Source organism: Globicephala melas, chromosome 3, assembly GCF_963455315.2.
Source record: "Globicephala melas chromosome 3, mGloMel1.2, whole genome shotgun sequence".
In the NCBI taxonomy this organism is placed as follows: domain Eukaryota; kingdom Metazoa; phylum Chordata; class Mammalia; order Artiodactyla; family Delphinidae; genus Globicephala; species Globicephala melas.
The window spans coordinates 170,757,733-170,891,974 of record NC_083316.1 but is presented as its reverse complement, the minus strand read 5'-3'; the positions used below and the strand labels follow the sequence as shown (position 1 = coordinate 170,891,974).

At 60.0% G+C, this 134,242-nt stretch overlaps 10 protein-coding genes and 2 non-coding genes across 21 annotated transcripts in view; 9 read left to right on the top strand and 3 right to left on the bottom strand.

Annotated features, from left to right (window-relative positions):
* PLPPR3 (phospholipid phosphatase related 3) overlaps positions 1-14,215 on the bottom strand; it is a 15,769-nt gene extending 1,554 nt beyond the window's left edge. For 2 of the 3 annotated variants that reach the window (XM_060297473.1, XM_060297474.1), the window contains exons 1-7: positions 14,074-14,215; positions 13,105-13,225; positions 1,035-1,220; positions 816-957; positions 535-730; positions 386-443; positions 129-302 (exon numbers count right to left, since the gene is read on the bottom strand). In XM_060297473.1, coding sequence (XP_060153456.1) covers positions 129-302; positions 386-443; positions 535-730; positions 816-957; positions 1,035-1,220; positions 13,105-13,225; positions 14,074-14,144 — 948 coding nt within the window. In that variant the 5' untranslated portion in view covers positions 14,145-14,215. Of the gene's footprint in view, positions 1-128; positions 303-385; positions 444-534; positions 731-815; positions 958-1,034; positions 1,235-13,104; positions 13,589-14,073 lie in introns of those variants that run through there. The other variant, XM_060297475.1, reaches the window with a different exon arrangement.
* A 3,181-nt stretch (positions 14,216-17,396) lies between these two features.
* AZU1 (azurocidin 1) lies at positions 17,397-19,927 on the top strand. The gene is made up of 6 exons (XM_030845689.2): positions 17,397-17,497; positions 17,777-17,933; positions 18,360-18,501; positions 19,005-19,241; positions 19,659-19,809; positions 19,902-19,927. The coding sequence occupies exons 1-6, from the start codon at positions 17,440-17,442 to the stop codon at positions 19,925-19,927; spliced, it is 771 nt and encodes a 256-aa protein (XP_030701549.1). The 5' UTR covers positions 17,397-17,439.
* Positions 19,928-28,105: 8,178 nt separating this feature from the next.
* Positions 28,106-30,215, top strand: LOC115846673 (myeloblastin). Its single transcript, XM_030845690.2, is given in 5 exon segments — positions 28,106-28,218; positions 28,593-28,707; positions 29,404-29,519; positions 29,521-29,632; positions 30,045-30,215. Coding segments are annotated over 5 exon segments (612 nt in total). The 5' UTR covers positions 28,106-28,120.
* A 3,650-nt stretch (positions 30,216-33,865) lies between these two features.
* Positions 33,866-36,383, top strand: LOC115846638 (neutrophil elastase). The gene is made up of 5 exons (XM_030845610.2): positions 33,866-33,932; positions 34,274-34,430; positions 34,629-34,770; positions 35,779-36,009; positions 36,177-36,383. The coding sequence occupies exons 1-5, from the start codon at positions 33,866-33,868 to the stop codon at positions 36,381-36,383; spliced, it is 804 nt and encodes a 267-aa protein (XP_030701470.1).
* A 2,391-nt stretch (positions 36,384-38,774) lies between these two features.
* CFD (complement factor D) lies at positions 38,775-41,214 on the top strand. Its single transcript, XM_030845608.3, has 5 exons — positions 38,775-38,964; positions 39,624-39,780; positions 39,878-40,022; positions 40,119-40,376; positions 40,994-41,214. Exons 1-5 carry the CDS (start codon positions 38,907-38,909, stop codon positions 41,153-41,155), a joined length of 780 nt encoding a protein of 259 aa, XP_030701468.1. The 5' UTR covers positions 38,775-38,906; the 3' UTR covers positions 41,156-41,214.
* A 2,171-nt stretch (positions 41,215-43,385) lies between these two features.
* Positions 43,386-61,421, bottom strand: MED16 (mediator complex subunit 16). 4 transcript variants are annotated; one of them, XR_009563589.1, is made up of 17 exons: positions 61,294-61,421; positions 59,729-59,870; positions 59,045-59,152; positions 58,678-58,847; positions 55,767-56,198; positions 54,990-55,095; positions 52,649-52,804; positions 51,661-51,872; positions 50,717-50,923; positions 49,545-49,755; positions 48,992-49,125; positions 48,605-48,797; positions 47,890-48,106; positions 46,708-46,791; positions 46,057-46,199; positions 44,721-44,930; positions 43,386-44,488 (listed from the first exon to the last, which is right to left on the bottom strand). XR_009563589.1 is itself a non-coding variant. In XM_060297472.1 (16 exons), the coding sequence occupies exons 2-15, from the start codon at positions 59,859-59,861 to the stop codon at positions 46,073-46,075; spliced, it is 2,490 nt and encodes an 829-aa protein (XP_060153455.1). In that variant the 5' UTR covers positions 59,862-59,870; positions 61,294-61,421; the 3' UTR covers positions 43,386-44,930; positions 46,057-46,072. The 4 variants fall into 4 exon arrangements, 2 of the variants coding, with proteins under 2 accessions (XP_060153455.1, XP_030701413.1); XR_009563590.1 differs by having other exon boundaries at positions 43,386-44,442; XM_060297472.1 differs by having other exon boundaries at positions 43,386-44,930.
* Positions 50,111-50,184, top strand: TRNAE-CUC (transfer RNA glutamic acid (anticodon CUC)). The gene has a single exon. It is a non-coding gene; the product is annotated as a tRNA-Glu (tRNA).
* A 269-nt stretch (positions 61,422-61,690) lies between the features above and the next one.
* LOC115846735 (U6 spliceosomal RNA) lies at positions 61,691-61,797 on the top strand. The gene has a single exon (XR_004037046.1). It is a non-coding gene; the product is annotated as a U6 spliceosomal RNA (small nuclear RNA).
* A 1,778-nt stretch (positions 61,798-63,575) lies between these two features.
* On the bottom strand, positions 63,576-72,324 carry R3HDM4 (R3H domain containing 4). 5 transcript variants are annotated; one of them, XM_030845600.3, is made up of 9 exons: positions 72,193-72,296; positions 71,167-71,241; positions 67,687-67,841; positions 67,165-67,310; positions 66,633-66,750; positions 66,431-66,516; positions 65,876-65,961; positions 65,742-65,797; positions 63,576-64,598 (listed from the first exon to the last, which is right to left on the bottom strand). In XM_030845600.3, the coding sequence occupies exons 1-9, from the start codon at positions 72,279-72,281 to the stop codon at positions 64,495-64,497; spliced, it is 915 nt and encodes a 304-aa protein (XP_030701460.1). In that variant the 5' UTR covers positions 72,282-72,296; the 3' UTR covers positions 63,576-64,494. The 5 variants fall into 5 exon arrangements, with proteins under 5 accessions (XP_030701460.1, XP_030701461.1, XP_030701462.1 ...); XM_030845601.3 differs by having other exon boundaries at positions 67,165-67,289; XM_030845602.3 differs by lacking the exon at positions 71,167-71,241 and having other exon boundaries at positions 72,193-72,324.
* Positions 72,325-75,402: 3,078 nt separating this feature from the next.
* On the top strand, positions 75,403-78,756 carry KISS1R (KISS1 receptor). Its single transcript, XM_030845592.2, has 5 exons — positions 75,403-75,646; positions 76,434-76,558; positions 77,068-77,203; positions 77,513-77,745; positions 77,936-78,756. The coding sequence occupies exons 1-5, from the start codon at positions 75,403-75,405 to the stop codon at positions 78,383-78,385; spliced, it is 1,188 nt and encodes a 395-aa protein (XP_030701452.1). The 3' UTR covers positions 78,386-78,756.
* A 9,828-nt stretch (positions 78,757-88,584) lies between these two features.
* Positions 88,585-120,796, top strand: ARID3A (AT-rich interaction domain 3A). Its single transcript, XM_030845564.2, has 8 exons — positions 88,585-88,973; positions 89,978-90,290; positions 108,813-108,885; positions 112,210-112,393; positions 112,756-113,003; positions 115,335-115,616; positions 116,783-116,881; positions 117,360-120,796. Exons 1-8 carry the CDS (start codon positions 88,585-88,587, stop codon positions 117,533-117,535), a joined length of 1,764 nt encoding a protein of 587 aa, XP_030701424.1. The 3' UTR covers positions 117,536-120,796.
* A 3,561-nt stretch (positions 120,797-124,357) lies between these two features.
* Positions 124,358-130,395, top strand: WDR18 (WD repeat domain 18). Its single transcript, XM_030845589.2, has 10 exons — positions 124,358-124,600; positions 125,794-125,904; positions 127,060-127,193; positions 127,476-127,617; positions 128,129-128,272; positions 128,361-128,425; positions 128,512-128,636; positions 128,832-128,998; positions 129,710-129,778; positions 130,012-130,395. The coding sequence occupies exons 1-10, from the start codon at positions 124,358-124,360 to the stop codon at positions 130,141-130,143; spliced, it is 1,332 nt and encodes a 443-aa protein (XP_030701449.1). The 3' UTR covers positions 130,144-130,395.
* Positions 130,396-134,242: the final 3,847 nt, after the last annotated feature.

Sequence of the window (134,242 nt, the reverse complement as noted above, 5' to 3'; positions counted from 1 at the left end):
GTCTGGGCCTGTGAGGTTCTGCCTCTAGCTACCGAGGGACAAAACTCAGCAGAGTCCCCCAGGGTGGGGCTGGCCTCCCCCCTCAGACCTCCCCCTGGGCACCCAGACCTCTCCCCTCAGCCCCTCACCAGGTAGGCAGCGATGCCAGCACCAATAAGGAAGCCGGCGTAGACATCCACGGGGTGGCTGCGGTACTGCGTGATCTGGGTGAGGCCACAGACGCCCGCTGCGATGGCAAAGGAGAACACCAGAATGGGCTTCAGCAGCTTGGTGGCGTCCGAGATGACCGAGTTGAAGTACATCTGCAGGGGGGCAGGCCGGGTGGTCAGGGCAGCCGGTCCTGGTGGGGTGTCCAGGGCATGGGGCTGGGCCGGCCGGGACTCACCGACACGTAGACAGCAGCGAAGGCAGACAGAGTGGCGTGCTGGGATGGGAAGGTCTTCCTGCAAGAGGCACCCGGGTGAGCCCCACCAGCTCTGGCCCCTGCCTCAGTTTCCCTGCATGCTCCACGGGACGGGGGCCAGACACGCTCACCGTGCAGACAGGATGGCGTGGGTGTCGTGGCCGGAGCAGATGTCCTGCGTGATGTAGGGGTTGGCCTCACACGATGTGCCCAGCAGGGTGTAGTTGGGTTTGCAGACCGTCAGGAAGAAGGGTGCGTGGTAGCCCGTGGCCAGCTGGATGACGTCGGTCACCAGGGCTGTGGCACACAGGCCGAACACGTGGACGCCTGCGGGGTGGGAGGGTTAGGGCCGGGCGCGGGAGCTGGGGCCAGACCCGCCCCCCTCAGCGTGCGGACGCCGTGGGGGACTCACCTACAAAGCGCACCGTCCGCCGAAGGAAGGAGTTGAAGTTGCAGCCGCCGGCGTGGATGCTGCCCTCGGGCCCGCCCGGGCCCCCGCTGCGGCCCCACAGCCGGGACTGCATGCAGTACAGCAGGCCCTCGCCCACCATGATCTGCCAGACGGGGAGGTGCTCAGTCGGGCTCCCGGCCGCGGTGCCCACAGCCGGCCCCGCCCCGCACCAGGACTCACCGAGGCCGCAGGCGCAGCGAAGGCCAGGCTGAGGAGCATGAGTAGTGGGATGAGCTCCTCGCTGGTCTCCACGTAGGGCATGGAGAGCGCGCGGTCGTAGCACTGGAAGCCCACCTTGGCCGGCTTGAAGAGGTCCGTCAGCTCCAGGAAGTAGAGAGACACGACGGAGGACGCCACTATGGGCAGCTGCAGGAACGGGACTGGCCAGGGTCACGCCACACTCGCTGACGGAGTCATCCGCCCATGAATTCAGTCCCTTCACTGATTCATCCACCTATCCACATGTCCGTGCTGCTGCCGTTCACCCACGGATCAGCTCATTCAGCAATCCAGTGACCCACCACCCATCTGGGTAACATCCACAGATCCATCCATCCAACAGAGCCATTCCTGCACCCCTAACTCACTCATCGATCCACTAATCAGCCCATCCATCAACATTCCTTCCATGCATCCATCCGTCATCCATCTGTTCACGCATGCTTCCTTCCTTCCTTCCATCTATCCATCCATCAATCAACCAACCCACACACCCATCCACCCACCCATCTATTCATCCATCAGTCCATCATCTGACCATCAACCCTACCCACCCACCCACCCACCCATCCATCCATCCATCCATCCATCCATCATCTTCCATCATCCAGTCATCAATCCACCATCCATTCATCCACTTAAGCTTCCTTCCTTCCATCCACCTATCCATCCATTTACTCACCCATCCATGCATCTAACCATCCATTCATCATCCCACCCATCCCCTCATCCATCCATCATTCATTTATCCAAACACCCATCCATCCATCCATCCAACTTCCAACATCCATTCATCCATTTATTTATTATCCATCCATCCACCCACCCACCCACCCATCCATCCATACGTATGTCCATCCACCTACATTTCCATCCTTCCCTCCTTCTTCCCTTCCACTCACCTACCCACCCATCCATCCATCCATCATCCATCCATCAATCCACCATCAATCCAACCACCCATCTATCCATCCACCCACTCATCTATCCATCATCCAACCATCCACCCATGCTTCCTTCCGTCCATCCACCCACCCATCCATCCACCCATCTATTCATCATCCATCAACCCATGCTTGCATCCTTTTTTCCTTTCACCCATCCATCAACACACCTACCCATCAGCCATCGATCCATCAACCCAACCACCCATCCATCTATCCAACACCCACCCCCCCATTCATCCATCATCCATTCATGCTTCCACCCAACCACTCACCCATCCACGCACACATTGATCCACCCTTCCTTCCTTCCAGCTAACCATCCTACCCACCCACCAATCTATCCTCCCATTCATCCATCCATCCACTCATCCATTCATCCAAACACCCATCCCTCCATCCATCAACTTACAACATCCACCTATCCATTTATTCAGTTTCAATCCATCTGGCCACCCACCCACCTACCCAACCCACCCTTCCATCCATCCACCAATCCTCCCATCCATCAATCCATCATCTTCAATTATCCATCCATCAATCCACCATCCATTCATCTATCCATTCATGCTTGCTTCACTCACCACCCATCCACCCACCCACCCATCTATCCATCCATAATCCATCCACCCATTCATCCATCCACTATCCATCCATTCATCATCGATCCTTCAATTATCTTCCATTATCCATCAATCCACCTCCATTCATCCATCCGTTCACTCATGTTTCCTTCCATCCATCCACCCACCCATCCATGCATCATCCATCCATCCACCCACACTTACTACCCTCCACTTACCAACCCACCCACCCATCCATCCACTTACCCATCTATTCATCAACCCACATACCCATCCAACCATCACCCCATCCATCATTCATCCATTCATCCCTCCCATCCATCATTCATCCATCCATTCATCCATAATGTAGCCATGAATTCACCATCCATCCATCCACTTATCCTTCCTTCCATCTATCCATTAACCAATTCATCCATCCATCAATCCACCATCCACTCATCCATCTACTCATGCTTGTTTCCTTGCTTTCCTCCTTCCTTTCATCCATCTATTCACACAACCATCAACCAACCCACCCATCCATCAACCACCCATCATCTTCCATCAATCCACCAACCATCCATCAACTCATCCTTCCTTCCATTCATCCATCCACCCAGCATCCACCCATCCATCCATTCATCATCTTCCATCACCTATTCCTAACCTAAATCCACCATCCATCCATCCATCCATCCACTCATCCTTCCATCTAGCCGCCATCCATCGGTCTACCATCCATACATCTACTATTCATGCTTGCTTGCTTCCTTTCTTCCTTCCATCCATTTATTCATACATCCATCCACCTACTCACCCATCCATCCATCCATCACCCCACACACCCATGCATCCATCATCTTCCATCATCCATACATCAATCCACCATCCATACACCCACTCATTCTTCCTTCCATCCATCCATCTTCCAAAATCAATTCATCAATCAACCATCCATTCATTCATCCACTTATGCTTCCTTCCTTCCTTCCATCCATCTATCCATCCATTTACTCACCCATCCATACATCTACCCACCAGTCCACCCAACCATCTATCCATCAACCCACTCATCCATCCATCAATCCACCTACCCACCCACCCATCCATCATCCATCCACCTCTATCCATCTATCCATCCACTCATGCTTCCTTCCTTTGATCCGCCCATCCATCCCTTCATCCTTCCTTCCATCCATCAATCTACCCACCCACACACCCATCAACCCGTCCACCCATCCATCCACCCATCATCCATTCATCCACAAACACCCATCCATCAGCTTCCAACATCTACCCATTCATTTATTCATTATCCATCTATCTGAACACCCATCCACCCACCCATTCAGCCTCCCATCCATCATCCACCCATCAATCCACCCTCCATCCACCCACCCACCCATCATCCATCCATCTACCCATCCATCATCCATCCATCCATCATCCATCCATCTACACTTCCTTCCTTCCTTCCACCCACCTATCCATCCATTCAGCAACGCACCCACCCATCATCCCTCCATTCACCCATCATCTTCCAGTATCTATCAATACACCATCCATCCATCCTCTTGTCCTTCCTTTCTCCCATCCATCCATCCATCCATGCACATCCATCCATCAATCCACCATCCATTCACCCATCTACTCATGCTTGCGTCCTTCCTTCCATCGACCCATCCATCTATCTGTGTATCCATCCACTTACTCACCCATTCATCCATCAGCCCACCCTCCCACTCATCCATCCAACCACCACCTATCTACCCATTCAACAATCATCATCCTTTCATCCAAACACCCATCCCTCTGTCCATCACCTTCCAAAATCTAACCATCCATTTGCTCGTTATACATCTGACCACCCATCTTTCCTCCCATCAATCATCCATCCACCCACTTATCCATATTCCATCCACCCATTCAACCACACACCCACCCACCCTTCCGCCCACCCATCCATCATCTTCCATCATCCATCCATCAATCCACCATCCATCCACTCATCCTTCCTTCCTTCCTTCCATCCATCCATCATCCCACTCATCCATCAATCATCCATTCATCCAAACACTTATCCCGTCCATCAACTTGCAAGATCCATCTATCCAGTTATTCATTTTCCATCAGACCACCCTCCTACTCATCTGTCCATCCATCCACCCTTCCTCCCTTCCTTCCATCCACCATCATACATCCATCCTGCCATCAATCCACTCACCCACACACCCATCCATCCACCCACCCCACACACCCATCAAATCATCCATTCATCCAAACACCTATCCCGTCCATCAACTTGCAACATCCATCTATCCAGTTATTCATTTTCCATCAGACCACCCTCCTACTCATCTGTCCATCCATCCACCCATCCTCCCTTCCTTCCATCCATCCATCATACATCCATCCTGCCATCAATCCACTCACCCACACACCCATCCATCCACCCACCCACACACCCATCAAACCATCCACCCATCCCTCCATCAGCCCACCCATCCATTCACGCATCCATCCTCCCATCCATCATGCATCAATCCTACATCCATCCACCCACCCATTCATGCTGCTTGATTCCTTCCTTCCATCCATCCACACACTACCCATCCATCCACCTGTTCATCCATCTATTCATTTGTCATTCATCCGTCCTCTCCCATCATCCACCCATCAATCCACCATCCATCTACTCATTCTTCCTCCAACCCACCCATCCACCTATGCATCCACCCACCCACCCATCTACCTATCCTTCCCTCCACCTACCCATCCATCATCTGTCCACCCACCTACGCCTCCTTCCACCCTTCCCTTCTTCCTTTCTTCCACCCACCAATCTTTCCACCCATGCTTGCTTGCTTCCTTCCATCTACCCACGCATCTATCATCTGTCCAACATCTTCCATTATCATCCATACATCAAACCATCCATCCACCCACTCATCCTTCCTTCCATCCATCCATTCATCCATCAATCATCTTCCATCATTCATTCATCAATCCACTGTCCATTCATTCACCTACTTATGCTTCCTTCCTTCCATCCATCCATCCCACTCATCCTTCCTTCCTTCCATCCATCCACCTACACCTCCTTCCTTCACTCCTTCTTTCCTTCCTTTCACTCATTACCCAACCATTCATCTGTCATCCATCAATCCATCATCTCCCATCATCCATACATGAATCCACAATCTATCCACCCACCCATCCACCCATCTACCCAATCTTCTATCCAACATCCAACCATCCACCCATGCTTGCCTCCTTTTCCCCCTTCGTCCATCCACCAACCCATCCACAGATTCACCCACCCACCCACCCATCTGTCCATCACTCACCCACCCATTCATCCATCCATTCACCCATCATCTTCCAGTATCTATCAATACACCATCCATCCATCCATCCACTTGTCCTTCCTTTCCCCCATCCATCCATCCATCCATCCATCCATGCACATCCATCCATCCACCATCCATTCATCCATCCACTCATGCTTTCTTGCTTCCTTCCATCGACCCATCCATCTATCTGTATATCCATCCACTTACTCACCCATTCATCCATCAGCCCACCCTCCCACTCATCCATCCAACCACCACCTATCTACCCATTCAACAATCATCATCCTTTCATCCAAACACCCATCCCTCTGTCCATCAACTTCCAAAATCTAACCATCCATTTATTCATTATACATCTGACCACCCATCTTTCCTCCCATCAATCATCCATCCACCCACTTACTCATCCATATTCCATCCACCCATCCAACCACACACCCACCCACCCTTCCACCCACCCATCCATCCATCATCTTCCATCATCCATCCATCAATCCACCATCCATCCACTCATCCTTCCTTCCTTCCATCCATCCATTATCCCACTCATCCATCAATCATCCATTCATCCAAACACCTATCCCGTCCATCATCTTGCAACATCCATCTATCCAGTTATTCATTTTCCATCAGACCACCCTCCTACTCATCTGTCCATCCATCCACCCATCCTCCCTTCCTTCCATCCATCCATCATACATCCATCCTGCCATCAATCCACTCACCCACACACCCATCCATCCACCCACCCACACACCCATCAAACCATCCACCCATCCATCAGCCCACTCATCCATTCATGCATCCATCCTCCCATCCATCATGCATCAATCCTACATCCATTCACCCACCCATTCATGCTGCTTGATTCCTTCCTTCCATCCATCCATACACTACCCATCCATCCACCCACCCATTCATGCTGCTTGATTCCTTCCTTCCATCCATCCATACACTACCCATCCATCCACCCACCCACTCATGCTGCTTGATTCCTTCCTTCCATCCATCCACACACTACCCATCCATCCACCTGTTCATCTATCTATTCATTTGTCATTCATCCGTCCTCTCCCATCATCCACCCATCAATCCACCATCCATCTACTCATTCTTCCTCCAACCCACCCATCCACCTATGCATCCACCCACCCACCCATCTACCTATCCTTCCCTCCACCTACCCATCCATCATCTGTCCACCCACCTACGCCTCCTTCCACCCTTCCCTTCTTCCTTTCTTCCACCCACCAATCTTTCCACCCACCAATCTTTCCACCCACCAATCTTTCCACCCATGCTTGCTTGCTTCCTTCCATCTACCCACGCATCTATCATCTGTCCAACATCTTCCGTTATCATCCATACATCAAACCATCCATCCACCCACTCATCCTTCCTTCCATCCATCCATTCATCCATCAATCATCTTCCATCATTCATTCATCAATCCACTGTCCATTCATTCACCTACTTATGCTTCCTTCCTTCCATCCATCCATCCCACTCATCCTTCCTTCCTTCCATCCATCCACCTACACCTCCTTCCTTCACTCCTTCTTTCCTTCCTTTCACTCATTACCCAACCATTCATCTGTCATCCATCAATCCATCATCTCCCATCATCCATACATGAATCCACAATCTATCCACCCACCCATCCATCCATCTACCCAATCTTCTATCCAACATCCAACCATCCACCCATGCTTGCTTCCTTTTTCCCCTTCATCCATCCATCAACCCATCCACAGATTCACCCACCCATCCATCCACCCACCCACCCACCCATCTGTCCATCACTCACCCACCCATTCATCCATCCATCATCCATCCTTCCATCATCTTCCATCAGCTATCAATCCACCTCCATCCACTCACCCAACCATTCCATCATCCATCCATCCATACTTCCTACTTCCACTCACCCACCCACCCATCCACCCACCCATTCATATATCAACCATCCAACTGTCATCTTCCATCATCCATCCATCAAACTACCATCCACTCATCCATCCTTCCTTCTATCCATCCATCTGCCCACCCACCCATCTATCCATCCATCCACCCACCTACCCAACCATCCACCCACCTCCACTTCCTTCCTCCCTTCCCTTCTTCCTCTCTTTCACCCACCCATCCATGAACCCTTGTTTGCTTGCTTCCGTCCTTCTTTCCATCCATCCACCCACCCATCTGTCATCTATCCATCTTCCATCATCCATCATCCATCCATCAATCCACCATCCATCCACCTCTCCTTCTTTCCTTCCATTTCATAATTCATCCATCCATCATTTTCCAGCATCCATCCATCAATCCACCATCCATTCATCCATCCACTCCTGCTTGCTTGCTTCCTTCCACCTATCTACCTATACATCCATTCACTTACTCACCCATCCATCCATCAACCCACCCATCCACCCATCCACTCTCCCATCCACCCATCTATCTGTGCATCCATCTATCAACCTACCTATTCATCCATCCATTCATCAGCCCACCCATCCTCTCATCCATCCATCATCCATTCATCAACCCACTCATCCATTATCCATCCATAAGCCCACCATCCATCCACTTACTCGTCTGTCTATCCAGCCATCCACTCATCAATCATCTATTCATCCAAACACCCATCCATCATCAACTTCAATATCCATCTATCCATTTATTCTTTTTCCATCCATCCAACCACCCACCCATCTGTCCACCCATCCACCCATCCTCCCATCATCCATCCATCCACCCACCCACCTATCCATTTTCCCATCCATCTACCACCCATTGATCCATCTTCCATCATCCATCCATCAACCCACCCATCCATCAACATCCATCCATCCATCTATTCACCTATCCTTCCTTCCTTTCATCCTTTAATCCACCCACCCACACACCCATCGACCCATCCATCCATCACCTATTCATCCATCCATCCATCTACACTTCCTTCCTTTCCCCCTTCCTTTCTTCCACCCACCTATCCATCCATCAATCCACCATTCATGCATCCACTCATCCATCCTTCCTCCCAACCATCATCCATCCATAAATCCACTATCCATCCATCATCTATTCATCCACTCATCCATCAATCATTCATGCATCCAAACACCCATCCCTCCATCCATCAACTTCCAACATCTATGTAACCACTTATTCATTTTACATCCATCTGACCACTCGCCCACCCACCCATCTGTTCATCCATCCACCCATCCATCATCCATCCCTCCATTAATTTCCATCATCCATCAATCAATCCACCTCTACCCATCCATCCATCATCTTCCATCATCCATCCATCTATCCACCAATTCATGCTTCCTTCCTTCCTTCCATCCACTCACCCACCCATGCATCCATTCATCTTTCCACCCAACCATTCATCCATCCACCCAGCCTTCCTTCCATCCACCCCTCCCTCCCTCCATCCATAAATCAATTATCCATCCACTTACCCATCTATCAACCCAACCATCCACTCATCCATCAATCATCCATTCATTCAAACACCCATCCCTCTGTCCATCAACTTCCAATATGCTTCTATCCATTTATTCATTTCCCATCCAGCCGACCACCCAGCCAGCCATCATCCATCCATAAATCCACCATCCATCCATCCACTTACTCATCCATCCGTTAACCCACCCATCCACTCATCCATCAAGCATCCATTCATCCAACATCCACCCATCCATCCGTTCATCCACCCACCCGTCCTTCCATTCATCCAGCCATCCACCTATCCATCCTCCCATCCATCTATCATCCATCCATCATCTGCCATCATCCGTCCACTCATACTTGCTTCACTTACCCATCCATCCATCAACCCACCCACCCTTCCACTCATCCATCAATCATCCATTCATCCATCCATCCATCAATGCACCCACCCACCCACCCATCCGTCTATCTACCCACCCATCATCCATCCATCCACCTATACTTCCTTCCTTTTCTTCCACCCACCCATCCATCCGTCAACCCACCCGTTTCCCCCATCCAACTATCATCCATCCATCCATCCTCCCTTCCTTCCATCCATCCATCCAAGCACCCATCCTCCATACATCCTCCATACATCATCTTCCATCATCCATCTACCAATCCACCATCCATTCATCCACCCACTCATGCTTGCCTCCTTCCTTTCTTCCATCCATCCATCCATCCACCCACCCATCATACCACCCACCCATCCAACAGTCCATCCATCCACCCACTCACCACTTCATTCATCTCTCTCCTCCAGCTACCCTTGCTGTCTTGAACAACCTAGAAACAACAGACAGGTTCCTGCCTCTGGGTCTTTCCTCTCAGGGATAGAAGGACGCACTTAGACACTCCTCTGGGGTGTCTGGCCCTCCTCGGAGACTCCCTTCCTGGCACCAGCCTCTCCATCCCTTGCGCTGCTTTATTTCCTCTGCACCCTGTACCTCTATGTGCCAACTTCACACTCAGCCCTGAGAAGATGGGCATCTGGTCCATGGCAGGTGCTGAATAAATGAACGAATTCTTTGAATCATTCATTTGTGCAACTGTCCTTCTGCACACCCTGATCATGTGTCCTCAGGTGATAGGCACACAGCACACATGACACTCCTGCTCACAGCAGCCGTGACGAACGGGAAGGAGGCTGAGGTTCAGGAAAACTGAGCTGCGTTTGACCAAGTCGCAGACATGGCGCCCGAGGAGGGCAGGGGGAAAGGATCTACACCTCACTCACTCACCCACTCGTGCTGCAAAGCTACTGAGCAGATTCCAGTGGAACCTTCTTATGGAAGCAGAACCTCCCGGTGTCCTCTGCGTCCCCTTCTGGTCCAAGGATCTCAAACTCAAACCCCCACCAGGGCCAGGTGGGGCTGGCACATCTGGGGACCAGAGAGTAGGCAGGCCCCTAACGGCACCCAGCTGCCTTGGGAAGCCCCCACCTCCACTCGATTTGTACGGCGCCTTGAGAGGGGCCTCGGCCCTCCATGCAGCCCTGGCCGGGGGCTCCCAGAGGGGAAGTGCCAAAGGTGGGATTGCAGGAGCTGGGCTGGTGTGCAAGGAGCGTTTATTGAGTGCCTGCTGCATGTAGGCATGAGGCCCAAGGCAGTTAAATGAAGCCACCTGCCTGGGCTTGCATCCTGGCTCCACCTCTTCCTGACGCCTCAGTTTCCCCAGCTGAAAACAGGACCAATAAAGTGGCCACCACCCAGGGCTTCAATGCAGGACTGGATAAGCAAATACACTGAAAGCGCTTAGAGTCTGGCGCACGTGGAGCCTGTAGTGGTATTAGCAGCAGTTAGCGGCTGCCTCCGTGATCACGGTCAGGGTCATCTGGCTTGGCGGGCAGACAGCGTCAGGCCACAAAGAGGGTTTACGTGGGGACTGGGAAGCGCCTTAAAATCACCAAATCTCTCCGCGACAGGGTCGTGCTGAAGACCCCCCACGACCTTCCAAGTCCCAAGCCGTGTGGCTATAACGCCTGGCCGGCTCCCCTGCTTCTCCTCCAGCCTCTGCCCGCATCTGCCCGCCGGACCAGACTGGAGGGAGAACCGGCGGCCCCGCGTGGCAGGTTGGGTGGTGGGGGTCCCCCATCAGAGCCCGCCACCACCTGAGGGCCTGTAAGTGCCTCCGGAATCCCACCACCCGCCTCTCACCGCTTCCCAAGACCCTCGGCTGAAAACCAGGAACCCCTCAGCGCGTATCTCTGCACCAAAGGAAGATCACTCACACACACCCACGATGTCGAGCCAACTTGCTTGCTTTGGGGGCGTGTGTGTTTAAAAACAAAGAAAAGAAAAAAAAAAGGAATGGAACACTGGCCGTAAAGGAAATGCAGACCGGGACTGGGATATGGTTTTTCACCCACTGGGTCGGTCAAATCCAGACGCCGCTAACGCTTGGGGGAGACGCAACTGCGGGAAAACAGGCGCGCACGCGGGCGCCTCCGTGGGAGGACTTTGGGGTCTTTCCCGAGTGACCACACCCTGCTCCCCAGGGAGGTACCCTGCAGATAAGCTCTGCACACTTGTGTGGGGTGACACAGGCCAAAGGGCTTAAAGAGTCTCCTTCTAGGAATGTCTGTGAGACACAAAGGCTCGGAAGCACCCGAGTGCCCAACTCCCTGGGGCTGGGGCCCAGCACTGGAGTACTACATGGCGGTGAAAAAGGATGGGGCACCATTTCCTGGGACGATGGTAAGCAAAGATCTCCGCTAGAAAAAAGCCAAGGGCAGGAACTTGTGTTTGCAAAGGTGGTGGGGGGAGGTTGCACATCTGGTGGACTTCAATGGGTGTGAAAGGTTTTCTGGGAGGGGACACAGGAGAGAGTAGTGGGAAGTGGAGGTGGGTAGGCGCCTGGGGAGTGGGGGTGCTGTCTCCGTGATGCCTGGAGAACACTGAGAAGGTACAACCTACTGTAATGAGGATTCAAATGCAAATCTGAAGAATCATCAGATTTCCTGCCCGTTGGGGAGGTACCCACCAGCCTGGGTGACCCTGCACAGGGTGGCAGGGGATGCTGTTTGCTCAGGTCTGGTGGCCCGCCCCCCCCGCCCCGCACCTTGTCTGGGCCCCTCGCTGGAGCTGGGTTTCCCGGCACGGCAAGCAGGGTGCACTGTGGGTAACCCAGGTGCTAACCATCTAAGTGTGGCTACGCGTTGTCTGGTCATTAGCGCTTAGTATGTGCCAGGTGGCTGCATCTACCGTCTTTTACTTTTTAGACACTCACGAGGCCTTCACTCTGTGCCCAGCCTGTTCTATCAGAGCTTGGCGAAGTGCAGGAGCCTCCAACATTAGCAGAGGAGGGATTTCAACTCAGACCTTCAGGCCTCCGGTCCTCACGCTGGAGGAAGACACCGCATCCATACCCCGCGCCCCGCCACCCACGGCCCCCAGCGCCTTGCTCCAGCCCCTTCATTTGCGCTGCTGACCCGTACCCCAGACTGCAGGCCCCGCCTCCCAGCATCTGCCCAGCTCCTGCAGGACAGCCTTCTGCGGCTCTGCAACGCCTACTCGTCCTACAGAGCCCAAGTGTTCTGACCCACCCCCACCCCCAGGCACCCTAGCTGTGCCCGTCCCTCGGCGTGGGGGTCCCCGAGGACCGGCGGAACTGAGGCCTCTGCCCCTCCCCCACCAGCGCGACCACCCCCCACCCCACTCACCTCTACGAAGTAGAAGCAGGGCAGAAGCGTCATGCTGTCCTTCGGGCTTTTATTCTTCTCCTTGGTCGAGATCATGGTGCCGGGGGCGCCACAGGCCGTGGTGGGAGGGGACGAAGCCGCGCTGGAGGAGGGAGGGGCGCAGACTGAGCCCTGGGGGGACGCGGAGCCCGGCGCCCGCGGAGGAGGGGCGGGCCAGGATGCGCAGGAACCGCCCAGGGAAACTGAGGCCGGGGAGAGGGGAGCCCCCGGCCTCCCCCGCGCACTGCGGCCCTGCCCAACGCTCCGGCTGCCACTCCGGATGGGGAGCCGGGAGGGGGCTCGGCAGAGAGGGCGGAGACGGCCTGGCCGAGGGGCCTCCGGGCCGGGGTCCGTCCCGCGCGTCAGGGCGGGGGCCTTCGGGACCCGAGGAGCGGTGGGGTCCTCGCTCAGCCCGAAGGCCCCTCACCTGGCGCGCCGGCGTTCTGTGGGCGGGGCTGGCGGCGACGGGGGCTGCGGCGCGGCTAGCACAAAGCCGGCCCCTCCCCCGCGGGGGCGGAGGGGAGGCGGGGAGGGAGGGGCCCCGCCCGGCCCGAGACCCCGCGCCCGGCGGCCTAGAGGCGGCGCTAGGGGCGGGGGCTCTTTGTCTCGACGCGTCGGGGGCGCCGCGCGCGTCCGTCGCCGTCCCCGCGACCCCTGCTCCCGCGCCCTTAGTCTCTGGGTCTCCGGGGCCTCGGTCTCCCGCGGGGGCGGGCATGGGCCGGGGTTTGCGGGCTCCTCCCCTCCCGGACCTCTCGGATGGGCCCGGGGAGCCCCATCGAGGCCGGGCGCTGGGAGACTGTCCTGGTCTCCGGGTCTCTCGCCTCTCTGCCCCCCTTTCCCGGCGCGCGTTTCCATGGCGAGCTCCCGGGCGCCCGAGCCTTCGGGAGACAAAAGAAGCCGGGGGTGGGGGGCCGCCCTCACTCCCGGGCCCCCGCACCGCGCACCGCCCACCTGTCCCCTGCGCCCCGCCGGGGTCCTCTCTCCGCTCGTCCAAACCCGGCCCCTCGCCGGGCCCACAGCATCCAGGACGCACGGCCCTGGATGCCCCGGGATGCGCGGGCGGCGGCGGGGCCCTCGTGGTGAATTCACGTGAGGCTCACTTAGGCAGCGCTTGCTCTTTTGCAGGTGTTTCCTCTTTTCCACACACAGCCATGCGGGGTGGGACCAGCTGACCGTCATTTGACAAGTGGGGAAGCTGAGGCCCCCGGGAACTTAAATCTCTGTCCACGGTCTCCAGGCCCCGCTGAGAACTGGAACAGACCCCCAAAATCAATCCCGCAGTTAAGCGTCCAGTTAAGGTCGGGGGTGAGGGCTGCACGGATGGATAACCCGGTGTGTGCAGCCATTGGGCTTTATTCGCACGCAGCTGTTCACACTCCAACCTGGTCCTGGCCGTGGCCCTTCTTGTTTTAAGAGACTCAGCTGCATGTGTCTTCAAAGATGACTGTATGCGCGGTTAAGGGTGGGGCCCAGAGGGTTTGAATCGCACCGGGGCCTCCATTTGCTCACCTGGAAATGGGCATAACAAGGCCGCTTTGCGCATGGGGCACACCGGAGCTCTCTGTCCTGCCTCCCCAGGCCTGATGCCCACTGGGCCTCGGTTTCCCTGCCAGCCAGGGGCGGAGCCTGGGCTGGGCAGCCGTTGGGAATCCCGGTGTTGAAAGGTGACCACAAACAGCCCTCTGGAGGCGGGAGGAGGGGAAAGTGGGGCAATCGCTCTTGGGGGCCTCCTGGGGGGGGCAGGAGCAGGAAGGGGTGTCCTGGGAGACCCTCCTGACAGCTCAGGGCAACAGGAGAGGGTCTGGGGGAGTATCAGGAACCGAGGTGGGGGTATTCTTCCTGTCGATCCCCAGTGGTGGAGGAGCGAGGCCCGGCTGTGATGGCACATGGCCCAGCAGTGGGGCCTGGACTTGCTTCTGGGGCACTAGGGAGCCATGGCAGAGTTTAGAGCAGGGAAGAGGGATTGAGCACGCTAGGTGCTGCTCAAAGACTCTTGCACGTATTAACCCACTCGATGCTCACCACAGCTCTACTGGGGGTGTGGCAGGAACTGTTCACGTCCTGGTACCCAGACAGGGAAACAGGGCCAGAGAGGGGCCCTTGAGGTCACCCAAGTAGGAAGGGATGGACCTGTGGGCTTTGGAGTCACCCATCTCTCTGGCTGTGCTCTGCGCAGGACAGCAGCCTGGTCCACGGGCAAGGACAGGGTGGGCGGCAAGTTGGGCCCTCAGGAGGGAGGATGCCCAGGTGAGATCCAGGGAGAGTGGAGACGGGAGGCAAACTTGGGGGGACACTGGTCTGAGGCAGAGGCCATGCGGGGGACACGGCTGGGCGGTGGGACCGTGAGACTCGGCAGGGACCAGGCCTGAGCCCCAGAACCCCACCATTCAGGCTGGGTGGAGGACTGCAAGTCCGCCCTGACCCCTGTTCCCACCACCCTCCCCAGTCCTGCCTTGCGAGAGCCCCCTCGAGGCCCCAGACAGGAACTGGTGTCCTAGTGTCCTGAGACGTGGGGTCCACCACCAGCCCCAACCTCTTGGTGTCTCCTTGGAAATAAATCCTATTTTTTTTAAATTGAGCTGTCAAAAATAAGTAAAAATAAAAAATTGAGGTGAAATTCACATGACATAAGATCACCCATCTTAAAGCATCACATCCGCTGGTTTTTGGAAGGAACATTCACAGAGTTGTGCAGCCAGCTAATTCTAGAACATTCCGTCTCCCCCAAAGAAACCCCATTTCCTTCAGCTATTATTCCCCTAACCCCCTAACCCCCCCAGCCCCTGACAACCAGGAACCCACTCTCTGACTCTGTGGATCTGCCTGTTCTGGACGTTTCCCATCAACGGAGTCACACCCTGTGTGTCCTTCTGTGTCTGGCTTCTCTCACTGAGCATCGTGTTCTCGGGGTCCGTCCACGTGGTAGCGAGTGTCAGAGCTTCACCCCTTTTCACGACTGAGTGATGCTCCCATGTGTGGAGGGACACGTCTGTCTGTTGAAGGGCACTTGTGTTGCGTCCACCATTTGGCCGCTGTGAACACACGTGTGCAGGTTTCTGAGGCCCTGTCTTTCGTCCTCTTGGGCACGCACCTAGGCGTGGAACTGCTGAGTGATATGATAATTCGGTGATTAACGTTTTGAGGAGCCGCCAGGCCTTCCCCGGCCCGCGGCACTACTTTACATCCCTGCCAGCCTGTCTGAGGTTCCAATTCCCCACCTCCTCACCAACACTGTATTTTTTCTGCCCTTTTCATTCCAGCCATCCTAGTGGGTGTGAAGTGGTGTCTCGCTGTGGTTTTGATTTGTGCATTTCCCTGATGACTAATAATTTTGAGCATCTTTTCACGGCATGTTGGCCATTTGCGTAGCTTGGGAGAAACGTCTATCCAAATCCTTTGTCCATTTTTAAGTGGATTCTTTGTCTTTTTGTTGTTGAGTTGGGAGAGTTCTTTATATATTCTGGATACTCAACCCTGTCTTTCTCTCCCCTTGGCCTCATCTCTTGCCCAGGCTCTGAGTGCCTGAAACCTCTGAACACCCTGCTTCAGAAGGGGAGACAACCTCTCCAGGACCACCTGGCTCTGAGGCCTCCATGGCCGCACCTGCCCACTTTAGAGATGCACAGACTGAGGGCGGGAGAGTGACCCGGCCAGGTGCCCACAGATAAAAACCCTGTAAGTGAGAAGCTGGACACAGAAGACACACAGTGTGTGATTCCATTGATGGGAAATGTCCAGAACAGGCCAGTCTACAGACAGAGAGTGGGTTCCTGGTTGTCAGGGGCTCGGGGAGGGGAGGGGGAGTGACTGCTGATGGGGACGGGGCTTCTTCTGAGGTGATGGAATGTTCTAAAATTGGGGTGGTGGCTGCGTAACTCTGAGAAGATACTAAAAACGATGGAATTGCACGCTTTAAACAGATGAATTGTGTGGTACTCGAATTATATCTCAATAAAGCTGTTTAAAAAAAATAAAAAGCAGTAAAACACACACACACATGCAAAAGCCAGGACAGGAGAGCAGTGGTGGAACCTCCAGCACTCAGGCTGGAAAGCCAAGCGGAGCCCCCATTGTGAGTGGCACGGCTGGGTGTCAGCCTCACCCACATCTGACGGGTCGCCCACCGTACAGACGGGAGGACGGGGCACAGGGTGGGCAGTTGGAGGGCCCAGGCAGGCCCCAGGAGCGGTTGGCTCTGGAGGCCTTGGGCAACTGTTTCTGACGGGAGGGGCCGGGCCCTGGGTCAGGGGTGTGCCAATGGCCAAGGCGCCAGGTATAAGGGCGCCACCATCCCAGCCACCCCCATCGGCCCCCGTCATGACAGCACTCAGACTGCTGGGCCTGCTGGCCAGCCTGCTGGCGACCTCCAGGGCTGGTGAGTGCCTGTCCCAGGCCAGACGTCCCCATCCATGCAGGGGTCCAGCTGCAGGGGACCGGCTCTGGTGGGAGGGACCAGCGGGCGCCAGCCCCTGCTTCCCTGGACTCAAGGCTCAGGGAGGGAAAGTGACCTGGCCCAGGCCGCACAGCTAGGCTGGCCCTGACCAGCCCTGGGAGGGTGGGCCCCTGTCCTTTTAGGGAACAGGGGGGCGGGAGGCCGGGGTCTCCCCAGGGATGGGGCTGAAACCGGGGGAGCTGCAATGCACCCTCTCCCCAGGCTCGGCCCCGCTGGCGGACATCGTGGGTGGCAGGGAGGCCCGGCGGCAGGAATTCCCATTCCTGGCCTCCATTCAGACCCAAGGGCGGCACTTCTGCGGGGGCGCCCTGATCCACCCCGGCTTCATCCTGACAGCCGCCAGCTGCTTCCAAAGCCGGTGAGGAGGGAGCCACAGGGTGGGGAGGGGGGCTCGGAGAGGGAGAGAGCTCGGGGGATTCCTGGGGGAGCGGTGCCTGGTAAGTGAGAAGGAGAGGGTCTTGGCAAGGGGGAGGGGTCTTAGGAAGGGTTGAGGGGCTTGGAGAGGGAAATGGGGGGACCCAGGATGGAAAGGGGGCCCAGGAGGGTCTCGATCTGGAAACAGAGGGGAGATACGGCTGCAGAAGGAAGCAAGGAGGCTTGACCATCACTGCTGTCCTTCCTTTGGCTCCTGGGCTGTGGTTCAGCAGGCTAGTAATTCCCTGCCTTATTTGCAAACCTGCTGTCCATCAATGCCCGGGCCCTGGGGCGGGTGTGGAAGGTTAGGGACTTCCCCACAAGCCCCCAGGACTGCCCCAGCCTGGTGTCTGCCCCCACCTGCCCTTAGCAACACCGGGACTGCCACTGTGGTGCTGGGGGCCCACAACCTGAGGCAGCGGGAGAGGTCCCGGCAGACTTTCTCCATCAGGAGCATCAGCGAGAACGGCTACAACCCCCAAGAGAACCTGAACGACGTGCTGCTGCTGCAGGTGGGGAGAGGGGTGGGGGGTGGGGGGCTGACGACGGCCTGGGGGGCTCAGGAGGGACGAGCCACGTGTACGGAGCCTGTGGTTAAGTCGTACAGCCAAGTGCACCATCCATTCAGCCATCCTCTGATCCTGGACACAGTAGCTGGGCCCACTTACCCTCCCACCAGCAGAATTTAAAACTGCCCATTTCTCCGCATCATTACTGACACTGCATAATATGATTTTTTAAAATCTTGTCAGTTGTGATGGGGGATGGTGCCTTGTTTTATCTGCATTTCCTGGGCAAGCGCTTCACCTTCAGGGTCTCTCAACCCCCTTTGCGATAAGAACGATTGATCCCTTCTCTGGAGGAACCAGAGGCCCAGCGAGGTAAAGTCACTTGGCCAGGACCCAAACCACTTTACAGACCAAAACTCATGTAGCTGCCGCCCTGGCTCCCAGCTGGGCCCCGTGAGGCTCTGGTCCCCAGCTCCGCCCTCTCCTGACTCAGTTTCCCTCCCCAGCTGGACCGTCAGGCCAACCTCACCAGCAGCACCGTGGCAGTGGTACCACTGCCCCCACAGAATGCCACGGTGGAAGCTGGCACCAACTGTCAGGTCGCAGGCTGGGGCGCCCGACGGCAGAGAGGGCGTCTCTCCCGAGTCCCAAGGGTCGTGAACGTCACTGTGACCCCGTCGGACCAGTGTCGCCCGAACAATGTGTGCACCGGCGTCCTCACCCGCCGGGGCGGCATCTGCCTGGTACGGGCTGGGCGTGAGCTGGGGTGGGCCCCAGGTGGTGGGAAAAGCAAGGACAAGTGCCAGGCTCTGGGCTGGGGGCTGGAAACACGACAGGGAACAGGACAGGGTAGGGTCTGCCCGTGTGGAGCCAGGGGCTCCCAGACCTTGTGGGTGGGGAAGTCAGGTGTCAAGACAAGGACGTGCATGGGACAGGCCCAGCCCCGGGCAGCAGGAAGTTCCTGGGGGCATGTGAGACCTGAGTTGCACGTAGGAGTTAACCCAGCAAAGTTGAGGGAAAAGCGTGCAGGCAGCGGGACGGCACGTGCCAAGGGCCAGGGGCGGGGACAGGATTTGTGGGTGGTGTGAGCAGTGGTTCTGGGTGGGAGCAGAGTAGCGGGGCTGGGCCTGGGATGCCCTGACTCTCCTGCCGCCCTGCAGGGGGACGGGGGCACCCCCCTCATCTGCGACGGCCTGGCGCACGGCGTGGCCTCCTGGTCCCGGGGGCCCTGTGGCAGGGGCCCCGACTTCTTCGCCCGCGTGGCACTCTTCAGAGACTGGATCGACTCGGTTATAAACCAGCCAGTCGGATGTGCGCCAGCCTGACAGACCCCCAGCCCAGCCGGTGTGGGGCGCGTGAGCCGCCATGGAGCCAGCCCCCCACGCCTCTGTCCCATCCCGCAGCCCCACCCTGGCCCGCGCAGTCGTGACTCTAATAAAGGATCTGTTCCCGTTCTGTCCACGGTACCTGATTTCTGCTTTGCGGGGGCGGGAAGGGGCTGGGGACCGAGCGCAGGGACATCTTCCGGCAAGAGTGGCATCCACCCCAGGGGCCTCCACTCACAGAATCCGCTCGCAGCCCTGAGGACCAGGGCCTCTTGTTATCTCCACCTGACGGAGGTGGCGCCAAGGCTCAGAGAGGTTGGGTGACTACCCTGAGGCCACACAGCCAGAGTGGGCTCTGAACCCACATCTGTGAGATTCCAGGCCCCCTTAACCGTCTCTCCTTTTGGTCGAGAATACAGTCACCCCATAGTATCTGCAGGGGCTTGGCTCCAGGACCCCAGTGGATACCCAAACCCGCGGATGCTCCAGTCCCTTATATCAAACGCCGTAATATTTGCAAGTAACCTACGCACATCCTTCAGTGCACTTAAAATCATCTCTAGATGACTTAAAATACCTAATAAAATGTAAATGCCGTGTAAATGTAGTTGCCCGCCTACAGCAAATTCAAGTTTCGCTTTTTAGAACTTTCTGGAAATTTTTTTCCCACTTTTTTTTTTTTTTTTTTTTTTTTTGTGGTACGCGGGCCTCTCACTGTTGTGGCCTCTCCCGTTGCGGAGCACAGGCTCCGGACGCGCAGGCTCAGCGGCCATGGCTCACGGGCCCAGCCGCTCCGCGGCATGTGGGATCTTCCCAGACCGGGGCACGAACCTGTGTCCCCTGCCTCGGCAGGCGGACTCTCAACGACTGCGCCACCAGGGAAGCCCTTCCCAAATATTTTTGATCTGCGGTTGGTTGAATCCGAGAAACTGGCTTTTGACTACTTGCCACTTGAATCGGTTAAAGAGCCTTATGTGAAAGGAACTAAAATATAAATGTTAAATAATAAATATAATTTTATAGGGACTTCCCCGGAGGTCCAGGGGTTAAGACTCCACGCTTCCACTGCAAGGGGCACAGGTTGGATCCCTAGTTGGGGAAATAAGATCCCACATGCCCCACGGTGCAGCCAAACTATATATATATATATATATATATATATATATATATATATATATATATATATATATATATATATATGTATGTATTTATATATTTATATAAATGATATATAAAACATGACAAACATAATCGTATAAATAACATACAAAACATAATAAAAATAATTATATAAATGATATATAAAACATAATACACAGGGGCTTCCCTGGTGGCCCAGTGGTTGAGAGTCCGCCTGCCGATGCGGGGGACACGGGTTCGTGCCCCGGTCCGGGAAGATCCCACATGCCACGGAGCGGCTGGGCCCGTGAGCCATGGCCGCTGAGCCTGCGCGTCCGGAGCCTGTGCTCCGCAACAGGAGAGGCCACAGCAGTGAGAGGCCCGCGTACCGAAAAAAACAAACAAACAAACAAAAAACACATAATATAGCTTATTAAACTAAATAAAATTGTTTCATTAAAATAAAAATTAAACCATACCTTACATTACATATTAGTATTTATTATATATTGTACTTGTATTTTTAAAAATATATACTTAGGGTCTTCCCTGGTGGTGCAGTGGTGAGAGTCCGCCTGCCGATGCAGGGGACACGGGTTCGTGCCCCGGTCCAGGAAGATCCCACATGCCGCGGAGCGGCTGGGCCCGTGAGCCATGGCCGCTGAGCCTGCGCGTCTGGAGCCTGTGCTCCGCAACGGGAGAGGCCACAACGGTGAGACGCCCGCGTACCGAAAAAAAAAAAAAATATATATATATATATATATACTTAATAACTCATAATAAAATATACCAAATCCATTGTGTAAATATTATACATTTATATTTATAATATATTTATCTTATATATTTATAATATAATACATATAACGTGCACCTAAAATCAGTAAGGAAAACAATTAGAGCCCAGTAGTAAAAAAGTGGGTCCCGGATGTAAACAGTTCACGGCAAAGAGACACAGAAGGCTCTTGACGATGTGGAAACACTGCCCCTCACCCAGTGCATGAGAAACGCCTGCTGGCCTGGGAGGTGGGCTTTTCACCCAGGGGGGCGATCACGAAGCCTGCCGTCTGCGGTGTCTCGTCTGGGGTTGGGGGGACGGGGTGGCAGGGACGGGTCGGGCATCCGAAACAGGTGCCGCCCTGGGGGCTGCCCACGTGTCACCTTGCACAGACGGGGACAGGTCCTGCCACGTGGCTCGAGGGAAAGAGGCTGCAGAGGATCCCGTGTTCCGGGCTGGCGGTGGGGAGACCACAGAAGGCCGGGGCGGGCGGGTAGCACCCAGCTGTGGAAGGGGCTCAGCCCAGCCGGCGTCGGGGCCAAAATGGAGATGCCCAGTTCTGCTCTTCTCCTGGAGGCACTGCTGACGCCCCAACACGCAGGGGAGGGGAGGGGCTCGAAGGGGCGGCGCTGTGCCCCGAGCGGGGTGGTGTTGGGGTCTGTGCGGTCCCGAGCCCCCTGCCCTGACCGCGCACCCTCCACCCACTCACTGCCCCAGAAGCCCCCAGCGATGGCCCACACTCACCGGCCACCAAGGTTAGTTGTGTTGCCATTAAGCCATTTTACAGATGGGGAGCCCGAGGCCCAGGGAGCTCCTATCACCACTGGCGTTGCTGACGCTTATTGGGCACCAGCTGTGTGCCAGGCCCTCACCCCATCCTACAGGCCTGGTCTGTGGGACCTGGGTCTGTTTATTTGTTTTTCATAATTTATTGCAGTGAAATTCACATAACATAAAATTCACTCTTTTAAAGGGAACAATTCAGTGGTTTCTAGTGTATTTCACTAGGTTGTGCAACCCTCACCGCTGTCCATCACCCCAAAAAGAAGCTCCGTCCCCATCGGCAGTCACCTCTCCTCCCCGTCCCCCAGCCCCTGACAACCACTAACCACTAACTCTCTGTTCCTGTAGACTGGCCTGTCCTGGACGTTTCCCATCAGTGGAATCACACCCTGTGTGTCCTTCTGTGTCTGGCTCTCTCACTGAGCATCGTGTTCTCAGGGTCCGTCCACGCTGTAGCGAGTGTCAGGGCTTCACACTTTTTCACGGCTGAGTGATGCTCCCGGGTGTGGAGGGATGTATACCCACCGTCCATCGATGGTCTCTGGGTTGGTTCCGCCCTGGCTAACGTGAATCACGTCGCTGTGGACATCTGTGTACATGTTTTGTTTGAACATCGATTTTCAATGCTATGGATTTGGACCCAGGAGTGGAATTGGGGGTTCAGAATGGGCCCTGCTTTATAGAAGGGGAAACTGAGGCCCAGAGAGGAATGTCAGCGGCTCAGGAGCCCAGAAGGGTCCCAGGGGTCCCGCCTGCTGATTGTTCAGATGGGGAAACTGAGGCCCTAGGGTGTTGCGGTCCAAGAGCATATGGTCTCAGCTTGGAGCCCCCAACACTGGCCCCCTCAAGAAAGGAGTGTTTTTCCTTTTTCAGGAGAGAAGAGGAAAAAGAGGCAGAGACAAAGAGGCTGAGCCTCTCCCGCCCTCCTTCCCTCGATCCTGGGGGGGTCGGCTCGGGTCCGCTTGCCCCCTCACCCCGCCCCAGCCCGCGTTCCCGGCGAGGCCGTTGCCTGTTGCACCAGCCACAGTTGGAGCGGGAAGGGGCCGAGGCCACAGCTTCCAGCCTCACTTCCCCTCCACCTGCCGGCCCGACGCCCAGAGGCCCCCGATGGTTCCCTCCCTCCCAGTTACAACCCCCAGGGCTCCCGGTGGCCCCAGCTCCCCACCCAGTCCCGTGCCTTCCCAAGCCTCTGCCTTCAGGCAGCCCCCCAGCCCTGCACTCACTTGCCTGCCCCCACCCCAGGCCTGAAGCAGCGAGGAGGACCCCGGGCCATCCCCCTGTCTTGTCTGATGCTGTGACTCCCCTCCCCCTCACCCCCCACCCCACCCACCGGGAGGCTCCCTGGGGAGTGAGAGCTTCCGGCCAGGACCCTGTGGGCAGTTACCTAGCAAGGTTGTGTGTGTGTGTTTCTTTTTCTTTTTCAGTTAAAGCTTTATCGAAATGTACTTCTCCTACCATACAACCCACCCGCTTAACAATTCAGCGGCGTTTAGTATAGTCACAGGGTTGTGCAACCACCACCTCTAATTCCAGAACGTTCTCACCACCCTGAAAAGAAGCCCTGTCCCCATGAGCACTCACCCCCATGCTCTCCCCCAGCCCCTGACAACCAGGAACCCTCTGCCTGTTCTGGACGTTTCCCATCAATGGAATCACACCCTGTGCGTCCTTCTGTGTCTGGCTTCTCTCACTGAGCATCGTGTTCTCAGAGTCCATCCACGCTGTAGCGAGTGTCAGTGTCTCTCTCCTTTTCGGGGCTGAGTGATGTTCCCCTGTGTGTATCCCCTTTCATCAAGCTCTTAACTGTATTAGGGAAGTCAGCCCCTGAGGTGGGGTTGTTCTCATGACTCCCCAGCATTAACAGATGGGGAAACCGAGGCCCAGAGAGGTGGCGTTTCTAGCCCAGAATCGCAAAGCACAGCAGAATGTGAACCGAGGCGAGGGACTCCGGACCCTGGGGTGAACCCGCCCCGCGTCTGGCCCCAGAAGAGCCTGGATCTGAGAGAGGCACGTGCTGACCCGGCCCAGCCGCTGAGAGGACGGGCTGAGACGGGGAGAAGCACAGCAGAAAAAGGAAGGGAGTGGTGGGGTGGCAGCGACAGGGCCGGCACCTGTGCTCACCTCACCTCACTGCGCGCCCACACACTCCAATACTCTAACTTATCCAATCCTCCTGCTGTCGCCCTGGGGGAGGGACTATGACTACGATCACCCCATTGTACACGTGGGGAAACCGAGGCACCAAGCAGCCTGCCCCGTTGGACCGGACAGTGCCAGTCCGAAGAGTTGTTCTTGTCAAACGAGAAAAACCAGTTCTGAAAGCAAAAGGCACAGCAGCCCCGGGTTTCTGTGGAGACATGTCAGGGCCACACCCAGGGCTGCGGAGTGGCGGCCTTTCCCGAGTGACTGGGCTGATGTGTGACTTAAAAACACTTTGGCAATACAGATGGCCAACAGGCACATGAAAAGATCACTAGTGATTAGAGAAGAGGAAATCAAAAATACAATGAGGTGTGAATTCTGACCTCACACGGGTCAGAATGGCCACCATCAAAAAGTCTACAAATGACAAATGCTGGAGAGGGTGTGGAGAAAAGGGAACCCTTCTACACTGTTGGTGGGAATGTAAGTTGGTGCAGCCACTGTGGAGAACAGTGTGGAGGTTCCTCAAAAAACTAAAAATAGAGTTACTATATGATCCAGCAATCCCACTCCTGGGCATATACCCCGACAAAAGTATAATTTGAAAAGATACATGCACCCTTATATTCATAACAGCACTGTTCACAACAGCCAAGACATGGAAACAACCTAAATGTCCATCGACAGAGGAATGGATAAAGAAGATGTGGTACATATATACAATGGAATACGACTCAGCCATAAAAAAGAAATGAAATAATGCCATTTGCAGCAACATGGATGAACTTAGATATGATCATACTAAGTGAAGTAAGTCAGACAGAGGAAGACAAATATCATGTGATATCACTTATATGTGGAATCTCAAATATGACACAAATGAACTTATCTTCGAAACAGAAACAGACTCACGGACATAGAGAACGGAGTTATGGTTGCCAAGGGGGAGAGGGGTGGGGGAGGGATGGACTGGGAGTTTGTGGTTAGCAGATGCAAACTATTATACATAGGATGGATAAACAACAAGGTCCTACTGTAGAGCACAGGGAACTATATTCACTAACCTGTGATAAACCATAATGGAAAAGAATATGGAAAAGAATATAAAAAATAAATTAATTAATTTGAAAAAAAGAGCCTGGGGGGGGAAAAAAAGAAAAGAATATATATATATATATATATATGTATAACTGAGTCACCTTGCCGTTTAGTAGAAATTAACACAACATTGTAAATCAACTCTACTTCCATAAAATTTAAAAGATAAAAAATAAAAACGCATCGGCAGAGGGGCAGCCACCCGCAGGGCGGGAAGCAGTGAGGCACGCAGGCTGCTCCAGGAGTCCTTTGTGGGCAAAACTCAGAGCAGGTGTTTCTGCCTCAGAGACGTTCATTCATTCCAAAGGGGAAAGTGTGACTCGGCGGGAGGGACACGCAGGCGCCTCAGAGATGATGCCCCACGTCCTGGGGACCATCGATCGGTACGCAGACCCCATCTCCGTGTGGGGACCCCACACAAGCCCATTTGGAGGGACGTTCCCCCAAAAACCCACCAGGTTGCCACCAAGGACACGGTATGAGGGCCAGGAGAGGCTGACGGGCTGCCCCAGAGCCCAGGAGACTCGGGGAGGCGGGGTGGGGGATCCTGGACCAGAGACTGGCTGATTGTGAAATCCAGGCGGCCTGTGAGGGGGCAAACTTTGTGCAAGACGTGGCCCCGGGGAAGCTGGGGCAGCACATCCGGGAATTCTGCGGACTGCTGTAAGCGTGAAATGCTTTCAAAATGAAAAGCTTAACAACTTTTTTTTGGCCCCCAAATTCCGTGAGCTCCTCTATCTATGCTTCTGTAGGTTTAAATTTTTCATAATAATGAGTCAGTTATAAATAGATACATAAATAAATGTCTCCCGGCACCAGAGTCTCCCCCTGCCCCCTCCCGTGTGGGGCAGCATCGCTGGTCCCAGCCACTGCATGCCAGGAGCCCCCCAGTCGTGACGACCACAGGTGTCCCCAGATATCTCCAGGTGTCCCTGGGGGAGGAATCGCCCCAGGTGAGAGCTCTGCCTTAGAGGGAAGAGCGACTCCCCCAGACAAAGTGAGGGCAGAGAGATGATCCTGTGGGTCTCAGGAGGCGCAGTGCTCTGAGACCCTCACCCCCTTTTCTGTCCTGCTGAGTGGGATTCATCCCACCCCTGCACACGTCGGCCACATCTCACCTTGCTGGGGCTACAGGGACCCTCTGGGGGCAGGCAGTGCCCCCTTGGAGGTGTGGAAGCGGGGGTGCATGTCACTGTGAGGGCTGTGGCCACAAGCCCCCTTGTCCAGAGGACTTCCCGCATGGGGTGGGTGGGAGCCACCTTCCTGCATCTCTTGAGGACCCCGAGCCTGAGCCTGAAGTCCCTGCAGGCTTCCTGGGGTGCAGCTTTGACCCCCAAGCTCCCCAGCCCTCAAGCTGGAAGGAGGAAGTGGGGACGCCCAGCCCAGGTGTGGGGCAACCCTAATGGCCTCCCTGAATTGGGGCTATAAGAGGGGGTGGGCAGGCAGGGGGCATGGCCCAACCATGACCTGAAGCTGCAGACCCTCCAGCCCTGCCCTCGCCCCGGTGCTGCTGGCTGTGCTGCTGGGCAGTGCGTGGGGCCCAAGTCCGTCCGTCCGTCCATCTGCCTGTCCCATGCCCTCACGGCTCAGATGGGGAAAGTGAAGCAGGACCCAGCTCAGCTGGCTGCTTGGGATGAATGCCTCAAGGGGAGGGGAGGAGAGAAAGGCGGGGCCTGGGATACGTAGCTCTCTTTCCCCATCTGTAAAGTGGGCAAAACCTAGTCCTTCCTGCCCAGGGAGGTGTCCTAGGGACTCAATATAACCAGAATCCCTGGACAGCACGTGGCACCCAGCAAGCACTCAGTAAGTGTGCACGCACGAACGAATGTGTCACCGAGTGAACGACGCACATGTCAGAGGAAAAACCGGAGTGAGGGAACCCCTCTGCCCTCATCCTGATGAGGCTTTTTCATGCCTCAGTTTGTCCATCTGCAAGATGGGTCATCTTGCCAGCTTCTTCCCCCTCCTGACCTCCAGGACTGGGCGCCGCTGCTTCCTGGGAGCCTGCTGAAATAATAATGATAATGACCACCGGGCTCTCCCCAGCGCTAACTGTCCCCGGCCCGGGCCTCTTCCCTCCACAGCCCCCAGCCGCCCTGTGCTGCTACGGGACCTCCAATTTGCACATGGGGAAACGGAGGCTCTGAGGGGTCCCGGGCCTGGTGGAGGCCACACAGCGGCTCTGCCCTCGTCCCCCGACCCCCGTCTGGGCTCCCTGGGCGGGGGATGGGGCGGTGGGGTGGGGTCGGTCCCCCGTCCAGGGAGCCGCGGAGGGCGTTAGGCAAGGCGACGGCCGCTGACCCCGGCGTCCCCAGGTGTAGCCCGGGCCGCGGAGATAGTGGGCGGGCGGGAAGCCCAGCCCCACTCGCGCCCCTACATGGCGTCGCTGGAGCTGTTCCCCAGCAACCACTTCTGCGGGGGGACCTTGATCCACCCGCGCTTCGTGCTGACCGCAGCCCACTGCCTGAACAACGTGTGAGTGAGTGCGCCTGCGCGGTGCGGGCCTGCCCGGGGAGGGGGTGGTGTTCCGAGGGAGGGGGCGCGGCGCTGCCCCGGGGGTCCGAGGGGGCGAGGCGCGGCCTGCCTCCGCTTGCCTGGTCTCAGCCCCTCCATCCATCTGCCCAACTCTCTCATCCCAAACTAGGCAGGCACCTGCCCTGCTCTCCAGTCCGACGTGACCCCCTGAAGCCCCAGGAGGATTAGCTCAAGCCAGGGGTCCAACCCTCGGGGGCAAGATGCAGACGCGGGGTGGGGGGGGGGCGTCTCCTGGGACGGCGGGCAGTCCCTGAGGGGCTGCACCGTGGGCCTCAGGACGGGGGGGGGGGCGCGGGGGGGGGTCGGGGTCCCAGCGAGGCGCACAGCCTGCAGACCTCCGAGCCCACCGAGCAGAGGTTCAGCATCAGCCGCCTGTTTGAGAACAACTACGACCCACAGGAGAAGCCGAATGACGTCCTCCTCCTGCAGGTGGGTGCGCGGGGCCAGCAGGGCCCAGGAACCCCTGTTCATTCATTTTCCAGCACCTACTGTACAGGAGCCCCGGCGGGCGTGGGACACGGCCTGGTGGGGAGAGAGCCAGTCACCACCTTCTGAGCAAGCGGGATGCCCCCACGCCCCGCCCCCAGCCTTTGCCCAGCTGCGTCCCCTCCCTGCTGCCTGCGCTGTTCCCAGATACCCTCAGCCTTGGCACCAGCCTCCCCTCCTCAGGGAAGCCTCCCCTCACCCTACTTGAGTGACAGCCACCCCTCCCCCATACACTGTTCATCACTGGGCTATGTTTCCCTTGACTCTGCCACCTGCCATTCTCTTCTTGGCCCCTCCCAGCCCCAAAGATAAGCTCCCGGAAGGCAGAGGTAGGATCCCCAGGGCTTAGCCCAGGATCAAGCATACAGTTGGTGCTCAATAAGTGCTTCGTAAGTGAATGAACGCAACAGTGACCAATGCTGCAAAGGGGAGTCTCATGGCCTCGGGGAATGTGAAACTGAGCCCTGGCAGGTTTGGAGGGTGATCAGGGCAGCCTCCCTGGAGGAGGTGACCCCTGAGGTAGAGCCAGGCGGAGGGAACAGCATGTGCAAAGGCCTGGAGGAGGCACTTTGAGATAATCGTCCACGGGTGGCTGCGGGTCCTGGAGACTCACTGCCCACCAACCGCCCTCTGTCCCAGCTGGACCGCCCGGCCACCCTCAACCCCCAGGTTGCGGTGGCCCAGCTCCCCCAGCAGAATCAGCTGCTGCCCCACGGCACCCAGTGCCTGGCCGTGGGCTGGGGCCGCCTGGGCACCTGAGCCGCTGCCCCAGGTCCTGTAGGAGCTCAACGTCACCGTGGTCACTTTCCTGTGCCGGCCACAGAACGTGTGCACCTTTGTGCCCCGACGCAGCGCTGGCATCTGTTTTGTATGTACTGGGGGCTGCAGCTCCGTGGCTGCAGGGACAGCCGGGACAGGGAGGGAGGGCAGGCAGGCGGGTGCCTCCGTCACACCATCTGGAAGGTGGGCACACCCATCGTGAGGGGGTAACGGGGCCTTCATGGGTCTGGGGGCTTTTCCACCCCGCAGCCCCCCCTTGGGTGGGTGCCCCAGCCCCGCTCCTGGGGCCACACCCAGAATTCTGGGGTCCAGGTATATAGCAGGGGGCCAATAAATGCCCTCTCTCCTCCAGAGGGGCCTCCCCTCCTTGTCTCACCCACATACTTTAAAGAAAATTCTAGACTGGAAACATTTCACTCCTACGTGGCCCCTTCCCCTGAGGTAGCCTCGTCTGACTGCTGGCCTGGCCTGAGTGACTGACCGACCTGCACCCTCCCCAGGGAGACTCGGGCGGCCCCTTGATCTGCGACGGTGTCATCCAGGGCATGGACTCCTTTGTGATCCAGGGACGCGCCACCCGCCAGTACCCGGACTTCTTTGCTCGCGTCTCCCTCTACGTAGACTGGATCTGCTCAGTGCTGAGCAACGCGGGGGGCGAGGACGGCCCCTGAGCCCCCCCCCCACCCCTGGGCACTGAGGCCATGCTGTGGAGAGACGCGGCGGGTCTGCTTCTGCGCCCGTGCCCCCCTTCCTGCGCCCCCGGCTCTTGGGAGCCAGGCAGACCCACGGTGCATCAATAAAAGCTGAACCGTCCCCCTGGCTCCTGTGTGTCCTTCCCACAGGGAGATGTGGGGGAGAGTGGCCCAGGGTCCTCAGCGTCCGAGTCCCCAAACCCCGAGCTCGGGGTGGGGGTGGGAACAGAGGCCTGGAAGTCGGAGGAGGGCGCAGGTCACAGCGGATCCCACTCCCCAGATGCCCGCAGACGTGGGTTCTAACCCAGCCCCGCCAGTGTGACCCGGGGCAAGTTGCCGCCCCTCTCTGTGCCTCAGTTTCCTCATCTGGAAAACGGAGTCACTCCAGACATTTCCCAAGTGTCCAAGGAGCCCCACCCTGGCCCTCAGGGCTAGGGGTGTCCTGTCCAGTTCTGTGTCTCCTAGCTCTGGGGCCACTTGAGGACCAAGCTCTCATAACACGGGGTGCCCAGGGCCTGTGGGGCTCCTGACCGGTCAGGGGCAGGCAGAAAGGCTATTAGGGAGGCTTCTTGAAGGAGGCAGCAATGCCTGAATACGAACAAAAGGAGAAGTGTCGCCAGGCAAGGCACAGCCAGTGTAAGGGGCCCTGCATCAGGACAAGCTTGGGGGTGTGGGGGAAGGAGAGCAGGTCAGGGAGGGGGCAGGGATGGAGCATGCAGGGCCACAGAATGAACTGGGGTCTAGAGGAGAGGCCTGAGGCCAGGCAGAGGTAGGGGTCATTGGCCAGCCGTGGAGAGGGCACGTGGCCACGGCAATGAGGCAGTGGAGGCTCAGAGACAGGGGCCAACCAGCTCACCGGACACACCAGAGTTGGAAGGCAGCTCTTTTGTTACTGATTTACTCTGCCGCCATCTGGTGGCAGCATGCGAATTCAAGCTGGAGCCAGAACCCCCAGGGCTGCCCCCTTTTTAACTGTTTCACACCTCAGCCGACCACCCCAGGGGAGGAGATGAGACTGGTTTTCCACTTCAGCAGGAGCAAGGGTGTGCTGAGACCTGAGGCAAAGCCGAAATCCTGGGAAACGCAAGCTGATTAAGTGTTGAGGGAACGCCGGGAATTTTCTGCATTTCCCACGGGCCAGCGGCAGGGAAGTGGTTTCTATAAAAAGCCCAGAGGGATTTTGGTGCCCAGCACTGGGGGTAAATGAGGTTTGCTGGAGGGAATGTTGGATTGAGCCCATTGATGGGAACAGAAAGATCCAGAAAAAACAGCCCCGGGTGTTTTCTATTTTCTTTCTTTTTTTTTAACTTTTTTTTTTTTTTTGGCTGCCTTGGGTCTTTGCTGCTGCACACAGGCTTTCTCTAGTTGCGCGAGAGGGGGCTACTCTTCGTTGGGGTGGGTGCGCAGGCTTCTCACTGCGGTGGCTTCTCTTGTGGAGCACGGGGTCTAGGCGCGCGGGCTCAGTAGTTGTGGCTCACGGGCTTCAGTAGTTGTGGCTCGCGGGCTCTAGAGCTCAGGCTCAGTAGTTGTGGCTCGCGGGCTCTAGAGCGCAGGCTCAGTAGTTGTGGCGCACGGGCTTAGTTGTTCCGCGGCATGTGGGATCTTCCCGGACCAGGGCTCGAACCCGTGTCCCCTGCACTGGCAGGCGGATTCTTAACCACTGTGCCACCAGGGAAGCCTGTTTTCTATTTTCCATGAGCCCGTGTACGTGTGTGTGTGACAGAGGAAAGTTCTGCACACCAAAGATCAGATCCAAGAAGGGGAGGTGAGGCTGGGGGATATAGGGGCCTGGGTTGATTTGCTGGAGGTTGGCCGGGGTTGTTGAGATTCAGGGGACAGACCCACAGGAATCATAAACAGGATGTTGGGCAGATGCGACCTGGGGGATCTCGGGGACAGCAGGGCGGCTCCCAACAGCGTGGGAAGGACACGCAGAGCATCATTTTCCTGTTGCGGTGTGACGGGGATCAAGCGAGAGACTCCCCGTGGCATCACGGCTCTGATCGTGAATCAGAACTCCCCCAGATGCCCAGCCCCGCTCCCCAAGGCAACCAGCACCATGCCCTTTGGAAGAGGGTTAATGGTTAACAAGCCCTCAAGGACGGCACTTTCTCATCTGAGAACTTTACAAAAAGTTCATTCATTTAATCCTCAGGACAATCCTGTGAGATGGGAGCCTATAACTTCCATTTTACAGATGAGGAAACTGAGGCATGGAGGGGTTACATCCATAGCCTGAAGTCATAGTGGGCAAGTGGCCACTCCAGGATCTGAACCCAGAGTCCACAAGCTTAGCCACCATGACCTGTGAGGAAATAGCATACAGGTGGTGCTCCATATAGATGCAGCTTTTGTTTAAATCTGGTCTCCCTGCCTGAGTCACGGTCTCCTCCATTATTCCCACCCCCACTGGAAACAGGGTTATGTATACAGCAGGTGCTTACCAAGTGCTCTATGGTAACTTTAACTCAGCAGGGTGGGGAGAGGGGAGAGATGGAGGTTTGCTTGCCTGTGGCCACACACCAAGGAGGAGCCCAGGGACAAACTGGACTCCAGCCCCAGCCCGCCTCTGGGTGTCCCTGAGGGCCCCCGCCCGCCTGTTCCTGCAGATGGATCCGTTGGTTCCCTCCCCTGAACCCTGCTCCGAGCCAGGAGAACGTTGCTTCTTGCGACAGCCTTGGCTACAACAGTTGCAGCTGGAGCAGCCTGGGACGGGGTGGGGGTGGGGGAGTTGAACTGGGGCCACGGGGCTGGGAACTGGCCCTGGTGGACCCCATCTCAATTGTTCGGCTTGAGTTCTTCCAAGGTCCAGGCTGAAGTTCTCAAACTTGGTTGGAGATCCATGATCCAGCCTCCAGGTCTGGGCAGGAATTTTTTCCTCTGCCTCAGGCTGGAAGGGGGTTCAGAGAAGCTCAGAGGGGTGCGGGTGGGGTGGGGGTGGGAGGGATTCCTTCCCAGAACCTCTGAGGGCCCCCAGAGACTGACCAGGTCCCAGGTGGGACTGAGTTCCCCGTTAGGAACAGCAACCAGTCCGGGCTCCAAGAGGGAGACCCAAGGCTGAGGAATAGGCAGCAAATCTCCCTCCAGCTGTGCACTGTGGGCACCTGGGTTCAAAGCCCAGTCCCCCCACCATTTCACTGGGTAGGCAGCTCCCAAATGTCAGGACAGGGCTGCGTGCACATGGTTGCCGTTGCCCTGGGTAAACTGAGGCACGTGGGCGTCCCAGCCAACTCCTCTGGGCCGGAGTGGTCAGATTTAGCAAAAATACAGTACTCCCAGCAAACTTTGAATGTCGGATAAACAAAGACTAACTTTGTACGTAAGTACATCCTGTGCTTATATTTGGGATATACTTATGCTAAAAAAAAAAAAGCTTATCTGACGTTCCAGTTTAATTGTGCATCCTGAGTTTGATCTGGGGACCCTCCTGGAGCCAGCCCCGCCCCTTGCACACATCCTCTCCCCCCTGTTCTCCCATCACCCCCTCGTCCCCCACGTCCCAGGATGGGCAGAGAGGAAGCGGGGGCACCAGGCCCCCCCACGGGCAACTGCAACGGCCTTGGGGCATGGGGGCTATAAGAGGGGCAGGTGGGCACAAAGGGCAGAGACGCCAGAGCTCCCGCCCAACCATGATCCAAAGCTGCAGACCCTCCAGCCCTGCCCTGGCCGCTGTCCTGTTGGCCGTGCTGCTGGGCGGTGAGCGGGGCCCTGGTCAGTCCCTGGGGTCCAGTCCTGCCTCTCCACCTGCTGGGGACCCTCTCGGCCCCCTCATCCTCATGGGGAGTGACAGCTGGGATAAGGAGAAGGCTGAGGTCCTGAGTGGTGAGGTCTGAACAGCGGGGTCTCTGGGGACTCCCAGCGGGTGAAGTCCAGATCTAGCTGCGCCCTGGCAGGGGGACCCTGCAGGCCCCCTCCCCTCTCTGGGCGACAAGCACGGCAAGAACCCGACCCGGTGGGGTCCTGGGAGGGGGGGGGTTTCCCGGGCGGGGGCGGGGCTCCTCCGCGCCGCTCACCGCCGCCACCGCCCTTGCCCCCAGGCCCCGCGCTGGCCTCGGAGATCGTGGGGGGCCGGCCGGCCAGTCCGCACGCGTGGCCCTTCATGGCGTCCCTGCAGAGGCGCGGACGCCACTTCTGCGGCGGCACCCTGATCGCGCGGAACTTCGTGCTGTCGGCCGCGCACTGTCTGAACGGCATGTGAGTGTCCCCGCGCGTCCCCATCTCGGGTTCCAGTGCGCCCGCCGCGCGACGGTCGCGCGGGCCGTGCTGCGGGCCCGGGGTGGGGCCTGCCGGCGAAGGCGCGAGGGTTTGCAGGTCCTCCTACGCTCGGGCGGGGTCTCTCCGCCGCTCCCGACCCCGCGGGCCCCCCAATCACCTCCTGTCCCCCCGCCCCAGGAACCACCGGTCGGTGCGCGTGGTGCTGGGGGCACATAACCTGCGTCGGCAAGAGCGGACCCAGCAGACGTTCGAGGTCCAGCGGGTCTTTAAAAACGGCTTCAACCCCTTGCGCCTGCAGAATGACATCGCGGTTCTCCAGGTGCGTGGCCGGGGGCGGGGCAGGAAGATCAGGTGCAAAGGCCCGTGGGAGGCTTGGGGAGGGTGGGGGAGGGGCAGGAGCCTGGGGGACAAGGCTGGCGGGCGCAGACCCGGTGTCGCCCCCATCTCTGTGTGCCTCAGTCTCCCCCTCTGTAAAACAGAGAAATACTCTCCACCCCCACCCCACCCCCGCCGTGCAGGGCTGTCAGAGATTACATGAGATGACAGCGAGAAAGGTATTTTTGTGCCCGCTGGCAGAGGGAAGGGGCAGTCTCCCTCTTTGCCAAATGGGGCAAAATTCCCCACATTCGGGCCAGTGGGAGACCGGAGGGAGAAACCTGCCTTTCCCCTCTGCTTGCCCAGCTATGATTATTCTCAGGCAATGTTCTAGAACAAGGGTTTTATGGTCGTTGCTGTGGCCCATCGTTTGCTTTATTACCTTTTTTTTTTTTTTTTTTAGAGAAGATGTTGGGGGTAGGAGTTTATTAATTAATTTATTTTTGCTGTGTTGGGTCTTCGTTTCTGTGCGAGGGCTTTCTCTAGTTGTGGCAAGCGGGGGCCACTCTTCATCGCGGTGTGCGGGTCTCTCACTATCGCAGCCTCTCTTGTTGCGGAGCACAGGCTCCAGACGCGCAGGCTCAGTAGTTGTGGCTCACGGGCCTAGTTGCTCCACGGCACGTGCGATCCTCCCAGACCAGGGCTCGAACCTGTGTCCCCTGCATTAGCAGGCAGATTCTCAACCACTATGCCACCAGGGAAGCCCTATTACCTACTGTTTATTGCACTCAAGACAGATCCAGGGATGCCCTGAGCCACGGTGACTGCTCCCACTTTACGGACGGGGAAACTGAGGCTTGAAGTGGGAGGCAACCTGCAGGGTGGGTGTCCTGCTCTGAAACATTCCAGGACCATGGTGGAGCCTTGGTTGGGGAAACCAGGGCCCAGAGAGGTGAGGGTCGTCACTCCCCACCCTCTGTGACATGCCACTTCTCCATCCCACCTGCTGCAGCTCAGCAGGATGGCCACCATCAACACCAATGTGCAGGTGGCCCAGCTGCCCGCCCAGGACCAAGGCGTGGGAGAAGGGGTGCAGTGTGTGGCCATGGGCTGGGGCCAGCTGGACACGAACCGGCCACCGCCCCCAGTCCTGCAGCAGCTCAACGTGACGGTGGTGACAGCCCTCTGCCGCCCCTCCAACGTGTGCACCCTGGTGCCAGGCCGGCATGCCGGCATCTGCTTTGTACGTACCCCATGTCCCCCCGAGCCACCACCGCGCTCCCATCCAGGCTGCAGCAACTAGGACTACAGCCAGACCCGTGGAAGGAGTCCCCGACCCTGAAGGGGGTGGGTGGGGGTGTGAGGGTGGGGACTGGAAGCCCAGACTCCCGAACTTGTCTGGCTCCACAGGGGGACTCCGGCGGGCCCCTGGTCTGCAACAGGCTGGTCCATGGGATCGATTCCTTCATCCGAGGGGGCTGCGGCTCCGGGACCTTCCCAGACGCCTTTGCCTCCGTCGCCAAGTTTGCAGACTGGATCAACTCCATCATCCGCCGCTACGGTGACGATGACGGCCCCTCCCTCCACCCTAGGGACGCTGCGGGAAGGACCTGCTAGAAGGGGCTTCTCCTGTCACCCCACCTGACCCGCCCCTGGCTGGGCCCTTCCCATGCAGCGTCATGTGGCACCTAGCACAATAAAAACCTTCTGTTTTGTAGAATGTGTCTGGGGGTTTGCTGGTTGTGCCACCGAGTGTCGAAAGTCCTCAGGAGAATGTCTTGGGCATGTCACGAGTACGCTGCCACCAGGTGGCAGCTAATTCAGGGCATTGGGGTAAGAAGTCCCTTCCCCACCCTCTACAAAAGGATACTGATTGCCATTTCTGGTTTTTCCTCCTATCAAGCATAATTAAACTAATGTTGCAGGTGGCGATAATGAAAAGCACTGTAGCGAGTGTTCATGAGTGCTTACAAGGCATAGAAACCATTGTGAGTCTTTGCAAGTATTCACTCAACTGGTCCTCTCCGCCCTCGAGGCAGGTCCTATGAGTTGCCCCACTTTACAGATGAGGAAGTGGAGGTGCAGAGAGCTGTGAAGCCACGCTCAGGAGCCTGGGTTTGAGTCCCGGCTCTGTGACTTTGGGCAACTTGCTTGCTGTCTCTGAGCCTCAGTTTCCCTGTGGGGAAGAGTGAGGCACACTATCTGGGAAGGACCCAGCCAGGGGTTGGGGTCCCAGGCCAGCCTTGGCCTCACTGGGTGGGGAGACAATCCCTCCCCCACCTCCCCAGCCTTCTGCCTTGGCAGGGGTCGGGGGGCAAAGCCACGCAGATGTTTCACAAGGAAACACCCAGCCCCGAAGGAGTCACAGCCCTGGGGGAGACGGCCAGCCTGCACCCCTCTTCTGCCTCTGAGCCTGAGAAGGAACCTCCTGGGGCCACAGGTGGGGGCCACGACACATGTGGCCTCTGCCATCACTCGGCTCACAGTCTGATGGCGTGGGAAACAATCACCCAAGCAAGTAAATGAGAGAAGTTAACATCAGGTGACACCCCTTCCCCCACCCCGGACCCCACACCAGGGGGCCAGGATAAATCTCTCCCTCTCTGTCCCCTCGTGCCAAATCCTCAAATACCCGATCCCTGCAGCACCCCCCCCGGGGGGGGGGTCCCACCTCAAGGTCGTTAACGTCTGCTGCTCCCTCTGCCTGCCGGCTCTTCCCGCAGGTTGTCACCGGGGCACACCTCCCCCCAGGTGCCAGCGGCTCAGAAAGGTGACCCACTGCCCTGCAATCACTTTTTCCACTTAATAAATACTACACCCTGGCGGTCTTTCCATGTCAACAAAACATCCGGGGACGAGCAGGGTTATTTATTGAACCATCTTGCCTTGTTGGGTCATTTCCAAATTTTGTTGCAATTTCCAACACTCTGACTTACATAATCTGGACTCCACATGCGAATGGGCTTTCGTTTCAGAGTTTCTGATTTGAGTAAGAAAACACGTTGGGATCTAACAAGTCACATTTGCTATGTTGTTCTCTATTTTTCTTTTCACCACGAAAAGAAGGAGAGGGGAAAAGATTGTGCACTGTTCCCACTGGGAGCAGCCTGAGGTCCTCCCCACCCTTCTGGTCACACGCAGCATCTCCCACTAGTAGTAGGTTCATGAGATGTTGACCCGCCATCCCCAACTTATAGAGGGCCATGTGACCCAGGTTCTGCTCCTCAGAACCTGCCATCACCTGCCCGCAGTGACGGTGTAGGGGCATGCGATCCAAGCTCGGCCAGTCACAGGCAGGCTTGAGATTCCGGCTACAGTGATGGGGAATTTACGGAGGGGCTGACTGAGCTCCTGGGCCGAGTCTGGGGTCACAACAGGGGAGCCTGGTGAGGAGAAAAGCCATCAAGGAGGAAAGGAGGAACCAAAGGCAGAAACCTGACCTTGTTCAAGTAACTGGATCAAGCTACACCTGAAGGTAGACCCATGAACTTTCCACGTAATTTCCTTGTAGAAGGCTCCACCCAGTTTGCCTCGGTTTTTCTGTCACTTGTATCCAATGGTCTTTCCAGCTGCCCCATACACACCACCTTTCCAATATTCTACTTGTTGGGGTATCAAGCTCCAGAGCCACAGCAACAGGGACAAGGGTGTTGGATGACCTCTCCCCCACCCCCACCCGACCTCCTCTCCAAGTTGCAGGAGGAAGAGAAAGAGAAAGAAGCAGAAAATGCGGAAGTGGGCTGTTTACAAACTGTGGTTCCCAGCTGCTGTTGTGAAACTTTGGGGCTGCAAAGGCACTCTGCAGAGACGGGGCTGTGAGGCTGGGTATAGGTCCATCCCTCTGCTCTGCCTGCCGCCCATCCTGAGGGGCTGCTCCCCACAGGAGCCCCTGTGCCTGGCCCAGCCCTGGGCCAGGCTCACAGAGGCGGGACGTATGCCCAGCAGCCTGTCTATACTCTTGGTACAAAGTCCATGGGAGACAACCACACCCCTGGGGAGGGTGGACAGATGGCTTCCCCATGCCAACTGGGCTGCTGCCCACCCGGCTGATAGGGCCTGTGCGAGAGCCCGCCCCCTTCCACCCTCATAAAAGCACCCCCAGGGCCTAGCCTGGGTCAGTGTCAAGGCCACTGCAGCATCATGGCGGACCGCTCCCTGCACCTGGCGGCTCTGATCCTCCTCGGGGCGGCCGTGTGTGGTGAGTGGACCTGGGCCTGCGGTGACCGCTGGGGGCCACCAGCCTGCAGGGCGGTCAGCCAGGGGGCCTGCTCCGTCAAACAGGACTGTCCTCCAGCCCCCCTAAGTGGGCAGGGAGGGGGCAGGTTTCACATGAACAGAAGCCTCTGAAAACCAAGGAATTCTCAAAATTTTGGTGGTTTATTTTTTTGGTGGGGAGGAGGCCGGGCTGTGCAGCTTGTGGGATCTTAGATCACCCACCAGGGATTGAACCCGTGCACTCGGCAGTGAAAGCAACGAGTCCTAACCACTGGACCACCGGGGGTAATTCTCAAAACTTTGAACCTAGCTTTCCACACACTGGAAAACCGGCAGCTCGAGGGGTAATGGCTGGCAGGGGTGTTGGGTTTGGACAGTCCGGCTTTCCTTATGTTTAAATTGCAGCCTCAGGCCCAATGTGTAGGTATGGCATTTGCCCCAGACTCGGTCACTCCCTATCATCTGTCTTCTCGGGCATTCCTCCCTGGGCCCCCCCGGAGTTTGCAACTCTGTCGGGGAGGATTGTAAGGATGGAATTCCAGGTCTGAGGGGTGCTGGAGCCGCCTCGGGGTAGACAGAGAATCGTAGCGGGGGGGGCTGCAGTCACCCCCTAAGTCCTCACGCTGACCTGCCTACCTCCAGCGGCTCAGCCCCGCGGCAGGATCCTGGGCGGCCGAGAGGCCATGTCCCACTCGCGGCCCTACATGGCATCCGTGCAAGTGAACGGCAAGCACGTGTGCGGAGGCTTCCTGGTGGCCGAGCAGTGGGTAATGAGCGCAGCGCACTGCCTGGAGGATGTGTGAGTGGCCTGGGGCAAAGAGCGGGACGGGGTGGGGTGGGGTGGGGTGAGGTGGGGCGGGAACGTGACTCTGATGGTGGGTCCACCCCACTCCCAGCGCCGACGGGAAGGTGCAGGTGCTCCTGGGCGCGCACTCCCTGTCACAGCCGGAGCCCTCCAAGCGCCTGTACGACGTGCTACGCGCAGTGCCCCACCCAGACAGCCGGCCGGACACCATCGACCACGACCTCCTCCTGCTGCAGGTCTGCTGAGTCTAGCCCCAGTCCCCCCTGCTGCCCCGGGGCCCTCGCCCTCGCCCCCGCCCCGACCCTAACATCCCCTTCCGCCCCAACCCCCAGCTCTCTGAGAAGGCTGTGCTGGGCCCCTACGTGCAGCCCCTGCCCTGGCAGCGCAAGGACCGCGACGTGGCGGCCGGCACGCTCTGCGACGTGGCCGGCTGGGGCGTGGTTAACCACGCTGGCCGGCGGCCAGACCGCCTGCAGCACGTACTCCTGCCGGTGCTCGACCGCGCCACCTGCAACCTGCGCAAGTACCATGACGGCACCATCACCAACAGCATGATGTGCGCGGAGAGCAGACACCGGGACAGCTGCAAGGTGCAAGGGCGGGGCTGGTCCAGTAGAGGGGTGGGGGCCAAGGCCTCGGGAGGGCGAGGCGGGGGGCGGGGGGGGTGCGGCCTGCTGGGGGCGGAGCCAACAGAAGGGGCGGGGCGCAGGGGAATACGGGAGGCGAGGCTGATGGAAAGGGCGGGTCGCGCGCGGGGGAGCTCGCAAAGTGCCCCCCCCAGGAGAGTGGGCGTGGCCTGAGGCAGGTGTGGGGGCTGAGATGGGAGGGTCAATGACTCAGACTGGGTGGGCGTGGCTGGCCAGAGGTCTAGGCAGGGTTGGGAGGAGAGGTGGGATCTGGAAAAGGGTGCGGACGAGTTGGGGCCCGAGCTTGGAGAGGGCCAGGAGTGGGGCAGGGTCGGAGGAGGGGGCTGTTCCACTTCCGTGGGACGGAGTGCGGAGTGGAGCCTGGAGAGGGGCGGAGCCGAAAGCCGGCGGAGGTGGGGCCTTGGTGGGCGGGGCCTGAGATTGACGAGCGAGGGAACTGTTGGGACCGGCGGGCTGAGGGGAATTGCAGCAGGCGCCGGTGGAGCCGGACCGGACGCCGAAGGGCGGGCCGGACGCCTGCGGCGGCCCTGCACCGGACCTCATGACATCGCTCCGTGCAGGGTGACTCTGGAGGCCCGCTGGTGTGCGGCGGCGTGGCCGAGGGCGTGGTCACCTCGGGCTCACGTGTTTGTGGCAACCACAAGAAGCCCGGCATCTACACACGCGTGGCGAGCTACGTGGCCTGGATCGACGGAGTGATGGCTGAGGGCTCAGCTGCCTGAGGAGGACCTGAGGGGCGGCGGTCACGGGGGCCCGAGCAATAAAGTCATCCACTCCTGCACCCGGTCCGCCTTTACAGATTGCACGCTGCGTGAGGGAGCGGATGGAGGCGAGCCAAACTGAGGGGGGCGGCAGCGTCCTGGTAATGCGGTGTCAGGAGGTGACCCAAAGGCTGAGAGACGGCGTGCCTGGCGTAGGGATCTTCGGGGACAAAAGTCCGGAGACCCCACGCCCTGCAAGCCGGGCTGGAGCTGCCAGGAGTCGCTTCACGTCTTGGCCACGCGGTGGCGCCCTTACTCTCCCCTGGAAATTGGAGAGACGCCCGGAGACCCAGGGAGGGGCACGAATGGGGGTGGGTGTCCCCTTGGTCCTTGCTTCCCGAGCAGAAAGTGAGGCCCTGCTATGTGCAAGACCCTGCTCTGGGCTGAGATCTAGGTACACAGAGAGGTTGTGTTCTTAGGGCCCGTGTCCCAAATGGGAAAACAGGCTGAGAGGCCGTGCGGCTCTCCTGACGTCACACAGAAGGTCCTCAGCAAAGCCTGGAAATGAGCGCAGAGCCACAGGGCCTGCGTTCATAGGCCAGCCCCAGGTGCTGCGCGGTTCACTGAGCAAAGCTGACTGGTGTCCCAGAGCAGCTCCACTGATTGGAGGCCCAGGGGACTCACTGTCCTCCTGGCTCTGTTTACCCCTTTGGGAGGTGACAGGGCAGAACCCAGGTCCTGAGGCCCTGTGCCCTCTCTCCCACTTGGACGAGGGGCCACTGAAGCCCAGCACCTACTAGGCCCCAGGTGTTAAGCCTGGTCCACAAAGGGGGTCTCTGACCTCTCTTTGGTCGAGGAGACTGAGGGTCTGAGAGGTGGTCGTGTGCCCCACCAGGCATTGGAATTGGAACCTATGGCCAGTTTTTGTTTTTCCGCTATGGAGCGTTCATTCATATGGAAGCACTTGTTGAGTGCTTACTGTGTAGACACAGCTGAGACCCAGCCCTGCTCCTAGGAACCGGGTCAAACATTCCATTGCACAGGATGGAACTCCTGAGTCATCCTGAAGACGGGCCTGGGGCTCTCAGCGTACTCACTGTTCATCTGAAATTCAGATTTAACTGTCGTCCTGCATTTTACCTGGCACCACTAGCGGGGGCTACAGACCAGACTAGGCTGTCCGTGTTGGTGAGCCGCGGGCCCTGAGGTCAGAGCAGGACCAGATGGAGTGGGTGGGGCAGGCAGAGGGGGAGGGATCTGGGGGTCTCCAGGCAGGAGACATAGGCTCCATGCTTTCTACCCCATGGGGGGTGGTTTCTGCAGTCACATGAAAACTCAGAAGTCCCTGTGACACAGCCGTCTGAGAGCCTGTGACCCTGCAGGGCCTCTTCTAGCAATTTCCCCACAGATGCTGGTGGGAGGGGGAGGGGGAGCGTGCAGGGAGGGTGGCCCACGTGGCCGTGCCCCCCCACTGCAGACGGGAGCCCACTTGCCGTGGGGAGTCAAGAGCAGCTTCTCGCTTCTATTTCCGGAGGATGGTGGCCTCGGCCTCCTCACCTGCAGCTGGGACCCGTGGGCCTGGCTCTGAGGAGGCTGAGGCACAGCGAACACGCAGCCCGACGGACTGACTTGCCTCTCCCTGTCACAGTAACACCTGCCCTTGTTGACCCCAGAGGGGGGGACCCATGTGGACACACGGTGGGGGCAGGACGGGGGGCAAGGGCACATCCCCACCCACAAATCCCCTCTCAACCTAGAGGAACGTTCCAGCAGGGCTCTCAGCAGGGCCCCCCCCCCATGGCCCCCAGGTGAGCCCGACGCTTCTGGACAGCCGGGCCCGCTTATGCCTACTGGGCTTGTCACGGCAGTTCACGGAGCGTTCCGCTTATCCACTGCTGCGTAACAAACTGCCCCAAACTCGGCGACGCTGAGCCATCCCCGTTCGCCATTCACTGCGCTCAGCTTGTGTGGGTCGGGGTCACAAGGATGTGGGGGGGAGGGGTGCGTGTCCCTGTCCCACCACCTAGAAGACCAGAGGCCTGGAGGCTCCAGGATGATGGCCCAGGAGCCAGGCCGGTTCCCACCAGCCTCAGGGTCACCCGGGGTCACTTCCCCTGCACAGGACAGGTGGGAACAGGTGCGAGCCCCAGATCCAAGGGGAGGAGATGTGGACCCGCCCTCCAGGGAGCGTCCAAAGATGGTGGCCGGGGTGTAAGTACCCGCAACTTAACCTTAACCAATGAAACATGAGTGCAAGAAACAGGTTCATTTTTCTAAGACAAATAACTGGTTTAAAGACTTCAAATGACTTGAGAAACACAAGTTGCTTTAAAAAAACATGGTCAAATGGGGTAAAAAGGCTGAGAAAAAATATGTGGGACTGTGGACCACATGCCCCCGACCAGGGAGGCCGCCCTGGGTCCCCTTTCCCCAAGGGGACAGAAGGCGGTGGCAGCAGCACGGGAGGTGAGTCCGAGGCAGGGTGTCTCCACCCCTCCCGGCATGGCCAGCAGCTCCGGGTCCCCACAAGTCCCCGCAGAAGCACCTCTCGGACGGCAGGACCTAGACGCCAAGTGCTGCTGCCGCAGGTGGGCGGGCCAGCAGGGAAGCGGCCCCTGGCCCAGGTAATGGGGCCCCTGGAGCGCTGCCGGCCCCAGAAAGCCCAACAGACACCGCTGCCGCGTGTCGACCTCTGCGGGGCGCCTGGCCGGCCCGCCCTCCCTTGCTCCTCCAGAGGAAAACAAGAAGCAATCAATCACCACTTAACAGGCAGGCACCGTGCACGGGGCCGCAGGGAGCCAGGTATAATGGGTGGAAGCAGCTGCTGGCGAAGCAGGACCCCTGGGGGCTGCGGAGCTCTCAGGAAACCCGGGGGGAGGGGAGGGATGCAGAGGGAAAGCAGAGACAGAGACACTCATGTGCGCAGGAACCCAAGCGGCGGGGAGCAGCCCCCACCCACGTCCAGCCCACCGCTACCTCCCCCCACCCCGCGCAGGGACCCCTGTGCCTGGCAGACACTAGGTGCTCAATAAATGCTGACAGAGCAGGAGAGCAGTGCACACGGGCGGAACCACATGCCTGTGGAGGGGGAGGGAGGCTCCGGGGGCGAGGGGGCTGCCGGGTGGCACCCAGGACACCGACAAGACACCGGCCACCCAGTGGGGACGTTTACTGGGCCTGCCCAGGTCAGAGACGGTGGTCGCGAGGCCTCAGCAGTGACAGGTACAGGTGAGGAACCCGAAGCAGACACCCGGACTGGTGTCACTGACAGTGGCCACTGGACACCCGGCAGGTTCGTGTGGGATGTTCTGAAGGACAGAGGCCTGAGCTGTCCTGGACCCTCTGAGCTGGGACCTGGGAAATCCAGGGCGGTCACTGAGCTCTGGGGTCCCAGGGGTCGGGACACAGCCGTGGCTCTACCCGGGCCAGTGAGATCCTCAGGGCAGGGCCAGGTCTCAGTCACCACCTGTTATGGTGGCCATGCGGCCAGGCCCTCCACCCGGATCCGCCAGTAGGCTCCGAGGAAGAAAGAGCAGGGCCCGCTGGGCCGAGGGTGCCAACTTGAGGCTTCAGGCCATGTCCTCACCTGCCCTGCCGGTTACAGAGGTGCTGGCGCAGCTGATAAGTGCCGAAAAGCATAGTTCAAGGGTGGCATTGTCTCACGCACCCAGTGAAGGTCTGGAGTGCGTGGCTGCTCTGTGACCAGCAAGGGGACAGCGTGCCTTTCCTTTCAACCCATTGGGAATCCACTGACATTCTGCACAGCAAAGGAAACCACAAACAAAACGAAAACAACCTACGGAATAGGAGAAAATATTTGCAAACGATGCGAACAACAAGGGCTTAATTTCCAAAATACACAGCTCATACAACTCAGTATTAAAAAACCAAACAACCCAATCAAAGAAATGGGCAGAAGATCTAAACAGACATTTTTCCAGAGAAGACATACACATGGCCAACAGGCACATGAAAAGATGCACGACATCGCTAATCATTAGAGAAGAGCAAATCAAAACTACAACAAGGTATCACCTCACACCAGTCAGAATGGCCATCATTTAAAAGTCTACAAATGACAAATGCTGGAGAAGGTGTGGAGAAAAGGGAACCCTCCTACACTGTTGGTGGGAATGTAAGTTGGTGCAGCCACTGTGGAGAACAGTGTGGAGGTTCCTTAAAAAACTAAAAGCAGAACTACCATATGATCCATTCCTGGGCAAATGTCCAGACAAAACTATAATTCAAAAAGACACATGCACCCCAATGTTCACAGCAGCACTATTCACAATAACCAAGACATGGAAACAATCTAAGTGTCCATCGACAGATGAATGGATGAAGAAAATGTGGTATATGTATATATATATATATATATATATACACACACACACACACATACACACAACAGAATATTACTCAGCCATAAAAAGAATGAAATAGTGACATTTGCAGCAACATAGATGGATCCAGAGATTATCATACTAAGTGAAGTCAAAGACAAATATCATAGAATATCATTTACATGTGAAATGTAAAATATGGCACAAATGAACTTATTTACAAAACAGAAACAGACTCAGACACAGAACACAAACTCATGGGTACCAAAGGAGAGAGGGATATATTAGGAGTGTGGGATTAGAAGATACACATATGAAATAAATGTCAAGGTTCTATGGTATAGCACAAAGAACTATATTCAATATCCTGTCATAAACCATAATGGATAAGAATAGGAAAAAGAACGTGTGTGTATACATATATGTATATATATCAATTTATATACTGTGTTATATACCAGAAACTAACAACCTTGTAAATCAACTACAATGAAATTTTTAGAAAAATTATCCAACTAATAATTAAAGACCGTATTCACCAGACAAGAAAAAAAAAGAAAAGAAAAAGAATCCACTTACGGGGGCCTGGGCGCAGTCAGGGGTAGCTGAGGGGCATCCGCCACCAGAGCCCCCCACACAGGCAGTTCTTGATCCAGCGCTGCTCCCACTGTTTGACGGCCGTGGTCTTGTTGGGTGACTTGAGCATGGTGACACAGCCGCACCTGCGGGTGGAGTCAGGAGGGTGGGGCGCTAGGCAAGGTTGGGTGGTGGCCACAGGGCCTTTGCACATGCTGTTCCACGCCAGGAATGCTGTTCCCTGCAGCCCCCACTCCCCCCACACTGATCTAATTCCTCCACATCCTTCCGTCCCAGTTCAGATATCACCCCCTCACCTCCCTCAGTGGACAGAGGAGGGGTTGTGGGTCCAAGTCCTGGCTCAGCCCGTCCCTAGTGGTGTGACCCTGGGGTTGTCTGGCAGCACTCGGGGCCACGTTTGCAAAGCGCAGCACTGCTGCAGTCACTCCTTCATGTCTGCACTTCTCAGGTCACTGGGGAGCCCGTCAAGGGCAGGCTCGGGTCAGCCGCTCACCGCTGGGCCACCCCGGCCCTTTAAGAAGACCGCGGGGGCACCCGCTCAGCAGCCCCACAAGGGAGGCACTCCGGGACCCCCATTCCCAGGTGGGAAACCACCGGTGGCAGAGCGGGCCCGGCGTCTGCTGCAGCGCTCACCTGGTGCAGGCCTTGCAGGCCTCCGTGGGGTAGGCGCCCAGGTGCAGCCTCCGCAGGTGGTCCATCTTAGGCTGGCCCGGCGCCCTGACAGAGAGAGGCATGGAAGGGGCTAGGGGGTGTACACGCATGCGCACGCACGCGCACGCACGCATGCACGCACGCACACGCCAGCACAGGTCCATCTCCTAAAGGCAAAGCGTGCGTGACGCACACTCGCCGGGGAACAGGGAGAGTCTGCAAGCGGGGCTTCTATACGCCCTCCGCCCACAGACCACTAGCCCGGGGGTCGGGGTGGCGGCCCAGAACCGCCACGACGTCTGAGAGCCTGGCGCCCAGAGCCCCTCAGAGAGGACCTGGGGCTGGGGTGGGTCGGCCTGTTACGCTCGTATCACACGTTTGAAAACTCCTGAGAGTGTGAAACCCCTTGTGCGACCAGCCACCTCTCCTTGTAAAGTTTTTTCTGAAACCCAAGCACAAACCACAGCGTGTGATTCATCAGGCTGTTCCTCCCACAGCGAGACGTGCAAGAAAACACAGAAGGTGTTGAGGGCAGGTCCAGAGCGCTTCCCGGGAAGGCGGGGACGCGAACCTCCACTTGGGGATTCATCGCTCGAGCACCATTTCAGGCAGGCGGCCCGTGGGGTGCTGGGTTTGGGTCCTGGCCAGCTGCCTCCTGACTGCATCTCTGAGGTTCAGTTTCCTCGTCTGTTAAATGGGGACAAACCCCCACCCCAAGGCACTGCCGGGCAGTCGTGAGCTCACTCAGCAGGGGTGGGCCGTCCAGACCCCACACATTCCAAAGAATGGCTCCTGAAGTCACCTCTAAGCCCTGGGAGGTCTGCCTGAGAGGGTTCTGATTCCCTGGGGCCTTGGGCCCCACCAGGCAGTCCAGGCTGCAGTGCGATTCACCGTGGGGGACTGGGGCGTCAGCTTGAACTCTGAACCAAGGTCAGTCACGTGGGGCCCTCCAGGCAGGCGGTGACAGACCAGAGAGAGGATGATGTCACCCAGACAAGCGAGGGCACAGATCAGCACAGGCCGAGGCGACTGGATGGAGGGAAGTGACCAGGAGGGGAGAGAGGGTGGAGGTGGGGGAGTCTCTGGAGCAGCGCTAAGGTCAGGCTGGAAGGAAGCAGCGGGCACGGCACGTGCAAAGGCCCCAAGGCAGAGATGGGCACGCACCTGATGAGGCCGTCCAGCTGCAAGCTGGTGGCACTGCCGGGCAGAGCGGGAGGCTTGCCGAAGTGCAGACGCAGGGGCTGCTTGGGCTGCAGGCGGCTGACGAGGCCATCGCTGACGGGCAGCCAGTCCAGGCTGGGGATGAGAAGCTGGCTGGGCAGCAGGCAGCACTCGTCAACGAGCGCCTCATCCGGCTCGCTCGTGGGGCCCTCATCGCGGCCTGCGGGGAGGGGACCACGGGGATATCTTGCTCAGCAGCCTTGCCCGGAGGACTGCCCACCCAGGAGGCATCATGGCCTCCTCAGAGCTCACAGAGCACCAGGCGCAGGCCCCAGCCCTGCCCCGACTTCCTGAGTGGCCCTGGGAAGCTCCTTCCCCTTCTCGGGCCTCAGTCCTCTCCTCTGTAAAATGGGGACCCACTTATTCATTTAAAAAATATGCAGCGAACACTGGGTGTCCTTCCTGGCATCACGGATGTGACAACGATAGAGCCTGGCCACAGAAACACACGACCTGGTGACACAAGACAAACAGGTGCCCGAGAGTGGCTGATGTTTAATGAGCACACACCGTGCCTGGACCTGTGTTGGGCGCCGGGGGAACAGTGGGGGCCACGGCAGAGCCAGTTTGACCTGCGGGAGCTTATATTCTGGTGGGGGGACTCAGCCAGGGCTTGTATCTTGGTGGCGGAACGAGAGTAGAGAGCTGGGCGCCTTACAGCAGATCCAGAGCTTGGTGAGCAGGCGGAAGAGCAGGGACATGCTGTCCTGGGTGTCAGAGGTGGCCGTGTACACAGGCAGGCAGCTGGGCTTCAGCAGGCCCCAGATGCGGATGACGACCATCAGCTCCCGCAGCACGCCCAGTGACGCGCCGTCCCGCAGGAAGCTGTGGCCGGGCCGCAGCGGGGAGCCCTACGGGCAGAAGGGCCCAGGTTGCTTACTTCAGCGTGCGCCGCATCCTAGGACCTCAGCAGGCCCCGGAGGGGGGGGGGGGGGGGGGAGGGGTCTTCTGGGAGGGGCGGGGTCAGGGAGGTGGGGCTTCAGAGGACAAGGCCAGGGGCGGGGCTCCTGGGGGGTGGGGCTCCCAAGTAGGAGTGCAGGCGCACCTGGTTGGGCAGACTAGCCAGCAGGTAGAGCACGAAGTCGCCCACCCACTGCAGGAGCTGCTGCAGCGCCTGAAGCGTGTTCATGTCCAGGACGAACTCCTCCGTCTTGAGGTTGATCATGACCTTGTCAATGTCTGGGAGGGGACAGGCAGTCAGGGGCGGCCAGAACCTCACATGTGCGCCCATTAGCACGCGCACGGTGAGCTGGGCCCGCCCCCACAGGCCGACACCAACGTCGTGAACAAGCAAATGAGGGATGGGCCTGCCTGAGCCTGGGAACCTGGAGGGCAGGGTTGGAGGGAGGGGCTCTGGGTGTCCACCGCTGGCCTTCAGATCGCTCTGCCCGCCCCTCGGACCGCCTGTGCCGGGCACCCTGCAGCTCCCGCCGGCCTCCAGGCCTCCACACAGGCAGTGCCCCTGGGGACGCCATCCCCAGGCTGGGTCATCTTTGTTCCCATTAACGCCCACCGCGTGTCCCCGACACCCCAAACGTGCGCGACGGCCAAGGGGTCCTCAGCAGCCAGGGCGGCCCGCAGGACGGGGCAGGACCCACCGACATCCGTGATCTTGGCGCAGACCTCCGTCAGCCGGTCGCCGGGACTCTTGTCGGGCGTGTTGAGCACGTGCGGGCGCAGCAGCGACTTGAGCGTGGAGCTGGCGGCGATGAGGAAGAGCTTGGCGTGGTACTCGCACACGCGGGTCACTGCGCAGGGCGACAGCTTGCAGAGCGAGGCCTTCATGGCCAGGATCCGGGTAGAGAGGACCTGGGGGGCGGAGGATGTGAGTGGGCGGGGCACGCGCCTGAGGAGCCGGGGAGAGCGAGGCGCTGGGGCAGCCGGGCGGCAGCCGGGCAAGCCGCTAACCCTCTCTGGGCCTTGCCCTCCTCATGGCGGAACCAGGTAGGAGGACCTTCCTCACAGGATGGCAGGGTCTCAACCTGCGGGCACGTGTGCCCCAGGGGCCCAAGGGACACACCTGGGACACCTCACGACTGGGGGCACTCCTGGCATGAAGTGGGCGGGGCCACAGATTCCGCTCTACCCCCCACAGCTCCTGAAACCTGTTGTCTCCCAGGATGAGTGGAGGACTTAAAACAGAAAGATGCTTGCCTACAGGGAATCCCCTGGTGGTCCGGTGGTTAGGACTCTGCGCTCTCACCGCAGAGGACCCAGGTTCAATCCCTGGCGGGGGAACTAAGATCTCCCAAGGCATGAAGGGTGCAGCCAAAAAAAAAAAAAAAATGCTTGCACACAGCTCTGCCCGATGACAAGAGATCTGATCACTACTGGCGTCCCTGGCTCTGAACCCAGCTCCGTCCTGCGCTATTCCCCGGGTCGGGCCCAGCACTCGCACATCTCAGCAGGCTGCTAATGGGAATGGGATCTCTCCTTCCTGTTTTCTCCTCGACGGCTGGCACAGAGGGCAACTTCAGATGCTTAGCAGCGCTGACCTCTACGTGCCCCACTGAACTCGGGGGGGGGGTCTGGGTTTTACAGGCGCGCCACCATGGCGTCTGAACGATCACTTCTCTCTGGCTCACCCGTCTGTAAAACCCCCATTTAGAGCTCTTATCGCAGAAGCAAAGGCCTCCAAAGCCACCCAGAGGCAGGTGGCGTCAGGCCCACAGCCACGCACTGCTGGGCTGAGGTGGCAGCGAGAGGTGGGCCGTCCGGCCTGTGGGTCACCCTGACGGAGGGACGGGGCAGCAGCCAAGGGGGGCGGCACCTGCTGCAGCTCGGCCTTCTGGCGCGTGTACTCCTCATGCAGCTTCTCCACCAGGCTCTGCACCATGCTGGGCTGCACGTGCAGCAGGATGTCCCACCAGTCGTAGCCAGTCACCATGCAGTACTCCAGCAGGAAGAGCAGGTGCCGCAGGGCCAGCCCCGCGTCCAGCGAGTGGCCCATGGAGGGCGAGATGCGCAACATGCTCAGCTGTGGAGGAGGGCGGGGCGTGAGGGGGCGGGGCCCGAGGGGCAGCTGGGGGCAGGGAGGGCACGGCCAGCGCGGGGCCCAGGCCTGCCCGCTGTCCTGTCACACGGGAGGGCTGCAGAGCCACAGCCCAGCCACATGGAGTGAACGGGGGCCACAAGCCCCAGGTTTCCATAGCTGTGGCGATTCCCACATAGGGCCTGAAGGGCCTCCTAGCCAGCAGGGCGCCTGTCGGGTGACGGGGCCTGCAGGTCCACCTGGGGGCCGTGTAGTCCCTGGGAACACAGACCTCGTGCTCCCGAGAAGCCCAACCCACCACCCGGAAACACCGAGGATAGGGCTGGAACAGAAGTTACAGGGTGCCCGACAGCAACTCGCAGGAGCCCACTGCGGGGGGCTGGGGGCACGCGCACGTGGGTGTGAGTGTGCAAACGTGTGCACGTGTGTGAACGTGCCAGTAGGACAAACGTGAGGTGTGAGCGTGCAAGGGTGTGAATGAGCGTGCAAACACAGAGGCGGCTGTAAGCGAAAGCGTGAGTGTGTGAGAGTGGCTGTGAGGCTGCCCGCCCTCCTGCCAGGCCATGGACAGGTTCCCCTGGGAACCAGGAGGCCAACTCGCAGAGCACCTGCTGCGCACTGGGGGCCTAGGACTCCTTGACGTCAGGAGCAGCACCCTAAGGGCCCCCACTTCCTAAGTGCAACCCCCGCCACAGACAGCCGTCCCCCGGGGCAGCACTGACCCTGCCGTGGTTGTCGATGCCCACGAGGGCCAGGGAAGTCCAGGAGAGCTGCATGGCCTTGAAGTGGACGGCGGGGCCCGCGGTCCGAGGGCGCTTGATAGCCGGCTCGTCCACGGAGCGGGGCGCTGCGGAGCTATAGAAGATGGCCATGGTCTGCAGCGAGAGCCGGTGCACGATGTGGACGCTGCCGTCATGGAAGGCCAGGGCCAGCCCTGGGGGCACATGCAGGGTCAGGCGGCCGAACCCAGCTCTGGACAATGGGAAGGGGCAGCCACCACGCCCAGCAGAGGCTGTGCTAAGGAGCGGCGTGAGCCCTGAGCCACTGGGGTGCACCCCCCCAGTGGGGTCCAGTCCTGGCTAACCGGCCCCCGAATCGGTGGAGCAGACTGCACCCTGTCTGGGCACCTCTGACCCGCTCCCCTGCGGCCGGCACTAAGTTTGGCCGACGTGAGGCAACAGGTGACTTCCAGGGGGACAAGTGGGAGGGGCAGGCGGAGAGGACAGCAGATGGTAAGGGCCTGGGCCTGATGTACACAAAGGGCCTCGGGGCGGAACGGAGGCCAGTAAGCTCAGGGGCTTGTAGAACCCAAAGCCCGTAATCTACAGCAGGGGGCTGGGGGGCTGCCCTGGGCCGGCACCAACATGGCCAGCCTGATTCACCCAGGGTCACAGACGCCAGGGCCCAAACCCAGAATCGCCACGGGAGCTACTACAACGGGGGTGGGGGTGGGCATGGGAAGGAAGCTTATCTGGAAATTTTCCCCAAGTTCCCAGCCTCTCCCTTGTGGACTGCGAACAGCCCTCTACGTAGTAAAGAGCACAGCTTGACGGTGGCCTCCCAGCCCTTTGAGCCCATCAGATCCTGAAAGCAGTACCCTCGTCCCCAGTGGGACTGACGTGAGGCCGGGGGCTAGGCTCCCAGGATCCTGTGACGGAAGCCCAAGCTCAGGGCCCACCCCATTCCCCCGGGGGCTCTGAGACACCATACCGAGGCCGGGGTAGAACTGGGTGTCGCTGGCCACCTTCAGGTCGGTGTTGGTGAGCGAGATGGGGAGCTTGGGCAGCGCCACGGCGGACACGCGGTCCAGGTCGTTGGTGGCTGACAGAATCCGCCATTTGAGAATCGTGGGCTGTTTGTCACCAACTAAAAGGGAGTGGGGGGGACAGAGAGCAACAAAATGAAGACAAGACAGAGGGGTGGTGGTGGGGTGAAGTGAGACATTGAGATTAACATATATACACTAATATATATTAAATAAATAATGAAAACCTGCTGTATAAAAAAATAAATACAGGGCTTTCCTGGTGGCGCAGTGGTTGAGAGTCCGCCTGCCAATGCAGGGGACACGGGTTCGTGCCCCGGTCTGGGAGGATCCCACATGCCGCGGAGCGGCTGGGCCCGTGAGCCATGGCCGCTGAGCCTGCGCGTCTGGAGCCTGTGCTCCGCAACGGGAGAGGCCACAGTGGTGACAGGCCCACGTACCACAAAAATAAATAAATAAATAAATAAATACCAAAAAAAAAAAAATGAAGACGAGACAAACACGACAAGGGTGCACCTGACCCAGCACCCTGCCCCTCCTGGAGACCCAGCGAGCTCACGTGACTGGGGTCGGGGGAGAGGTGGGGGACCCCAAAGGATCCAGTCCTGGGCCTTCACGGGAACAGGAGGAGGCACCCGCCTGGGCCGCGAGGCTGTCAGCTGGCGGGGGCGGCTCCACCTTGTCCCCTCAAAGGAGCCAACGTGCTGAGAAGGGGAACCCACCCCCGACCCTGCCGCCACACAAACCCCAAAACTCCCCAGTGACTCGGCCGGCTTGCACGGGGTTCTGTCTCTGTGGTCTGAGAGGTCCTGGGTGGAACCCCAGCTCTCCCCATGAGCTGGACCGACAGGTGCCCAAGACGGGCCCCTCCCTGCGCCCACACCCTCGGTGTGATGATGAAGCCCCCCAGCAAGGGGTGGGGTGGTTCCCGTCAATCTGGGTTTGGCCCCCGGTGCTGCGGGCGTGATGTGAGCAGAGGCTCAGTGGCACCCGTGCACCTGGACTCCAAGGTGACACTGAGGTGAGCCCAGGCGCCCAGCCAGCGGCCAGCACCCCAGCTGCCCTGGGGTGATGGCAGACACAGGGAACCAGGACGGAGCAGCGGAGGCGGCCTGGCCCACCACCCTCCGGGCTGTGGTTCTGAGCCAGAGTTTGGGGCTGGTGTGTGACACGGCAAAGCTGGCTGTGACAGCACACCTCTACCCATCTGCCCTAAGAGCTTTTCCCTGGACGGCCCAGTGCAAAGGGGCTCTTGGCAAACGTCATCCCACAGGGAGACCGAGGCCCAGCGAGGGACGATGCTGAGCACAGCTGTAACAGTGACAGCTACAGCGATGCCCAGGGAGGGAGGGCGAGCAGGCCAGGCACCCGCACCCACACCCAGCCTGGCGGCCCCGGCCATTCCTAGCTTACAGAGGGGAGTGGCCGCTGTCAGCGGCTGAGCTGCTTGCCCAAGTCCACCTGGACCCACGTGTCCACCCAAGTCAGGCCAACCCCTGGAGCGCGGGCTGGACGGTGGCTGGCAGAGCGGGGGCCTGAGGGGGAGGATGGGCTGGCGGGGGGCGCTTAGGGCAAAGGCAGGGAGGTAGGAGAAGAGGCAGGTCCAAGAGCCTGCAGGCCACGCGAGGCTAGGACGAGGGGCAGGGTGGGGGGAGGAGGTGCGGGCGAGCTCGGCACGCGGACACCTGCATCAGGACAAGGCTCGACCCGCTGACGGGGGTGGCGACCCTCTCACGTGAGATGTGGGCCCGCTTGTGACAAGGTCCCAGGGTGTGCGTGGGGGCCATGACCCGCCTGACGGCCGCGCCCACAGCTACTAGGACAGAGGAGGGACGAGGGAAGGGCTGGGACCCCTTGTGGCCCTGCCGCCCCGCGGCGTCACTCAGGAAAGGCAGCATGACCTTCTTCACATTTAGTTCCTCCGAGGCCACATCGAGCAGCTTAGGCAACCACCTTGCGGGCAGGCAGAGCTTCAAGGGGCCTCTTGACATGGCCCCTCGGCCACTCCAGGGCCAACAGCGCTGCCATCAGCGGGAACACGCTGGTTCACCTGGCCGCAGGTTCACCCCCGGCTTCCCGGCCACACAGGTGTCAGGAGGGGGGCCAGTCCCGGCGGGGGACTCGGGGCTCCGCGTGGGTGTCGGGACAGAGAGGGAGGGAAGGGAGTGGCGGGCACGTTCTTGGCAAACTCAGGTCACCCCCGTGCCTCACTCTACCCGAGGGCTCCCAGAGGACCCCAGGCTCCCGAGAGGCTGCGTGTCCCTGGCCGGCTGGAGCGGGACTCACCGGCGGGCGAGAGCTGCTGGAAGATGTTGTTCACTGGGAGCCCCTCCTTGCGCAGAGACCAGCACTCCACCACGCTGCTGGTCTGGCTGGACGCACACAGCAGCACCTGGGGGGGCGGGCGGCTCAGTGAGGGGCCTGGACCAGCCCCTCGGCCTCTCCGGGCCTCCGGCTGCTCCACGGGGCTCACATCGGCACCTGCCTCACAGCCGCTGCGGATTCCGACCCACGTACACCCAGCCGGCACCGCACCTGCCCCCCATGACCCCGCCTCCCCTGGGGAAGGCAGTCGCTCAAGGCACCCCCGGCGGGAAACGAGGGGGCCGGGGAAACGTACTGGGACTTCATGAAGCTGGGTGCTGATCAGTGCAAGGTTATGAGGGGGCCCCGGTGCAGCTGGGTGAACCTCGCCCCCAGAAATGTCCCCGTCATGGTCCCAGGACCTGTGGATATGTCACCTCACGGGGCAGAAGGGACTTTGCAGGTGGGATTAAGTTAAGGCCCCTGAGACGGGGATGACCCTGGATTCACGGGGGGCCCAGCGTCATCCCAGAGTCCTTATAAGAAGGAGGCGGGAGGGTCAGAGGCAGAGAGAGACGGGAGATGCTGCGCTGCTGGCTGTGAGGATGCAGGAGGGGCCGCGAGCCAGGGATGCGGCGCCTCTAGAAGCTGGAAAAGGCAGGAACCGATGCTGCCCTGGAGCCTCCGGAAGGACCAGCCCTGCCCACGCCTGGATTTAGCCCCGAGCGGTCCTACCACAGGGTGGCCGGGCGGGCACACCTGCTCTGACATATCTCGGGCCAGGAACTTGAGATGGGTGATGGCGGGGAGCCGGTCCCGGCGGTTGAGGTCAGTGGTGCAGCGCATGAACAGCGAGGGCAGGATCTCGGTGTCGATGCGGCATTTCTCGTTGACGACGCTCACGCACACCTTGTAGAACTGCACTGGGGATGCACTGCTACCGTCTGCCGTGGCCACCACGATGTTGCCGCCACCCGTGAAGGCGATGTCGGCCAGGGCCACGCGGCCACGCAGCCGGCACAGGCTCTCCGTCGAGGTCAGCACTTGCCCGCTGGGCTTGAGCAGGGACACGGTGACCAGGCCGCTGACTGTCACCGCAATCCAGCCCTCCATGGGCTTGCCCCCAAACAGCGTGAGCGACGGCGAGAACTTGACTCGGGAGAACTTCTCGCCAAAGCTGGAGGCGCCCGACTGTGGGGGAGGGGGAGGGGTCAGCTCCGGGCAGCCCCGGCCCCGGGCATGCACTTGGCCTTCAGGGGTCTGCCTCTGTGACCCCAGGACGCCCTTCTGGGAGTCACACCCTTGGGAACATGGAGGAACCACGTGGCAGAAGGCACGAGAGCATGAACTTGAGTTCAGATCCTGCCTCAGCCACTCAAGCACTGTGTGACACGGGCCTCTCTGACCCTCAGTATCCCCATCTGTACGTCCGAGAACTGTGGTGAGGATGACACGGCTAAACACGCGCAGGACAGGACTCACCATGTTTTCCTCACAGGGTCAAACACTCAGTATTTTCAGTTTTGTGAGCCAAGTGGTCGGCTGCAACCACTCAGCCCTTTCCCTGCGTCTGCAGCAGAGAGAAGCAGCCGCCAGTGAGACTGCTTACAAGGTGGGCGAGCGAGCAGGCTGCAGTTTACAGACCCTGGAGGTAAAGCATTCCAGCTGTGCTGCAAAGTGCAGCTGCCACTGCCGTCACCTTTCCAAACCCGGTCTAGGTTACAATTAACGTACAGCAAAATTCACCTCTTCCCGGCTTTCGGTTTAAGTTGACAACCACCCCATTGTGGAAACCGCTCCGATCCTGGGCAGGAACGTTTCTACTCCCCTCGGAAGGGCCCTCGGGCCCCCAGCCAACCCCCCCCCCCGGCCCTGTTTTCTGTCCCCGGCTGGGCCTTTCCCAGCGTTCCACCCGGGCGGACCCGGGGGGCAGCCTGCACGCCGGGTTCCTTTCAATCCGGGCAACATGTCTGTCACTGAAACAGCACGAGCTGGAGACTAAGCAGGGCTCTCTGGGCAGTGGGAGAGTATGTGCCCTCTCTGTCTGGGGAGCAGACCCACAGGGCCAGGCGTCCAGGGAGGGCAGGGCTGACCACGGCCCCAACAGAGTCTTCCAGACGTGGAGGTGCCGGCACTGTTGGAAAGAAAGAAGCAAAAGCCCCCGGATGACCCCTGAGGAGAGACGCTGGCAGTGTGAAAAAGAAACGTCGCACAGAGAACAAGGTCCAGAAGGTTAGGCAGCAAGCCCTGCAGTTAGAATTCCTACCAAGGGGAGAGGGGATAGACGCCTGACCTCAACATCACGGGCGAGAGCCGCGTGCATGCCCGAGCGTTTTAAATGACCACATCCGTCTCTTATAATTTAGAGACAAAGGTATCTGGTGGTAAGGAGAACAGTAGCCCTGATGCTCGCAACAGTGTGAACAGACCTTGAGACCACGACGCTGATGAGAGAAGCCAGACACAGAAGGACACACGGTGTGTGATTCCATTGATGGGAAACGTCCAGAACAGGCAAGTCCACAGGGACAGACAGTGGGTTCATGGTTGCCAGGGGCTGAGGTGGGGAAGGGGAGTGAGGCTAATGGGGACAGACTTCCTTTGAGTTGAAAAGAATGGTCTGCGGCTTCTTTCGGCGCAGTGGTTAAGAATCCGCCTGCCAATGCAGGGGACAGGGGTTTGAGCCCTGGTCCGGGAAGATCCCACATGCCGCGGAGCAACTAAGCCCATGCACCACAACTACTGAGCCTGTGCTCTAGAGCCTTCGAGCCACAACTACTAAAACCTGCGCGCCTAGAGCCCGTGCTCCGCAACAAGAGAAGCCACCGCAATGAGAAGCCCGCACACCGCAACGAAGAGTAGCCCCCGCTCGCCACAACTAGAGAAAAGCCCACGCACAGCAATGAAGACCCAACGCAGCCGTAAATAAATAAATAAAATAAAGAAAGAAAGAAAGTATTAAAAAAAAAGGAATGGTCTGAAATTCAGTGTGGTGATGGCTGTACTAGTCTGTGAAGATACTAAGTAAACCACCAATCTGTATGCTTCAGGCGAGTGAACCATACTAAGCGACTTGTATCTCAGTAGCGCTGTTACATAACAAAGGAGAACAGACAAAGGGAAGGCAGCACGCAGCCCCTGCCCCGGCTCCCCGAGGCCTGGAGCCAGTGCTGTGTGCGCTGCTGCCAGATGCTGACAGTAACTGTCCCCAGGCCCTGCACCGGGCACAGACGTGGGGAAGGGATGGGAGAAAAGCCACTTCCCACGGCACCAACCCAGGAGGGGCTCCTGGCTCTGGGGAGCAGCCGGCAGAGCAGGCCACGTGCACCCCGGCCGCCCCACCGAGCCCTCCCAAGCCTTCTCGTGCTGAACCCTCACCACGGCCAGCGGCAGCCCCACCTGACGGTGAGGAAAGCGACGGGTGAGGCGCGGCCTCGCGCTCTGAGTTCAGCACCCTGGACCCAGGCGGCTCCCCTCTCAAGGGGACGCTGGGCTGAACCGTGGGGTACAGGCAGGAATTCTGGGATCTCACCACGTCAGTCACACGGGGGCTGCTGGCCACACGGGTGCTGACCCTGCATGGCAGGTGTGAGCCGGGCCGGGGCGAGGCGGACCAAAAGGGTGCTGGTGACACAAGAGGAGGAGCCGCGCCCCCAGGCAGGACACCCACCTTTTCCACGTGCAGGGCCAGCTTCACACCGTTGTGCAGCCACGACAAGGCCACGATGGGGTCCCCCTCCACCAGGCTGCCCACGGGGCTCTCCCAGCTGTTGGCCAGGTGGTCGGCCATGCTCCAGCACTTGATCTGCCCATCGGCATCAGCAGACAGCAGCCTCGAGCCTGTGCGGGGCAGGGGCCAAAATCGCGTCACAAGACCCCCCCCCCCCGCCACTGTCCATCAGGGGCCCGGGTGGGAGAGGCCGGCCTGGGGGCAGTAGAGCAGGGAGGGGCACAGGCGAGTCCGGAAAGGACTCTGGACAGCAGCAGTGGGCAGAGCAGGGCCCGCAAACCCACAGATCAAGGGGAGCTGTCCTCACCTGACTGGTCCCACTCGAGGCAGGTGACGGCCTCGCTGTGCCCCGAGCAGATGGAGTGCACGTCCCAGGGGTGCTCGGTGTCCAGGATGTGGATCACGCGGGTCAGGTCTGTGAAGGACGGTGTGCTCAACACGGCAACAAGAGCCGGGTGCCCGACGACCCCGGGGGCATCAGGGAGGAAGAAGCAAAGCCCCGGCCACGGGGACTCAGGAGCCGCTGCTGACACGCCGGCCGCCCGAGTAGAGATGGAGCGGCCCGCGGCCCGTGACCCTGCCTCCAGTGGGGCAAAGGAGACGTAGAAAACGGCACCGGAAGAAAACGAACCCCAAATGCTAACAGTGGGCATCTCTCCGTGGAAACTAACAGCTGGTTCTTTCCCTCACCCTAAGTTTCTGTGTTTTTCTAATTCCCTCTCCCGAGTGCACATCACTCAGTGGCAGAGACAACACAGGCCCGGCTGGCAGAGTGCACCTCAAAGTCAGGTGGTGACACGTTTGGTCTGGAAAACTCAGGCAGGAGCCTCAGCGAGCTGCACAGGGCCACCCACCCCTGGGCCCTGCCATCCCACGGGGTGATCCCAGTACCCCCGGCTCCAGGCCCTCTGCACCCCTCACCACCCCTCGTCTTGGAGGAGGAGACCCTGTGGGAGCCGGGGGGTGGGGGGCAGGGGAGCAGCTGGCGCACCCTGGTCGTCACTCCGCAGGTCCGTGGTGAAGGCGATGAGGTTACGGCAGGACCAGGTGCAGGCCAGGGGCACCGACGGGCAGTGGGTGCTCTTGGGCCATTTCTCCCACTCGCAGATGTAAGCCAGGTCCATTGTGCCCACCTGCCAAGGTCACACACGGAGGACAGTCACCAGCTCCTGCGGCAGGGAGACTGGCTTGTCATCGATGTTCACGCAGCATCTGCAGGACCCCAAGGGCAGTGCTGGACACTGGTTTACCGCAGGGGACAAAGTGGACTCAACCCCTGCCCCGCATGTGGCAGGGGAGCTGCATTTTACTCATGCATGGCCAGGGAGGCCTCCCCGGTGGAGGTGTGAGGGATCGAGGCAAGCAGCCTGAAAGAAGAGCATTCCAGGTGGAGGGAACAGCCAGTGCAAAGGACCAGAGGCTGGACTGAGCCTGGGCGCTCAAGGAGTGGCACGGGGGCCCTGCGGGGCAGGAAAAGGGTGAGTGAGGGAGCGGGGCAAAGTAAGGGTGGGGAGGGGACGCAACAGGTCGTGCAGGGCCTGGGGGGTTTCACCCTGAGGGAGGTGGCAGCCCCAGGAGGGCTGAGCCCTGTTTATGTTTCACAGGCCACTCTGGCTGTCTGGAGGGCGAGGCTGCGGGACAGGGTGGGGGTGACTGCACTGGTCCAGGTGAACAAAGCTGGGGACAGTGCAAGCTGTGAGGAGCGGTAGGGCAGGACACGGGTCTATCCTTAAGGAGGAGTCCACGGACACCAAGAGCACCGGTGGGGCTGCCTTTGACAGAGGCAGGGAGGGGGCCCGGCAGCAGCTTGGTGCAGGGCTTCCACAGATAACTAACAACGGGAACGGTGAACGTTTCCTCAGCGCGCTCCATGCGCCGGGAATCGATTAAGCTTATTTCTTTTCACCTTTACTAAAGCGCAGTGAGACTGGGAGTACGATCGGCCCCGTCTTCCTCAATCACGACCCCCAGGCCCCAGGCTTCTTCAAGCCCTGCCCGGGAACACCGAGGCCTCGCCCACAAGCCCCTTCAACAGTCTTTAAGCTCTGCCCCCAAAGTCCTCCGGCCCCGCCCCCTACAGTATTTGCTTTCCACACCCCACTCCCAATTTGCCCCTTGTGTCCCCAGGCCCGGCCCAAACTCTGTTTTCATCTCAGGGTCTCCCAAACCACCCCATAGGCCTCGCCTCCATACACCTGGCCCTTCAGGTCGCGCCCCCAAGCCCCCCCACCCAACGCACCTCAGGCCCTCCGCGGGGAGGTATAACCTTAGGCCCCTCCCCCGATCGTTCCAGGTCCCGCCCCGATTTCCCCCTGCTCCGGATGCCCCGACCCCCGGGGCGCCTCAGGTCCCCCCAAGTTTCCGCCACGACCCCCAGACCCCGCCCAGCGCACTCAGGCCGCGTACCCAGCACGCTTTGCTCTCCAGGCCCGCCCTCTGACCCCACAGGCCCCGCCCCGGGCCCGCTAGTTACCGCCTTCCCCGGCCGGCGCTTCCCGCTGCCGCGGCGCCGTCCAGAGGCCGGCCGACCGCCCGAGCCCCCAACCCCGTACTCACCGGGCCGGCCTGTGCGTCCAGCCGAGCGGGTGGCCGCAGCCTGCACTTGCCCTAATGCCCCGGCTCCGCCGCCGCCATCTTCCCAGGAGCAAAGATTCGCCCGCGCAGCGCAGCCGCTTCCCAGAGACTTCTGGGACGGCAGCGGCTGCGGCTCCGCCCCTCTTCCAGTATAATTTGCATGCGACCATGGATTCCCAGCAGCCACCTGAGTCATATTTGGTGGAACAAAAACCACTTTCTCAATTTCAGTGAATGACCCCATTTGGTTAAGGTATTGTTGCACAAATATCATAAAAGAAGGGACGAATGGCTGAACCGGTTTTTAATGGAGTTCGCCCTTAGCGTAAAAGAGTTTATTCTATGCCCTCTAAATAGTTCTGGGATCAACCGTACTACTGTGCTCGCTTCGGCAGCACATATACTAAAATTGGAACGATACAGAGAAGATTAGCATGGCCCCTGCGCAAGGATGACACGCAAATTCGTGAAGCGTTCCATATTTTGCCTTTTCTTTTCTGGTATCCGCGGTGTTATAACTGGGTTCTATAAGCGAGGTTCCTTAACACTTTGAGGGTCCCTCTGGATTCAAACCCCATCCGCAATTCGTTTTCCAAAAATTGGTTCTATTGCTGTTGGACTCTCCCCAGTTTGAAAGGTCTTTTCCAGAAAGACCTAGGATTGCAGGGAAGCGTGCACCGGGTGACCGGCACCGCCTGGGCAAAGGTTGGGGGGCCGGGCTGTCTGGGGGCCCGGCTGGAGTAGCGGGGTGGGGGAAAAAACCCACGCACCAGCCAGGGGCCAGGACAGGACGGAGTTCGCGTTAATAGTTCTGGAGGCAGGCTGTGAACTCCCCTAGAGACCCGACATCCGTGCCCGGAGCCCCAGCCCGTTCTCTGGGCGCCGGAAATTTGGTCCCCTTCACAGCTGAGAGCCTCGAAGCGGGTTACTCAAGTATCTCCTTGTGTCCTCCGTACGAGCCCTTGGGATTTCCATTATTTAGCATCTATGTGTAGAACTTTTAAAATGCCTGTTAAAATGGAAGACAGCACACCCAGCGCCCAGATCTTGGTTTTTAAAACGGTGCCCCAGGGAAAGGAACCAGGCTCCTTGGCGAAAGGGCTGGTTCTAGGACGAAGCAAGAATATGCAGAGGAGCCCTCTGCGTCTTGTAGCGGCAGAAAGTAAGGAGGGTGCTCAAATAAATAAATAAAACCCCGCAACTATGGGAGTGCCTCACTGACACACAGGAGCCACTGACAGGGCTCCCAGCAGCCGAATCTGGAACAACCTGACGAATAAAATTAAGGAATATTGGATTATAACCCAAACTAGAAAGTAAATGCCCAGGCGTCCGTACTGATATAAATGGTTAAATAAACAAATACACAGAGGAATAGAGACAAATGTCCCCTGTAGAATTTCCAGTAATCAACATAGATACTCCGCCTTCGGGGAGGTGGAGGAGATCAGGGGTGAGGTCAGTAGTGAGGGGCCCTGTGGGCAGCAGGGACCCCTGATGTGGCCGGGTGAGAAGGGAACTTCCCTCAGCGTGATCACAAGAGAACAGCAGATAATCCAGGCTGGGGGATCCTGCAGGATGCACAGCCGTTTCCAGACACACACAGAAGGAAGACACAGGAAGGAGGCCACGTGAAGATGGAGACAGAGGCTGGAGGGATGCAGCCACAAGCCAGGGGAGGCCGGAGCCCCTAGAAGCTGGAAGAGGCAGGGAGGACACTCCCTGGAGCCTCTAGAGGGAGTATGGCCTTGCCACACCTTGATCTTGCATTTCTGGCCTCCAGAACCAGGCAACAATAAACTCCTGTGGTTTTAAGCTGCAGTGTGGTGTATTTTGTTCAGCCACTCAAGAAGCTCACACAAGTGACTTGTTTTTTTTTTTGGCCATGCCACGGGGCACGTGGGATCTTATTTCCCCAACCAGGGATCAAACCCGCAGTCCTGCCGTGGAAGTGCAGTCTTAACCACTGGACCACCGCCAGGGAAGTCCCACAAGTGACCTTTCTGGAGGTCACAGAGCTGGAAGGTGGCAGAGCTGGGGTTTGAGCCTGGGCACCTGGGAGGGGACCAGCCAGGGCAGCAGAGCCAAGGGCCGGGCCACTCCTAACAGAGTCTCCCCACACACCTGCCTCCACGGGGGTTGTCACTCAGAACCAAGCTTCATCCCCTGAGGCCTGCATCCCTCAATGACCAGGACACAAGGGCATCGTGAGTGCCTGTCGTGCCCCCAGCCCTGCCCCAAAGGAAAACCCCACAGCAGCAGACCAGAGCACCAGAAATTTATTGAACGCTCCACCTTTCCCAAAGCACAACTAGCCACACACACGGGGTGCAGGGCAGGGGTGCAGTCTCCAGCCCTGCTTCCTGTGCCAGGCCAGGGTGACCAGCACGAGGACACCCCAGAGCCAGGCTGGGGGCAGGGGCAAGGGGACATGGAGGGAGGAACAGGACAGTCTGAGAGTGGAGGCTTCTGGCTGGAAGTCCCAGATCCTCAGTAGGAAGGAAGGGGGATGTGTAGAGCAGACGGGGCCCTAACAGCCACCAAAGGCGAGTGGCGAGGGCAACACACACTCCAAAAAGAGGGTGACACCAACTTTTAAGACGCAGCTTCCATCCTGGGCTGCGGGGCACACACATGCACACGCGCACGCGCACACACACACACCCCCCAAATGTAATGCTCCCAGGGTGAGGGGCAGGGCCCCAGAGACCCTCCACCCAAGCCAAAAACTGGGAGAGGGTCAAGCAGGGACTGGAATGAAGCCCCCCAATTTATCACTTGGGGCAAGTTTTTGGTTTTTCTTCGCAAAAGGGAAATTTAAAAATCTACAACAAATCACATCAAATTCATTAAAAATGATAAAAACCCAGCCTCTCCCTCCTCGCTTAAGCTTCACACGGGGCCAAAAATGCTGACCCAGGAAGGGACAGGGAAGTGACCAGGCCAGGCATCTCCTCCCGAGTCCAGGCCCCGGGGCGGGAGTAGTGTGAATTTTGCTCGTGCGGGGCAGCCCAGCCGCCAGCTTTAACTCGGAAAGCTGGGCGGGGAAGGGGTGCGGTGCGGGAGCCACCCCAAGGGGAAGAGCACGTTTCCAAGGGAAAATTCCAAAAATAATAAAGATATTTCAGTGATGTTACGGGAGGTCTTGGCACTGGGGAGGCGGGGCCGGGGGCAGGGCCGCCATCAGCTGCGCTGCTCCAGGTACGCGGACAGGAGCAGCCCCGGCGGCAGGAAGTCCAGGTGCCGATTGCTGACCTTCATCTGCCGCTTGCCCTCCAGGTCATCACCTGCCGGGGGACAGGCAAGACAGGGAGGAAGGCGAGGGTTGTGGCACACAGGAGCCCAGCCCTCGGTATGTCCTGCCCCAGGTCCCCACGAGCTGGGCTGACCCGACCCCCCAGGTCCCAGGCCAGGCGCTGAGAGCAGCTCGAGCTGTTCCTTCCTCTCCCGTTACTTATCCCGTGTCCTACGCGCACAGAGACGCACGCACCACCGAGACACACTGGCCCGAGGCCAAGGGGACTGAACGAGGGTCCCGCCCTGACCCTTGGTCTCCCACCTCCATCCCTGCCCTCAGAGGGAATCACCTAGGCCCCCGGTGGCCCAGGCTCCACCAACCTCCCTTCACCCACCTCCCGCCACCCCAAAGCCTGAACCATAGCTATACACAACCCAAGCTGGGCCCACCTCCCAGCCTCTGGCCCGGCGGCTCCCTCTCCCCTGCTCCCCATCTTGCCAGGCCCCACCTCCTATGTTCAGGCCACGGCTCCACACCCGCAGAGAGGCACCCCCAGTCCAGCCCCTCCATCCTGAGTCAGTGGGAACAAAAGCAAGCGTGGGGGCTGCATCTCCCTCCCAGGCAGCCTGAGAGGAACCATCCTGGGGTTGCCATGGAAACTGTCTCCTCAGCAACTCCAGGCAGGAGGCAGAGAGACGGGCGTGGAGACAGAGGACCCGATGGGATGCCGAGGGCCAGCAAGGGTCTGCGAGGACCCTCCACGGGGGGGGGTGGGGGGGGGGGCTGTGTCCCAAGATCACTCCCATCGTGAAAGGGGCACACAGGCTGGAGAAGGGACTTGCCAGAAGTCACATGTGTGGCACAGTGGAGGGGGGCTACAGCTAAATGCGAACTCTGCAGACACTGGGGTCCCTGGAGGCCCAGCTTCATCAGCCCCACACAGGCCCCTCTCTCCCCAGCCCCGAAGATGCAGGTGGAGGCGAGTCTGTGTGCACAGCATTGTCCATCGTGGGGCCAGAGGTACAGGCGCTTCTGATGAATCAAGGCAGCATCGCACTGCCCCCTCTGTGTTCACGCTGTCCCTCCTCTTCCAAAGCCTGCCACCGGCTAAGCAGACCCCGGGGAAGCCCAGCCTTGGTTTCCCCCAGACTGAATCAGCCAACTGGGGTCCCAGGGGCCGCCAGGCACTTACTGGCTGAGATGAGGTCCATGTACTGGCAGATGGCATGAAGCAGGAGCCTCTCAAAGCTGCAGGGAATGGATGCTGAGTGGCCAGAGCCAGACACCGGGGTAGCTCACGGCGCCCACCCCCACCCACCCAGTCACCTGTTGTCCAGCATGGCCGTGTACACGGCCTGGGGGGACACAGAGAAGAACCTCAGCAGCCGCTCCTCCCAGGTCTCCAGCATTTCCTGCAGGAGAGGCAGGCCCAGGGGTCAGGCCGACTGTGGCACCCTAGCCAAGATGTCCAGGCCCCCCACATCCATGACAGCCTCTGGAGCCCAAAGCCCTGGGTTCAAATGTGGCCTCTGATTCACTACATGAGGCTACTTAACCGTTTCCAAGGATACCAGGCACTCAAGACACATCCAAACCTTTGAATCTCTGAGTCTTTGGCCTGGTGAACTCCTACACATCCTTCAAAACCCACCTTCATTGCCCCTGCCCTTCCCACCCTCAAGGAGAACCCTTGCCCAGACCTGGGTCCTGCACTCGGATCTCACTAGTCTATATCCTGCCCTGTCTGCTCCATCACACCACGTTCACTGGGTTACTGGTCTCCCCTCACCCCGCCCCTGATTGAGAAGCTGAGAAAAAGGGCCTTCAAAAGAGACCAAGCAAGTGGAAAGAGACAAGGCCAAGGCCAGGCTTGGTACTCACCATGGGAATACGGCTCCGCTTGAGAACGGCTCGTAGACGCCGGCTGATACGCTGGAAGCACTCGCGGGGCGTGTAGGCCGGGTCCTCTGCAAGAGTCCACGCAGTGGGGCAGAGGTGGGAGTGAGCCGCAGGCCCCGCCCACACGCCAGGCTCCTCCCCACCTGCCCTGACCCCGCCCTCCCCACCCCCGACCCAGGCCCACCTCTCCGCCTGTCTTCCCCGCGGCCCCTCCTCCGCGCCTTGCTCCTGCCCTCGTTCTCCAGGTAGCGGAGAACCCGCTCCTGCTCCTCCCCAGAGCGGTTCATGAAGTCGTTCCAGACCTGGAAGAGAGGCAGCAGGCCCTTACTAATGACTGCAAGCCCCCGAGCCTCAGTTTCCCCATTTGGCTAATGCACATTGGGGGGGCCACAAGTGCACAGAAATACTCCTTGTGCACACATGTGACCACCGGGCCGGCCAGGAGTTCGTGGGGCACTTGCGGACCCACCTGTGTGGGGCAGGGAATCGAAATGAACCAAACACACCCCCAATCCCATCAGTAATTCCAAGTGTGATAAGCAGATGAACCACGGGTGCTGGAAGGTTCTGGGGTGGGTGGGTTTCAGGTCACTGGAGGGAGACCCAGGGTATTCATCAGGGGACCAGGGAGGGGATGGGTGCTCCTGGCACAGGGTCCAGCATAGGCAGTGCCTGGTGGTGGGCGGGGGAACCCAGGGCAGGATACTGGGCCCCACCTCGACATAGGTCTCGTTGCTGCAGGCCTCTGCAAAGATGCTGGGTGCTGCGGGGGGCGCCAGGTCCCCATCCTCCAGGCCAGGTGTGCCTCCGTCTGTCTCCAGCAGGGTCAGGAGGTACTGGGCTAGATGGAAACAGACGGTCTCTGGGCTGGGGGTTGCATTCAGGCCCCCCCCCCGAGTCCCCCCCACCCCCACCCCCCGCCAGGCTCCACGGGGTCCAGAGCACCATGTTTCCTCCCCCACACCTCTATATTTAGGGCCTTTACTCTCACCAGCCTCCCCTCCTCCACGCTCCAGCTGTCTTTCCCAGAAGGCACAGGAACGATCCAGCCTCCAGAACTCCTCCTACCTAGTCCTGGCTTGGCTTGTTGAACTCCTACACCCCCTTTAAAGCCCCAGCTCCAATGCCCAGAGCTCCCTCTCATCCAGCTCAGGGCCAGGCTCAGATAACAGAACATGCACACCATTGCTGTCTGAGGCCTAGGAGCCCCCAGGAGGCGCCCATCGACCCTTGCTCACTGTTCTCCAGGCGCTGGAGGCTCTTCCGTCCCTTGGCCTTGGGCACGAGGTCTGAGTTCCGCACAGCCTGGTTGATGAAGTGTTGCTTCCGCTTGGAGGCCGAGAGCCTCTTCACCTGGGAGCTGGCTAGAGCGGGCAGGCAGCCCGGAAGGGGCCTGTGGGCCAGGTGTGAGGGGGCAGTCCTCAGGGCCAAGACAGACCAGGACGCCCAGGCACAACCCTACCATCGCCACTCTCTCACAGCCATCCCCTGCTTGGTTTCCCTCCACAATGGGAAGCTCACCCCCTATCACATGTGCAGCCCTTAAAATGTCACTGTGTCTCATCGTCACATCACCCGGGAAGCAGGGACCGTTGAGGACAGGTTAGTAAACCGAGGGTCAGAGAAGGGGAGCCACACATTGGGTGGGAGGCCAAGAGAGCTGCTGCCCACGCCCCCAGGCTTCCAGGTCTGAGCTGCGAGCCGGTGAGGCCGAGTCTCCCTCCTCTGGGAGATTCCCGAGACTTCATTTGATGCAGCGTCCCCTCACCCCCAACCCCACGCTTCCAACAGAAGATAACCCAGAAAACGGCCCCCAGGCGCTAAGGTGATGCCCCGGCCCACCTGACTCATGCCCCAGGGGCCCCCTTGCTGGATGGGGGAGGTGGACAGAGTGGTTCCCCCCACCCCCACCCGGAGCACTAATCCTGGAGGTGGATTAGCGGGCCTCCCGCTGGGGACCCGAGGGCCAGGCAGCAGACGGCCACGCGGGAGGGAGGGGGGGATATTGAATGGAAACTTCCGGGCAAGAAGCTGCAGGGCCTCCTCCCTGGTCAGCCCCTGACCACAGGCTGAGAGGAGGGTCCCACCCGGCTCAGAAACCCTCACGCTGGGGAGCCGGTGGTGGACTCAGCCTAAGAGGGTCTGGGGTGCCAGGATTCCCCCTCCTCCTCCCCCTGCGCCTCCGCTCCAACCCGCCAGGCAGCCCGGCCTCTGGGCCTCTGCACCAGCTGTGCCCCCGCCCGGTGCCCACACCCCAGGCTCCGAATGGCTCACTCCCATCTCCTTTTGGCCTCTGCTCAAACCTCCTCAGGGGGACCCACCCCCTCACTGCTCTGTTCTCCTGATGGCCACACGTTCTACCACCACCCTGCCCACCACCCACCGTGATCTCCACGCGGGCAGAGTTTGGTGTCCGCTGTAGCCCTGCCTGGCATACAGTAGATGCTCAAAAAAATAACTGCCCAATCAGGTCTCCAGCAAAATCTCACGATTCCAAGACTGAGTAGAAACCAGAGTCCAGAATTCCACCCAAACTTTCCTAGTGTTCAAAGTTCCCAAGACACAAATTAAACAGAGAAGCATGACCCCTGCCCCACAAACAGGCGCTAGAAAATGCCATGAAGCCCTAGGACAGTGGGACAAGGTGCCTCAAAGAAGTTAGGATTGAAGCCCACACTCACCAAGGTCTATACATATGTAAAGAGTCCCCAGCCTTAAGTTTTTTGCCCTGGCCAGAAAGGCTGTTACATCTTGATCACGAAGCAAATAGGCTGATGAGCCTCAGCCCTGTCTTAGGTTGGGGTGGGGCAGGCTCCACGGATGACACTTCAGGCAAAAATCTATGAAAAATTATCTGATGGGTAAACTCATGCAGGCACAATAGGAGACACACAACCGGTGGTTAGAATTCGGCGTTTTCACTGCCGGGGCCAGGGTTCAATCCCTGGTCGGGGAAAGAAGATCCCACAAGCTGCGTAGTGCAGCCAAGGAAAAAAAGAAAAAAATTAGGAGACACGCAGGCAGGGGTAGAGCCTGGAAGCTCAGCCCTGAGTTTGAATCCCAGCTACGACGGATGCTTCACTGTGTGACCTGGAGCCTCAGCTCTTTCTCTGCAAAGTGGGGATAGCGATGGCCCCTGCTGGTCTGGGAGGGGGCACTCAGAGCCAAGAGGAACCAGGACACACACCTTTCCCCAAGCTGCCACCTGTTTGGTTTCCTCCTGTGGCTGGGAGCTCACCCCGTGGGCCACACCATTGATCACAGCCTGGTTAAGCGATTGCCTTCACCATCACCCCAGGAGGCAAGTACTATTGTTCTGATGCCCGTTATACAGATTTGCAAACCGAGGAGCAAAGTCATTATCCCGAGACCCCACAGCTGCCAAGAGGGCAGCTGGGACAGGGCAGGGCAACTCAAGTCAGTACAGAGCCCACAATTCTGAGGCTGGACGCAATCTTCCTGAGGCCCAGGCACCCCCACCCCAAGCTCCAGATTCAGCTGCGGCCTTGCTGTGGCTCCAGGGCCTGTGTCTCCACCCCGCAGATGGACGGAGGCCAGGACGGTGGCCTGGTGGGGCAGATAACAGGACCGCATCCGGGGGCAGCTGTCGGGGAACCTCAGAGCAGGGTGGGACTCAGTGAGAGAGCTCGGGCCCTCAGGACATGGGGCTCCAAGAAATGGGGCTCCCTGTCACCTCGGGACCCGGGGCGGAACCAGGATTCGAACCTGGTCTGAACAGGACCACTCCCCTGAACCATCCAGCCTCCTGCTTCCCTCTGGGGCCACAGTGGTCAGAGGGGCTCCAACTCAGGTCTCGCTGGACCCCTCAGACCACAGCCCACTGGACTAAAGATCCAGCTGCTCCCTGACCTGCTCCACCGTCACCTGTGGCTCCCCAGCACCCTCAGGACAAGGCCCAGCCTCTCCCCGGCCTGGCATTGCAGGTCTGCTGCCTGGTCCCACGGCCTCCTGGGGCCTCACTACCCTCTCTGATTCCAGGAGATTCCAGCAGGAGCCTGGAGCCACAGAGTGGGCAGGTGGAGCGGGCAGCAGATTTGTAATGACAGAAACCAGCCCGTCCTCATACTTGTTTACTCCTGAATTCTCACCTCCTTCACTAACTCGCAGGATAAGGACAAGGTCCCTCTTGGCTGCTCCTGTGTCCCCAGCACCTGGCCCACAGCACGTGCTCAATAGCTGTTTGTTGAATGAATACCCGAACTTCTGTTTACACACTCACCCAAGGGCCAGTTCATCTGCTTCCCCAGCCACCCAAAGAGACCACTTTACAGATGGGGAAACTGACCACCCAGATGGGGCACGTGAGGCTTCCTGGACCCAGCAGGCCTTGGGAAATGTCTGCACCATGGCAGGGGCCAGCGTCCAACAGGGGTGGACAGGCCTGACAGTGGAAACAGCTGCTAAGTCAGGTTGGGTTTGGGGAGGACAGGTTCCTTTGCCTCCCCCAATTCTCCCTGAGGGTTTTGAGATGGGGCCTTTAACACCCACTCCCCTAGGCAAACACACCCTCTCTCTGGCACCTGCCCCTCCCCCAGGAACAGGCCAAAGAGGAACCTACTTTCTCTAGCAGGAAACCAAGGAGGGCTCAGAGCGGAGGTGACTCAGGCTGGGATGGGCAGACAGAAGGAGCAGCAGCCCCCCTCTCCCGCCCCGGGAATGGAGGTGAGGGGGGATGGCGGCAGGTTGGAGGGACCCACCTGGCAGGTAAAATACCCACTTCGAGTGGGTTAAGGCCCCTTAAATAACCACATCTGTAGAGACCAGTACAGCTTCTGGGTAATAATAACAATAAAGTAATAACAAATATAATAATAATAAAGCAATCACAAAATACCAAAATGAGAAAATTATTTTAAAATAACAAAACACCTACAATAGTGAACTATTTAAGATAATTATTAAAGAATGGACCCTCCGCTTTGCTGGGCACCTCCAAGTGCAGGGTCACTGACCCCAGCCCCTTAAATAGAGGACCGCTGTTATTTCATTTTACAGATGGGGAAACCGAGGCACCGAAGGGGTAACAGCCCGCCCGGGGCCACTAGGAAGGGCACACGAAGAAGCAGAAATGAAACCCCAGCAGCCAGGGTGGACCACCTGGGTTTCTGCACCAACACTCGGGTTAGAAAGAGACCTGCGAACCTGGGGGAGGGGGGCATACCCATATGGGGCCGCCCACCTGCCTCCAGTCCACGTCCCAGGACACACAGGCTCGTGTTGGCCCGGGTCTGTAAGCCCCCCATTCATTTGGGTATTTACCCGGAGAAAAACAAAGAGCGCGTCCACCGGGAAGTGGGGGGCTCACAACCCCGCCGGATACACAGGACTGGCTGGGGGGTAAATCCCCAGCTGGGGGACAGGAACAGCCGCAAGTGGGTAAATACCCAGAACACCACCAGCGCGGATTCCGGGTACACCGCGCGCAGCGGCACCGCCTCACCCGACGCGGCGCCCGGGACCCCCGAAGCTCGGGCGCCGGGGGTCTGCACACGCGGACACGGGGGTGCTCCCTGCGCCCCGGCAAAGGCCCGGAAGTACGGGGATGGGGTTTCCCCGGGAAACACCCACTGACAACAAAGCCCACCACCACCCCGCTCCACCCGAGTGGGGTACCCCCCAGGAAAGGGGGCGGGGCGGGCCGGGGGCTGCAGCCCGGGAGGGGGTAAGAGGAGGGGACCCCGGAGCCCGGAAGCGCGCCGCGCCCGCCCGCCGGCCACGCTCACAGCGTCCGCCGCCCGCCCGGGGCGACCCCCGCCGCCGCCGCCGCCGCCGCCTCCTCCGGGCCGCCCTCCGGGTTCTCCAGCGCCACCATAGCTTGCACGCTGCTGCTGTTGTCGCCGCCGCCCGGCAGGGCCTTCTCTGGGCCGGGCAGGAAGTGACGGGAGGCCGGAGGCGGGGCGGGGCGGAGCCTGGAGGCTGGACGCGCCTGGTGGAGTCGCGGCCACGTCCCGGCCGAGCCCGAGCTGCGGGCCGGGGACACCCAACCCCGAGGCACGGACGGGGACACTGAGGGGGCGGCACCCAGCCCCGGGGAAAGCGGGGCAGAAGACCGCGCCTGTCCTGCGCCCAGGCGGGGCTGTGGGCACGGCACCCAGCCCTAGGGGGACAGATGGCGAAATTGAGTCCTGGGGAAGGAGGAAGGAAGCGGACGTCCTTTTCAGAGGCTTGGACAGATGAAATGACCCATGCTACCCCCACCCGGCACCAACAGGGCTTTCCTTCCACCAGACCCCTCCCTGTCCTCTGTAAAGTGCAGCCTCTGGAGTCCTGGCTGGGTGCCTCAATCTACTCTTCTCTAAAAATAGAACAAAGCTAACCCCACCTCCTTCTGACTTTTAGAGTTTATTCATTTAGCAAATGCTCACAGTCCTTGGGGTGGGGGCTGTGCTTTCCGGATCCAGCAGTGATCGAACAGGACCTCCCCGCCCTGGGCTAGGGAAGTGGAGACCTTTGGAAAGAGGACTGGCAGCCTGCAAAAGTGGGAGGGGTATGCCAGGCAGAGGGAACAGTCAGTGCAAAGGCCCTGGGGCATCCAGAATGGCTACAGCAGGGTACTAGGTGAAGGGGGGAGGAGCAGAATAGAGGTGGAGGAGAAGGGACAGACCGATGAGACGGGGGTGGGGGGGCCCTTTGATGACAGACCTGGTTTTTGACCCGAGAGTTAAGAACAGAGAATTAAACCTGCTCTAGAATCTAGAATCCACCCTTCATTCTACAAGAAAAGTGTGTGTGTGTGGGGGGGGGGGGAGGACTTCCCAGGTGGCGCGGTGGCTAAGAATCCGCCTGCCAATGCAGAGGACATGGGCTCGAGCCCTGGACCGGGAAAATCCCACATGCCGTGGAGCAACTAAGCCCGTGTGCCACAACTACTGAGCCTGTGTGCCACAACTACTGAAGCCCGTGCGCCTATAGCCTGTGCTCCACAACAAGAGAAGCCACCGCAGTGAGAAGCACGCGCGCCGCAACTAAGAGTAGCCCCCCGCTCGCCGCAAGTAGAGAAAGCCCGCGTGCAGCAACAAAGACCCAACGCAGCCAAAACTAAATAAATAAATAAGTAAATTAAAAAAAAGAAAAATGGCGAACTAGGACCACGATAAGAGACACCACAGGGATGCAACCCCCAGATCCAGCCTGGTGGAAATTGTACGGGACAAACAACCCGATTGCTTTAACGTATAAAGAGCAAGAGGGGATAAAATAAAAAAAGAAAAAGGAGGAAGAACTATTACAAGACCCAAGAAAGCACACAGTGTGTGACCTCATGTAGATAAATATGAAAAAATCAAGGTGATACAACTTGGGAGATGGTACCTCTGGGGGGAGTGCTTGGGCGGGGGATCTGGGGGCCAGGATGTTTGGTCTGCGGCTCTGGCCCATGATGACCAGCTGCTCCACAGATGTGCTAACTCTACAGGACGCAGCCTGGGCCTTGCCGTGATTCTGGGGCCTCACTCATTCCTGTCCTCGCCTTCTTTTTTTTTCCTGGCCTCGCAGCCTGGCATGTGGGATCCCCGACCCGACATCGAACCTGTGTCCCCTGCAGTGGAAGCGGGAAGTCTTAACCACTGGACTGCCAAGTCCCTGTCGTCACCTTCCTAACACCCTCCCAGACCCTGGGCCAGTCCATGAGCCGTTGCTGCCAACCCCCCCCCACCCCCGTCGAGGCCCCCTCCAAGGTCCAGCCCCCTGCTGAGTTCTCTCCCAGGCCCACTCAACTCAGCAGTCTCCCCAGGACAGTTCCTCCATGCCCGTGGAGTATCCCTGGGTCGCCTCATGCTAACCTGGCCCTCATTACCACCCCAAAGGGACTTTTTTTTCCTTTTCTGAATTTTTAGGCCATTGTCAAGAATGATGTCGAAGCCTGTCTCCCCCCCAGGCTCCTAGTACTTCCTTCTGGAGATATGTGATGCCCTTTGATGCCCACGCATATTTATTCATTTCTTTTCCCCCTTTTAGTCTTTTTTACACAGACGGCATCATCTTTTCTTTTGCTACTTAGAACATCCCAGTGCCCTGTTTCGTGCCTCACAGGCTAGTATCTGGGGTACATTTCTGGGTGTGGGTTTGGGGATCAACATTATCCTTTATAAACTTCCCTCCACCTGGTTCCCACTACCAGCAGCACAGGTGTCTGTGTCCCCGTGCTGGTATCTGCCAATCAGTGCCCGTTAGGTGGGAGGTGGACACTCTCAAGGGGTCTGATTCGCAGCAAAGTCCTGGGGAGGTTGAGTTTTGGTTCCTTTTTTGTTCTTCTTTTGTTTTGTTTGAGGTTAAGAACAGGCATCTTCTAACCACAAGATCCCGGGCATCCTTCTGTTGCCCTGAACCTCCATGGCTCGCCAGTGTCCTGGGGCAAACCCTGGCAGCAGATACGGAGGACCTCTGAGGGCTGACCTCACCGCCAGGTGGGGCCCACCCACCGGGAGCCCCAGCCCCATGGAAGGTCAAAGTCATGGCCTCTGCCTCATTCCCTAGACTCTGTAGCTTTGTCCCCCTGCTTTTCCTGCTGGTGGGTCTCTACCCTTCCCTCCCCTGGGGTAGGATCGGTCCTTCCCGGGTCCACAGCAGCCTGTGGGAAGCCTACCTCACCCCTGCTCCGCCCCAAGCCCCTCCTCCAGCCTCCCCCCTCCTATGCTCTTATCCTGACCCCCAAGGTGGGGGGGGGAGGAGGGAATGGGAGAGAAGGGTGCTGCGCTGGTGAACCGCAGGCCGCACAGGAGTGGCCAGCGGCTGCAGGAGAGGCGGGAAGGCGGGGACACGGTGGGATGCGGGGTATAAACGCGCGGCGGCTGAGCGCCAGCGGAGAATCCACGGAGTCCAGCGAAGCCGCGCTCCAGACCTTGTGGCGCATCCCAGGAGGGCAGCCGGGAGGAGAGTCACTGCCCCATCCCTGGGCGCAATCCCAGAGGGTGGCTGGGAGGAAGAGGGCGGCAATGCGCTCCTTGGCCACGTCCGGGCCCAACGCGTCCTGGTGGGCGCTGGCCAACGCATCCAGCTGTCCCGGCTGTGGCGCCAACGACTCGGACGGCCCGGCCCCGGCGCCGTGGCCCGTGGACGCCTGGCTAGTGCCGCTCTTCTTTGGCGCGCTGATGCTGCTGGGCCTGGCAGGGAACTCGCTTGTCATCTTCGTCATCTGCCGCCAGAAGCAGATGCGGACGGTGACCAACTTCTACATCGGTGAGCGCCCAGGCGCCGCGCGGTGCCTGCGGGCCATTCCGGGGGTCGCCACGAGGGCGGAGTGGCCAGGGGCGCCCCTAGCGGTGCGTCGGAGTCCTCTTAGATAGGGATCTCTCCCCTGCAGGGCTCCCTGTCCTTTCCCTATTGTCCCTGTACCTTAAGCTGGAGGTCGCAAACTCTGGCGTTGGAGGGTTCCACGGTGGCCGGAGTAGTTAAAAGGGAGGTTGGAGAGTGTGGCCCATGGAGCGCTGGCCATGCCACTCAAGGAAGATGTCCGATTGAAATGTGGTTCTTATAACATGGTGTCCGATGAATAAAAGGAGTGGGGGAAAGACCGCGTGGCCCGCGGGCCCCCACTTTGCGCCCTCTGCCCCAGAGGCTCAGTTTACACATTTGTGTGATGGGGGTGCCCTACCCGGCTGAGTACTCAGTCAGTGTTCTCCATTCTATGTTGGCTGTTGGGCAACACCACTCTACCCAATTTTCAGGTAAGAAAACTGAGGCTCAGAGGGGCGGGGGCCTACTCGCAACCCCCACAGGGGTGAGCAGGGTCCATTGCTGCTTGAACAGCTATGAAGCCCCTGCTGGGGGGTGTATGAAATATAAAAGGGTGAGAGGAGGGTGCCCCAACTTCTCTGCCCACGGATATTGGGACCTCTCTGGGGGCCTCGCGAGCCACCCTGCTGGTCACTGGGACAAAGGCGAGGCCCAGTGGGCTGGGCCAGGGCGCTGGGGCGGCTAGGCAGATGCACCCCACATCTAGCACCCGCGCGTCCCCCGCCTGCAGCCAACCTGGCAGTCACAGACTTGACGTTCCTGCTGTGCTGCGTGCCCTTCACCGCTCTGCTCTACCCGCTGCCCGCCTGGGTGCTGGGCGACTTCATGTGCAAGTTCCTCAACTACATCCAGCAGGTGCGTGGGCTGGGGGCAAGCGGGCTGGGGGAAGGGGTTCGCGAGCCAGGGGGAGGAGTCGGTGTGGGCGGGGCGTGGAGGTGGGCGGGGCGGGGACAGAGTCTGGGGGTGGGTGGGTGGGGCTGGAGCAGGTGGAGCCTGGACTGGGTGGGAGGGAGGAAGACGGGGGACAATGGGGGTTGGGCGGGGAGTGGGGTGGCGGGCGCTCGGAGCCCTGCTACTCCTTGCCCCACCCGTCTCGGGATCCTAGGATGCATCTGCCTCTCCTGGTCTCAGTCTTGGGGGCCTCAGCCTACCCCTAATGACTCCGCCCTCCCCCACCACCCTGGGCTCCTCTCTGACAGCCCCTCCTCTCCTGCCCCTTCAACTTGTGGGCCCTGGAGACCCTCCCGGGACAGGTCCTGCCTGTATTCGAGTGGCTGGACGGTGGGGGACCCGCAAGGAGGGCGCAGACAGGGAAAGGTCCAGACCAGGCAGGGGGCCACACGCTGGGCTCCCGTCCCTCCCAGGTCTCGGTGCAGGCCACGTGCGCCACCCTGACCGCCATGAGCGTGGACCGCTGGTACGTGACTGTGTTCCCGCTGCGCGCCCTGCACCGCCGCACGCCCCACCTGGCGCTGGCTGTCAGCCTCAGTATCTGGGCGGGTGAGTGCAGCGCGGAGGCCGCACGGGGTAGGGGGGACAAGTTTTCGTGCCCTGGGCTCACACTCCACACACACACTCACTGCTTCTCCCCGGACCTCGCTCCTTCATCCGGGAAATGGACGCAATGGCATTCCCTGCGAGGGCTACTGAGGGCGCGGACCCGGGCAGACGCGCGCCTAGGAGGCGCTCAATGTCCGTTGCCCTAACCCTAACCCTAACCGGGGTTAGAGGCACCGGGGAGACCAGGGCCCGGGCCCCCTCGCGCCCCTCGTCCCCCGGGCCAGGTCTTCAGCCGGGCCTGTGATGCAGGCTCCGCGGCCGTGTCCGCGCCGGTTCTCGCCCTACATCGCCTCTCGCCCGGACCGCGCACCTACTGCAGCGAGGCTTTCCCCAGCCGCTCCTTCGAGCGCGCCTTCGCGCTGTACAACCTGCTGGCGCTCTACCTGCTGCCGCTGGTCGCCACCTGCGCCTGCTACGGGGCCATGCTGCGCCACCTGGGCCGGTCCGCCGTGCGCCCCGCGCCCGGCGACAGCGCCCTGCAGGTGCGCGGCTGGGTGGATGGGGGCGCGGCCGGGCAGGGGATGGGGGGATGGCACAGTAGGGGGGAGTGAGGTGCATCTGAGGAGGGTGGCGCGGGGGGGCGGAATTTAAGAGGGTCAAGTAGCGGAGAGCCCTGGGTGTCGCCCCTGCCGGTCCTTCGCCTTCTCTCATACCCCCTCCCCCCCTCCCCAGGGGCAGCTGCTGGCGGAGCGAGCGGGCGCTGTGCGGGCCAAGGTCTCGCGGCTGGTGGCGGCCGTGGTCTTGCTCTTCGCCGCCTGCTGGGGCCCCATCCAGCTGTTCCTGGTGCTGCAGGCGCTAGGCCCGGCGGGCGCCTGGCATCCGCGCAGCTACGCAGCTTACGCGCTCAAGATCTGGGCGCACTGCATGTCCTACAGCAACTCGGCGCTGAACCCCCTGCTCTACGCCTTCCTGGGCTCCCACTTCCGTCAGGCCTTCCGCCGCGTCTGCCCCTGCGCTCCCCGGCGGCCCCGCCGGTCGGGACCCTCGGACCCGGCCGCCCCCCAAACCGAGCTGCACCGCCTGACCGCCCACCAGGCCCCCGCCAGGCCCCCGAAGCCAGGCAGCGGTGGGCTGGGGCCGCGCAGGCTGTGTGTCCTGAGGGAGCACGCTGCCCCTCTCTGAGCCCTTTCTGGGGGCATCAAGATGAGCCCCTCTGGAACAGGAGCTGCTGTAATTCTGCTATTAATGTCTTTATTTTTGTCCATGTTCATCATAGTGAGAATGTTCTGAGCTCTTGTAAAGCTTTGCCACTATTGATATTGTAATCGTTATCTCTGTGTTTCCTGAAGTTGAAGATGGTTTGCTGATGGCACTTTCTGGAACTTTCAAGGAAGTATCGATGGACATTTTCACACACTGCCTTGCAGTTGACTGTAAAATTGTAAGATTCATGCCATTTTCAGAGATGTTAAAAAGTGAACACGATGTGCATCTTAAAATTGATAGAAAGGTGCTCTTCTTGCTACCAGGTGAGCGTCCAGAATCCTGGCTGGAAAATAATGGGTGTCATTGAATAAATAAGGCCTCCCTGGAGCACAGTGCACAGAGCCGTCCCTGGGAGACACAGGATCAGCAGTACGTAACAAACCACCCCAAAACAGAGAGGCATAGAACAGCATCAGTGTATTACCACTCACGATTCGGTGAGTGAGCGGGCTCAGCTGGGCGGTTTTTGTGACCCACGTGGTGTTGGGTGAGTAGCCGACCTAGCGGCTGGACCAGGAAGGCCGGAGAAGGCTTTGATCTCACGCTGGCAGCCAAGCACTCCTCCACAGGCTGCCTGGGCTTCCTCCCAACATGGCAGTCTGGGGAAAGTCAGGCTTATGCCTTGGCGTAAACTTCCAAGTAGAGGTGGGAGCCGCAGAGCCTCACTCCTTCCACGTCGAATTGTTGGGTGCTGTAAGTGTCACACCCAGATTCAAGGTGGGGGGAACAGACCCATCTCTGGGTCTGTTGAGCTGCGTGTGCCTGCTGGGCAGGGGGAGGGTTAGGGTGAGGCCCTGCAGGCCTCAGTCTTAGTCACCCTGAAGGACAACTGCCCATCTCTTGGAGGGCCCCCATCCTTCCAAATTATTTGGGGACATCCTAGGTCTCCAAAGAGCCCAAATTTGCAAAGATGTTATGTGAGAAGGGGAGGCCATTCCATTCTGACATAGACATTGGCCTGAAGCTCGCTTGTTCTGGTCTTCAAGTCCTGGTCTCTGTACCAGGCCGGGCATGAGGGTGAAATCTCCCCTTTGCCCACAGGCCCTGCCCACCTCCCTCCCTCTCCTCGCCTCATCCCCCAAAACTCGACTCAGGGAATGAGTGGCAGGATTTCCTGTGAAAAAGGAATTTGAAACAAACAAACAACAACAAAAAAAAAACCAGGGTATTTCCTGGTGGTCCAGTGGTTAGGACTCCATGATTTCACTGCTGAGGGCCCATGTTTGATCCCTGGTTGGGGAACTAAGATCCCACAAGCTGTGCGGCCGAAAAAACAAAGCAAAACAAAAACAACCGAACACAGTTCCAGAGGGACTCTTGGGCACCTATCTCAGAGAAATGAAAACCTCTGTTCACACAAAAATGTGTACTCATGTGATCATAGCAGCTTTATTTGTGATAGCCCCAAACTGGAAATGACCCAGACATCCTTCGATAGGTGCACCCGTGGTCCGTCCACGCCCACTCAGCAGGTCTGAGTTGTGAACACACTGTTGATACACACACACCCGGCGTGGATCTCTGGGAATGACGCTGAGTGTAGGAAGGAAGTCCCCGAAGGTTACATGATGTACCATTCCATCTGTAACGTCCCTGAGGTGACAAAAATATGGGAACGGAGAGCAGATGAGTGGTGGCCAGGGGAGGAGATGACAGGAAAGGGACAACATGAGGGACACTTATGACAGAGCCACTCTGCCCCTGGACTGTGGTGGAGACACAAACCTACGCAGCTGATAGAATTGCAGAGAAAACTCACACATGAGTACAAGGAAAATGGGAAATACGAATCCATGGGTGGGATGTAGCGATTGCAATATCCTGATCTCCATGTGGTACTACAGTTTTATAAAATGTCACTGTTGGGAGAAGCCTGGTGAAGGGTATGAGAGAGATATCTCTGCGTTAGAATCTACAATGATCTTGGGATTTCCCTGGTGGTCCAGTGGCTAACACTCCGCGCTCGCAATGCAGGGGGTCCGGGTTCCATCCCTGGCCAGGGAACTAGATCCCACATGCATGCTGCAGCTCAGAGTTTGCATGCCGCAACTAAAGATCCTGCGTGCCGCAACTAAGACCCGGCTCAGCTAAAGAAATATTTTTAAAAAATGTACAATGATCTCGAAAAAGTTTTTTTAAAAATGAAGTTAAAGGGTTTAAAGGGACATCCAGGAAGAGGCATCGTTCCAAAACTGCAGACCCTTGGTTTATCCTCAAGTCTGTTCAGCTGGGCAGTTTTCAGAGCCCCTTCTGCGTGCCAGGCTCTATGTACGAGGCACCCTCTGACCCCTACCCACACAGAGCCCCTGTCTAGCAAAGGGGCCAGTGAGTGGCGAACTACCTAGAGAGATGCAAATAATAGCAGTGAGAAAGGTTACGAAGGAGATATGTGTGCCCTTTGTGAGTAACTGTGAGCCTGACCTTGGTGGCAGTGATTCCAGCAAGGCTTCCTGGAGGAGGTGAGACCAGGAAATGTGACCTGAGCTCAGCTGGTGCAGCTGAACTGGGAGGGGGTGAGGTGGGGGTGGGACCCGAAGCCACAGCATGGGGATAAGCCCCGGGGGTCCGGGCGGGTCGGGAGAGGTGTTAATTCCAATTTCAGATAAACAGTGAAAAAACTTTTAGTATCATTAGGTCCTGTGCAATATTTATTTGGGATACATTTAAAGTTATTCGTTGTTTATTGGAAATCCAAATGTAACTACAAGTCCTGTATTTTGTCCGGCAACTCTACCCCGGAACATTTCTAAGGAGCCACAGGAAGGGCTCGGCGGGCCTCCGTTTCCCCGTCCGACCCGGGAAGTTCGTTTACAGGTGAGACGGCGCCCCCTGGCGGCCTCCGGCGGAAGCCCCGCCCCCGGCTGCAGTCCACAGGTTCCCGGCAGGGGGCGCGCGAACCCCGCGGATGGTCCTGGCTTCCCTGGGTCCACCCCACAGAGGGACCCCAGGGCCTAGGGGGAGTCGCTCATGCGTATCGCAACCTGGACCAGCGGTTCAAAGTGTCCCTGCTGCAAAATGGGTCAAGCAGAGCCGCACTATGAATGTTCTGGGTCTTCTGGGCCCCTTCTATGAAAAAATATTAAAAATTCTATTTTGCAGCTGTGTTGGTATAGTGACGAATTACTTTAGGCTGGATTCATGACTATCTATTCCTTATAATTATACTTGCTTTTCTCTTCTTACTTTAAAAGAAGTTATAATTACATTTTCATAGACCCCGGTTCACAGGGACAAGGCAACCTGGAGGCCAGTCGGGGTTCTGGGATTTGGGGCTGGGCCCAGCATCCCCTTCAGGTCTTTCTTTTTCTTTCCTTTTTTTTTTTGAGATTGAGATGGTGAATAGTTAACTTGCCCTCCACCTCTGTGTAGACAGACTCCAAAAATACCATGGGGTGAGGGAGGACAGAAGGGGACCCATGAATTCATTCGTTCAACCAACATTTATGTGTCCGGCCCAACCTCAGGATTGGAGATGCAACCAGCCGTGATCAAGGCTAAGGAGGTTAAACAACTGCAGCTGTTTTGAACAGAAGAGCCTGGGTGAAGATAAAACAAGGTGATGTGAGGTTCCAGTTTGAATGAAAAAGCACAGCTGGGGAAGGGTGGTCCAGGCAGGGGAATGGCCAGGGCAAAGGCCCTGAGGCAGAGATATGTTTCAGGGGGAATATATGTGGGAAGGAGGGCAGTTTGTGATCTGGGCGAATTTTTATTTTATTTAATTAATTGATTAATTTATGGCTGCCTTGGGTCTTCGTTGCTGCGCGCAGTCTTTTTTCCTCTAGTTGCGGCGGGCGGGGCTGAGCGGGGTCTACTCTTCATTGCGGTGCACAGGCTTCTCATTGCGGTAGCTTCTCCTGTTGTGGAGCGCACGGGTTCTAGGTGTGGGGGCTTCAGTAGCTGTGGCTCGCAGGCTCAGTAGTTGTGGCTCGCGGGCTCTAGAGCACAGGCTCAGTAGTTGTGGCGCATGGGCTTAGTTGCTCCGCGGCATGTGGGATCTTCCCGGACTAGGGATAGAACCCCTGTCCCCTGCATTGGCAGTCGGATTCTTAACCATCGCGCCACCAGGGAAGTCCCAGAACTTTTAAAAAGATGCTGCACCCCCCAGCCTGAATGGAGGGCAGGAGGAGTGACTGTCTGAGGGGCTAAGTGAGAATCAGGCTTGTATTTACAGGACCCCCACAAGCTGGTCTGGCCAGGAAACCTTAGAGGGCTGGGGGTCGCAGCATTCCCATTTCCCAGCTTGAGAAACAGAGACCAGAGCAGGGTTTGTACTAACCTAAAATCACACAGCCAGGACCTAGGTGCAGCCCAGGCCTTCTGCCCGTCCCTTGTAGAGCCAGCAAATCTGGTATCAATTCCCAGCTCCCTGCTGGGCTAAAAATAGGACCCCCTTCACTAGAGGCAGCTGGGAATCCTGCAGCTTCTCACTCTTCCGGGCCAGGCACCTCTGGGAAGTTGCACCCAGCTACTTAGAGACAGCCACTTCCCTCTGGGAAATGGGGGACAGAGTGGCACACTTCCTGCCCTTCGGGAGACCCCTCCCTACCCCTTCCCTTTGACCAGAGGGGAATGTCATCCTCAAAACCACTGTAGGAGGAATAAATTTAAATTGGCCCATTTTAGAGAGGGGGAAACTGAGACACAGGGAGGCCCATGCACGTGCCTGGGGTGGGGGAGGGGAGGCATTCTGAGGTTTGGCCCTTTGGTGGAGAGGGGGCTTTCCTGCACGTTGGAACTGATCTGGGGCCTGGCCCTTAAAGGGTGGCTTCCCTCTTCCAGCTCACCTGGGTCTCCAAACTCTCCCCCCTCCTCGGGCAGGGCAGTTGTTGCCCCTCTGGTGGCAGGGGCGGGGCAGGCAGCTGGGGTTGGCAGTTTAATAGCCTCAAGGTGGAGGCCTCCCTGCCACCTGCTGTCATTAGGCTAAGGGCAGCCCAGGGGCTGGAAGGCTGGGTAAATGAAAGGGGCAGGCAGAACTCTGGCCCTGGGCTGGGGGTGGCTCCCTTGCACCATCCCCTGGGCTTGGGAATTCCCCAGAGAGCGGATGGGGGCGGGTGATGTCCAGAGGGGGACTACCCACAGAAGATGGCAATGCTGTGCGTTGTGTGTGTGTGTGGGGGGGCGCTGCACACAACCCCCCCCTAAAGATCAGGGACTCTGGCCCCTCCCTGTGAGGGCCCTCTGGGTGGCCCCCGCCGGCCCTCCAATGCTCCCACTTGGCTCTTATCTGAGCTGGAGCCTGGGCCCCTGCGATTAGCTCGCAGGCGTGGCCTCAGGGGCTCACACCTCCCACCTGAGTCCACAACCCCAAGCCCACCTCCCCAAGCCCACCTCCCCCAACCGACCCTGGGCCTCAGTTTCCCGCTCTCTGAAATGGGGACATTAAGAGTCTCTGCTACACAAAAATGTGAACCTCATGCCTTGGGCACCTGGCCGCACAACCGAGCGCTCTAAAAGTGGAAATTGTTGTTCAACTATTATTACCAAGAAGGTAATCTTGTCTCTCCTCCTAGAAGGTTTGGGTAGTCAGGTTCCCAAGAGGTGATGGGAACCTCAGGTGGAGGTGGGAGGGTAGGGGTCAACAGGATTTCGCGAGGAGCCCTCCTAGGTATCTTGGACGCCCTTCCCCACCCCCACGCCTTTGACAGTGCGGTGCCCCCGCGCCTGGCAGCCCCGCCCTCTCCCAGACCCCTCCCCACCGTGTAGCGCCCCCATCGCAGGGCCCTCGCTCCCTTCCTCCGACCCCGCCCCGCTCTCTTTTCCCGTCGCCGCAGCTCCCTCCTTCCTTTATCAAGTCTCTAATCCCCATTTTACAGACTTGGAAACCGAGGCACCACTCTAGGGGGGTGAAGTCTCGAGTTGCTTAGTCTAAGGGGCGAGGGTGAAACTCTGAGCCCGGTAGGTCTATCCTAGGCGCTCGGTAAGATGGGGAGGGGGGGTCCCGGACCAGGCTAGCATCCCCAAATCCCATCCAGACAGAGCCCCAACCTCCTCCCCTCCCTATCCCCCTGGGGCGCTCCCAGCCCCGCCTGCGCCCTCGGCATCATGTACGCTCGGGCCCGCGGCGCGCACTTTGCCCACTGTCCCTAGATAGGGGGCGGGGTATACCGCGTCCCTGTTCCCCTTCCCTTTTATTATTTATTATCATTTAAAGGGGCCGCGACGTGAAAATTTCCGTCCACTCTCTCCCCTTCCCCAGCACCCCTGTGCTAGTCGAGCGTCGTCGGACGAAGCGCGGGGGGCGAGGGGGCGTCCGGGAAGGCGGAGGGGGCCTCACGAGACCCCTCCCCGCTTTCCGAGCCGCGGCGCTGAATCACCGGCGAGGTATTTGCATCTGAGAGCGATTTGTCACCCGGTGATTTGTCTGCGGGGCGGTGAGCGCGCCGGTGGGGGGGGGGGAGGGAAGGGGCGGGGGAGGCCGCGCGCGGGGAGACTTTTACCAATCGGGTCGGTGGGGGGTGTAGACGCGGACTCGGCTGGAGACTCGGTGAGTCGGCGCGCGGCACAAACCCGGCGGTGGCCGGGAGCCAACAGCGCGCAGCTCGCGGCCCGGGCTGGAGGCCAGGCGCGGCCGGGGCAGGGCCAGACGCCAGGCGTGGGGCATGCGCCCCCCGAGTGGGCCCTGCGCCCCCCGAGCGGGCCCCGCGCGGTGAGGCTGGGGCAGGGGTGGGCCGGACTTTTAAATCGCGCGTTCTCTCCCGGGTGGGCGCCGCGCGCCCTGGAAGCCAATGAGGGGGCTCCCCAAAGTTGGTCAGGGACGTGGGTGGGGGTCCAGGGCCGGAAAGGCGATCCCAGTGGGTCGGAGTTGGTGTGGTTTTCTCTGCGACTCCATTGAAGATCTCACCCCCTGCCATATTGTACGGGGGCGGGCGCGGGGGTGACCGGGGGTCGCGAGCGTGTGCGCCCCCTCCCAGCGGAAGGAAGTGGTCTCTATGCGCGCGCGGGGGGCTGTGGTCGGGGTTGTTTCATCTACTCCCGTTGGAATCGGTGTTTTATTCGGGAGCCCCGAGGAGAGTGGGAGCGCCGGGTGGGGAGGGCAGTTCCCTGGCGACCCTCCCCAGCCTGGATGCTTTATTTATAAAGCGTCAGCTCTGGGGCAGAAAGGGGCCCCTGGAGGGGACACCACGGGGCCCGCGGCTGGGGTGGGCTCTGCCCGGGCCCTGACTCTCTGGCGGGGATCCCCGGGAAAAGCGCCCCGTGCCCCGTTCAGTGCCCCCCCCAGACACAAAAGCGGGCGCAGGAAGCTCGGGGAGCGCGCGTTGGTCAATTCCAACGTTCCGCGGACCCCGGGCGGCCGGTTTGTCAATAATCTTCCGTTTTCAGTCGCCCGGCCCGGAGGGGTTGCCCCCCCACCATGCAAATCGGCCGCTTTCCAAGAAGCCTTTGAAATCGGACTGGGGTTTCTGTCGTCTTATTTCTTCTCCCTTTTCAGTGTTTCTTTTCTCACTTCCTCCGGGCCGCCCCCTCCGGACTCTCCTAGCCCCCTCCCCAGCTTTCTGTCCCGCCCTCCCCCTCCTCTTCCCTTCGTGAAGTGAGGGCCCCCTTTCGCCACCCGTGGGCCCCAGCCTTGCACAACTCTTTAAATAACCGTGTTTTGCAAGCTCTGGGCCGAGCGGGTGACCTCTCTCTCCGGGAGGCATGGGGGGGGAGGGTGTGGCCCCAGATCCCTCCCTGCCCCCCCATCCAGGTCCCAAGGGCCACCCAGCACCCCCCCCATCCCCGCCCGGTCCCTGCCAGGGAATGCCTCTCCCCTAGGGTTGTCATAAAGTGGGGGTAGGGCCTGAGGACAAAGGGCTCTTGGGGGGGAGGGGTCCGGAGGGGGTGGGCGTCACCAGCTTAGGGTTAATGGCGGCCATGGGGGGGGTGCCCAGGCTAGAGCCCAGGGGGGCTCCGGGGTTCCCACCTGCCCCCTCCACCAGCCCCAACGTGGTGGCCTGCCCTGCTCCCCTCCCCCATCCGTGGACCCGGAAGGGTCATTAAACCCAGCAGGCCTGTGTGTGTGTGTGTGGGGGGGTGGCTTGAGGGGGCGTGGCTTCCTCTGGCCTCTTCCTTCTGCCCCCCAAAGAGGGGGGGCGTTGCCCAGAGCGTTTCCGTGGGGAGGGGGGGCTCATCTTGAAGTTGTCAAAGGTGGGGGAGGGGCAGCAGACCAGACTAGACACTGGGTGAGAAGTGTCCCCTCAGCACTTCTTGGGGCTGGTGGGGGGGGGCGTGACCGCCTGTCCCCGGGGGTTGGGGGCTGGGTGCTGTCCTGCTGCCTCTAAGGACAGGCTGTGCTGGTCATTCTCCAGCACTATGGCCTCTGAGAGGGTCTTTGTGCCCTGGGACCCCTGCCCCTGCTAGATACTGAGGCCCTTCGGGGACAGGTCCCTCCCTACTTTCCCACAGGGACCCCCTACCTGCCCCCCCCTCCCGCACTGCCCTTTCACCCATCCTGCTGGAAGACCCAGCACTGGGGACGGGGCCCCTCCCATGACTGGGGAGGCTGGGAGGGCCTACACTGCAAGACTCCCCTGGGGGGAGGCGGTCGTCAGGCTTCTCTTACCAGGTCACAGGAGGGGCCGGAAGGGCGGCCAGCCTGGTGACCCAGTGTCCGCCCGCTCCCAGGAGCCTCTGGCCGCTGGGCCCTCCTGTGTGTGGGCCGCCTTTGCCCCAGGAGCTGCTCAGGAGCCTTTGGGGATTCATTTGTTGGTTGGAGTGGCTCCTGGACCCTCCTGTGTTCTTGTGATGTACCATCTGTGGTGTCACTGCCAGGCGTGTTGGGTTCTGCCTAGTCTGTTTTATTGGCGGCCTGGGCGGGTGGGGGTGTGGCCTGGGCTTGGGTGAGTGGGGCTGGGGTGGGACCTGCATCCTCCTGTCCTTGGTGGTGCCCAGCTGTGCAGGGCTCTGGGACATCTGTACCCAGAGCCCGCCTGAGGCCCTGGTAAGGTAGGTTGGCAGTGGTCCGAAGGGACCCTGGACTGGAGGTAGAGCGCATTGCCTTCTGGGACCTTGGCCCCACTTGGGGTCCCAAAGGGCAGGGGAACTCCCTGCAGAAGGCACATGGGGGCCGCGTGGGAGGCTCTGACGTCACCCAGACCTGGGTTCAACTCCCAGCCTTGCCTGGAACCTGCTGTGTGTCCTCCAGCAGGGCAGCTCCGAGTCTCAGTTTTCCCCATCCGTGAAATGGGGACCATCCAGCCTCCTTCCCTAAGTCCAGCGAGTGCCTGCTGTGCTCCCGCCTTTACCATCACACACTCGCTTCATCCCTGCTTGGGCGCAGCGAGGTGGGTGCCATTCGGGCACCATTTTGCGGATGGGGAAACTGAGGCCTAGAGAGACTGAGGTTTAGGGATGGGGTGAGAACATGAGTGGGGAAGCTTTAGCCTGTATACAGTAGGTGCTCAATCTGGGTCGGCCATCGTGCTTGTGAGATGCCCGGAGCCCCCTGGGCCGTGAGCAGCACCTAGAACTCAGAACCGGAACCCAGAACTCTGGTGCCCAGTAGCTGGCTGTAGCCAATCAGAAGCCAGAAATGCTCTGTTCCCCTGTTTCTGTTTATGAAGCTATAATCCGAGGTCTTTCCCTGGGGTGCTGTCGTCCACTAAGTGTTTCTCTGTGGCCCAGACGGGTGGGGGCCGACTCGAGGCCCTCGGGAGTCCAGTGCGGGGTGCCCCTGCTTCCCAGCCCTCTGGAGGGTGGACAGAGTGGGGGCAGATGGGACGAACGTGCTCCTCCACCTCCAGGGAGGCCCCCAGGTTTGCACACTGATGGGCGTGGATGGAAACAATTTTCCCAGAGGCCTCTGAGGTCCGACCTGAGTGGGGAGGAGCCCAGGCGTGGTCTGACGGTCTCTCCTGTCCCCTCCAGGTTTCTGCTGACACGTGAATGAGCCACCCGCCAGCCGCCGCCCCCCAGTTCCCGGTGTGAGAAGGAGGCGTCGCCCGCCTGCCGCTGGCATGCCCCGCCAGCCCTGAGCCTGAGCCCGGCGGCCCCCGCCCCTGCCCCCCGCCACCCTGCACTGCCCCGGCTCCCCCGCGGCCCCCACACTGCAGTGCGGCCGGGCCCCCTCCCCCCAGGGGCCGCCCCCGCCGCCGCCGCCGCCCCGCCCTGGTGCCCGGGGCGGCCCGGCCCGCAGGGCCATGAAGCTGCAGGCCGTGATGGAGACGCTCCTGCAGCGGCAGCAGCGGGCACGCCAGGAGCTGGAGGCCCGGCAGCCGCCGCCGCCACCCCCCGAGCCCGCGGCCGGGCCCCCGGCCCGTGCCAGGGCCGCCCCGGACGAGGACAGGGAGCCTGAGAGCGCCCGGATGCAGCGGGCGCAGATGGCCGCGCTGGCTGCCATGCGAGCCGCCGCCGCCGGCCTCGGCCACGCGCCCAGCCCAGGCAGCTCCGAGGATGGGCCCCCCGGCTCAGAGGACGAGGACGTGGCCCCAGAGGGGGCACCAGGCTCTCCCCCCGCACCCGGCCGAGGCAGGGAGGCGGCCGGCCTCCCCGAAGGTGACGGCCACTTCGAGGGCTCCGACGATGACCTGTGAGTTGGGGTGTGTGGGCCCCCCACGCCGAGCACTTGCCATGTGCCGGCGGCTTTCAGCCCTGGGGACACAGCCATAGAGGAAGGACAAAACCCCTGTCCTGCTGTCCACCCAGGACATACCGTTCGTTAGAACTTCCCGGGGGACGGTGGACATTTCTCCACCCGCACCACCCAGGATCGGGGCCACCCGTCTCAGAAGGCTGACAGATACTTGAAGTGTGGCCGCTGCGGCTGGGATCTCCTCATGTAGCTTTATTTCACCTTAATTTAAATGGAGCTACTCACACGTGGCCAATGGCCCCTATCGCCTGGCGAGGCTGTACTAGATTTAGTGCCGGGGACAGATGATAGAGGCCGTAGCCCGGGTGCAGCCTACGCAGAGTGAGCATCCATTTGCCCCCGGACGTGCCTCCCCGGGGTCTGACGCAGACCCTGAGCGGGGCGCTGGCAAAACCCCAGTGGGAGCCTTCTGAGAAGACGTTTAACGAGCAAAGCAGCAGGGCGATTGCAGGCTGTGATCGGAGGTGCCAAGAAAATAAAGCAGGGGTCTTGGGGAGGGGGGTGGCTGAGGCCGGGGTCAACTTCAGGCAGTGGTGGGTGGAGGTCTTCCTGCGGAGGTGACAGCCTCTGGGAAGGGCAAGGGGGAGCGGGGAACAGCATGCCTGCCAGAGGGAACAGCCTCAGCAAAGGCCCCGAGGCAGGAACTGGGTTGGTATTTTCAAGGCCCAGCAAGGAAGCCTGTGCGACGGAGGGGACGGGAGGGGAGACGGGGTTAGCAGGTGGGCAGGGGCTGGGGTTTATGCCCAAGGGGCACCTCTAGTTGCTCTGAGCTGATTGGGGACAAGGAGAGTAAGGCCCACGGCCTGAGCTGGCCTCCTCACGGGCGCTCTCCACAACCAGAGCACGTGGGGCTGCTCACCCACGTCCAGACAGGGAAAACGAGGCAGGAGGCGGCACGGGCCTCGCCCTCTCCCCTGACCCGCGCCCCGTGTCTGCCCCAGGAAGCCGAAGTGGGAGGAGGAAGAGGAGGAGCTGGAGGAGGATCTGGGAGACGAGGACGAGGACGAGGACGAGGACTACGAGGACGAGGGGGGGCTCGGGCCCCCCGGCTCCGCCGGCCCGGGCCCCGCATCCTTGTTTCCCCGCAAGGCCCAGCCGCTGCAGGCATACCGCGGCGATGGCGGGCCCCGGGCTCTGGGCGGCCAGGAGCGCCCGGGGGCTGGCCCGGCCCTCCCCGGAGGGGCTGCCCACGCAGTGCCACAGCTGCAGCCGCCGGACCACGGGGACTGGACGTACGAGGAGCAGTTCAAGCAGGTGGGCCTCGCGTCCTAACAGGGGCTGTGGGCAGTCGCTGCCAGGGGGTCAGGCGTTCTCGTGGAAGCCACGGTGTGGGGTCGTGTACGTGGGTGGGACGGGCTGGCCGGTAAACGCGTGCATGTGGGGACACGAGGGGGAAGTTCAGGGGGCTCCATCTGCACCAGAGAACAAGCAGAGAGATAGAGCAAGGGAGGGGGTCCTGAGCAGAGGGACCGGGCCTGGGAAAGGCCGCGCGCCTGGACGAGGCTCCGTGGGGCTCATGGGTGTGGCTGGCAGGCGGGCAGGGGCGGGGGCTCAGGGGCGCAGGGCCAGAGGCCTCGTCCGTGGCGTCGAGTCTGGTCTCTTGAGCCTGTGGCTGGGGAGAGGGGGGTGAGCAGGGGTTGGCCGCATCGGTGTGGACGGCCGAGCAGCTCCTGGGGGCTCCAGAGGGGTGGGGAGGAAGCGGGCCGTCCTGGTGCCTTCCCCGCGGGCGGCCAGGGCAGAGGAAGTGGCCGGGCGGGGGATCCTTTGAAGTTGGGCCTCGCTGGGCTGGGCAGATGGAAACCAGATGGCGGCCGGGGCGGCCGGCTGGGCTTGCATTCCAGCCTGAGGCCAGCTGGGCCCTGCCCCGACCTCCGAGAGTGGACGGTGGGGACCTAACCTCCCAGGCCCAGCGCCTGAGCCTCATCTGAGGCTACGGACGCGCCAGGCACATGGGAGCCGGGAGGTGGCCGTGTATGGCCTTGGGGCACCCTCCCTCCGTGCTGGCTTCCAGGATGGGCAGTGGGATCCTCCTGGAAGGACCATGAGGCCCAGCCGCCGTGTGGGAAAAGGGCACTGGGATTCTGGCAACCCTCAGAAAGCTCAGATAAAGTACAGAACTGGAAACTGGACACACAGCGTGAGAGGAACAAGCCAGGGGCTGTGACGGGAGAGACGGGGCAGGTATAAAGGCAGAAGGGGACGGTGCCCGCGGGGTGGGCACGGCCAGGGCAGCGGCCCCGAGGCAGGAGGCCAGCCTGAGGAATGGGCAGGAAGGTTAATCCCCTGCCCAGGCATCTCGGGATGGGTGGGGCTGCCTGGCTTCCGGCTGGGTCCTGGCACGCGGGCGGCAGTGCCAAGGGGTGGGATGACAGCCAGCAGACGTCATCTCCTTAGGGCGTGGCTGGCCGCTCCCCACGCGTGGCCCCGGCTGCCCCCTCCCGCCTGAAGGCTTTTCCTCTGCGTGTGGACCCCAGCCTGAGCCAGTGCCTGGGATCGGGGTCCCCCCGACCCTGCTCCCTGCCTCAGTTTCCCTCCTCTTCTTGAGGAGCTGCTTGTGGCTGGGTTGCCGTCTGTCTAGTTCTGCAGATAAGAAAACAGGGGCGAGGCATTGGGGGTGGGGGACGGGTTTCCCAGAACCGAGCTCTTGACGTCTGCTGGTGTCAAAATAACACAAACGGGAACCTCATGGGCGAGTTATATTTATGGACTCGCCGAATATTTGCCATCTGCCCTGAGTCCAACCATCAGGAAGCCCCAGGCTGGGGACCAGAGCCAGACACCTCCCACCCCCCGCCTCACAGGGTCACGGCCAGGCCAGAGGAAGGGACAAGGCCGCAGCCCCTGTGGGGTTGGGGGTCGACAGGTAGCCCCGGCCCCGCCCAGCAGCTTCTGCTGCGTGGCCCAACACTGGCGGGAGACGGGGCTTGGGTGGCCAGGCCAGGCGGAGTCCAGGGATCAGGTGTCCTGGCCGCAAAGCCCCCTCGGCCCATCAGGAGCAAAGGGCCTCCAGGGGCCATTGTCCCGCTAGTCTTTGGACACGATGATGATGTCTCGAGGACTCCCAGGGTCAGGGCACGGTTGGGGAAACTGAGGCCCAAGGGGCCCAGGGAACCCAGGTCACACAGTCAGTCTCACGCTTACAGAGCGCCTACTGGATACACAGCTCCCCTGCTGGACTCAGAGAAGGTCCGTAAACAAACGGGGAGGAAGGGGTGAGGAGACGTGACCTGGCATCCAGCTGAGGATGTGGGGAGGCCTCTCGGGATGTGGCACTTGCTCCAGGCCCGGTCGGAGAAGGAGCTGGGCCCTCACACTGAGGGATGGTGGTGCGGCAGGCAGAGGAAACAGCCCGTGCAAAGGCCCCGGGGTAGGATGCAGCTTGGCTTGTGTGTGGAGGCCAGACGCCGCCGCCCGGCTGGGCCCTGCGGGGGATGGAATTGGATTCCAAGACGGTGGGGGTTGAGGGAAGTTGTGGGCAGGCGGGGGGCTGCCCTGCAGCGCCAGGATCCTGCGCCTGCCTGTTTGTGCCAGGTCCAGCTGCCAGCACTGCCCTCCCGCCCAGCTGGCCAGGCATCTGTGCGGCCAGTGTCAACAGTGGCCTGGGCTCAGGCAGCCCAGCAGATGTCGGGGGCTGTGTTGACTCTGGCGCCTGCCCCACCCCCTTCCTGGCACGTGGCAGCCGGGCCGGCCGGCCGCCTGCTTGGCACCATCACTGCCTCTTCCTCCCCGGTCTTGGCAGGGCCCAGGCCTGACTTCCGCCCGAAAACCCTCGACAGCCGTGAAATTCTGCCGCCGGCTACAGGGTCTGGGGGGCAGCCAGGCTGGGGAGGGGCCGGGAGCAGCGGGCTCAGGGCCACGGAATCTTTCCTTGAAAGCCTGGAACCTCGCTGCCGTGGGGCCCCAGGGACTCAAGCTGGTGGAGGCCAGCACTGGCTGGGATCGTCGCGTGTCATGGGGAGCGAATAGGATCTCAGCCTGCGGCCACCAGGCATGGCACCCTGGTGAAATCCTGGTGGTTTCCTGTTACCAGCAGGGCTGTGCCACCGTGGGATTTTAAGCAAGCGGAGTCTTAACTGCAGAGCTTCAGCCACTTAAGCATTTGAAGCTGTAGCTTCGATGATTCAAACGCCGGGGTTTTTATTAACAGCTTTATTGACTTAAGATTCACCTAGCACATAATTCAGCTGTCGAAAGCGCGATTTGGTGGTTTCTCGTACATTCACGGGGTTGTGCAGTCAATTTTAGAACATGTTCATCACCTCAAAAATAAACCTTTTAAAATGTACCCTTTAGCTCTTACCCCCACCCCCTCTTCTAGCCCCTGACAAACAGGAACCCACTCTCTGACTCTGTGGATCTGCCTGTTCTGGACGTTTCCCATCCGTGGAATCACACCCTGTGTGTCCTTCTGTGTCTGGCTTCTCTCCCTGAGCCTCGTGTTCTGGGGCTCCGTCCACGTAGTGGGAGTGTCAGGGCTTCACCCCTCTTTGTGGCTGAGTGATGTTCCATTCTACGCATGTATATCCTGGACTTTATTTACCCATTCTTCCACCCCCGGATACTGGGTCGTTTCTCCCTTTGGCTGCTGTGAACGTGCGTGTACAAGTCTGTGCGTGAACGCGTGCTTTCAGTCCTCACGGGCACGTACCCAGGAGTGGAGGCGCTGCGTCATGTGGTAACTCTGTGTTTAACCTCCTGAGGAGCTGTTGTTCACAGTGGCCGCTCCATTTTGCATCCCCGCCAGCCACACGAAGGTTCCAGTTTCTCCACGTCCTCTCCGACGCTTGTGGTTAGGACTTTGGTTCCAGCCGTCCTGGCGGGGTGGCGTGCAATCTCACTGTGGTTCTGATTTGCATTAAAGGTCGGGATGATTATCTTCCCTCTTCTCCAAGGTCGTGTCTGCTCCCCACAACTTGTAAATGAGCTCAGAGGTATAGAGATGACAGTTCTAGGTGGTATTTGTCGCCCAACTGTGCGCAGGCGGCAGGTGGAGCGTCTCGCGTGTGTCTCGTGTACCTTGGTTTCGTGGTGAGGCGGGGGGCGCTGTGTTTGCCCCGTCGTACAGTGGTGGAAGCTGAGGCACGGAGCCGTCAGGCAGCTTTGCCCACAGTCACACGGGGGAGGTGTCAGAGCTGGGATTCGGCCCCAGGGTGTACTGGAGGAGTGGACAGATGGTGAGGGGCAGGGGGCACGCCCCCCTGGCTGCAGGTTTCGGGGGAGCCCGGGTGGCCCTCCTCGTCTGAAATGGAGGCGGTTGGTCCAGGGCCCAACAGCAGGGTGTCAGGACCCGGTGCCTGGACACACAGGCCCCCAGGCAGGAAAGGACCCCGCCCGTCCCCTCTCCCCTCCCTGGGCCTCCTGGGGCCTGTTGAATTCCCGTGGGTGTCCTCCTCCACCCCAGCGTGTGTGGCCTCGGAAATGGGTTCAAGCAACTTGGGGTGGAGCCCTGGGCCTCAGATGCATCCTCAGCAGGAGGCCGGGGTCACATTTTGGGTTTTTTTTTTTCTGCTCCTTTCGCCTCACTTCGATTTTTTTAAATTATGGAAGGTACACATATATACATTTTTAAAGTCCTTTTTTGATGCCAGAAGTGACACTTGACACCATTCCGCTGGGGGATAAAACGGGAGGGATTCCAGTGAGGCCTGAGGCCTGCCAGCCCCCTCTGTGACCTAGCTGGCGGCAGCTACGGTTTTCCCAGGCCTTTCTCTGTCCATTTACACAGAAATGTGACGCGTAAGGTATCGAAGTGTGGTCTCTCGGGGGTCTGCCAGGATCTGCCAAACGCTGAGCTGGACGTACTGCTTTTCTCGTTTTTTCTCATAATTTTTACTCTGCATCTGTCTGTTTCATCAGAGTGTTTCAAGTAGCCGAGTTCTTTTTAGCCGTTGCGGGTTCCCTTGTGGAGCTGACACCAGCACGCTGGTCTGTTTTCCTGTTTCCCTGTTGTAAACAACACTGCAGTGAACATCTCTGGGCTCGTGAGGGTTGCTTGGGGCTGAATGGGGTGGGGTTAGGGAGCAGGAATTGCCGGGACTCCAGGAAGAGGTGGCAGATGGTTTCTTCATCCTACCTGGGAGCCCCCGGAGGCTGGGGGCCCAGAGAGGGACACACGTACTTCAGCCCTGAAGAGTCAGGGCTGAGCCAGAGGGAAGGCTGCCCAGAGGAATGGGCTTTGGAGCTGGGGCTTTGCAGGACATGTAAGAGTTGGCCAGATGGAAAGAGAAGGGTTAGGGCCTGCATCTTGGAATGGCGTGGCTGGAACATAAAGTGGGAGGGGTAGGGGTGGGCAGACATTAGGGCAAAGCAAAGGGGGGCTCAGAGGGGGGCCTTAGCATGGTTTAGTGCTGGGGGAGGGAGAGGGACGCTGGGAGAACCTTTCTGGGCTCCACAGTCCAGGCAGGAGTGGAAGAGGCCAGCGCTACAGCCGGTCCTGTGGGACCAGGGTGGAGGAGGAGAATTTTTTGGTGGAGTGTGTTCTGGGCACACAGGCTGGAGGTCAGGCACTGGCTTCTGAGCCCAATGACATTGAGCCGGTTTGCTTGGGGCAGCGTGGGCTGGGCCCAGGCCCATGGGTCCTGCAGGCCAGCTCTGGCGCCGAGCGTCTTCCTGGGGCGCCAGGGTCCCTGGGCCCCGTGCTGGGGGCGGGACCGGTGCCAGGAAACCCCCCGGGAGCCCAGCTCTGCCCGCCTGGGACAGCGCCCACCTCATCAAAGCCACTGCGGCTGCTGGCGTGGAGCCAGATGGGCCGTGGCGGGCGTGGGGAGGATGCCGCCTGCAGCCCTGGCACTGTGCCCCCACCCGTGCCAGCCCTGGGAACCACACTGACTCAGCCGGAAGAGCCTTATCTGGCCCTGGCGCCACCGCCCGGCTGCCCGGTCACCACCGAGGGGTCACTGCCGCTGTGGCCTGGCCCCCCACGCCCACCGCTGCTCCCCACCCCGGTGGCCACCGCCAAGCGCCCAGCCCCTCCCCACGCTTTCTAATGATACACATGGTGCTGGAGGACGTGGTGCCCGGCGGGCGTGGGGTGCACGGGGGGTCCAGCCTGCTGACGTGGGCGAGCGCGTGTGCGTGGGGACGTGGTGGCTGCGTGGGGTCCCTGTGGGCTGGGGGTTCCCGTCTCGAGGGACCCCGTGCGTGTCAGTGTCTGTTTGCAGAGCCGGGGCTCTGGGGGCGTCTTGGGCCCCCCTGTGGTGTCCGTGACCACGCGCGTGCCGGCGTGGCTCCCGTGTGTCTGTGTGCATGGTCTGGGGCCACGTGGACCCATCTGCAGTGTCTCGTGTATCTGTCACCTCAGGCGCCTGCTTGTGTGTCCCCGTTTCTGGAGTGTTTGTGCACGTCTGCGTGCACCCCCGTACGACTTGGCCCTGGCATGTGTGGACGTGTTGTGAGTGTGTCCTGGGGTCTGGGTGGCTGAGCTTGTGTATCCGAGTGTGTCGATCCCAGCGCTTTGCCTGTTCCACACGTCTGTACGGTGGATGACAGGTGACCCTTTCCCGTGGCTGTTTTGTGTGCACATGGCTGTATGCTTGTGGGTCTGCAAGCACACACGTGTGTGTGCACGTGTGCCCGTGTGTGAGCCTTGCGTCCCCCCCCGCCGGCCCTGCTGGCCCCGTGTCTCGGGAATCTTGAGCGTGCGGTGGGGCCCATTAACCGTTAGCCAGAAAGTCACGTTGCCCCAGTCAGTGGCTTGAATCGGCGGCCCGGGCACAGGTCAGCTGCCCGCGCCCGTCCGCGTGGCTTCCCGAGCCGCCTTGCTGACGCAGCCCCAGGGAGCCGCGAGGTGTGACCAGGGCCTCAGGGGCTGCAGGGGGTCCCACCGCCAAGTTACATCCCTTCCTCCCCTCACGTGCTGTGTGATCTCGGACAGGGGTGCGCCCTGTCTGATCCAGGGGTGCAGTCGGGGGGTGCTGAGCAGGGCTCACCTGCTCTGTGCCTCAGTTTCCCCACCTGAGACAAAGACCCTTCAACCCACCGAGCCTTCTGATCTTGAGCCAGCACCCCCTGTGGTGACTTGGGGGGGCATCCCGGGCCCTCTGGAAGGCCCAGCGACCCCGTTTGCAGACGCCATCCCCTGCTCCGGGAGGATCCGGGGGCAGCTGGGGTTGTGGGCTGTGGGTGGGCACACGTGGGGGCGGGGCCGGCCCGCCCTCCTCTGCTCGCCCAGTTGCGCTCGGCCAGAGGACAATTGGGGGTCACGGGGTTAAACGGTAACCAATCTGCCTATTGAAGGCCCCAGCTCGGGACGCAGCCGTGCCCCTCGTCAGGGCCGGCGGGGGTCTCGTGGGGCCGAGGGATGTGGCGGACACAGAGTCAGCGCCGCCTGCCGCCACCCCCGCCTTCCAGACAATGAGCAAGAAACAGATGAAACCCTAATTCCAGGAAGAAACCTATCGGGGGGCACGAATGGGCACGTCTGCCCAAAATCTCAGAATGGGGACCTTGCTTGGAAATAGGGTCTTTGCAGGTGTGATGCAGTTAAGATGAGGCCATAGTGGAGGAGGGTGACCAGTGCCCTTAGAAATAGAGGAGGGACACACAGAGACAGAAAATGGCCGTGTGACGTTGGCGGCAGAGACTGGGGTGATGCAGCCACAAGCCCAGAGGCCCCAGAAGCTGGACGAGGAAGGGAGGACCCTCCCCCGTGCCTCTGGAGGGAGCGCAGCCCTGCCTCACCTGGATTCTGGATGTCTGGGCTCCAGAGCCGTGTAAGAAAAAACCCCTGTGCCAAGCCCCCCGGCCTGTTGCCGCCCCAGGAAATGAATGCAAACTCCAGTGAGGGCTTTGGGTCCCTGATCCTTGGGGCTCAGCAATGCCGGGCAGATTCTCAGGGAGCCTGCCCGGCCGTGGGGCCTCCTTAGGGGACCCTGACTGTGTGGTCCACGGGGTCATGGGACTGCTTTACGGCGCAGAGGCCGGGCTGGGCACCCGTGTGCGTGTGTGTCTGAGTCTGGGCCTTCCACAGGCATGTGTGGAGTGCCTGCTGTGTACCAGCCCCATTCTGGGCACCAGGTATGCACCTGTGAACAAAGCAGACAGAAGTGGCCACGTGGCAGTGGGGGCCAGGTGGGTGCAGCGGCCGAGGGCGGGCCGTCTGGGGCCATTATCTGAGAGCCAGCCAGCGGACGAGGGTGTGTCTGTGTTTGTGTGTCTGAGTCTGGCTGGACGGGTGTGTCCATATGCGCCTGGAGACCACGCCAGGTGGTGGGACCTGCTGGGTCTGGGCAGGGCTGAGGGTCCACGTGTTGGGGTGGGAGCATGCGTCCAAACAGGGCTGGGAGGGTCCGTGTGCAGCCATGGGGCAGACCCGGGTCCATGCCACGTAGAGGTCCAGGTGGGGGGGCCATGTGGTCTGTCTGGGCGGGGCCCGGGGTTCTCTCAAGGCGGGGGTGTGCCTCCTGCTACTGTCCCTGGGGGTAGGTGGGGCATCTCTGTCCAGGCTGGAGTGGCCGTGGGCCCTGGGGCTGTGTCACATTCTCTTTCTGCCCCGTGAGGGGTCTCTGAGGGTCCCCGTGGCCACCCCAGCCTCTGCCCTGTTAGGTTATGTCCCCCAGCCCACCACCCATGGCTTCCAGTGTGGGTCTTCCGGGCTTGTGAGGCCCCTACCCAGGGGGTCGCCCCCAGCCCCAGGGGCTGCCAACTCTGGTCGGGGTGGGCCGCCGCTCCTTCTCTCTTTTTTTTTTTTTTTTTTTTTTGCGGTACGCGGGCCTCTCACTGTTGTGGCCTCTCCCGTTGCGGAGCACAGGCTGCGGACGCGCAGGCTCAGCGGCCGTGGCTCACGGGCCTAGCTGCTCCGCGGCATGTGGGATCTTCCTGGACCGGGGCACGAACCCGTGCCCCCTGCATCGGCAGGCGGACTCGCAAGCGCTGCGCCAGCAGAGAAGCCCTTCCTTCTTTACTTTATCCCCCCTTTTAGGACGAGCCCCGTTATGTTGTTCCACGGGGCTCTGACCGGGCCTGGGCCCTTGCTGGAGGCTGGAACTCGTGTGACTCCCCCAGGCCACCCTGCCTGGCATGGGGGAGCCGGGCCTGGAACCTGGCCGGGGACAGACGGACCCTCTGTCCTTTTCCTCTCTTCTTTCCGATCTCCACCCTCATCTGCCCACCTGCCCCCGTCACCCTGTAATTACTCCCAGCTGCCCTTTTCCCGTGAGTGCCCAGCGGATGGCGTGCGTGGGCCTGGCTGCCACCCTCTCCCGGCCTGGCGGCCCCTGCCTCAGCTGGCACCCTGCCCGGCCGACGGCCCGCCCGGCCCCTCCCTGTGTCCTCTAGCTGGCGCACGCATCCACCAACAGGGTGCCCAGTTCTTGGACGAGAAGTGGGGCCTGAGGGCACCTCTGGGGCGCGGCTTGCGGGATCTTAGTTCCCTGACCAGGTATTGGACCCACATCCTTCGCAGTGGAAGTGCAGGCTCCTAACCGCTGGCCCACCAGGGAGTCCCTGAGGGTTATTCTTTTCTTCGATGCCATTGCCGTCTGGGGGGAGCCCAGCCAAGCTGGGGTGCGGGTGGTAGCTGCTCCTGACACCCTCCTTCTGGGCACCGTTTCCCCGTCTGGAAAACAGGGGCAGTGTCCGAGCTGGTGTTCTGTTGTCATCACTGTCGGTTACCGGTCACCGAGAGTCCTGGTGGAGGAGAGCGGGCGTGGTGGGCACCAGCTCGGCCCCCGGGTGCCCAGCGTGGGTCTCATCTGTCCTCCTCATTCCCTGCAGGAGCTGCTCCCTGGGCGGCGGGATGTTTCAGGAGCAGAGTCCCCCTCTTGCGGTCGGCGGGCGGGTTTGTTGGCAACCTGAGCCCGCTGGCCGCCGCGGGCAGGTTCTGTTTTACCGTCGGCCTGGAGTCCGGCAGAGGCTCCTGCAGGTGTGCCGGGCGGGAACCCCCAGCCCTGAGCCGTCCAGGGCCCCTTCCTCTTGACTCCTGGGCGGGAGGCGGGAAGCACCCCCGTTCCTTCCTGTGCTGTCTGGGGGAGGCCCGGGGACGGTGGGGACCCGGTCGGCACAGCCAGGGAGGGGCAGCAACCTGCTGTCTTATGCTACTGCACTTCCGTCCCGCGAACCCGGGCTGGGAGTGACGGGGCCCTCGCTCCCGGGGCAGGTGGATCCTCACGCACAGCCGGACCGCTAGGAGAGTCCCTTCTGGTGCTTTCCCGGCTGCCGGCGGCTCTTCTGCAGGGAAACAGGGCTGCTTCCTTTCAGAAGAAACCCCATGGTAGGAGTTTTAATCCCCGGGCGCCAGGCTCAGAACCCTGAGCCAGCAGCTAAGTGGCAGCTAGACAATCGTCCTTGGGTTTTGGGGGCCTGGAACCCCCAAACGAAATGCCCTGAGAGCAGCATGCAACATCGGGTTCGTAATTGCTGGCGGGAGGGAGGGAGGGAATGAAGAGGGAGAAGATTCTGGATTTTTGGCTGTCTGACTCCAAAGCATTTGCCCGGTGCCCCCTGAGTGCCAGGCGGTCTCGGGCAGGGTCCCACCCCCAGCCCCACAAGGCTCTGAGGTGGTCCAGAGGCACCAAGGGGCTCAGTACTGGGTTCGAGTCCAGCTCTGCGGCCTTCTCTCAGCACCTCGGTTTCCCCGTCTGTGAAATGGGCTCCCATGCAGATAGCAGTCTGCTCAGAGCCAGGCCTGTGGGTGGGGGCTCCCAGGTGGATGGGAGGCGGCCCGCCCGGATTTGCATGTCGTTTGCATGCCGCAGGGCTGCTGCCTTCCTAGAAGTTTCTCCTCATGGTTCCCCATCCTGAGTGCGTCCTCAGTGCTGGGCCTGCTGGCATCCCCAGCTGTGACATGGAGCTGGCGGGTGACAAGCCTTGTCCTGCCACCAAGGTGGCTCCTCCTCCCTGCCCCCCAACCCCCCACCCATTTTCCTGGAGCCAGACTCTTCTCTCTCTGCAATCTGCTCCCATGGTTCCCTCGTCCCCCACCTGGAGGACCCAGGTGCACCCTGCCCACTTCACAGGTGGGAAGACTGAGGCTCCAGGAGACCCCAGTTACATGAAAGGTTGACCCAGAGACGAGGGCACTTCCCCGGAACCTCACCACCTGGAAATCCAGGAAGAAGCGCCTTTAATCGTCAGCTTCGTGGTCAGGCTCTCTGACTTGTTTCTGGAACCTTTATTAGTATTTGTTCCGTGGGGGGGTGGGGGGTGCCGTGTCTTTTCGGAGAGGGGGCACATGCTGGTTGGTTGGGGGGGTGGGGGTTGGCCAAGCTGGCAGATGTTTCTGCCTGGCCCAGAATCACTTCCCCAATTTCCTGCAGGCCCAGTGGGGGCCCCTGCAGCCCTGGAGCGCTGACGGGAAATGAAAGGGCCATGTGGCCCTGCGTCTGGCGGGGGTGGGTGGCCTCAGGGGTCAGGTGCGCCAGGAGGGCACTTGCGGGAAGAGCCTGAGGTCGCCCGGTGAACACTGATTAAGCCCCTACTGTGTGCAGCAGCAAGGCTGCCCTTCCCCCATCCTGCCGCAGGGATGGCCGGCTCCAAAGACGCCCCCCTCCCTCACCACCTCCGCCTGCCCGTGTGTGACTCCTGCTGTCCCCCTCGCAGGCCTGGGGCTCCCAAGGGTTGTCTGGGTCTCTCTTGGGCATCCAACACGGGCCTTAACATACAGAAGGTTGGGAATTCCCTGGCAGTCCAGTGGTTATTAGGACTCTGCACTTTCACTGCTGTGGGCCCGGGTTCAACCCTTGAACTAAGATCCCGCAAGCCGTGCACCGCAAACAGTGTCGTGCAGCCCAGGAAAAAAAAAAAAGCATACAGAAGGTGCTCAGTCACGGCCGCAAGATGGATTGACCTGGCCGCAGCCCCGAGGGCTTGACAGGGAGGGTTCCAGACTACGGGTGCTTCCGCCCCACCCGGCCTCCCCGCGCCAGACTTCATCTGTCCGTCCATCCATCCATCCATCCGTTTGTCCCTGCCCCGGGGTCTCTGGGGAGGGGGCGAGAAGGGGCAGGAGCGCACCCTCTGGGCTGGGCTGCGGAAGAGGACGGTTACAGCGGGGCTACAGCGGGGCGGCACCAGTGCCGGACCGAGACCCGCACGGAAGCCCCTGGCCGCCTCAGTGGGCACGAGGGGAGGGGCCGTGGGGGATGTGGGTGCCGCCCCCGCCCCACCCGTGCCCTGCCCCGTCCCGTCCCCCAGCCCTGCGCGTGGGCGTTTCTGTGAATGGGGGAGGCTGGTTGGCCCCCAGGGACCCAGCCCCTGCCCACCTGGGTAACGGCTGCCAGCGCTGAGTCATGGGGCAGCAGGGCCTCCCAGGGCCCGATAATGTGAGGAGGGGCTTTATCAGCTGGGGTGGGGCCACCAGGAGGGGGAGCCAGGTGGGGGGACCAGCAATGCAGAGGCCCCGGGCAGGAGCAGGCTGGGAGCAGCGAGGGACCAGTGCTGGGGAGGGACCAGGTGCAGGCATCTGGGGGGCCAGGACCACAGCCTGGCAGGCAGGAGGCCTGGCTTCTTCTGACAGCAGCAGGGAGTCAGGGGCCTCCTCGGAGCAGGGGAGACACAGCCTGACCTCGATGTAAAGATTAAAAGCTCCCCGGACTCTCCACCCTGGGGGGCTGCAAGGAGGAAGTGTCATCCTATTGTTCTTGGGTGTTCTGTGGGGGGACGTTGAGGGATAAAAACCAGCTGTGCGGGCTTCTCTGCTCTTTCAGTGCAGTTTCACTTTGCTTACAGGAGTTACAATGAATCAGTTCTTGTCCAAAGCCCAAAGAATATAGAAATAGTGAGATTGGTAATGATAGCCAAAAAATGGAAATAACCCAAATGCCCATCAGTGGCGAATGGATAAACAAATGTGGTCCATCCACACACGGGAGCATCACTTAGCCGTGAAAAGGGGTGAAGCCCCGACACTCGCTACCACGTGGACGGACCCTGAGAACACGATGCTCAGTGAGAGAAGCCAGACACAGAAGGACACACAGGGTGTGATTCCACTGATGGGAAACGTCCAGAACAGGCAGATCCGCAGAGACAGAGAGTGGGTTCCTGGTTGTCACGGGCTGGGGAGGGGGAGGGGGGTGACTCCTGATGGGGACGGGGCTTCCTCTGGGATGATGGAATGTTCTGGAACTAGATAGGGGTCGTGGTTGCAGAACAATGTTCAGTGCACCAAAGGCCACTGAATTGTTCACCTTAAAATGGTGAATTCTGTGTTACGTGACTTTCACCTCCATAAATATTCTTTTGAACGATCCAGGACCAGGTAGGTGAGATGAAGGCCCTGCGGCTCCCGGGCGGCGCCAGCCGTGCCTGACGCCTCACTCCGCCGTTCATCCTTGTCCGTTCCCAGACCCCCTCCGAGGGCCGGGGTTCCAGCGGGGTCCCCATGGTCCCCACACATGGACGGTGTCTGTTCCTGCCGTTCTGGCCGTGGGGGGAGCCATCCTTCTCTGGTTGCCCATATGAGCCGTATTGGACACAAGTGCAAAAACGGGCCTTTTTCCGGACTTCCCTGGCGGTCCAGTGGTTAGGACTTGGGGCTTCCACTGCAGGGGCCCCGGGTTCAATCCCTGGCCGGGGAACTAGGATCCCACAGGCCACACGGTGGGGCCAAAAAAAAGAAAAAAACCACAAGGGGGCCTTTTCCACCTGTTCCCAGCTGTGGGCCTCTCCCTGCCACATTGGTGGCTGCCAGGGACAAGGTTGTCCCTCTCTGGGGCTGGGGGTCGCCGGTCGCCCGAACGCTCCCGGTTTCTCCTGATTTTGTCCCTGTATCTGCCGTCCAAGGACACGGCCTCACTCCTGGAGTCCCCCTGCCGCCCAGTGGCCTCCTGCATCCGAGGTAGGGCCCCGCGGACTTTGGAGCCGCCTGGGTGTCGGGAGGGGGGCTGAGCGGACACCATTAAGGGGGCAAAGTTCCTCCTGGGGGCCCTGGAGCGGGTGCTTTCTTTACAGCTGGGGCCCCTCGGCCTTGGGCTGGTCGCCGCCCTGGGCCCGTGCAGGCTGGAGCTGGGGACACGGTGCCAGGGAGGGGTCTCCCGCGTGTGGGCGGCCCTGGGGGCGCCCCTCCCCCCTGCACCAGGTCCCCCCCTCGCGGTTTGATGGAGGCCACGGGCCTGTCCTCCTCTTTCAGGCTGGCAGGTGGGCCCAGGGCATGCGTGGTGCCCTGGCTCCCGAGGGGTCCGCTGTGCCCGCAGGGCGGCTTCGGGGGAGGGGGCCCCACCCCGGGGGCCATCGAGGCCTGGTCCGCAGCACAACCGGCTGACCTGGCTGGGAGCTCCTCGAAGCTGGTGGTAGTGAAAATGCTCACCTTTCGCCACAAACAAGAATTTCCTGTTTGCCCCTCGCGCACCTGGGGGAGGGGAGGTTATCTCACTTTTGCCTCCCTGGCCCCTCCCCCGCCTCCCCCGCCCACTCGGGGACCCCCTCCTCTCCCCACCAGCCTCCCCCTCCCACCTGGGCTGGGCCCAGAGCGAGGCAGGTGGCCTTTTGCGCTCATCATCCTCCCGACGCGGTCGAGGGCCCACTGAGAAATCCATGTGTGGCATGAGGCTAGGTGGCGCCTTTGCTGCAAAGGAAACTGAGGCAGAGGCCGGGGTCAGAGGGTGAGGAGGGGCTGGGAGGGGAAGGAGGGAGCCTTGCGGAGATCCGGGGAAGTGCATTCCAGAGGAGGGAGCAGCAGGTGCAAAGGCCCTGAGGTGAGGGCCTGTGGCTTTTGCTCAGAAAGCATGACAAGGCCCAAGGGGGCCGAGCAGAGGGAGGTGAGGGCAAGGAGGTGACAGGCCAGTAGTGACCGCAGGGGAAGTGGGATCCTCGATGGGGGCAATGGGAAGCCATGGGAGACTGTAAGGCGGGGGAGAGTCTCTCCCGGGCTGCCCGGGAAGGCCCCTCTGGCTGCTCAGCAGGGGTGGGGGCTTGGCTCTGCTTGGTCTGTGCCTCAGTTTCCCGTCTGTGAAGTGGGTGGTGCCGGGGAGGGGAAGATGGACATGCGGGCAGTCCAGCCTTGGTAACTAGCGGATGGATGCCCTCCGTCACTGGGTAGGGGCCCAGCCACAGCAGAGACCGGCAGAGGGGCCTGTCCCGGTGACCCCGCCCAGCAGGTGGAAAACGGGAAGGGAGGTGTGTGCTTGGGAGCCTCTGTGGGAGCCCCCAGCCCGGGCCCGCACGTCCACACCCACATCCTCGGGGTTCTGTACCGCCTTCACAGATATGGCTTGGGGAGGACAGGCTGTGAACCCAGCAGGGCAGACTCCCAAGTGCCCCCAAGACCCTTGTCTGCCCGACGCCAGGACGCAGGTGGCCCGAAGTGTGGGTTGTGCACGGACACATCTCGGGTTTGGGAAAGGATAGGGGTTCCCACCCCCACGTTGCTCGGAGAAATCAAGGTCCACCTAACGAGCATTTATGAAGCAGCTGCTGGGCGCCCAATTCTAGATCCTGGCGACCAAGCAGACAAAATCCCAAACACCCTACCGGGGCAGGTGGACAGGAGACCATACCAGTGTGTCAACCCATGCGGCTTGGTGGTGCGGGGGAATGGGGTACATAGGAGAGTCGCCTGTAATCGGTGCATGTGCTCCAAGTGAGAGCACAGGCACGCGGGGCTTCTCTCCAGGGCGACGTGGGAACAGAGACCTGGGCGACAACGGGGAAGCCCGCGGGGACAGAGCTAGGACAGAGCCAGGACGGCATTCCAGGAGAGGAGCTGCCAGGTCAAAGGCCTGGAGGGGGGACCGCGGCCCCTGGCGAGTTTGAGAAGCAGTGGGAAGGCTGGTGAGAGGTCAGCTGGGAGTGGCCCTGGCAGGTCTTCTGGGACCCGTGGCTGCAGAGAGGCGGGGTGTCCTCAGAACTGGCGGGAGGCGGAGGTGGCCCCGTGATCAGAGCGCCCAGTGGCCCCGGGGAAATCAGGCTCCGGGGAGGGGAGACTGGGGCAGTTTATCTGGGGCCTCAGCCCAAGGCGGGGGTGTTTCCTGAGGTTTTGCCCAACCTCCAGCCTGGGTTTGCAGCTCGGGGTATGACAGTGCCTCCTGGTCCGTCCAGAAAGGGTCAGGGTTTCAGCCAGAGGGCCCAGGTGGGCCCGAGGCCTGGGTGTGGCTCAGGATCTGTTGTGGCCCAGCTGTGTGGCTTGAGAGCCTTGTGAGGACAGGCAGACGGGCCCAGGGGCTCACGAGGGGAGCCTGGACACCACCACGGGGGGCCTGGACACCGCCCCCAGCTCCCCCATCCCTGAGGCCTGGTGGGCAGCCCTAGCTGGCTGGCCAGGGCAGGACACACCCTGCAGGGGTGCGGAACTTGGGCCCAGAGCCCCATATAGCTGGGGCGGCCTTTACTGCCCGTCTTTGTTGTTGGCTGCCCACAGCAACAGCCATTAATTCTTCCTTCTCTGTCGGCAGCCTGCCCACCCCCTTTATGGCCTCGCTGGCCGCGCCACGGCAGCCCGCCCACCGTTTGGCCTGGGAGTTAACGGCCCCCCACCAAGCCAGCCCACCTCTGCCCAGCAGCTGTTCTCTGCCCTGAGCCTCAGTTTCCCCACCTGGAATATGGGGGTCCTGATGGTTCCAGGAGCTCAGGGTGAAGCTATTGTGTTTATCACCCACTGTCTACCACTGTCTCTGAAAGATGGGGAAACTGAGGCAGGAGGGGCACTGTGATCTCTTGTGGGAGCTGGGCCCAGGAAGGGCTTCATGCCGGGTGGACCCCCCTCCACCAGGGTCGGGATCTCAAGAGAGGAGATGTTGCCCCCTCGTCAGGAAGGGCTTGAGGTTCGGTGGTCCCCGGTGAGCTTCCTGGAGCGGCCATAACAAATGACCACAGACTGGGCAGCTTAGAACAACAGGGATTTACTCTCAGTTCTGGAGGACTGACGTCTGGGGCCAGGGGATGGCTGGGCGTTACTCAGTCTCCAGGGGACGGTCCTTCTTGCCTCTTCCAGCTTCTGGGGGCTCCAGGCGTCACCCCAATCTCTGCCTCTATTTCCCCATGTGTCTCTACGTCTCTCCTCCTCTCATAAGGACACCAGTCACCCTACTGTGGGACCTCATCGTAACTAATGTCATCTGCAGAGACCCTATTTCCAGATCAGGTCCCATCCTGAGGTTCCGGGTAGATGGGAACTTGAGGGCAATTCCCCACAAGTCTCTCTGATCTTCTGTGCCCAGCCTGGCCCACGTTGCGGCCGAGAAAATCAGGGTTCACTCAACGAGCATCTATTAAGCAGCTGCTGTGTGCTCAGCCCCATTTTAGACTTTGAAAACAGAACAGACAAAATCCCCGACGTTCCAGCCGGGCAGACAGACAGGAGACTGGACCAGGCTGTGAATCGTGGGGATCTGATGAAGGGGCCGAGGGGCGCACACAGTGCTGGGGGCTGTGCGGGCAGGGGGAATGAGGATGGGGCAGGGGCAGTGGAGGCGGCCCAGGCGGGTGCACGCCCACGGGAAGGTCCACCTGCAGGCCCCACACCCCTCAGGCAGGAGGAAAAACGGGGCCTCCCTGGCCACCATAAATCAGTGCAGGAATGCAGCTGGCCAGCTGGCCTCTGGCAGGGTGGAGACAAAGGCCCGGCCTCGACCACCCAGGTCTGGGCTCCTGGCAGCCGCCACCGCCCCCCGCCCCGGCCTGTACCCTGCGTGCCCCACTATCTCTCCATTACACAGATGGGGAAAGTGAAGCCCAGAGAGGGGCGAGGTGGCCGAGGGGTAGCCAACCCGAGGACCCTGCCTCCCCAGGCCCGGGGATGTCCCATACCGCAGGAGCTGGGCACCAGTGTGTTCTTGGGCCCTGATGACCGATTGTCTCAGCCGGGGCTAATTGGTGGTTTCAAGGCCCCACACAGTCCCACTTGCTCTGTGTCCAGGTGGCCATGGGGACTGCATTCCCCAAAGCTTAATTTGAAGCCTGCTATCTGCACTGCCCCCCTTGGCAAATCCCCCCCCCAACTTTGCTCTCTAATCATCTCTGCCGGCTTCCCCTGCCTGCCAGCACCTGGGAGCTGAGGCTGGGGACCCCCTGCCCCGCTGATAGCCCAGACCGAGGCCCTCTCCCCACGCCGGTGACTGGTGAACCCAGGCAGCGGGTGCGCAGGACAGAGCCTGGGCTGAGCGTCCCCGAGAGTCCTGACTCCAGGCTCAGGCCTGCCTCTGTCCTCAGCTACAAAATGGGCCACCTCTCAGGAGCACATGCGTGTGACTCAGTGGACCGTACCGGACGTCCACCATCCTCACGGTGGCGATGGTCTAGGTGGGATAAATTGTGCCCCCCAAAATGAACATGTTCAAGTCTGAGCTTCAGGTTCCTGTGAACGGGACATGAGTTGGGAATCAGGTCTTTGCATATGTGATTAGTCACGGGTGGAGATGAGGTAGCCCTAAAGCCAGTGAGTGATGCCCCATAAGAAGAGGGGGATTTGGACACACAGACACAGGGAGAAGCCACGTGAAGACAGAGGCAGAGGCCGGGGTGATGCAGCCACAGGCCCAGGACACCTGGAGCCCCAGGAGCTGGAAGAGGCGGGAAGGATCCCCCCCCAGCCGCCCCCCGCCCCAGCCTCTGGAGGGAGCACAGCCCTGCCGCACCTTGATCTCAGACGGCTGGCCTCCAGAGCCAGGAGAGGATAAATCTCCGGTTTAAGCCAAGTGTGCGGTCAGCTGTTACGGCCGCCCCCGGACAGGTGTCTCGGTCCTTGTTTGATAGTGGTGGGGGCAGGCCTTAGGAGATGTTTGGACTGTGGGGGGCCGGGGGTCTGGGGCCGGGACCCCTCGGTTGGCCCTCCGTGCCATGTGGACGTGGCACCCGCACCCAAGCTCTGGCACCAACTAATCCATCCCCTCCCTGCCGTCGCAGCTCTACGAACTGGACGGGGACCCCAAGAGGAAGGAGTTCCTGGATGACTTGTTCAGCTTCATGCAGAAGCGAGGTGAGGCCTGCCCGCCGGGAAGTCCCAGATATGAGCACGCAGGAGAGGGGGCCCTGCTGCCCACTGCCCGGGGCAGGTGTGTCAGCCAGGCTGTGAGTGAGTTCTCCGTGGCCGGAGGCATCCAAGAGATGCCTGAGGGGGGAGACACAGCCCTGCCGTGGTGGCGGGGGAGGTCTGAGAGAAGAGGCACCATCCTGCCTTGGGTATCTGACAGGAGACACAGCCCAGCCTTGAGGGTCTGATGGGGGAGAGACAGCTGTGAGTGAGAGTCTGAGGGGTAAGTCCTTGGGTGCGGGGGGGCTCTCAGGGCCCCAACCCGGAACTGACAGTCCAGGCTTCCTCCCTTGCTGCTGAGACCTGGGCGCTGAGATCCTGGCTCCCCGGATCCCCCGCAGCGGGGCTGGCCTCTGTCTGGGGAGCAGGGTTGCGTTCCCAGGCAGGCGGGCGGACGCTGGGTGGCAGGACAGAAGCTCCCCACAGGCTAGAGTCTGGCCTTCCTGCCGCCACTGGTGGGAGGTTTGGGTCCCGGCCCCTCCCTGCTCCCACCTGGGGCCTCAGTTACCCCATCTGTAAGGTGGGCCACCAACACTCCCCGCCGTGTGGCAGTGCCCCAGATGTGCTGAGTGCCAGGTCCACAGTTATTATGCGCCAACAGTGTACCAGGCCCAAGCCACCTGTATCCCCCTACACCCTGGGGTCTGGGGTGAGGCGGATGCCAGACGCGGCCTTGAGAACAGGGAGACGACCAGGGACGGAGGCCAGGCCTGGGGAGCAGGGACTGGTCTGGGTGGGTGTCCAGGTGGGGAAACGGACGGCCCAGACGCTGGGGGGGCTTCGGGGGCATTCAGGGTGAGCCAGGCCTAGGGAGGATGGGGGAGGAGGGTACCCAGAGGGTCCCCAGGGCCCTCCCTCAGCTCAGAGCTGCCAGCCAGCCAGGGGTCCCAGGAGCACCCACTGCATGTGGGGCTCATTTCCTTGATACCTCCTCCCCCCACACCCCCCCAGCAGGGTTATCACGACCCCCACTGTTCAGGGAAGGAAACTGAGGCCTGGAGAGGGGAGAGGGCCTCTGAGCCACAGAAGCAGGAAGGGGCGGGGCTGGGGCGGGGCTGCTGGGGGTGGGTGGGGCGGGCAGGGGAGCTGCATGCGCTATGACTGTTTCAGGGGCCAGCCAGGCGGCTTCTTTGTCCAGGGCCCCTGCCCGCCCCTCCCTGCCAGCAGCTTCTGTAAACACAGGCCCAACCAGGCCCAGGCCGGAAGGGAAGGAGATGAAAGGGGAGGGGGCTGCGGCCTCCACATTAACTCCTCCGGTGCCGGGGGTGGAGGAATCCAGACCCAGCCAGGCCTGCTGCCCCCCCCCCCCGCCGCCCCCCACCCCCCATGTGGTCAGAGAGATCGACCCACCCTTTATCATCCCGTCCACACCTACCTGAGCCCCCCACTCCCCCTCCCCCCACCATGGGACTCCAAGCTCCCAGGCCCAGAGCCCACCCATTTTGCCCCAGACTGGCCTCCCGGTGTCCTGGAGGCACGGAGGAAGTATGGTGAGCTGCTCCAGAGTGATGAGGCTGGGGTCCTCTGGGGCCCCCAGCTCCTGGCCACACAGGACTTCAAAGGTCTGTGTCCAGCCCTGTCTCCCTCACCAAGCCAGGTGCTCCTGGAGGACAGGAAGCAACAAACTCCTATGCAACCCTCAAAACCCAGCTCCAAGGCTCTCTCTTCCCTACCTTCCTCTTGAACCCTCCCCTCTATAACCGGGGTCGGGGGCTTTGGGGCTGAGAATCTGGATACCACGTCCTGCATCCCATGATAAAGTAGTCTTTCCCACACATCACAAAGTAAAAGCCTCCAACTGGATATCTCTCTGAATTCTCTGGGGGCTGGACATGGAGGAGGGGTCCTGCCTGCACCCCACCTTCCTGCGGTTTCCTTGACAACCTCTCCGCCCTTCCTTATCGCCCCCCCACCCCCGCCCGCCTCCATCAGTGCCTCTCTGTGCTCTCCCAGCCCCACTCCTTCTATAAACATCCGTCGCCCGGCTGCCGGACCAGGGCGCAGGGTCCCAGGAGGAGCTTTTGTGTGATTCCTTCTTTTTCCCAATGCAGAGCCTAAACCAGCGTCCTGGGTGGGCCAGGTGGGCGCTGTGGGCGCGTCTGTGGGGCTGGGTGTGCTGCTGACACCTGGTGTTGCTTTTCTCTCTCCTTCCTGGGCTGGAAAATGAAGTGGGTAGCGTGGGGGTCTGAGGCCCATCTTCCTCAACCCCCTCCAGGAGGTCTTCATTCGTTGGGGATTTTGCAACCCGGGAAGGGCCCGGCAGTGGCCAAGGTTGGCAGGAGGTGGTTCCGGGATGTCCAGCTTGTAGAGGGGGGACCAGGAAGCAGGGTCCTGGGTACAGGGCATTGTCCAGGGTGGGGGCAGGGAGCAGGAACCCACCCTGGAGCTTCCCTTTGCCACCTCTGCAGGGGCGGCAAGCATGCCCCCAGGGCTGGGGTGGGGGCCTTCAACCTTCCCTGTTGTTTATTGAGCACCTGCTGTATGCCAGGCTGGGCACCGGGGGACCCCATGTGAGCAGGACAGCAGGTGGGGGCCACAGACAGTAAACCCGTACTTTCCCTGCCAGGGAGAGAGGTTTAAGTGGGGGCTTCTCCACCCTCAGCCATGATGGTGCCAGGCAGGCTAAGCTGAGACCTAAGGGCTCCCACGGCTGGGGCTTCTGGGTGACAGGGAGATGGCTGTGCAGGGGCTTGGAGCATCGGGGTGGGTGTAAGATTGGAGCAGGGCTGTCTGTAGGGAGGAGCCCCCTCCCGAGGCTGGGCCACCCCCCCCTCCCTCCCTCCCAGGTCTGGCCCACCTCCCCAGTGTCTAAGCTGCAAAGTGGATTAATCAAGCCCTCCCTCCCCCACTGCAAAGCCCCCAACACAGCAGAGTTGTTTTGGCAGCTGTCGTGTCTGTAGGAGGAATAACAAAGGCTGTGTTTCTCCTGCTGGGCCCCCAGGTTGGCCCTGCAGCTCCCCCGTCACCCACCCAGGTGAGAGCAGCATGAGGCCAGATCACTGATGGAGAGACTGAGGCAGAGCTGCCTCCTCAGGGCTCTCGCAAGCAGGGGTCTCACCCGGGTGACCCTGCCCCCCCCCAGGGGACACTGGGACACTGGCATCCTCTCCTGGCATCCAGTGGGTGGGGCAGGGAGGCTGCTCCACCCCTCACAGCGTGCGGGACGGCCCCCAAGAGAGTGAGCCGCCCCAGGTCAGCTATGCCGAGGGGACCCGCGCTCACCGACGCGTCGGGCACCACCCCAGGTGACGGCACCCCCCCTCCCCGCAGGGACGCCCGTGAACCGCATCCCCATCATGGCCAAACAGGTGCTCGACCTGTTCATGCTGTACGTGCTGGTGACGGAGAAGGGCGGCCTGGTGGAGGTCATCAACAAGAAGCTGTGGCGGGAGATCACCAAGGGCCTCAACCTGCCCACGTCCATCACCAGTGCCGCCTTCACGCTGCGCACCCAGTGAGTGCCCGCCCGCAGCGTCCGGGCAGAAAGGACCCAAGGCAGGGAGGAGTGGGGGGGGGCGGGGGGCGGCCAGACCACAGGGTGGAGGGTGGAATGTCCTGGCTCTGAGGCTATGCAAATTGAGTGTTGAAGGAATAGCAGGTAGTCGATGTGGGGACGGGTTTGGGGACATGTCACAGGACAGGCATTGAGACAGAGGGAACAGCACAGGCAAGGACCACGGCTTGGAGGGCTGCCGGTTGCTTCCGGGCAGAGATGTGGGATGGGGATTGAGGAGCTGGTGCTGCAGCGGGGCTTGGCTTTATGCAGACCCCAGAGGCATCCCAGGTGCCATCCTGTCCCCTTGCCCCTGCCTGCAGGTACATGAAGTACCTGTACCCCTACGAGTGTGAGAAGCGTGGCCTCAGCAACCCCAATGAGCTCCAGGCCGCCATCGACAGCAACCGGAGGGAGGGCCGGCGCCAGAGCTTTGGGGGCTCCCTCTTCGCCTACTCACCGGGCGGGGCCCACAGCATGCTCTCCTCGCCCAAGCTCCCTGTGTCCTCCCTGGGCCTGGCCGCCAGCACCAACGGCAGCTCCATCACCCCAGCCCCCAAGATCAAGAAAGGTGAGGGCTGCATGGGGCCTGGGGCCTGATCTTGACTCAGCTTCAGCCTGGCGGTGTGTCCCAGGGAGGGGACTGCCTTTTCCCCTCCCTGGGTAACTGGGATGATAGACCCCAAAGTTGGTGTGTAAGAAGGCAGCCAACCTGCTTATGCTGTGCTCGTAGCAGACATTACTAATCAATTGCCATTTTTCCAGCCCCAGGCCCGTAGCAGGCAGACATCACTAATCAATTCATTTCCCCTGAACCTGTGCCCTCAGCAGACATCACGAACCGATAATTTTTTCCTCCAGTTCTATGCCAAGGCAGACATGGCAAATCAAGCCCAATTTTCCCATCCTATACCCGTGGCAGACATTACTGATTAATCACCGTTTTACTGTAGCCCAGTCCACTTGCCTGTGGTTGGTGTTTTTATTTAATTAATTAATTAATTTTTAATTTTTTGATTTTTAATTTATTTTTTGGCCACATAGCATGTGAGATTTTAGTTTGCTGACCAGGGATCAAACCTGGGCCCCCTGCATTGGAAGGCAGATTCTTAACCACTGTGCCACCAGGGAAGTCCAAGGCTGATGCTTTTCATCGCTGTCGTTCTCTCTAGTCCCTTGCACATGGCGGACATTACTAGTTGATCACTGTATTCTTTTCCCTTTGAGCTTTAGAATCCTCCTGAACACACTGTCCCACCAGACACCAAGGGTGTCGTGTGGGTCATCAAATGGACTTTTTTTTTTTTTTTTTTGCGATACACGGGCCTCTCACTGTTGTGGCCTCTCCCGTTGCGGAGCACAGGCTCCGGACGCGCAGGCTCAGCGGCCATGGCTCACGGGCCCAGCCGCTCCGCGGCATGTGGGATCTTCCCGGACCGGGGTACGAACCCGTGTCCTCTGCGTCGGCAGGCGGACTCTCAACCACTGCGCCACCAGGGAAGCCCCAAATGGACTCTTTAACCACCCCTAAAGCTATTGCTAGGTGCCCCTGGGCAGCTCACTGCCCCTTTCTGAGCCCAGCTTTCCTTACACGTAAAGTGGGGGAAATTATGCCTTCTCTGTGGGGGTGTTGGGGAGCCTGCAGTGTGTAAAATGCCCAGCGTGCAACAGGCCTGAGGTTGCAGGTAGCTGGCAGCCCCCCACCCCTAATCCCCATCCATGGCAGACATCACCAGCCGATCACAGTCCCCTCTTCCAGCAAGTCTCTGAATCCTCGCTAACACATGTGGCAGCCCAGCCTCAAGCAGGTCGGTGCACCTGTCCGAGGTTCCATTTCTCATTTGCCACATGAGCTGTGACTCCCTACTTTCCAAGCTTGGCCCGGGGATCCGAGGTGATCCTCACAGCGCCCTGAAAATTTGGGGCTGGTCAGATCTAAGGTGAATGGGGTCTCACCAGTGACAGCTCCCTCCGGCCTCTGTGAGCCTCAGTTTACCCCCCAGCCTTGGGGAGTTGCAGCGATACCCGTGAATGTCATTAGGCATCTGCTGCATGCGAGGTCCTGTGCTGGAGCTAGGGAGGACGGGGGCGGATAAGGGAGAGGTTCGGACCTAATGGAGCTACCGAGGGGGCCAGGAAAAGCTGGTTCTGATGGGTCCCAGGGGCTCTTTTCAGCTGAGCGGGAGGCAAGCAGAAAGGGCTGCAGAGACTCCAGAGCAGAGGGCCTGGCAACTGCAAAGTTTGGAGTGGGGACCCTCCTGGAGAGGCAGCCCCAGGCCACCAGGGATAGACACGGGAGGGAGAGTCAGAAGAGGAGACAGTGGGACCAGTGGGTGGGAACCACGGGGACGTTTGTTTCAACCACAGGACGGGAATGGTTAGGAGCTGGTTCTGGAGTTGGGCTGCGTGGGTTTCATTTCAGCTCAGCCTCTCTCCAGGTCTGTGGCCTCAGGAAAATTATCCATCCTCTCTGAGCCTTGGTTTCCTCAGCGGTAAAGTGGAGAAAGGGGTGACTTGGTGGTTATGGGATTGTTGAGATGGTTCACGTTAAGTGCTTTAGACATGTGGTGAGCTCTTGTCATAACTAGTATTATATGTAATATGTGCTATTGTGGTCTCTCTATAACACTAATGCTAAATACTACTATGATACTGTCACTGTAACTAGTATTGTCTCCGTGACCTATATTACCATTATGCTGGTATCTGATGTCAGCCTGATACTAGAAAGGATCTTACAGCACTTGTGTGTATTCAAAAACCTGTACACTTCCCTGGAAAGGAAGTGAGCACCCCATCGGTGGAGGTATTCAAGGGGGTACATTCCTACCTTGGGTGGGAGGTGGGGACTGGGCCACCTCTGTTCCATTCTGGCCACCAACCCCTCTTCTCTCCTGTCCAGAGGAGGACTCGGCCATCCCCATCACGGTCCCCGGCCGCCTGCCAGTCTCCCTGGCAGGTCACCCCGTGGTGGCAGCCCAGGCAGTAGCGGCCCAGGCAGCCGTGGCGGCCCAGGCAGCCGCCCTGGAGCAGCTCCGGGAGAAGCTGGAGTCTGGGGAGCCTCCTGAGAAGAAGATGGCCCTGGTGGCAGAGGAACAGCAGCGGCTCATGCAGAGAGCGCTACAGCAGAACTTTCTGGCCATGACGGCCCAGCTGCCTATGAGCATCCGGATCAACAGCCAAGGTACCACCCTGGCGCTCAGACCCTCTGTGCTTCCTGCATGCGCACAAGGGCCCCGTAGCCACCACGTGTAAAGAGTGCTTACGGATCAGTAAGATAGAAAGGCAGACAAACCAGTAGAAGAAATGGGCAGCTCTGACTCGTAAACTCATAGGAAAAACCGTTCAACTCCATCTAGTTGGGGATCTGCAAGTTAACGAGGAGATACCGTTTTTCACCCGTCAGAGTTTGATAATATCAAACGTTGGTCAGGATGTGCGGAAAGGGGCCCCATTGGTCCTGCTGGTGGGAACGTAAATAGGTGACAACTTGGCAATCTCTTTTAAAAATAGAAAATGTGCTTGCCCCATGACTGGGTGATTCTGCTTGGCATCTAGAGCAGAACTAATGTAGGGAAACAAGGAAACACAGGTTTTCAAGGACGTTCACTGCAGTTATTTGCATGACGTCACTAGTGTGTCCATCAGTAGGGGAATTCTTGAATCAAGTCTGGAATACTTTGTGGTCATTAAAAAGAATAACATGGAGGGCTTCCCTGGTGGCGCAGTTGTTGAGAGTCCGCCTGCCGATGCAGGGGACATGGGTTCGTGCCCCGGTCCGGGAAGATCCCACATGCTGCCGAGCGGCTGGGCCCGTGAGCCATGGCCGTGGAGCCTGTGCTCCGCAACAGAAGAGGCCACAACAGTGAGAGGCCCGTGTACTGCAAAAAAAAAAAAAAAAATAACATGGGGAATTCCCTGGCGGTCCAATGGTTAGGACTTTGCGCTCTCACTGCCGAGGGCCCAGGTCCAATCCCTGGTTGGGGAACTAAGATCCCACAAGCCGTGTGGCACAGCCAAAAAAAAAAGAATGACATGATTTGGGTGTGGGGACACCACTTAAGACTTGTAATCATGCTGTACACCTGAAACTAACACACTGTAAATCAGCTATAGTCCAGTAAAAATTATTAAAAAAAAAGAAAAAATACTTCTAATCAAGAAAAAAGCAAATTTGAGACAAATACATCCTTATTCAATAAGTATTTATTGAGTACCTACTGTGTGCGCTGCTGAGAGATCCTGTCCAGCGCTTCGAGAAGCTTCACGTCTGGTGGGTGACCCACGTCACCCAGATCATTGCATAGGTGGGTTTATGATTACAAAGGGTGGTTTTTCTTCTTCCCGCAGGCTCTGAGAGCCGCCAGGACTCAGCTGCGAACCTGACCAACACCAATGGCAGCAACAGTATTAGCATGTCAGTAGAGATTAATGGAATCATGTACACAGGTAGGACCACCCAGCCCCCATGCCCACCTTGACCACATCTCTCCCTCCCGAGTCCTGGTTGCCCCCACCCCCACCCCCCGGGGGTGTGGCCTTCTTGAGCCCAGACCTCGTCCCTCATGAGACTCAAGTGAGATAGTCTGTGTCCTATACTTAGCACGGAGCTCAGCACAGAGTAAGTGCTCAGAAATACATATCCTGTGTTATATATCTTATAGCAAATGATGTTTCCAGGTTCCTTCTAAAAAAAATGTGATCAGACCCATGGCTCCTATAGACCACCAGGTGGCGATGTTGACACAGAACAGCTCGGTGGCTGTAAAGACCCCCATGGTGGGAGGCTGAGGAGATGGTAGTGTCCTGCAAGCCGGGGGTAGGGGGACGGGCACGCTCTTTACAGGGGGTCAGCGCTCAGGAATCCCTTGCACCTGTCACATGATCTTTTAAATTCTCCACGACTTGTCTCCTGTCCTTGCACCAGGAGTGCTGTTCGCCCAGCCGCCGGCCCCCACGCCACCCTCAGCTCCCAGCAAAGGCGGAGGTGGCAGCAGCCGGGGAGCAAACAGCGGGACCAGCAGCAGCGCAGGCAGCCAGGCGGGGCCAGCAGGGTTGTCTGCACCCCCCGCATCTTCTACCTCAAATAACTCATTGCCTTAACCGCTACACTCCTCACCCTGGGAGCCCACCAGACGGGTCAGGGGGTCCAGGTGGGCCAAGCAGGGGCTGGGATGGCGGGAGATACGGGTGGGGAGGGGAGGTATCCACAAAGGAGCGACAGCTGACGCCAAAAAGAAAAGAAAATATATATATATATATATATATAAAGAAAATTTAATAAAACAGGGGAAAACCAAGGAACACTTGAATTACTCAGGTTTCGGACATTCAGAGAGATGAATTGTGAGAGCAGCAAAGGAAATTAGAAACAAGAGAGGCAAATGTCTCCTAGGGCTTTCCTGTAGCCCTAGCGGACCCACGTGGACTGGTGTCTGGTTTGGACAGGCCAATCCTGTTTACCTCATACATCCCTGCACTGTGTTTTTTCATTTTTATCTGTTTTTTTCCCTTTTTTTTTTTTTCCCTCTTCATCACACACTCACCACACCCAGCTCCTTGAGTTGAATGAAACCCCTGAGCCAAGAGCAGTTGAATTTTTTTCTTGTTGCTTTCGGGAACTTTTTTTTTTTTTTTTAAAGAAATAGTGAACTTCAAAGTTTGTAGGGTTTTTAAGAGGTTTCGGGGGTTTTGTTTTGTAAATATTCTATTTTATTCTTGGGGGAGGAATCAAACCTAGGAAAAGGATATATATATCTATATATTTGTGTTCATTCAGGGAAACTGGACTTGAAAAAGCAAAAAAAAAAAAAAAAAACAAAAAAAAGAAAAAAGTAATACCCTTTTTATTTTTCCCATGACTGATTTGGGTTCGGTTGTGCATTTCCTGTGGCGCAGTGGGCAGCTGGCGGGCCCAGGACACTGGATCCCTGGGCTAGAGTCAGCAGAGCCGATGAACTCAGGTGCTGTGGTAGGGGCTGCATGCCGGGGGTCCGCGGGAAAGGGGAGCAGGAATGCTGAATGGTAGATATCACCGTACTTGTTCTTACTTCATGCGGGGCTCCTCAGTCAGGAACCCCAAAGTCTTAACTCGAAAGGAGAAATTGCTGGGAGGGGGTTCGCCTGTCAGCCCCAGGCTCCTGTCTCAGGGATGAATACGGCCTGGGGACTCCCTTGCCTGAAAGGGCTGCTTTTGGAGACTTGTCCATGCGGGGGACACGGGTGAGCCGGCCTTAGCTCAGGGCAGGGTTTCTGTGGGGCCACGGCACCCTGAACACCACCCCTCCCCCCAGCATTTTCATCTCCTCCACTTTGTCCCTTCGTACTTCCTGGGGTCCCTGCAGTAACTAAAGGAACTAAATAGAGGCTGAGAAGGGGCCGTGCCCCTCCCTCTGCGACCCTGTGCCCCGTGTCAGAAGGTGGGCATCGGGGGGGCGCGCAGCTGGGGGGCATTAGTTCAGGGCTGGTGAAGGTCTCCACCAGGCGAGCTGCACATCCGTCCTAAGCCCAGGCGCGGTTTGGGGTCCCTGGGGACCAGGTGCTGTTGGGTGGGGCCGTAGCTCCCACAAGGTAGCGCTCTTTCACGTTCCTCTGGGGTGGGGTGGGAGGAGCTCAGCTGTTCCCAGGGTGAGCCTGGAACCTCTAAATGGGCCCAGGGAGCCCGGCCTAACGAGCCCGGAGCGGGAGGGCGCCGCCGGCCGCCTCCCGCCTCCAGCCTCCAGACCCCGGCGTCATCTTGTTGCCTTGGAGACCGTGAGGGTGGTCCTCAGCCCCCCTCCCCCCGCCCCCAGTCTCTCTGGGTTTGGGTTTGCCTTGCAGGGCTGATGTGTGTCTTTGGGAGGGAGCCCGTTTCTTTGGTATATCTCAGGGTCGCTGAAGCCCCCCACCCTTCCAGGAGGGGGTAGCGCTGGACGCGGGGCTTTTCCTGCTTTTCCTTCTGGAAGGTTCTCCCCTCCCGTCTCTCACTGCAGCGGCACAATCATTGTGGGAGGGGGATCCTTTTGTCCCCAGACACAATCTGCTCCCCTCTCGCCATCACCCCCCCTTCTCCCTCTCCTCTCCCCCCACCTGACCGCAGCAGCGTGGGCGGCTGCCCTCTGCCCCCCCCACTCCGCCCCCCATTCTGCCGGCCGCGTGGGTGGGGGGGAGGGGGGGTCTCTGCTGCGAGTTTCTTTCTACCTCAGGTCTGACTTTTGATGCCAAAACCCCCGCCAGGCCGCCCACCCCCCCTAGCCCCCAGCCCCCAGCTCAGGGTCCCACCCCCGTGCGTCCTGTTGAGATCCACGTGTGTCTCGGGGAGCGGGTGTCCTGCAGGAGAGGCGCCTTCCCCCGGGTCTAACTCAGGGTGTGCCTGCGGTGCTGGGCGACGCTGATGATTGTAAGGGATGGGGGGGGGCGTGGGCCCAGGATGGGGGGAGTCCACCGGCCGTGGAAACGCGAGGGGGGCCCGGGGCCAGTGGGCGCTCAGCCCCCAGGGGGCCCTGCCTCTGACTGGGGCGCCCCCATCAGCCCCCCCTGCTCCCAACCCCGCCGCTACCTGTCAGTGGGGGTTTCTGGGGTGCTGCTCAGCACCCCTTATGCAAACCGGGACGGGGATGGGGGCTGAGTGCTGTTCATTCCAGAACAGGTGGGGCTTAGCAGCATGCTGAGGGTGGGGACCCCCAAACTCAGGGTGGAGAGGGGCTCCAGGGGCTCCCCTGCTCTGGAGATGCTTGTGGATGGGCTGCTTCTAGAACCTTCCTTGTGACCTCCAAACCGGCTGCAGGGCTGTAGCTGTCCGGCTGGGGGGCGGGCGGGGGGCGGGACGGGGCACGGGGTGGCGGGTTGGTTTGTAATAGTTGTGTGTTTGTACAGTCACTTTTCTCACTGTTAGCATTTTTGCCCACTACCATCCTTTTTTTTTTTTCCCCCCTTAATTTTGCTTCTGCATTTTTTCTTGGCAAACATGACTTCAGCCTTTCATTCCTGACATGTGAAATTTCAGTTTCTCTGGGGTTTGTCAGAGGGCGTGGGGACCGCGCCTGAACTCAGGTTAAAGGGAAAAAAAAAAACTTCTAATAAAAAGATGTAAAACTACTCTCTACCTCTGGCCGGGCCCAGCCTGTCGCACCCTGGCCGCGGCGGGGCAGCCTGTGACGATTTATTTCAGTTTTTGCAGGACATTCAGGTATTAAAAGGGAGGGAAAAAAAAAAAAGACCAAAAAAAGAAAAAAAGAAAAAAAAAGGTGTGATTTTGAAATTTAAAAGAACACTGAAAGTTTACATTTTATAACATTATTATGCAGATTGTATTTAAACTTCAGAAATATTTAAGACAGTTGTAACCCTGTAAAGCTGATGAAATATTAAAACAAGACAAAACACTTCTTTTAACAGAGAACAGCTCCTGTGGTGGTTTTTTGGGCGTCGCCCCACCCCTACCCTGGGTCCTGGCAGCAGAAGGCACAGGGCCTGACCCAGACAGCGTCCAGCAGGGACTGTGCCCCCCAGGGGACACTGGGTCACGTCCAGGGATGTGTGCGCTCCTGGCATCGAGTGGGGGGGGGCGGGGCCCCACAGAGGACGACCCTCCCCCATGTCAGCAGTGCTGGGTGGTGTCACCCTGACCTTATGTGGGTGAGATGCACGGAGCTGCCCCACGCCCACTGGGAGCAGCCCAAGCAGTCTTGGCCGTGACAGGGGTCCACTCTGCCCCCTCCCCAACCCCCAGCCTTCCTGCTGTGGTTCAGTCCACATTTTTACACTTGACTTGTGGCCGCAAAGAAAGCAGACCAAGGGGCGGGCTCAGCCCTCGGGGCAGTTTGCGACCCCTGGGCTCAGCACACGTGGAAGGGAAACCCCACACACGGGCAAACCAGCACAGCAAGATTTTCTGGGCATCTATTCCTCAGCCATGTCTTGACCCCACCCCCTGCCCAGAGGACGTGACGGGCTCAAGGTCAGCGTGGCCGGATGGTGGGCAGGGCGGGCCTCCTGCCACATGGCTCCCCTGCCACCTGCTCCGGCCACGGCTGGCCTGGGCTGGTCCCTCCCGCCGGGGTCAGCCCCCAGGTCTGTGTTGAGTGAGGAAAAACAACTCACTCCTGTTGGAGACACCTCCCTGTGGCCCATCCACGTGGTTCCAGCCTCTGCGGGCCTGGGGGACCTGGAGAGGTCAGAGGACAGGGGTCAACCCACCTGCCCCTCAGAGCCCCCTGCCCCCCCAGGGAGGTAAAGGAAAAGTGTTTTTTTGTTGTGTTTGTTTTTTTGTTTTAAAAAGGCCCATTCAGCAAACTGGATGGGCCTGTCCAGCATCTTCATTCCTCCTCTGAAGAGGCCCAGAGATGGGGCATGAGGCCCTGAGGTCACACAGCCCTGGGGCAGGGGGAAGCCGGGAGGGGGTCGGGCCCCGCCACCTCCTCCCCAGCCTCCCAGATCCCCGAGGAGCCTCCCGCCTGCTGGGCCTCCCGCTCTGTGCTTGTGAGGAGGCCCAGGGAGCCTCCCAGGTGAAACTCAAAACCACGTCTGATCAGCAGAGCTGCGGGAGCCCACCAGCAGCCAAAGGCAGGTTTGGATGAAAGGACGCCGGAAAAAGAAGAGGGTTTTCGCTTGAGTCATCCGCCTTCCCCTCCGCCATTAGTGCACTTAACGGGGCGGCCCCACAAAGGCCAGGGCTGCTGGGTTTGTTCCTGGGTCCCCACCGCCCCAGGTGGGCAGGGCGTGAGATGGGGCAGTGTACCCTGGGCCTGCAAACAGGAGGCTCTCAGTACACGTGTAGGGAACGAAGAATGCGGGGCTTAGACCCGGAGGGGTTGTGCAGACCTCTGTCCCTCAGTTTCCCCATCCTGCTCCTGCCGCCAGCCTCATGCCCTCCAGGCCTAGGATTTAGTGGGTCTAGGACCAGGAACCAGGCTGGCACCAAGGAGGTCTGGTGACTGGGTGGTCCGAGAGGCCCCCAAAGTGTGGCTTTTGTCCTGCCCTTCTGACACAACTGGTCTGTCCTCATTCCGGAACCAGGCTGGGGGTGGGGTGACCTCTGACCTCACACAGCAGCCTGGCCGAGCTGCGTCCCCCCACGGAGGGGCAGAGGGGAAACAGGAGGAGTGGAGGGAGAGGCCTGGGAGGGGGCCGGGCCAGCACTCCAGCTGCCCTGCCCTCCAGCAGAGCCAGGGGCTGCCCCTGCCTGAGTGACCACAGGAGCGACTTCTGTTTGCACAACTGGTCCCCCTGCAACCGGCACCTGCAGGGCCCACCCTGCGTCCTGGAACCTGGGTGCTTGGAAACTTCCAGGCCAGACCTCCGCAGATGAGGACACACACCCAGGGCTCGAATCAGCATCCCTGATTTGCACATGGGGAAACTGAGGCCCAGAGCTGTGCAGTGACCTGCTCCGCCGCTCAGGACCAGGTTCAAGCCCTGAGTTGGTGGCTAGAAGAAGGCTGCCTTGTTCCACCCCCGGGGGTCGCAGAGTGTGCCCATTCTCAAATGGGGCTCCACAGAATGCCCAGGATTCAGGATTCAAAGAAGGATGTGGTTTTGGGAAAACAGTATCTGAAAAATGTAAACTAGCATTCAAGGTGTTTCATTTTTCTTACTCGCAGTAAGAAAAAAAGAAAAAAAGTTTGAGGAAGCAGGGAGGGAACATCAGCTGGTTCTGGGGGTGGAAATCAGGAACAGTTGGTTCTAGCTCCAATCTGTCTTTGGAATAGATGGTCCTTGCCTCAGTGTCCCCTTTTGGCAGCTTCTGGAGGTTTGGACACCCAGCTCACAAAAGTTCTTCAGTTTCACATGTCCTTCCCCCCCAACCCTGCCGGGGATAAAATAAAATCCAGGTCCCCATATCCAGCTTCCCCCTCCATGATCTGCCTCAGGGCCTTTGCACGCACCTCTGCCCCTCTTTCTCTTCAGGTTGTTAGTTCCCGCTCTAAGGACACCTGCTCTGGGAAGCCCCTCCTCCAGATCAGGCAGGTCCCCCCTGACGCCCCTCCTCCCGGTTGCTGCTTCTTGCTGTGGCCCCTGGGCCGGGAGCAACTCCGACCGGCATCCCGGTCGGTGGCTCGAGCCTGCCACCTGGCGGCCGGGGCTGGGGCTGCGGAGCCCCAGGCTCCGGGCGCCGTTCCTCCTCCAGGAAGGCCCCTCCTCCGCTCTCCTCTCCACCATCCCCTCCCGGATGGCAGAGCGGGATTGGGGGACGCACCCCGCACCCAGTCTCCCCAATGTTGCTTGTGGGTACGCCGCCCAAGACAGCCATGAGACCGCGACTCCTGAGCGAAATTCCCCGTTTTCAAAGGTTAACAACTAACTCCACATTTTAAAATGCACTGTTTGTAGACGTGGCCTGCGGCCGGGAGCGCTCACACGAGATTGTTGGGTGCTCCCCAGACAGAGCTCGCGACTTGTTCGACCCGCACCAAGTTGCCGAAATAAAAATGTGGATTTTGTGGCCCCCGAAGAAGAGAGGTCCGGGGGAGGCGGACGATGGATCCGTGAATATGCGTCTAACTACGTTTTGAACACCAGCTACCTGTTATGTTAGGTGCGTAGTCTGTTTTACGTGCAATGTCTCATTCGGGCCTGTGAAGTCGGTATTCAATATACGCACGTTAAAAATAATCACCATCATCATCCGAGAGGTTGAGTGCTTGACCAAAAGCGCCCAGTGGAAATGGCCAAACCAGACCTCCAGGCTCTGAAGCTACTAACCGCTCTCAGGAGACTCTCGGCCTGGGTTTCTCCATCTATTTTTGAAAGAAATCTCCTTCCAAGATCTCTAACCAGGCTGTGCGTCCCTTGATTCTCCGCGGAGCGGGAAAGAAGAGCCCGCCTGATTCACAGGGCCCCCTCCCCGAGTCCTGTGCGCACGCTCGGGTCGGCCAGCCGCCGGGAGCCGGGCAACGTGGGCACCGCTCTAGCCGGCAGGGCGCAGTCGCCCGCGTCTCGCTGGTGATGACGCATGTCCTGGGCGGTGGAGAAAGCATGATGGCGGCGCCCGTGGAGGTGGCCGTGTGTACCGACTCGGCGGCCCAGCTGTGGAGCTGCGTCGTGTGGGAGCTGCACTCGGGCGCCAATCTGCTCACATACCGCGGCGGCCAGGCCGGGCCTCGCGGCCTGGCGCTGCTCAATGGCGAGTACTTGTTGGCGGCGCAGCTGGGCAAGAACTATATCAGCGCCTGGGAGCTACAGAGGAAGGTTCGGCGGCGCGCGCCTGGGCGCCGTTGGCGGGATGCGCGGGGCTCAGGGGCCTGGGGTCGGGAGAGGGGGCGGTGGGGGCCGCACGGGCCCTGAACCCCGGTGGGAAGTGGGGAATCCTATTAGGAGGCTCTGCGCACGCGCGGGTCTGGGGGCTTTTTGGTGGGGGGAGGGAGCCGCGCGCCCGGCGTCGGTGGGAGCGGTTAGGGCGCTGCGCGCACGCGCTGAGCTGAGGGTGGGCTGCCGCTTGGAGGTGTGGCGGGCGGGCTTCGGGGCAGCCAGCGGTGCGCACGCGCACAAGGAGAGCTGGGTGTGGGTCTCCTGGGGGCCCTGCGCTGGAGCCGGCGTGGGGCGGGAAGTGTAATTGAAAGGAGTTTGCCGTAGGGTTTCCGTGGGCATCGTGGGCTTGGAGGGTGAAGGTCTGAGGCCTGGGGGAGCCCGCTGAAGGGGAGCCCGGAGACTCGTGTATTTATCACCCCTGAAAAGACGCTTACTTTTTGCCATTAGGGCCCACGGTTTCTCCTACAGAAACTTCGAAATGCAGCCCCTGAAGCTGCTCGCCACGTGTTTTTGCCAGCTGCCATGTCTTTCGGCAAGCTCAGTGCTCCGGTTCTGCCTGGTGTGGTACACACACAAACTTGAGAAGTTGTTCTATTTTAGACATTTAGAAACTGACGCGTACGATCCCAGGCGAGACTTCAGGGGATGCAGGACTGGGGCGAAAGCCTAGTGGCCAGACGGTTCCTCTGACCCCCAGTCCAGAGACTCACTGTCTTGCTTTTTAGAAAAAAAAAAAAAAAGTGTTTATTCGGCTGCGCCAGGTCTTAGTTGTGGCAGATGGGATCTTCGTTGCCGCGTGCGGGATCTTTAGTTGGGGCATGCGGGATCTAGTTCCCTGGGGACCAAACCTGGACACCCCCCCCACCTTCCCGCACTGGGAGCATGGGGAGTTGCAGCGCTGTCTTGCTTTTGAGGAGAATCCACAGGCCTCCACCTCCACCCCCGCCCTGCAAAGCCTCAGCTGGAGCAAACACACCCCTTCCTGAACCATGGATTGGGTCAAACCACCCCTGTCCCCACTCCTCTTTCTGGTGCTTTTGGACTTACCAGCTGTCTGGGTGCTGCTCCCACTCGCCTCGCTTCCCCCTGCTCCCTCATCGGGCATGAAACTCAGAAGCTGCTTCTTCCTCTAGGACCAGCTTCAGCAGAAGATCATGTGCCCCGGACCGGTCACCTGTCTTACCACGTCGCCCAATGGCCTCTACGTTCTGGCAGGGATCACAGAGAGCATATACCTGTGGGAGGTGAGCATAGGAGCACAGAACCGGGGTGGCGGGCTCCGCTCGCAGGCTGCCAGCTGAAATCACTGACCCAGTTGTCACCGACAGTCTGTTACGTTTGTGGGGGAAGCTCACCTCACTTCTTGCGTAGACAGTGCAGGATCTGAGGCAACAGAACAAGGCCTTTCCTGACCTCGGCACCGGCAGAACGACCTTCCTGGCTGCCCCAGAGATCAGCAAAGAGAACCGACTGTTCTCTGTGGACTGTGTGAGGCCCGAGGATATGAGAGAGAGCTGGTAACCTCACTCCAGGGCTCTTAAACCTCAGTATGTGATTCTGAAACTAAGAGGCCTTGTTTAGGCGCAGGGAGAGAAACTGAGACAGGTCGCCCTGTGGTAGAAATACTCCTTCTTTTCGCTGTCAAGCTGGTGCAGGGGGTGTGGGCAGACGTTAGCGGCCCGTCCACCGTCAGCAGATGTCTCAGGTGGTTGGCTTCCTTGATGGGGGACACTGTGTGGTCCTGGCTCTCCACCCTCTTGGAGAATTCCTGGCCAGCGTGAGCTGTGGCCACGAGGGGGCGCCCCACGGGGCTAACCGAAGGCTGGCACACAGGCTGGGGGCTTTCTGATGCCTGTATCCGCCTCTGTGTGTAGCCTCTCTCCTTCCTTTTGCAGCGGGGTGAGCGGCTGTGTGTCTGTGTCCAGGTGTCCCTCTTAAAGAGACAATGGCCACTTCGCTCCCACGTCACCTCTTCTGAATTGATTACATCTTCAGAGATTATGTCCCGTTCAAGGGAGGTCACAGGTTCTGGAGGTTGGGCGTGGACACGTGTGTCTGGGGGACACAGTTCAACCTGCGGCAGCATCTGTGCCACCCGCCAGCCAGTTCGGAAGATGGTGACTTGCAGCTCTGGCTGCAAAGATCGCCCCTGGGTCCAGCCGATCCTGGAGAGACCCTCCCTCACCAGCCCCCCTCGGCCTTGTCCCCTTGATGACACCTTCCCTGGGGCTGTGTCATCTCACTGGGGACAGGGTGGGAACAGGTGCTCGCAGGATCCAAGGGGGCACGGCCCCGCAGCCTCCCTGTTCACTTCAGAGCCGCTTGGGGAGGGCCCTCCCCCCTCTCCCCTCCCACTCCCCCAGGGCTCCCCGTGACCCGGTGCCCCTCCGCCTCCCCAGGTTTCCACGGGGAACCTTCTGGTCATCCTGAGCCGCCACTACCAGGATGTGTCATGCCTACAGTTCACGGGGGACAGCAGCCACTTCGTCTCGGGGGGCAAGGACTGCCTGGTGCTGGCTTGGAGCCTCTGCAGGTAGAGCCCCAGCCCTGGTGGCTCCCCATCCGGCTGTAGCCTCTGGCCGGGCGAGGCCTTAACCACGAGGGCGGGGAACCTGCTGTGCAGAGAGGCCAGGCCCCGGGGTGGGAAGGGGCTCCAGGTCAGGTAGGCTGGTGCCAGGAGGACGGGGCCCTGGGCAGCTACCCAGGACTTTTATTCGGGTGAGGGGGCCTGGTTGCTGCCCGGAGACAGGGTATAAAGGCGTCGAGATGTGGGCCGCCCTCCCCGCTGAGGTCCGGCTCCTCCCCACCCCCCAAGCGTGCTGCAGGCAGACCCCTCCCGGACCCCCGCCCCCCGACACGTGTGGTCTCGCCACACCCTCCCCATCACAGACCTGCACTGCGGCTTTGGTGGGCCCCTGGCCCGGGTGGCCACTTCCTCGCTGGACCAGACAGTGAAGGTAGGGCCCTGCCCTGACCCCTGCAGTGGATCTGTGAGCTGAGCCCGGCGGCTGGCGGGTTCCTGGCCCATAGGAACCAGAGCATCATCTCCTCCCGCTGGCTGGTGGCTCCAGACAGCTCTTAATCCCCCGCTGCCTGGGGCCTCAAGGACGGCCGGGGGCCGGGGGGTGGGGGGCGGGAGGGGGCAGTCCAGGCCTGTGTTGGCTTGGAAGTTCCCACTTGGCCACTGCACCTGGCAGCTCCTGGCCAAGCCTCAGGGGATTTGAGGGAGTCCTCAGGTCTTCGTCCCTGGTTGGGGCAGTCCAGGGCTGACCTGGTGGTGGCCTGGGGGCTGACAGTAACTGAAGCCGGTGGTGGCGAGGGGTCCCAGCGTGAGAAGCAGGTCCCTCAACCCCCGAGCCCCCCGTGGTGACAGCTCCCGTCTGAGGTTCCTGTGGCATCCAGAGTCTCCCGGCTGGGCCGCTGCGCTCCACTCCGCTCTCAGACCCATGCCCCCGTCCCTGCCCCCAGCTGTGGGAGGTTTCCTCCGGTGAGCTGCTGCTGTCTGTGCTCTTCGACGTGAGCATCATGGCCGTGACCATGGACCTGGCTGAGCATCACATGTTCTGTGGTGGTAGTGACGGCTCCATCTTCCAGGTCGACCTCTGTACCTGGGTGAGTGGGTGTGGGGGACGGGGGTGTGCGCGGCTTGGGGCTGAGATGCAGCTGTGCCCTGTGCTCACCGGCCCTCCCGCTTCCGCAGCCCGGGCAGAGAGAGAAGAGCTTCCAGCCGGAGCAGGACCACGGGAAGGTGTTCAGAGGGCACAGGTACAGGGATGGGGTCGACCAGGAGGTGGGGGGGGGGGTCACTGTGCCGCCCTCCCCCGGGCGCCAGGTGACCTATCTGTCCCCAGGAACCAGGTGACCTGCCTGTCAGTGTCCACGGATGGCAGCGTGCTACTCTCGGGCTCCCACGACGAGACGGTGCGCCTCTGGGATGTGCAGAGCCAGCAGTGCCTCAGGACGGTGGCTCTCAAAGGTGGGCGCACGCAGCCCTCCTGGAGGCCCTGGGCCCGGGGGGCCTTGTCCACACGTGGGCGGCCCAGGGCTGGAGCAAGGCCCCAGAGTTTGCCTCGTGGAGGGTGGGGACGGGAATGCACGGGAGTGTCAGGGCCAGGTGGGTGGCTGGAGGGGCGGAGGGCGGGTCCCGACGCTGCCTGCCCGCCTGCCCCAGGCCCCGTGACCAACGCCTGCATCGTGCTGGCGCCCGTCAGCATGCTGAGCTCCGACTGCAGGCCCAGCCTGCCCTTGCCGCACTTCAACAAGCACCTGCTGGGCGCGGAGCATGGGGACGAGCCGCGCCACGGGGGCCTCACGCTGCGCCTGGGCCTCCACCAGCAGGTACGTCTCACCCCCAGCAGGGACCCCCACCCTTGGGCCTCAGCCTCTGCCGTGTGGCCTTGGGTGCCCTTGGGTCGGGTCCTGGTGGGGACCTTCCACATGCTCCTTTGCTGAAGAGGTTTCTCTGCCCTTGTCGTTGAGGCCAGTCTGATGGCTGGTCCCTGGCCTCAGGAAGCCCTGGAACCTTCCAGAGAGGGAGCGGGCCACACTGCCCTTTGAGAACAACAACAGGGTGTTGTTCCAGGGGCCGATCAGGACCCAGAGGTTGTGCACGGGCAGCCACCTTCTCCAGCTGGGTGGCGGGAGCGCTCACAGCCCCAGTGCCCATGGGACCCCCTTCATGACGGCCTGCCTGCCCCTCCAGGCCCCTGGGGCCCCTCCCTACCTGTCCTCAGCGCGGCCAGCCTTGCCCACTGAGGCCAGGCTCTGTCTGCTGTCTCTGCGCCTCGGAGTCACACGAGCCTGCGGGGCTGTCCACACCCCTCCCGGCGGCCTGATGGATGGCTGTGCCAGGCTCCGGGCTGCTGGCCCAGGGCAGCGTGCCCAGACAGGGTCCAGCGAGAGACGGATGGCCTCTGGGCGGCAGCAGGGTCCATCATCTCACAGGGCGGCTGAGCCCTCCCAGGGCTGGAGGCACCAGCTGACCGTTTGTCTGCACGTCCCTCGAGGTTTGATGGGAGTGGCCAGCTAATGCGGCCCCTTCTGTTCCAGGGGTCAGAGCCCAGCTACCTGGAGCGGGCGGAACAGCTGCACGGGGTGATGTGCAGCACGTTGGAGAAGGTGGGAGGGGAGAGGCCCCAAAATGGGGGAGGGGAGGGGCCCAAGATGGGGGCTTGTCCGGAGGGAAGGGTGGCAGGGGGCCTGGGCCTGGGTTGGAAGGGATGTGCCCCCGCCCCACCCCCCGTCGTGGACCGTGGGGACGGTGGCCCTCAGTGCCAGCCTCGCCCCGCTGCCTGCCAGTGGGATGTCTGAGGCCCCCTCCCGCTCTGAGCATTCCACCGCCCCTCCCCCAGAGCGTGCTGGGTGGCCAGGACCAGCTGCGGATCCGCGTGGCAGAGCTGGAGGACGAGGTGCGGAACCTGCGCAAGATCAACCGCGACCTCTTTGACTTCTCCACGCGCATCATCACTCGGCCGGCCAAGTGAGCGCGTGCACCCGACCCTGGCCAAGGGAGGCCCAGTGAGCGCACACACAGCCCGGACCCGTGCCCGGACCCGCACCCGGACCTGCCCTCTGGGCTCCCCCCCGAGGCCCGCGCCCATCCTCTGCCAGCGTCCTATCATTTGGATTTGCCACCCCCACCAGGGGTCGTGGTCCAGTGTTGACCCGCTGTCCTTCCGTGACCTCCCATGTCATGTTGGTGCTGTGCCACATCTAACAAAAGAGCTGAAATCCTGCCTCTCGGCCTCCTTGTGCCCACGCCGGGCTCAGGACCCCGGTGGCGGGACCTGCCTCAGGGGCCTCGCCGTAGCCATCACAGCGTCCGAGTTTCAGATCTAGCGTCGAGAAGCCTTGGTTCTCACCTCTTAACTCACCTGCTGCCCCAGTGCCTTTCCATGACCCAGAGGCCATGCCACCAGTGGGACAGGGCAGGGGCATCCTGGGAGCTGCAGGACGAGGTCCCCAGGGGCAGGAGTGACTCAGGGACAGCAGTGTAGTCACACTGGTCCCGTCACCCCAACCTGGGTCAGGGCAGCTGGCTCTGGGGTGGCAGCCAATTCTGGGCCAGGGTCATCTTGACCAGAACCTTCTTGGTGTCAGAGGCCGGAGGGAAGCCAGGCCCTACCCCCACTGCCCAGGGGAGACAGGGACACTGCCAGCTGGCACCCGGAGCCCAGCCGAGAGGTGGGCCCTGAGGCTGCCCATGGAACCTTCCAGAAAGCTGCCCCCAAATGACAGTCTGCTTAATGGTTCAGAAAATCCGCATGACTTAGCAGGTGCTGTAATGACCTCGGCTGGGGGCCAGCGCCTGGTTCATATCTTTAGCTAGTGGGCATCCCTGCTGGGGCTCTGCACCCACCCTCATGGCCTGCCTTGACCAGGGAGCTGCCAGGTGAGGAGTCCTGCTGGCTGATAGGGTCCACGTTGTAGGTGCAGCCCCTGGGCCGCTGGTGGATCCCAAGAAGTGAGGCGGGGTGGGGGGGGCGGGTCGCGAGGCAGCCTGTCAGAGCAGAGCTGGGGATTGGAGCTGCGCCCTCCTCCCCAGAGCACCCAGAGCTGTTTTCCTGTCTGCAGTGTGCGCCCAGTCCGTCCTCACTCCCTTGGTTTCCAGAGGGTCCGGAAGATGATGAGAGGGCCTCAGAATTGGGCTGAGATTCCCCTAGGGCCAAGAGCCACCTCACCTGCCCGGGCCCCTTGTGCCCTGGCCCTGGTGGGGGGGTCCCTGGCAGCCCTGGTGCCGAGCCTGGGGCATGCTGCCCCACGCCCCCAGCTGTCTGCACTCGCCCTGTGATTCAGTGGCTTGGAAGGAGATGCCAGTTTTTGAGGCCCCGGTGTTGCTCTTTGTCTGGTGGAGTCCCAGGCAGGAGCTGGCAGGTGGCCAGGAGATGGGCTGGAGATCACCCAATGTCTGGCAGCCACCTCCTGGGCTCTGGGTTTTTCCCTGGGGCGCAGGGATATTGTTCTCATTGCCTTGGACCTTCAGCTGCCGCCTTGGGTCCTGGGGTTCCTCCTGGCTCACCTGCCACACCTATGACTGGGGGTGAGGGTAGGCACCCCTGGGTGGGGTCCTCACCCCTGGGGCTGTCATTTTAATGACTCAGCCCTGAAGAGGGGGTTGCCTGGCTGGGCCTGGGAAGATCCTCCAGTTGACACGCAACCGTCTTTGCCCACGCTGTCCCTGCCACCTGTCCTTGCGGGCCTGCAAGGTCTCCTGTCCCCCTTCCGCGGGCCGTGCCGAGGGAGTTCACTGGAGGTCAGCTGGCAGGAGCTGGTTGCAGAGAAGGTTGCTGGTGGGCCGTGAAGGCTGGAGCCCGTTTGCCTCTCTCCCTGAAATCTCTACGGGGCCCCGGGCAAGCCACACCTGGCCCCGAGGCTCCGTGTCATCTGTAAAAGGGAACGTACACCACCTCGGCCTGCGGGGAGCCTTCAGGAGCTGGTGTGCGGCTGAGCAGGTGTGTCACAGGCACCAGGCACACGGCCAGTAATGCCGTCTGTAAGAATCTGTAGAAGCACAATTTGACCCTGAATCCTGGTCCATCACTGCCAGAGGGGCAGGTGCAGGCGGCACCCAGCATTCACAGATGACTCCTGCATGTGTGCTGAGTTTATGTGAACCGCAGTGGCATACCGCCTCTCACCCACCAGGACAGCTGCTATTTAAGAAACAAAACGTGTCAGGAGGCGGTGGAGAAATCTGAGCCCTTGTGCACTGCTGGTGGGAAGGTGAAATGGTACAGCCGCTGTGGCCAATAGTCTGGAGGGTCATCAAAAAATAAAATGTGGAATCACCATACACTCCAGCAATCCCCCTCCTGAGTGCATCCTCCAAAGAAATTAAAGCAAGAGACTTGAGATGTTTGCACGCTCGTGTTCACAGCAATGTGATTCACAACAGCCAAAAGGTGGAGACAACCCAAGTCGCCATTGACAGATGATAAAACAGTGTGGTCCATTCACACAAGGGAATATTATTCAGCCTTAAAAAGGAAGGAGATTCTGACACCTGCTACAACAGGGATGAACGTTGAGGGCATGATGCTCAGTGAGAGAAGCCAGACACAGGACAAATACTGTCTGATTCCACTCACGGGGGTCCCTGGGGGGGGTCACATCCACAGAGACAGGAAGTAGATGGTGGGGGCCCGGTGCTGGGGGCGGGGTGGGGAGTCAGGGTTTCATGGGGACAGAGCTTCAGTTTGGGAAGATGAGAAAGTTCTAGAGGTGATGGTGGGATGGTTGCACAACGTGAATGTGCTTAATGCCACCAAGCTGTGCACTTAAAAATGATTAAAATGGTGAACTTTATGTATATTTTACCACAATTAAGGAAAAAACCTTGCCTGTGTCCACTTGTTTGATGTGCAGGGTAGCTGGGAGGTCAGAACTACTACCATTGAGCTTGTAAAGATGGGAGCTGAGGGATTTCCCTGGTGGTCCAGTGGTTGGGACTCCACTGCAGGGGGTGCCAGTTTGATCCCTGGTCGGGGAGCTAAGATCCCACGTGCCTTGGGGCCAAAAAAACAAAACATAAAATAGGGGCTTCCCTGGTGGCGCAGTGGTTGAGAGTCCGCCTGCCGATGCAGGGGACACGGATTCATGCCCCGGTCCGGGAAGATCCCACATGCCGCGGAGCGGCTGGGCCCGTGAGCCATGGCCGCTGAGCCTGCACGTCTGGAGCCTGTGCTCCGCAACGGGAGAGGCCACAACAGTGAGAGGCCCGCGTACCAAAAAAAAATATATATATATAAAATAGAAGCAATATTGTAACAAATTCGATAAAGACTTTTAAAATGGTCCACATCAAAAAAAAGCTTGAAAAAAAGAGCTGGGAGCTGAGGCGCAGAGGCCAGGGCACCCAGCGCAGGTCATGCAAGTAGTGGGCCTTGGGGGAAGGTGAGGTGTAACAGCAGGACCCGAGATAGGGCGGCTTCAGGGGGTTCCCCCGTGAATCCGACCGGGACCCAAGGCACCGTCGGGTGCTTGCGTACCTACCAGAACTAGCAGCCAGTAATGTTTGTCGACTGACTGACTGCTGAGGGCCACATTAGGGTGAGAAGATATCCCCTCTCCAGGATGGGTCCGTTTCTGGGGACTCATGCTGGCATAGGGACCTTACCCCAGGTTGGGGTGAGGCCCAGGTGGTCCCAGGTGGTCTTAACCTGGCACCTCACCCAGAACAGTGGTGGGGGTGGGGGCTCCCTGGTATGACCCTCCCTGTCCTGGGATGCCTGGCCAGGTGGCTGGATGAGGTAGCCTTGTCACCTGGAAGCCAGCCACCCAGCTCTCATTAGTCATCTCAAAATTCCATTCATGCTGCTGGCCGGTACTTGCATTTTTCTTCATCTAATGGAGTTTGTCCCCTGCGTCTCTAACACTGGCTCCAAAAGGAGATGGTTTCTTGTGCGTGAAAGGTATCAGCTGAGTGTAGACGCGTTCCTTAGAGCTGGAATGTTCCATGCACAGTTGCTGCCCTGTGCCTTGCGGGGTCTGGGGAGAAGACTGGCTTTCTCCAGTCCCCCACCTGGGATGGGAGAATTCCATGCAGGGTGCTCCTGGGCCCTTATTTGACCGGTGGTTATTGAG

Bases quoted from the DNA above. Each gene is read 5' to 3' on its own strand.
- LOC115846638 (XM_030845610.2), top strand. From the start codon at position 33,866: ATGATCCAAAGCTGCAGACCCTCCAGCCCTGCCCTGGCCGCTGTCCTG. The intron at 34,431-34,628 runs GTGAGTGTCCCC...CCCCCGCCCCAG, and splicing joins GCGCACTGTCTGAACGGCAT to GAACCACCGGTCGGTGCGCG. The intron at 36,010-36,176 runs GTACGTACCCCA...CTGGCTCCACAG, and splicing joins GGCATGCCGGCATCTGCTTT to GGGGACTCCGGCGGGCCCCT.
- MED16 (XM_060297472.1), bottom strand. From the start codon at position 59,861: ATGGACCTGGCTTACATCTGCGAGTGGGAGAAATGGCCCAAGAGCACC. The intron at 55,096-55,766 runs GTGTGCCCGCCC...CCGCCCCCCCAG, and splicing joins CCCGAGATATGTCAGAGCAG to GTGCTGCTGTGTGCGTCCAG. The intron at 48,798-48,991 runs GTGCGCCTGCAC...TTCTGCCCGTAG, and splicing joins TGGCTAGTCTGCCCAACCAG to GGCTCCCCGCTGCGGCCCGG.
- KISS1R (XM_030845592.2), top strand. From the start codon at position 75,403: ATGCGCTCCTTGGCCACGTCCGGGCCCAACGCGTCCTGGTGGGCGCTG. The intron at 76,559-77,067 runs GTGCGTGGGCTG...CGTCCCTCCCAG, and splicing joins TCCTCAACTACATCCAGCAG to GTCTCGGTGCAGGCCACGTG. The intron at 77,204-77,512 runs GTGAGTGCAGCG...CCTGTGATGCAG, and splicing joins CAGCCTCAGTATCTGGGCGG to GCTCCGCGGCCGTGTCCGCG.
- AZU1 (XM_030845689.2), top strand. From the start codon at position 17,440: ATGACAGCACTCAGACTGCTGGGCCTGCTGGCCAGCCTGCTGGCGACC. The intron at 18,502-19,004 runs GTGGGGAGAGGG...TTCCCTCCCCAG, and splicing joins ACGACGTGCTGCTGCTGCAG to CTGGACCGTCAGGCCAACCT. The intron at 19,810-19,901 runs GTGCGCCAGCCT...CCCATCCCGCAG, and splicing joins TATAAACCAGCCAGTCGGAT to CCCCACCCTGGCCCGCGCAG.
- R3HDM4 (XM_030845600.3), bottom strand. From the start codon at position 72,281: ATGGTGGCGCTGGAGAACCCGGAGGGCGGCCCGGAGGAGGCGGCGGCG. The intron at 71,242-72,192 runs GTGAGCGTGGCC...ATTATTACCCAG, and splicing joins CCGGGCGGGCGGCGGACGCT to AAGCTGTACTGGTCTCTACA. The intron at 65,962-66,430 runs GTGAGTACCAAG...CCTCTCCTGCAG, and splicing joins AGCGGAGCCGTATTCCCATG to GAAATGCTGGAGACCTGGGA.
- WDR18 (XM_030845589.2), top strand. From the start codon at position 124,358: ATGACGCATGTCCTGGGCGGTGGAGAAAGCATGATGGCGGCGCCCGTG. The intron at 124,601-125,793 runs GTTCGGCGGCGC...TTCTTCCTCTAG, and splicing joins CCTGGGAGCTACAGAGGAAG to GACCAGCTTCAGCAGAAGAT. The intron at 128,999-129,709 runs GTACGTCTCACC...CTTCTGTTCCAG, and splicing joins GCCTGGGCCTCCACCAGCAG to GGGTCAGAGCCCAGCTACCT.
- CFD (XM_030845608.3), top strand. From the start codon at position 38,907: ATGGCGGACCGCTCCCTGCACCTGGCGGCTCTGATCCTCCTCGGGGCG. The intron at 38,965-39,623 runs GTGAGTGGACCT...GCCTACCTCCAG, and splicing joins CCTCGGGGCGGCCGTGTGTG to CGGCTCAGCCCCGCGGCAGG. The intron at 40,023-40,118 runs GTCTGCTGAGTC...CCCAACCCCCAG, and splicing joins ACGACCTCCTCCTGCTGCAG to CTCTCTGAGAAGGCTGTGCT.
- ARID3A (XM_030845564.2), top strand. From the start codon at position 88,585: ATGAAGCTGCAGGCCGTGATGGAGACGCTCCTGCAGCGGCAGCAGCGG. The intron at 113,004-115,334 runs GTGAGGGCTGCA...TCTCCTGTCCAG, and splicing joins AGCCCCCAAGATCAAGAAAG to AGGAGGACTCGGCCATCCCC. The intron at 116,882-117,359 runs GTAGGACCACCC...TCCTTGCACCAG, and splicing joins TAATGGAATCATGTACACAG to GAGTGCTGTTCGCCCAGCCG.